The sequence below is a fragment of the Sprattus sprattus genome (assembly GCF_963457725.1).
Source record: "Sprattus sprattus genome assembly, chromosome: 3".
In the NCBI taxonomy this organism is placed as follows: domain Eukaryota; kingdom Metazoa; phylum Chordata; class Actinopteri; order Clupeiformes; family Clupeidae; genus Sprattus; species Sprattus sprattus.
In genome coordinates, this window is record NC_137922.1 from 7435510 (window position 1) to 7559238 (window position 123729).

At 41.7% G+C, this 123729-nt stretch overlaps 3 protein-coding genes across 3 annotated transcripts in view; all 3 read right to left on the bottom strand.

The window, feature by feature from the left end:
- Positions 1-33622, bottom strand: part of negr1 (neuronal growth regulator 1) — a gene marked incomplete at both ends in the record, with an annotated part of 115571 nt that extends 81949 nt beyond the window's left edge. The window contains 2 exons of the mRNA XM_080836063.1: positions 6463-6701; positions 33453-33622. Coding sequence (XP_080692189.1) covers positions 6463-6701; positions 33453-33622 — 409 coding nt within the window. The remainder of the gene's footprint in view (positions 1-6462; positions 6702-33452) is intronic.
- A 33580-nt stretch (positions 33623-67202) lies between these two features.
- On the bottom strand, positions 67203-90003 carry vtg3 (vitellogenin 3, phosvitinless; the record flags this gene model as incomplete). The annotated part of the gene is made up of 27 exons (XM_080835050.1): positions 67203-67292; positions 67415-67553; positions 69679-69824; positions 70839-71051; positions 71442-71519; positions 71667-71776; positions 71913-72081; positions 72389-72515; positions 72612-72797; positions 73830-73917; positions 75976-76165; positions 76506-76625; positions 76925-77023; positions 77381-77505; positions 77676-77773; positions 82599-82816; positions 83088-83306; positions 84183-84308; positions 84608-84773; positions 85049-85206; positions 85920-86070; positions 86297-86445; positions 86701-86862; positions 87093-87344; positions 88387-88538; positions 89777-89797; positions 89964-90003. The coding sequence occupies 27 exons, from the start codon at positions 90001-90003 to the stop codon at positions 67203-67205; spliced, it is 3792 nt and encodes a 1263-aa protein (XP_080691176.1).
- A 547-nt stretch (positions 90004-90550) lies between these two features.
- Positions 90551-121534, bottom strand: adgrl4 (adhesion G protein-coupled receptor L4; the record flags this gene model as incomplete). Its single annotated transcript, XM_080835759.1, has 16 exons — positions 90551-91482; positions 94665-94833; positions 104281-104372; positions 107527-107593; positions 108535-108755; positions 109232-109435; positions 111540-111719; positions 112046-112245; positions 113554-113667; positions 114776-114959; positions 115213-115386; positions 115963-116033; positions 116148-116297; positions 119656-119808; positions 121111-121245; positions 121489-121534. The coding sequence occupies 16 exons, from the start codon at positions 121532-121534 to the stop codon at positions 91420-91422; spliced, it is 2223 nt and encodes a 740-aa protein (XP_080691885.1). The 3' UTR covers positions 90551-91419.
- Between the last annotated feature and the right edge of the window lie 2195 nt (positions 121535-123729).

The window sequence follows — 123729 nt, forward strand, 5'->3', positions numbered from 1 at the left end:
TTTAGATTGGTTTACTTTCACTGAGGCATTCTACACTTGCTTTGGTTTCTAAAGTGGATGTGGTTGCACAGGACCTATTGACTGCTGCTCCCTGTGAGGGGAGACTCCATGCCAGAACATCAGCATGAGTGTTTGTTGCATTGCCTTACACCAGCATGGCTGATGCCCCCAATACGTAGTGCCCTGATGAATGAATGCAATATTTATTATTAAAATGATTTAATATTTCATTTTTCTCGGTTACATAAGTGTATCGGGCAGGTTCATGCATTGTGAATGATTCATTCACACATGCACATTGTTCTACACATGAATTATGGCTGACCTGCCCGCATAAAGACCAGCCAACCATAGACCATAAGCCTTCAGGTAATAAGAAATGACTCTATGGCCTGATCTGCACTAGAGAAAATGCCTAAGCATTATCACACAATACTGCTAAAGGCAAATCAGGCCTAACACTAGTGGAAATGTTTTCATACGGTATTATACTGCATGATTACCAATCACCTGCCATAGTCTCTATGATCTCTGGTTGAATACAGGCCTCCAGTGATGCCATTTCTTCAGTGACAAAACAGACAGACTTACTTAGACACAGTTCTACCAACTGACAGAATCTGAAACACCTGCCACCGTCTCAGCATGTTCTGACGGAGGCACACAGTGTTAAAAAAATGAACTGCCTTATAAGCAGGCTAGCACCTCGTAGTCACATGACTTTCCAGAGGAACTTGTCAGACGGAGGAATTGCTGTCATTTACGTAGATGACGCAGAGAGCTTTTATTTGATTGTTTCTATTTCTGTGTAATCATAACTGGATATCACACCAATTATGTTAAATGTTTATGACTTAACATTCAGTGCAGCTCACTGAACACATCAAGGCTACTTAAACATCTGATTGTCTACATTATTTGAATCGTTTACGGTAAATATAAGGAGGGCAACGACCACCAAGAGTTTGATGGAGCCATCCACTGGTTACGTGATTACTGCAGCCTGAGATATCTCAATGACAAGATTGTAAAAGTCAGCTACAAAGCATTGCAACACAAAAAGGTACCTAGACCTACCAAGTGTGTCATGAAAATATACAATCCAAATAATTGTCCTGAATTGAATACACAGACACTTTTAAGTGCATCTATTATAAAGAAACAGTTTCTCAAGACAGGAAGTGTAGTGTTTAGTTAAAGACACAAAATCTGAGAACATATTTGTTTTGTGTTCACCACCGTTTGGGAAATCAAGCCCTAGGGCGTGATTAGTTCTCTCACAATCTCACAAGACTTGGGATGAGAATACAGAGGACAAAGTAGTATTGGGTCTCTAAACCTTTTTCAATATTTATTTTCAAAAATGCCCATTCAAGTGAAACACGAGGACAACCACACTCATAAAAGCTTTACAGGCACTCTATGAAACCCTTTGCTGAAGCTAGGATTAAACTTCTAATTTCCTCCAAATTAGTTTTTATCATTTTTTGGGGGGTTGTCTGAAATATGCAATAATACCCACATTTGAATTGCTTTTCTTGTGACACATCTCATAATAAACTATTGTATCACACAGCTATATGAAGCCTCTCATCGCATGTCTTACTAGCTCTGCCTATCTCACTTGTTCCACGCAAATTGCCAATATTCCGTTAAACTCTGCAATGGAGGGGTTTAAGCATGCACCCACACATCGTCTACTTTATGTCCAAAAACTGGCTGAAAGGTCTTTAGTGGGTTCAGTTCGTTTTATAGCTCACCGAATAGCTCATCTTGTGGTACCATTAGCAAATACTAAAATGATCTGGGCGGATATATATTCCCATATATCATTAGATAAATTATGTTTAAAAAAGAAAAGCATAAAAAGCAGGTCCTTATCTCCCTTCAACAATGCTAACCAAGCCTGGCAATCATACTAAATTGTAGAGTGTGGCTAGGCAAAGACACCCACGGAGCTACTTTTGAAGTAGTCATTTAAATGGTAAAAGCACATTTCTCATTGGCACGTGATGGAACACTGCCAGAGCAACAAGGCATTTAGCACTGCCTCAGTGTGCCCACTTGTCCTGGACGCGTCCATGATTGATCAGCAATCACGACTCATTCACCCCCGTGTCACGCCCTGCCACGGCAGCTGGCTCCAGTTGACTCCTGGTTGAATTCATTCTGAAAAGCACTGGGGCTGTTACAAGCATAGAGGCTGTTACAAGCACTGGGGCTGTTACAAGCATAGAGGCTGTTACAAGCACTGGGGCTGTTACAAGCACTGGGGCTGTTAAAAATACTGGGGCTGTTACAAGCACTGGGGCTGTTACAAGCACTGGGGCTGTTACAAGCACTGGGGCTGTTACAAGCACTGGGGCTGTTACAAGCACTGGGGCTGTTACAAGCACTGGGGCTGGTACAAGCACTGGGGCTGTTACAAGCATAGAGGCTGGTACAAGCACTTGGGCTGGTACAAGCATAGGGGCTGTTAAAAGCATAAAGAGCTAGAACTGAGGTGGAAATACTCATGTCAGCTATCTAGTATCATTTAATGTATCTAGAAACACTATCAAGGAATATACTTAAAAATCGTATTACTGTATTATGTATGTATAGCACAGACAAGGACATTGTCTGATGTTAGCCTACACTCTTCAGAAAATGGTGATGTAGGGAATGGAAGTGTTTTTGGTCATGATATATGGCTTCATAGTATCAGTCTCGGTCGATTTCAACAAAGTTGTTTCAACACTTATTTGATGGCAGGATTCTTGGCCAGATATGATCATATAGCCTAACTGAGTTATCCAACTGATGTATGCTAAGGCACACTCTGTAGGGCTGTGTATTGGCCATAAACTGGCGATACGATACCTATAATGATACAGGGGTTAGTTTAGGAAAACTGTTATAGTATTATGAACACACCACCACAAAGTTTTTTGTGCAACCAGAACAACGCTGATACCTAGCAGTCAGGGTTTAAACACAACACAAAATGAACCACTCTTTCCTTTGAATCTTTGCATACTAACTATTAATTCAAAATAGATACAGTGCTGTTTGAGAATTGACACAGTAAAACAAAACATAATATTGCGCTACTTAAGTGTATCGATATCTTCTTACAGCTCTAATACTCTGTGCTTAAAGTACCTTCTCAAGTGGGAAGAGAGCTGGTCAATAGCAAACTCTGTGGGCAGAGATCAGGACTTCAATGATTTCTTCAGGCGAGAGCTCACAAGGAAACGTGTCTTAATGAGGCTCGGGTACTTAAACCCTGCATCCCTCATCCTGCTCTGGCCCTGTGAGTCTTCCTCTCTATCATAGCGCTCTGGTCCCTGTGAGTCTTCCTCTCTATCATAGCGCTCTGGTCCCTGTGAGTCTTCCTCTCTATCATAGCGCTCTGGTCCCTGTGAGTCTTCCTCTCTATCATAGCGCTCTGGTCCCTGTGAGTCTTCCTCTCTATCATAGCACTCTGGTCCTGTGAGTCTTCCTCTCTATCATAGCGCTCTGGTCCTGTGAGTGAGTCTTCCTCTCTATCATAGCGCTCTGGTCCCTGTGAGTCTTCCTCTCTATCATAGCGCTCTGGTCCCTGTGAGTCTTCCACTCTATCATAGCGCTCTGGTCCCTGTGAGTCTTCCTCTCTATCATAGCGCTCTGGTCCCTGTGAGTGAGTCTTCCTCTCTATCATAGCGCTCTGGTCCTGTGAGTGAGTCTTCCTCTCTATCATAGCGCTCTGGTCCCTGTGAGTCTTCCTCTCTATCATAGCGCTCTGGTCCTGTGAGTCTTCCTCTCTATCATAGCGCTCTGGCCCCTGTGAGTCTTCCTCTCTATCATAGCGCTCTGGTCCCTGTGAGTCTTCCTCTCTATCATAGCGCTCTGGTCCCTGTGAGTGAGTCTTCCTCTCTATCATAGTGCTCTGGTCCCTGTGAGTCTTCCTCTCTATCATAGCGCTCTGGCCCTGTGAGTGAGTCTTCCTCTCTATCATAGCGCTCTGGTCCCTGTGAGTGAGTCTTCCTCTCTATCATAGCGCTCTGGTCCCTGTGAGTCTTCCTCTCTATCATAGCGCTCTGGTCCCTGTGAGTCTTCCTCTCTATCATAGCGCTCTGGTCCCTGTGAGTCTTCCTCTCTATCATAGCGCTCTGGCCCTGTGAGTGAGTCTTCCTCTCTATCATCCTGCTCTGGCCCTGTGAGTCTTCCTCTCTATCATAGCGCTCTGGTCCTGTGAGTCTTCCTCTCTATCATAGCGCTCTGGCCCTGTGAGACTTCCTCTCTATCATAGCACTCTGGTACCTTTTAGGGGTGTAAAAAAGAATCGTTTTGCATCGATGCATCGATGCAACAGCCGACGATACGATGCATCGACACGTCCGCAAGAGTATTGATTTAATTTTTTTTTTTTTTTTTTAACTTTTTGTTGCTAGTGCACTTTGATGAGTATTTTTATTTTATAGTGAATGAAGTAGGCCTACAGGGGTATTTTTTGTTACCATTTGCTGCTACTAGTGCACATTTGCACTCATTGCACTGATTTTGTGGAGCATTGTCATTTTAAATTGAATTAACTACAGGCCTATTTTTTGTTACCGTTTGCTGCTAGTGCACTTTTGCACTGATTTTGTTGAGTATTGTTATTCTATAGTGAATGTGGTATAGGCCTATTTTTGTTACTTAACACTTTGTACTTTGTACAGTACTTTTTGATGCAAGGCCTTTCAGAATCTATAACAGGGGCATTATTATTTTTCAGTGAATGAGGTTGTCATAGGCCTAGGTGGAGTACAACTTTTCTACTTCTGCTATTGGCTGTTGTTTCTCAAATAAAATGCATAACGATATAACAGCTTTCATTGATTTATTTCAAATCTGAAACATTGTCTAGCCTGTAAGGTAAAAAAAGAACAAATTAATCGAATCGAATCGAAATCGAATCGTATCGTGGTGTATTCATGAGTATCAAAAATAATCGAATCGTTGGGTCAGGAAATCGATACTGAATCGAATCGCCATGATGGGTGTGATTTACACCCCTAGTACCTTTGAGTGAGTCTATCTACTATCCCATCTCACAGTTTCAGGCTGAGCTATTTTATCTAACATCTTCTCACGGGCCGCATTTAGCACATTCTCTGCACTGAATAATATGTGCATAGTTAGTCTCATACTGCCATGCTGCCAAGCTGCTGGCTAGATGATACGCACTGATATAACATCCAGCCTCATAAAATGTCAGTTTGGCGTGATTATTTTCATCTGAGTGGGGAGACAACCAAGCAAGCCAGACACACACACACAAGCATTGGGCATGATACAAGATCTTCATCCACAGAGCAGCAAAGGTGGATAAAGTAAATGTTGTTTGTGTGCACATATCAGACTGGCTTTGCAGATCACATTGTCCCTGATGTCTCACTGTCTCTAAAAGATCTAAAAGAAAGAAATCACTTCAGAAATTATTATCCATATGGGTTGCTGAATCCAAACATGTCTACTTGATGAGACTGATGATGCTTAATTGAATTCATGTACTTTATGAGTCTATAGTTATAATGTTGCTTTATAAGTGAAAAGCACAGCGGTTGTTGGACACAGAGCTGTGATATGGCATCATGAGTTTTAGAGAAAGTGTAAATAACATCTCCCAACCTAAAAAGTCATGCCTAAAAAGAGCGCATTTATGACCATTTCATTCCACACTTCTGGTCCTGCTGACTTTGAATGCGGCTCTCGAAATACACTAATCATGGAGGTTTCTATGTAGTAGCCGTAGGTTTAAGTCAATAGGCCAGTAGGAATTTTCAGAGGTGCCTTTTCAAAGGTATCTGGGTCAGTCTTAGTATGTGAGAAATCAAATACCCCCAGACAGAAAAGTCACATTCTTCTCTGAAACTCTGCTGCAAGGCCATCTACCATGCCTACACAAGTGAAACTGCTTCAAAAGCGGTTGATTGGAAAGGAAAGGGAGAATGCTTTTAACCAGAAGACACCATGTGCAGCACTCTACTCAGAACATGATATAATGTATCCAATCAATGTATCTGGCTGTCAACCTGCATTTCACCGCATAGCTGTCCTTGCAATTGTGTGCTCAACTGGAAAAACCCCTGAATTGAATAACTGGTGGGAGGGGAGAAATCATACAGTAGTGGTGTGATATTTACCTAGTATAATACTGTATTCTATCAACAAACAAATGTGATTATTTCATGATTTAATAATATTGACATACTATATATACTATGTAAAATATAACACATAATCAAATCTATCATATTTATAATGTATAATAAAAGCAAACAGATTCCCAGTGCTTTTAGTACAAGACGGATACATGTGGCACAATCTTTCAATAATACTTAGAGGCTATACATTTCCTACAATCGCATTATAGTTCTGTTCCCACCATTTCTCAAGGATCACCTGAAAAGCCTTATAGAAAAACAGAATAATGAGATTGTCGTTCAAGCTTACCTCTTACGGTTAACTGAATGTGCTTAGGCTGTATATTGCGTTTACTCTGGATCGAGCAGGTATACAGGCCATCGTCTGTAACATCCACTTTTTGTATTTGAAGGCTGTATTCGTGTTTGTCCCCGACGCTTGTTACGATGGACACGCGAGGATCCCCTGACCATTTGTCAACCCCTGCGTATATGATACTAGAGCGGTTCAACCATGCTCCTTTCGATTTCCCATCCAATAGGTAGCATCTGCAAAGAAAACAAAATCAACAGATAAGAATTCATGGATTCAGTGACTCTCCAGAGCTTTGAAGGTTTATAACTGGCCATGTAGACGAACACACTGACCGGCTTGAAATACATGATAGCGTCCCGTGTTGTGAAAAATATTGATTGAGGGACAAAACAAACAAATGCACCACTCCAAACTGTTTGCCAGTAGGCTGCCACCAGCACGTAAGGCTTTAATGTAAATGTTTAAAGCACAGTAACGTTCAAGGGTAGCTTGTGTCACTGTGGTTCACCATTCACTCTTTTGCAGCATTTGAAAGCACTTAGTTGATTTCAAGGACCTTTAAAAGGTGCCGTGCAATAATATTGTAGCGTGTAAGGGTGTTGTGTGCTTCTGTGTGTGTTTGTGTGTTGACACAGCTCTCAACATGCCAGGCGAACAATGAACTGTTCAGTAACTCAGCATTCTATCTTGGAGTAATAATATGACTTCAATTTGACACCTATAATATTCCTTCAACTTTGTGTCTGGTGTTAGTGAGAGTAACTGTCGTCATTTCATCCATGTTTCATTGTTGTTTGAAGCCTTAGTTTAGCCCTGTTTCAGGTTAGCGTATCTGTCCACCATCAGTGTAAGTGCTGTGTCAGAGTATAAGACCTGTCTCCTGTTTCCTGGATCTATATGTGTTCTCCTGGGGTCATGCAGTGAATGGGGCTCTGGAGCTGCATTAAAACCTGAGATCTCTGCCTCAGTCTGCATTCTCCTTGGCCAGCTCACTACAGCAGATATAATGTATAATAGTATATAAGCTAGAGTATAAGCCTGCTTTGACTATCATGTCATCACAATAATACATAACCATACAAATAAAAAGTGGCTTATTGTCTGCAACACAAAATATAAAGTTAGAGCTACATCTGACAGCTGTCAAAACGATGAGGTGGAGTGTGACTATTTCCTCCACTCCACTGAGCAGTATCAAATCACAATCCACGTAATCTTGAGGAAGAAACTTAACAGAAGCTCCTGTCAGTAAATGTAGTGCCATGCACTGGTGCTCCTGTTTTGCGTCGTCTTTTTCTGCCTTCTGAAAAGGGCCTATTCCTTCATCAGCATCATACATTAGGCTAAAACAATTCTTTGAACTAAAAATCTAGTTCTGTACTTCGTCAGAATGTTTTAAAACTTGAACACAGTCGTGCTTGATGGGAAGAGGCCCGGCACATTGTTCATGTCATGGTCTGGTTACTCATTCCCAAAAAGAATTGCCCCGGGAATAAAGGAAGCAGAAAGCCTCTTCAAGTGGAAGTCGAAGGACCCCAAGCTAAAGTTCATTTGCTATGTCAGCCACAAGGACATTGTCTGACACACCGCTCATTGTCTGATAGTTTATTGTTCACATTGTTTCACGACTGTCATTTGAACAACAAACCCAAACCATACTGCTACGGAGGGCGGCAATCTGGCCCCCGTGCTGAAGCCGGGAGACTAATGAGCTAAAAACATCCACAAGACGAACCGTGGCCAGAGTCTCACCCCTCAGTGTCTGTGCGTAGAAAACAGCCCTAACTCGAAAGAAACCGCACAGAATGAGGCCATTACAGAGACAGCAGAGTTTACAGTGCTTCACCAATCTCCAGGAAAAGAAATATGACACCCATGACTTCTGTGTTGTATCTTAATAAAATGAGGAGCCACTAGGGCCACCGGTTATTCAACAAACTTTCAGTGAGTCAACTAACATGGCTGTTATCTCTGTAACAGTCCACTGGATATAGCTGCATTAGCCTTTTTTAGGGCTCTGAGACAACTGCATGCTGTGCTTTAGTTAACTAATGAAGGAAGACATGTAAAATCGTTTTTGGGGGGCTAAGAGTGTCAGTTAGCTGAGCTCTGTTCTGGCCCAGTGCTGGTCCAGTTCTGGTTCAGACCTGTGCCCCATCACGGCCAGTTCCAGACTCAACTGTCATTTCGTTGAAGATCTCCAAGTAAATTACATCTCATCTGTATTCATTTGCCCCCCAGTGCCATTCATCAGAGACTCGGCATCAGAGGAACGTTTACACCCACGGTGGGCTCTTCATGAAGGCCCTGTCTTCAGAGGAACACAGGCGCCAAGATTCCCTTTGGTAGCTCAGGCAGAGCAGTTAATTATCACACTGACCCTAGATCACACCTTCTGCTGTTGCATTTACATATGAAACACCATTTAATATTATTTATTCTGATTTTAGAGAGATTTTCTCTTAAGCGCCAGCTCATTACTGGCTCATATTCTCTGCCAGTCTACAGTACAGAACTGTATAGTAGTCTTTTATTTTCAGTTATGCAACAAAGAAAACACTATGGGCAATTTTCATCAATTTCAGTGATCGGCCTTTTATCACCTAACTGGCACACTATGGAAGCTGCGATGTGAAGTAGAGTTTAATCCTTTCATCCAGACTCATTCAAACATTTCACAGCGAACTGTAATTATTGCTGGGGCATAGGTTGACCCAGATTCACATCTTCTTTTGAAACCTCATCTTTCCAGTTGACTGGTTCAAACACAAAACCTCAGTTGGTCTCCCTGCTTCATCATATGGAACCGAAATCCATGAGGACGTACAATCTGCTAACGATCTTGCATACGCTTAGTTGCCCACGGATGCACATTTAAGAAACCTCTCCCCAGAGGATGATACTTAAATAATGACTGCACCAAACGATTCTTGCCTGTGTGTGATGTGTACATTGAAAGTGTTAGTTCACCCAAAAACTACTCACAGCAAATTATCTACTCAACCTCATGTCAGTAGTAATATTAACCTGTCTGTTAAAAAGCCAAAAATGAGCTAGCCAGCAGAATGTCAATAAAGCTAGGAGGAGTTGCTGGGTGTTCTTCCCAGTTCTGTTCACTTACATCCTGCTTGCTAATCCACGTTGTCTAACTCAGACAAGCAGACCTACTACTTGCATGCGATTGGACGTATGATGACAGTATTTTCATTGCTCCCTGAACCATCCCTTTAAGCAGACTTAAAGGAGAGTCTTTTTCTATCCCCATCTGAGACCCAAAAGTTCCAAGAACAGACGTTGCCAAAGCCTTTTGTTCTCCGTCAATATGTCACCAGGCCACGTTCAGTACTCCAGTAAGCCCAGAGGTTTAACTGGCATGTGGTATCTGTCCAAATCCCTCCCAGCATCACCTATTGACTGGCCCTGGATCATGGATTATACATGATCATACCTGTAGAGCTGTCAAGCCGTGCGGTAATAACCTGCATCAAATACACTCACCGCGGCCCAACGCATGAACGAAGGCAAAAGGTCATGGGGCACCAAACAACCGCAAGACAAGACTTCTAAAAGGCAGCACACTTAAAAATGTTGGTTTTATGTTGAACCGTGAGTTTTTTTTCTTGTTGTTAATCACATGGATTACAGAAATGTCTATAAAAAAAAAAATATTTATCCATATGACTACAACCTAAAATCCTGTGACCTTTGGAATTAAAGTCGAAAGAGCTCTTCATCTGGACTTCTCATCTCATGATACTGTGCTTCTCATCACTGGATACATCATCATGAGTGCATCACCAGATCGCCTTCAACTCCACTCCAGTGTAATGGCACACCCAAGCCTGAGGCCACGAGGGGAATAAGAGCGTGATGTCTTCCATGTGAAATCTGGACTACCAACCCAGGCTCTTAATCCCAGCAGTAATCCTGGTGATTGCAGCCTGAGGGACCTTGCTGCTGTATTCGAAACTGCCACCCATAATCCAGTGTCAAACCTGCAGATACTGTTGCACTAGATAATAATGCTATTGCTCTTTGGACGAATATTATGAAGCAAACACACAAAAAAAATCTACGAAACAAAAAGAAAATCTATGTTCAATGGTCTCGCAGTTGGAGGAGGACCTATCTCTAGGTGTTTGGAACGGTGAAATAGTAAGATATACCATATACTATATAATTTACAGATACTATATCAATTTACAATTACAATAATGGTTTAGTATTATTTAGTCATACTGGAATCTGGCTTCAGCAAGCAGAGAGCTGAATGAAAAAGAAGTTAACTGAAAAATTAGACCAAAGTAGTAGTGATGTATGACTTTATTTCATCTTCAGTTTCCCACATATATGAGGTGTGTTCTTCAGCCATGTTCTCAGCTGGCTCTAAGCTGCCGCAGAAGTTTGTGACTATATATTAATTTACATTTTTCCATATCTGAGGTTTATTTTTCAGCAGATGAGCACTGGGATGACCTCTCCCTGTGTGTGTTCACTGAGTCACACTAATGTGTGTAGTATGTGTAATGTGAGAACCACAAGAGCAGGCCGTCTCTGGGTGCCGACCCAGAACAAGAACAAGAACATAAACAACATAAACATAAACAACTCTGAAACCATTCTGATTCATCAAAATAGCAGACAGGTAATTATATGATTATTTCTATTCTTTAAATCTATCTATGTAGTTTTTTTTTGGTTTTATTGACTGTGTCTTGCAAGTAATAACCCTTCCCAGAATGGATGAAAATAAATGCTTTTGGAGAACATGTGATAGAAATGGCAGCTTGCACATGGAGGGAAATGTTTTCTGTGTTTACAAGGTCTTTGAGTGAAGTGTTGTTGTGAAGGTAATGCCTGCTTAATTTCCTATGAGGTCACCAGAGCTGTTATTTACAGCCATATTAAATCCTGACATGTTAATCGGAGGAACTCTCTAGGAGGAGGCTCTGGCAGTGTGCACTGAAAATAAACCGGTGATCCTTCACAAATGTTACTTTCAAAGTCAGTTGGATAGAAAGTGTGATGCCCCCCAGAGAATAGAGAGCATATCTACAGACATGTTATCGCTGGACATGTTGTTTCTCCTCTTTCCACTCCAGTTATCTGCAGACCATCCCGAATCTGATGGTCCAGCGCCTACCTTGACTCTTGGTCTCTCGAAAAACCTTACACAACTACCCTCAGTAAACGATAAACAGATTTTCCCTTGAATATAGTCTCTCTTTCTCTCTCTCTCTCTCGCTCTCTCTCTCTCTCTCTTTATATTTATACAGTGGGGAAAATAAGTATTTGAACCCCTGCCGATTTCGCAAGTTTGGCCACTTGCAAAGAAATGTGTGATCTAAAATTGTAATGGTAGGTGTATTTTAACAGTGAGAAACAGCATATCAACAAAACTTCCATGTGGTATCTGTCCAAATCCCTCCCAGCATCACCTATTGACTGGCCCTGGATCATGGATTATACATGATCATACCTGTAGAGCTGTCAAGCCGTGCGGTAATAACCTGCATCAAATACACTCACCGCGGCCCAACGCATGAACGAAGGCAAAAGGTCATGGGAGAGAAGCAGGATAAACATCAACATCAACAAAAAATACAGAAAACTGCATTTTATAACATTTATGACTTTATTTGCATTTGATGCAGAAAATGCAAACGGCAGTGTATATATATATATATATATATATTGCTCGGCTTAGGATGTATAGGCCTTCCTCGCTGATAGTTTCCGAAAAGGTTTGAAAGCTTTGCCATTTACTCAGAAATTGATCCCTGAAGTCTTTCAAAATGCATAAAAGACAAGAGCTCATACATTTTAAAGAGGACCTATTATGCTCACTTCAATGTACATCATTTTACTTTTGGGGCCAACTGAAATAGATTCAGTCAAATCCTCTGTTAGAGCTACTGGGACTTTAAGCCACGCCTCAAGGTGAGTGTACTCTGATTGGTCAGCTAAGCAAGCCATAGGGATCGTGTTACAAAATTGTATCATCTTGTAATGATCTTGTAATGATGAGAACACTGATGTGTTTTTTACTGTTCCCACACTGTACTCCTCTAGGAGCATAGTCTGGGTGTTGTCTTTTCTCTCCTCCCCTCCTCAATGTTATGCTGTAATTCTTCCCTATCTTTAGCCAGTTTCACTCTGGCAGGGGGACTGCCAATGGAAACTAGCCTTTTGGCTACAATTGGGTACATTTACATTTGAATGTTTATTAATGTACACTGTCCCTCTTCATCAAATAAACAAATCAATCAATCAATCAATCAATGAAGGAGAAGGCCTGGAATTCCAACTAGGCGTTTTAAGCATACCGTTTCATACAGAAAAAACTAAAACACACTAAAGGAAAGGGAAAAAAACTGATATAAATTTAAACCTAAATCAAAACACAACACACAAATAGATAAATTATATGTGATTTTACATCCCCAAAGGAAACCATTTTAAAACACCAGACTACACTTGACATATGTATGAAGCCATTCTGCATCCACGGCCTTGTTACAATTGTAAACCTTGAACATACTGCTGCATGACTTGACCAGCAACTGTGAAGGCCTGGAATTCCTTTTTGTCGAACATACAGTAATATCCTGGACATGAGACAATGACTAAAGACTTTATTGCCCCCTGCCGTAACCAGCGTCTTTGAAACGCAAAAGTGAAATGCGCCTGTCCTCCCCATGCTTCAAGATCAATAAAAAACCTTGAATCACAAAAAAGATTTATACAATGGCTCAGCTTACTGACCAGTATATGTTCCTCACAGAAAAGAGAAACTGCTCGGACTTTCATTTCTGTTTTGTGTGACTCACACATAGGCTTGGTATAAACAGAACAAGCCCCACGAGACTTTAGTCAAAAAAACACCAAAAAAGGATGAAGCAATGCATGTATCAAGCACTTTCTCTTAGTTTAAACACTGTTCGAATGATGTTGCACACAGAACTATAAAGAAACTGTTGCATAACATTCAGGCCAAACACTGATGAGGGTCTATTATAAGGAACAGAGACACAAGAAGAGGACACAGACACAGAACCAAATAATATAGGAAAAGTATGGTCTGTGCTAGTCTTGTGAGCAGCCTTCTGGTTTGTATGTTGATAACGCTATGGACAACCATCCCAGTATACAGCACACTGTTAACTACTACTGTGTACCTCTATGTACTTTGCACTTAATCTCTGTATGAAGGGTAATCACAGCTACGAGCCCTTATGTGGTGAACAATTATCACACTGTTTGCAAGATAACTAATTATTTTCTAGGGGGCCGTAGAAAATTAACTATTTGTTCTTGTGAAACTCTACTCTCAAACTACTTACTTAGGTAAAGGTCAGGTATTTAGCAAATGCTTTTAATGCCTTTGACCACCATGCAGCGAAAAGGGGATCAAATCCCGGTCAACCACTTACCAGGTAATATTAATACCAACTCTGAAAAATAATGTTTCACATCTGCAGCCTGTCCTGAAAACTTGAAAAATCGACAGGTTCATCCTTGTTCATTTAGCATTCATGAAGAGAACACTGCCTGTGAAGTTCGTCGGAGCACCCAGCTCCTTCAGGGTCTTTCATCAGACACTGGGTCTTGGAGGGTCTGGATGGATGTACCTACAACTCTGTTACAGCAATACCGCAGACATATCAGGAAAAAAAGGGAAAAAGAGACACTCCAACGTGTCACACCATTTAATGTTTGTGTTGGCACCAAATGACTGCACCTGTGCACATGAGCCTCTCCAATTTCACGTCAACCTCCAGCGAAATGACACAGTTTAGCGTGGGAAATTATGTTTGCGAGAGCCCAAAACAAAAAAGGATTTTTTTTTTTTTCGTGCTTAACTCAACACTTTGCAGGCATGCATCCTAGCATGTAGGCTCTTAGTTGCATTTTTTCATTCAAAACATAAAGGCGGGGTCAGCAATACTGTCAGATTCTGTTTTGAAACTCAGCAAACTCTCATTTCAGTATTCCCACCAAAGGTCTCTTACTGAACCATCACGTGACCAAGCTGGCTACGCTATGACCGATGAGAAATAAGAGACACGTTCTTATACTGACCGGATAGAGCGTAATAGTTGCACATCATTACTGAAATAGGTGCCGTTAAGAAAGGTAAACCCCAAAAGATTAATTAAGAAGAACCTGAATAATTACAAAAAAATTAAAATAAATGTAATGTAAAACCATACAGATGGAAGACATATGGAGTGGAAAAAAAACTAAACAATTAATGCTTATTAAATGCAATTCACAGTGCCCCCCAAAATGAAAGCGCTAGCTGTACAAATCTCAGATTAAGACTTTTGCAACTTTCTTTCATTCAAATAAAACTAAAATCTCTGAACAGATGCCACTAGTTACAGTGTAAATGTTCCCCTTCTGTTCCCCACCTTTAAAGCTAAGATGGAGAGGGGGAAAAGCTTTCCCTGTGCAAATATTGAGATGAACACATCTATAGGGCTCTCTGGAGCTTTGTGTGATGTGCCCTAATTCCTCTCACGGCCTCCTTAAGGGACACGTCATAATAAACCCTCAACCCCCTTCCAAGCAAAGAAAGATCTAGGTTACTAGGTGCACCAAGCTCTCTACGTTCACCCTCATATTCCAGTATGCTTTAAGTTCATATGAATAAGAAAATTAATTATGTAGCGTGATTAAACAGGTTTGACTACACAACATAAAAAAAACAAGACTGTTAACTTTGAAACGTATTCAAACCCACAGTCACAAACAGTGTGTGGCAGGACTTTCACTGGTTTTGTTATCAAGATAACAAACAATCAAAAGGGATTTGGACCATCTTTTAACTAACTTTATAAACAACATAGAATTGATGGACAGAATGATGACTGTCAAAAGCAGGAAAAACTCAAATCCAAAATGTGATCAAAAGACCTGACAGACTCAGTAAACATTCGACTGTTTAAAATGCATCCTTCTTGTTGGCAGGGACAAAAACTCCTTAGTTAAGCTCATCGCGAGACCATTTGGCAGGGATTATGCACGGCTTAGTGTCTGCCCCACAAAACAGGTCTTTGATTCATAACTGTTATTTAAGTAAGTAATTCCTGGGAGAGAGGTAAATCTCCATTTGGAAATTGTCCCCTTGTTGTGATAGACAGTGCAAGAAAATTCTGATAGTAATACAACGGAGAGGGCTAAAACAGTTTTTGGTCTGATGTTAACTACATGCCTATATTTGATTCCTCATCTATGTACCAAACTGTTCCAGAAGATCAGACAGAGCAGATTCCCTCTTGATATAATGAAGCCAAATACAATCTCGATCAGAACACGCAGGAGGGGTAATTTTCTACTAAACTGTAGTAAAATATCTGCTGTGATAAGTTTGGCTCGTAGGCAGAAGAAGAATCAAACGGAACAGGACAAGTGCCAAACATTTCTGAGAAACAACAAAAAAAATGAAAAGAACACTTCAACATCTTCCCCAGAATGTAAATGTTCTCTTCACCATCTTTATCTCCGAATAAGTTTAAAGTAGCCTAATTATAAGTGCAACTGGAGAGCCCGCTCTGGCTGGGGAGAGGGAGAGAAACTGGCCGTGTCCCCACCACAAATCAAATGGCACCCAGATCAGCTCAGCCGCTGTTGCCATGGTAACCTACCCAGTGGGGATTTTGCTCGGCGCGAGATAGCTAGAGGAGCCATTACAGCCAGGAAAAGCCCCTCTATGCAGGGAGACAATGACACTTTTGTTCCTTACATGGTATTGACATTGTGACGACTCAAGCATACCTCCCCCCCCCCCCCCTTTCCCTTCCCCCGAAACAAAACAGTCCAGAAGATTCTTTATGAATAGTTGATAACCATGAGCATCAAACAAAAACTTGTGACGTGTGTATATACATTTATTCTGTTTTATTTCATTTCTGCCTGTTCCCCATATTCCTTTTCCTCTTTCTTGTTTCAGTGCCCCCCCCCCCCCCTTCATTTGTCTTAGTTAAGATAAGTTAATGAATCAGAAAATCACAACTACAAAATGTCATTAAGAAAAGGTCATTGCGTATCTCCGGACTGATGTCACACTGCACAGTTTAACATTATCACCTAGAAATCCTCTGTTCTGTGAACACACACACATCACTGCTGTGGGTGGGGTGCAGTTCTAATGTGGCTCTGTCAATATTCCTCTTCCGATGTGCAAGTCTCATTAAAACCAATGATAATACATTAACATCCATTACTGCTCATTTTCCCCCATCTTTCCCTGAACCGCATAAAGGCTTGCGTATAAAGACTAACAGGGCACAGCGTTACACACTGAGGAACATCGAGGCCAGGAGCCTTAGCATGGGTTTTTGTTTTATTTCAGTAATTAATGTTGCTTTAATCAGTGAATAAAAAAACACAGCTGTCATTCCACAAGCTGCAAGAAACCAGAGTCTTGGAAAAACATTCAAGCTCTAGTTCACCACATCACATCGTCACTTACTTGACCCTGAGGCAACAACTTACAAGTTTATCAAGCATTTTATTTTTCATATTCAACACTTTACAGCCTTTTATGACGGTACATCAGTGATCTATCAGTTGGTGGGCTATCTCAAACAACAGCATTCAAACTTGTGAATGGCCTGAGCTGTTCTCATCATTGAGCCATTGATGGAGCAAGATAAAGTTTAGCAGTGCATGAAGATGAACTGTGTATCCTTCACAGGAAATCAAGCTAAATGATCACTGCCAGTGGACCTTGAAGAGAGCACTCAGTGCAGTTGTCAAGAAATGCCAGCTAGCTGTTGATGTTGACAATTATCACTCCTTCAGGTGCAAATTCAGACCAAGAAACTAAACGACACTTAAAGCTACCAAGAGCAGTTTATAATCTCAGGTCGCGCCAAGGAGTACAATGTCTACAAACACTACAATACTTGCACAGAACCAGAACTAAACCTATTTATCCAATCAGTTATCTCTTACAAATGCTACTTTTTGAAAACACGCAATCTATTTGCCTAACTGGTCTATATAGCAACGTTGTTGACATTGAATCGACCCACAATTGTACGTGGATATGGTAAAAATGTTAGTAGAGGATGATCAACATTAAAACATCTCTTTCAAGACCGGACTAGGCCTATTACATGGTAGCATGTAGCATGTAGCAGAAGCAGCAGACAGAATGGCACTAGCATCAGTCTTGAACAGGGCTGGTCCAGAGTGGTCCAGACCAACCTTACGAAAGTATTCCTAGAGGAGATAAACGTTAGCTAAGAACGTTTTCAGGAAACACCTTGAAATATTAAGGTACGGCTTAAGGTCAACTATGGGGAACTCTGGGAGACTCACCCCAGTTTCATCATGTTAGGGCTACACACTGCATAATTTAAGAACATGAACGTACTATCCTCCTCCTTTATGAAGCTACAGGCGTCGTCGTCATCTCTTACAGCACAGAGGATGAACTGACAGCATAGTCACTACCCTGGCGTCATGCCAGCGTCTCCTGTCACCCTCTTGGGTTAGATCCTAATCAGTCCGTTCCAGTGACTGATCAGATTTTAAACACACAGAGGATGCATCACTATCTCAGTGTTCCCTGTTGTCACCCCAGGCTTCCCTTGGCGCGGCCACAGTTAGCCGTAAACCAGAGTTAGCCGTAAACCAGAGTTAGCCATAAACTCAGCCATGAGACTCCACCAGAGCAGTTCAATGCCATACGGCCAAAGAGACCGCTTAGCCTGAGGGTGATATGATTAAGAATTCTGCAGCGATCAATACTTACGGTGGGCTACAGAGGCCACACTGGACCAGGTCTAAATTTTAAGAATACATAAATAAAATGACTCACACGGAAAAGACATCCAAGGCCAAGGCTTGAATCAATATGTGCCTGAATGCAATAAATGCTCATTTTAAAAGTATATGAATTGTGGCATAAAATGAGCATACTGCTTTCAAAGTTACATGAAAAAAGAAAACCCTTCAGTCCGCTTTCATTTTTTTCTTAACTACATTCAGTTAAGCCATTCTCCTTTTTTAATACTCTCCCCTGTTTTATTTTCCCTTTAAATCCTCGCTGACCTTCAATCCTAAAATCCTGAGGATGTTATACCTGAATGCTTCCCCTCCTACCAATTTCCTTTTTCTCGTGCAACCATTTCCTGTCAATGTAATCTCTACTGCTGGAGTGTCTGTCCCTGGACCCAAAGACAGTATAAGCTAATTAGACCTAGAACTGATCATGTCCCCTCACACAAGACAAAAGAAAATGGAGATTGACTGCATACCATTGGCAGCAATGAAGCTCATACAAGGACACTTTCATGTCCACATTTTCAGACTACTTTAAAGTCAGATAGGCATGACGATTAACCAAAACATCCCTTACAATTACACCACTTAGCCTAGCTGTGAGCTTTGTTGTCATCCATTTTGTAGATTGATAGGGCAGTCAGGGATGACCTTTAGAGAAAAATAAGATGCCCTGTCGTGTCATCCTCTTTTCACCTTGACATTGACTATGTCCAAGTCATACTAATGCACTGGCTGCATATGGGTGTCTACATAACAGTGTTTCTGTAAGCCGGTAATTACCGGGTTTTGCCTGGCAAAATAAATCAAAATATCCCATAATAATGCTGATACAAAACATAAAATGTTTCCTTAAACAGGAAATTCGTTTTTTAACCAAAACAACTAAATCAATAATGGAACTATATCTTATTGCATGTTGATTAATGTGAGATACAAAATCCTTCCGAAAATGGATGTTAACCAATCACGTTTAATTCTCAGTGCTCAGAAGCTTCAGTCTTAGCCCCGCCTTCCAAAGCCTTTACCACTTTAGGAGTAGTGGCAATGAATAGAACATTTTGATTGTCAGAGATATCATGGTGATATTAGATCAGGTATTCAGCACACACTTTTATCCAAAGACACATACAGACAACATAGAGCGATCAGGAACCAAACCCAGGTCACCCGGTTGTTAAGCCGCGACGCTATCCTCTGCATCACCACGTCTAGCCAATCAAATTTTTCTATTTCTATGAGGAGGGCATTGTCATTGCCAAAGCCTTCTCTGGATTGGTTTGATAAAATGTGATGGTAAATGTCAGCAACCTTATGAAGGGTAAGTAGACTTCTTCGCATCACAGGAGCAGTTCTGTTCGCCCAAGGATTTGCAGGACACATCTTGTCTCGTAGATAATAATCTTGTGTAGGCCTAGCAGAAGGCTAGCCTATAACTTGCAGAGTAGGTGACCAAAAACATGCCTAATCCTAGCCGAAACCCTGATGCATATGTGTAAACGGTTGGACATGAAACAAAGTATTAATAATCTAGCAAGCCAGCACATGGTACAGAGTTCCAGCAAACACCCTATTTTGAGAATAAGGGAGTCGAGACGAACGGAAGAAATAGCATCTCCATCTCGACACAGCGCCTCGTGACCTGGGACCAAATTGTATTGCTTATTTTGTAGCTTGAGAGCCAACGCAGGAATCTCATAATTCCCTTGTCCTTGATTCATCATTTGCTCTTCCCATGCTCTCCATGTTCTCGACCCAGCTCAGAGACGGAGGGGAGAGAAAGCCAAGGATATTTCCCCAGGCACTATTATCTCGTTCAACTATAAAAATGGCCATTCGATTAGAGGATAAGCCATATCTCAATTACAAAGCTTTCTGCATGGTTTGAAAACGACAGACAACTAATGGACTGTATACTGCAGCTTTTAAATGGAGAAACACACAGAAACAGCAGATTTCCCACCACGCTCCAGGAGGGAAGTATTTCAACGTGCAAATGAAAACACCCAACAGGGATGAGCTTAAAGAATATACACACAATAAATGAAGAAAAGGAGACGGATCACTCCCTCTTAGGATACACTTGAAATTAAAAATAAAGCGAGAACATCACTTTGTTCCACATTTGACAGAACATAGTAAAACTGCCAGTGTGTGTGTGTCAAGGAGGCAGGGTGAAGAGCCAGTGTGTGTGTGTGTGTGTGTGTGTGTGTGTGTGTGTGTGTGTGTGTGTGTGTGTGTGTGTGTGTGTGTGTGTGGTGAGTGTGGTGTGGTGTGTGTGGTGAGTGTGTGTGTGTGTGTGCGCGTGTGCGTGTGTGTGTGTGTGTGTGTGTTTGTGTGTGTGTGTGTGTGTTTGTGTGTGTGTGTGTGTGTTTGTGTGTGTGTGTGTGTGTTTGGATGTAAATTCACACCCTCCCTTGCACACTATCAGTGCCTCCTCCTTGTGAGGAAGTGGTTAACACTTCACTTGACAGTGTGTTGTGAAAGCGTCCTGTTTCTATTCCGGGATATTCCCCACAAGAGTCCAGAGGTCTATCCTCAATCCTGCCTCGCCTCTGGGTACTGATCTGGATTAGCAACGCTACCAGCTGTGCTTTGTAGTGTCGTGTTGTCATGATAGGGATCTGGAAGGCCTTATTGCCATAGCTATGCCTGTTTTCAGCACCCACTTTTCGGATGATGATGTAAAGTGACTGTTCGGACTCTCTTAGATCAGAGATATGCAGCTAAAATTGAACACTTAGACAGTTAAGAAGGATGTTAAGAGAATCAATAGCCACATGGTGTTTGCAATGGATAGCCTGCTGAATTTAGCTTCCACTGCACTGTAGTGGGGGTTTGGTTTGGTCATGAGGAAGGACAAACTCCCATTACTGTGAGTTCCCCTTGTACTAACCTGAGGAGTGGCTAAAAGATCAAGGTGACTCTCAAGGAGATACTGTACCAGCAGAGGCAACCAGATCTGTGCATGATACACCTGATGTGCTCAAACATCTGTGCATGATACATCTGTGCATGATACATCTGTGCATGATACATCTGTGCATCATAGATCTGTGTTCATACATCTGTGTTCATACATCTGTGCATTAACATTTGTGCATGATACATCTGTGCATCATAGATCTGTGCTCATACATCTGTGCATGATACATCTGTGCATTATAGATCTGTGCTCATACATCTGTGCATTAAGATTTGTGCATGATACATCTGTGCATGATACATCTGTGCATCATAGATCTGTGCATGATACATCTGTGCATGATACATCTGTGCATGATACATCTGTGCATCATAGATCTGTGTTCATACATCTGTGCATTAACATTTGTGCATGATACATCTGTGCATCATAGATCTGTGCTCATACATCTGTGCATGATACATCTGTGCATCATAGATCTGTGCATGATACATCTGTGCATGATACATCTGTGCATCATAGATCTGTGCATGATACATCTGTGCATGATACATCTGTGCATGATACATCTGTGCATGATACATCTGTGCATCATAGATCTGTGTTCATACATCTGTGCATTAACATTTGTGCATGATACATCTGTGCATCATAGATCTGTGCTCATACATTTGTGCATGATACATCTGTGCATCATAGATCTGTGCATGATACATCTGTGCATGATACATCTGTGCATCATAGATCTGTGCATGATACATCTGTGCATGATACATCTGTGCATCATAGATCTGTGTTCATACATCTGTGCATTAACATTTGTGCATGATACATCTGTGCATCATAGATCTGTGCTCATACATCTGTGCATGATACATCTGTGCATCATAGATCTGTGCATGATACATCTGTGCATGATACATCTGTGCATGATACATCTGTGTATCATAGATCTGTGCTCATAGATCTGTGCATGATACATCTGTGCATGATACATCTGTGCATGATACATCTGTGCATGATTCATCTGTGCATCATACATCTGTGCATCATACATCTGTGAATGATTCATCTGTGCATGATACATCTTGGCACAGCTTTGACCATCAGAGGGTTATCCTTGCAAAACTCTTCCTCACTGTGCACAATAATGTGTGTTAAAGAAATCAGTGCAGAATAATGTTGAGTTTAGAGTTGTTGTTGAGCAGAGCTCAGATATGAAACTCTCACTTTCTATCACAACCCTAGATAATATCAGAACTTCTATCTGTCATCTTACCCATGGACAGTTCTACTGGTAACCATAGCAATAAAAACAAACAGATCAACACAGCTATTTCAGCCTATGCCTTGAGTATGATTACTAGATGGTCTGGCCTTTTCTGCTTCCTCGAGCTAAGGATCAGCATTAAGGCAGCTGAAAGGGTTGTTCATTTCAAATAAATGCCATGCTGTAACTGAAGATATTTCAGAAAAAATGACTTGAGCTTTCTCTCTTTGCAGATTCAAGCTGCACTTATATCAGTTGAGCCTTTAATGGCATCCCTAAAATTCAGCTAATCACAGTGATGATCACTTATCATACAATCATGCTGTTAATTGCAAAGCTATGTAAGATATGCCAGATATTAAAAAGTAAAATGTGGGTAATAGCACCTCTATGCTCCGAGGAACGCAGTAAGTCCTCAAGTCATTGAACTATTAAAAATAGGCAAAAGTTCCTAGATATTCATCTCCGCTCTCAACCTAGCTCTCAAAGCCCAATGCCTCATGACGTCTTTAAAGAAGGTTCTAGAATAATCCTTCTCTAGTCTAAACCTGGCTCACAGACCGTTCACAAATGCTTCACAAAAACGTCTTTAGAGCTTGTGTTCACCTCTTGGCCATGCAAAAGAAATACTGAAGAGCTGTCTCAACTTAAACGTCTTTAGAGCTTGTGTTCACCTCTTGGCCATGCAAAAGAAATACTGAAGAGCTGTATCAACTTAAACGTCTTTAGAGCTTGTATTCACCTCTTGGCCATGCAAAAGAAATACTGAAGAGCTGTCTCAACTTAAATCCCTGTTCGAAAAAGGATGCAAATGGGATACCCTCAGATTTGTTAAGACCGGCAGCTCATAAATTAACCACCACTATCGTAGATATTATGCACATATATTTAGAGCCCATTTAAAATTAAAATCACAATTAAAAATACTCTCACTACTTCCTTCTTCAGCCCACCTCTGACGCAAGATATTTCTGTTACTTTACATTCACAGGGGATAGGAAAGGCTTTATGTTCTGATATTGATCTGAGTCGACTCTATTGTTTCCACTTTATAATGATCACCAGTGCAGTCCTACCAGTTATTCACGCCTACAAACCCAAAACATTTACCACAAGGCCTAATCCACGGTTATTATGCAGATCACATGAGGTGGTTCTTGGCTTCTTGACAGGACCACAATTAAAACCACAGTCAAAACTATTAAGCAACAACAGCCTCTCACATCTCTCACATCTTCCCTTAGAGGAAATGCAAGTACTCACCTTGTGTGCTACAACTGCTGTGTTATGTCGGCTTGTTTTGTTTTAATTTACAAATAAATTGAACGAAGGCTGTTAACTGCACTCCTGGCATGTGTTCTTTGTGTAGAACCTAGAATATGCTAATCATCATTTAACCATTTGCAGTTCTTGTTTTCGGTTTACATTGTGGAGATGGTAGGCAAATGTCGTTTTGTAGTTTCTTGACAGAAGATTTCTCCTTTGAAATATGGTTTTGCCACTCAAGTTCTTTGTGGTCTGTGAAAATCTGATGGTAATGACTAGGCCAGCCAAGACCCAGTCAAAAAAACACAAAAAAGCTGCAAAATACTGTGCTATCTAAAAGGAAGAACAAACAAAAAGGAAAAATAAAAAAACGACTCTGCTATTTGTATTGGATTAAAAGAAGTTGAAGTGGAGGCTTAGTAAAATCTCCTCAAATCAGCAACATTATCGTGTCTTTATTTTCAAAATAAATGATTTACCAGCAATATGATGCACTTAACACCCAAAATGTGACCATCCAATCGACCCAGTCCGCCCTTTATACTGGTGTGTGCTCTGCCTGGTTAGCTTTGTGTGTTATGTTCTGTCATGCATGGCACGCTGCTCTTGTTTTGAGTCAAGAATACAGCCACGGTGAGGTCAAAGCGTGGTGCCTCATATGGCCACTGAGTGTAGTACCAACCATCCAGAGCAGAGCCAGCTCACACCAGACCCACTGAACTGAGTGTAGAACCATCCAGGTCGGAGCCAGCTCACACCAGACCCACTGAACTGAGTGTAGAACCATCCAGAACGGAGCCAGCTCACACCAGACACACTGAACTGAGTGTTGAACCATCCAGAGCAGAGCCAGCTCACACCAGACACACTGAACTGAGTGTAGAACCATCCAGGTCGGAGCCAGCTCACACCAGACCCACTGAACTGAGTGTAGAACCATCCAGGTCGGAGCCAGCTCACACCAGACACACTGAACTGAGTGTTGAACCATCCAGGTCGGAGCCAGCTCACACCAGACCCACTGAACTGAGTGTAGAACCATCCAGAGCAGAGCCAGCTCACACCAGACACACTGAAGCTAAAATTAGGCCAATGAGTACCACCATGAAAACATTTTTAATACAGAGCACTACTGCACTAGCCTGGTGACACCAGCCTACGTATTTCCGCCTGAATTGATTTCAAGCTCATACTCAGTCTGGCCCAACCCCATTGACAATCGTCTCCAGAACTCAAAATTTTGCAGGACCAATCAGCGAACAGTTCAGAGCTGTGACGCAAAACTCGCCTTGGAGGAAAAGACACGAAAAGCTATCGGAAAAGTTGTCTCAACTCTCGAGAACATCAGAAAATTAAAAGGAGAACAAGAGTATTTTCTTGTAAGTTTTATGATTGGAAAGGACGTCGTAGCTCTTCTCCCAACTGGCTTTGGGAAGAGTTTAATCTACCGAATGCTTACTAAACGTTGCTGATTGGTTAAGGGAACTCCAATGATTTTAAACCTCAAGATAAGCACCCGCCGATCTCGGAAACCAAAATGCATTGGGTTGGCCCAGACTGAAAGACGGAATGAAATGGAGTCACAGGCTGGTAATGGCCAGGCTACTACTGCACTGCATTTTTGTGTTTTAACTTCATTGTGTGCGTGTGTGTGTGTGCGTGTGCATGTGTGTGTGTATGTGAGTGTGTGTGTATGTGTGTGTGTGTGTGTGTGTGTGTGTGTGTGTGTGTGTGTGTGTGTGTGTGTGTGTGTGTGTGTGTGTTTGTGTGTGTGTGTGTGTGCGTGCGTGCGTGCCTGCGTGCGTGCCTGTGTGCGTGCCTGCGTGCGTGCGTGCGTGCGTGCGTGCGTGCGTGCGTGCGTGCATGTTCGGTGTGTGTGTGTCCGGTGTGTGTGTGTCTATGTCTGTGTATGGTGGTGGTGGGATGGGTGTCTGAGGACCACAATGTAATGAGATAGTGAACACCAAATAAACCGATAGACAGATCTGCTGGGTTAGAATTTGCAAAATGCCAACCAACTGGGCACTTAACTGGGCAATGTAAAACCTCTCACGACTTCTTAAGATTAAAAAACAAACAAATAGATACATTAAAAGCAGTTGATGGCAATACCTTAACTGTGTGAAGGTAATTACAGGAGAACAAACATGACAAAAAAAAAATACAGCTTGCTGAAGGTACAATAAGGCAAAACAGCAAAAATTGTGTTGATCCCTTTAATCCTATTCCACTCTCTGCAGCACCAATTAGACCTTATTAATGTCAACAGACCGGCTCAAGGGGGAAAGAAGACACAACAAACCCTTTGTTTCAAACAAATGACTGCATGTTGAGGTAAGCCAGATGACAACTATGACAAGAAGGAATCATTTTCTCTCCCATTGCGTCCCAAGTGTCCAATGGTTTGAGAATGTGAATCTCCCTCCAGGCTATGCCCTTCTAAATGATGCTGCTGCTACTGTGAGGTGCTGGAGCCATATACAATAGCAAACTAGGAGAAAATGTGTGCTATGGCTCTACGCAATGACTCAATCGATCCCCAAGGTAGTAAAATGTAAAGTAGCATCTATAAGTACCCTGCAGAACATGCTATTCACACATTAACATAAACTACTTGGTGTCTTGCCTTTAAAGGAAGGAAATGTACAGCTCATGAGACTGCAACATTCCGTTCAACTCAATAGGTTCATGGTCATTCAACCACGTTGGCCTACCATAAAAAGAGAAATATGAAACTGTGAGGACATTTCTAATGTGTTGGGGATAACATTCTACGAAAGAGGCTCAGGAAATGGAGAAATGTGCACGCCTGACATAGCCTGGAAAGATGAAAGTGATAGGGAGCATTTAGACTGATGGAGGCCATCAGTAGGTTGCCACTCACAAAATTAACTTTGCAACAATTAGCTTACATGTGGCGATTTCGGTAACACTTTACTTAAACCCAATATCCATACAGCATTATCAACATATTATTAGATGTGTATAAAGCATTCAAAACGCATTATAACGCCTGACAAAAGTCTAAAACTATAGACTCATAACGTATAGTAAAAGCCCTACCCAGCTATTATTCTTAAAGATGGTATAGTGAATATCCAGTCAGTTTAATCAGTGCCACTATCAAGCGGTAGAAGAAGCTTCATGATGAAATCTAATACATCAAGCTGTAAGGCCTTATACTGTAACATCATAACGCTTTGTGCAGTCTTCCCAATGTTTAAATAGTTATATAGACTTATATCAATCAGAATGAAGCATTATGAATCCTTTATAACCCTTTGTGAATGTGCTTATAATGCTTTATGGCTACTGGGCTTAGGTAAAGGGTTCAGTCTTTTTTTAAAGTTAGATAACATTAGCTTCGTCCATATCTTTGCTACCTTAGTCAAGGCCATTTATTTGCCTTTCGTTGATTTTAGAGACATAGATTTAATTTTTATTTGTGTTGTTTCACTTTAATAATTGCATTGTAAAACTTCATCTGAATAGCATATCATTAGTTTGGAAGTGAATTCCAATAAACTTGAAACTAGATGTATGAAATTTAATTAATTTTCACTAAAACTTAAAATTCCATTTTCTGTATACTTCCACATTCAGTTCTTATAACTCAAGTTCAGTTGTTGCAATTCAATTTCAGTATACAGAGACACTTACATCTGGTCATTGAGGAAGAGCAATCGACAACAGACCATTGGTTGTATAAATATAGCCATCTTCCCTATTACTAACTTAGCGTCAATGACACTTCGAGAAGTAAGAAGTTGTGTTGTGTACCTCTCTGTATAAAAAGCAAACAAAAACTGACCCATTTAAACTTTTTAATAAGGGTTTAATTCAACCAAATGGCTTGCTAGATAGCTATCTATCTACATTTGGGACTCTTGATAGTTGTACTGTGGCTGTACTGTGGCCTACACAGTACTGGCAAAGTCCTTCTTAAAACGCCTCTGGTACTTGTGTACTTTCGTGTAGCCAATTGAATACACCTGAGGCTAGTTGTCAAACTTGCTTTCAGAAATAGCAATAACTACAGAACACAGTCAGCATATCCATACATGAAATTCATGTATGTTGTTATGGTCTTACACAGGGACGTGCACAGGAATTTTGAAGGGCAGTTGCTCTGCCCTGGAAAAAAGGGGCAACACATTATTTTTTGTCACCGCCGCTGCCACGCCCACGCCCCCGTCCCGTCCCGATTATTTTAAACTCTCACTAACTGTTGCAGCCACGCCCCCGTCCCCTGATGACAAATATATATATATTTCCTTCGGAGGGGCAACTTCAGTTGAGGAGGGCAAACGGGCAGTTGCCCGAGCAACCTTAGCCCATTCCAGTGCACGTCCCTGGTCTTACACCAGGTCCAAATAGTGAAATACACATAAATGTGAGGTTGATGCTGTGCATTTTTTCACATCAATGGTGCATAGCAAAATCGATCCAATTCTGCTCTCTTCTGCCTGCACTCTTTGAATGCTTCCTCTTGTCTTCTGTGCTCTCATCAGGTGCATTGGAGACCTCAGTCAGAAGACTGACGGTCACGCAGCAGCTTCGCCCCGTGAGTGGGCCTTCAACAAAGTTTAGTCACTTAGGTCTTCTCCTTGAACATGTTCATGTGAACACAGCTATGATTCACCATGGTGGCACGCAAGACAAGGTTAGTGAAAGCGAGTGAGTACTTTCAATTTCCTGCTCTTCTATACACACACACACACACACACACACACACACGCATGCACACGCACACACACACACACGCACACACACACACACACGCACACGCACACGCACACGCACACGCACACGCACACGCACACGCACACGCACACACACACACACACACACGCACTCCCACATACAAAATCTAGTAGAGTACCTGGAAGTATTGAGCACTGGCACATAATCAAGAAATTATGTAAAAAAGGTAATATATCATTGTTGGGTTTTCCAATGTTATTTGATTAGTGTTTGTAATTACAACCACGTTATTACATAATGAATTTGTACCTCGACCAAGACACACAGAACAAGCCAAGCCATCTCCCTCTCATGAACGCACCCACTATAAATGGAACAAAGTGTTGACAAAAACTTGAATGAATTCACCTGGTTTCACACACACAAACTGCTGCTAAAACACATGTCCACGAGTTTGCTGTAGTAAAACATCTAAACTATAAGTGATGACGACATCATTGCTCCAGATTCTCTCCACCCGAATGTCTTCCCCTGGGGCCATCCCAAAGTCCTACCATACAAGGACAGTGACGGTGAGCTGACCCTGCAAAATGTTTTTGTGGTTTTTTTTATGCTGGGGTTTCCCCCCAGTGAACTTCATGTGGGAGGTCTCTGTGGGGGCATCGATGTTGGGACACTTCACCACCACGAGCCTAAGGGGAGGATCTCTGGGGTCTACAGCCCGCTCACCTGGACCTGCTACCAGATGGGTGCACAGCAACCCCCCAGGGGAAGGCATTGGCATGGGCCAATGTGTGTATACTGCAAGAGCACTTCTTCCACAAGCTCTTTCCTCCACCTCATTGCACTTCCACATTCCACACAAGCTGAATCTTTATTGTATATGAACCTTTCCTCTCTGATTAATTTGGATTAATATAATCTGCTTTCGATCAGTAATGTTTACCTGAGTGCGTGGCTTGAGCAAAGCTTGTGGCAACAATGCAACAATGTGGTTGCTTAATTCTACATCAGTAAAAGCCCCAGAACTTGTGCAACCACAAACAGAACTTGTGGAATAAGAACAAGAGCTGTCGTATTACAGAGGATCCTTTGATAACAAGAAGATGAGGAATAAGACTGGGGTATTTTGCTCTTTAATGTACTGTTTAGTGAGTTTAGTCCAATCAGGAAAGCTGTTTCTCATTAATACTGAGAGGTACACAACAAATCATTGAGCATCTCGAGGGGACTGTGTGAAATGACATGAATCATGTAGTATTGCATTGGTATTTGGCACCAAACAAATGGTACCAGGCGTTCATTTATCGAATATTGGTGAACCGTAAGGACAACGTAACTAGTAACTAGTCATGTCCTAAAAATAAAGCATCTCCTTCCACAGACTGATGCAAACAATACTTTATTCTGATTTACTGATTCACTGTGATCTTCAGTACCGTAACACCTCAGGTTTTTGTGGCTCCTCATATTTTTATAAAAATATTTTCCAAACAAATGGTACCAGGCGAAAATTATAGTCATGTCCTAAAAATATGGTACCAGGCGTTCGTTTATCGAATATTTTTCTTTAAGTGACCTATGACACCGTGCTCATACTACGACACTATCATCTACCATGCTGGACACAACTACACCAAAAAGAATGTGCATGTAACAAACATGAATAAATATTTATGATGATATGTGAAACGACAATGAGCAGATGGATGACAACACTGCATAGCTTTATTAAAGCACCTTTACATGCTGTAAGGTGGCTTGGTCTAGCCAGCTCTCTATAGCTCAAATTACAGTCATAGTGAAAGATAAACTGTTGATCGAACAGTTATCCACAAACCAATTTGGAATGTTTTGTTGTACATAATCATCACCATGTTAGCAAACTGTGACTGGTGGAATTCTGGCAGAGTCAGCAAAGTTCTGATCAGAGTACATCAGAGTATTAGTTGTTCCCCAAAGGTAGCCATTATAGATGTGAAAAAGCTTCACTTGGTTGCTCTTCCTTAATGACCAGATGTGTTTCTCAGTAAACTGAATAGCAAGAACTGAACTTGAATTGTGAGAACTGAATGCTGAAGTATGTGGAAAGTAGAATTATCAGTGAGGATCAAAATACAGTTTCAGAGCAAATATATCTAATTTCCTAATATTGCATTCATTTTGAGGCTATTTGGAATTCAGTTCCAAGCTGATGAATTTAAATTTCAAATTAAAAAAATATATTATTCAAATTCAGTTTCTAGTGATGGCGGTTCCATGGGAATATTATATTATAACATAATATTAAGTCAAGGCTATATGCTGTGGGCTCGCCATTCTCTAAAGGTTATTTTTATCCAACCAAATTGCAGGGATCAACACATCAACATAGGCAACACCTGTTTAAGACTAGTCGGCCACTAGGGGCTTCATGCCAAAATGAGATTTTGCTTTCTAATATAAACTGACTTATACAAAGGTTCCACACCCATGTATCATTACAGCATGCTAACCACCATTACACTGCATAGTCTGCCCATGAGATGCTAGACACATACTACCTTGCAACTTAATGATTAATATTCACCATTAGGGCGCTAAACCTGGGATTGTTAAAGACCTGTGAAGGGATGATGTAACTAATGAGACTCAGCAGGTAAAAACAGGTGTGTGTAAGCCGTGTGTGTCTGGTCATCATGCTCATTTTCATGGCATCGCGGCCAGCAGGAGTTAATTTGCACTGAATAAAGTCAAGACAACCCAACCAATGCGTACAAAAAGAACAAACTGATATTCTATCATTGTCATGATGCTGAATGGAGTAGATAAGTCGACCACTCGGGCTAAAATGGAGACTTCCAGCTCTGTGTCTACAAATGGCATCTCCAGCCCATATCCAGAAAAGAAACTCACGGTATACTGTACATCAAAGGACCTTGCCTTGAGTTCATTTCATACATCACATGCACATCTACATTACATATCCCTCTAATGTGAAGGAGCTCTCCCTTTTTAGAAGCTTGGCTCAACACTCAAAATATAAAAATAGAAGAAAAAAAACGAAAAGAATATTCTGTAAAGACACCACCCCAACCCTGACTATGATCAATGGCTATTGTATGACTCATCTTGCTGGAAAGCTGACTGAAACCCTGAAATATTGAGTCGGTTCTTAATGTTAAGCTATTTATACGATTCTTCTTTATAATTCAGGCAGGCTAATATAAGGGATATGCCTCTCTTCAATACAAGTACATAAGATAAATAAAATAACTAATAAAATATTGTTGTTTTAATGAATGAATCTATGTATATCTATATATCGTGTCCAGAACCCCTAAACTGCTTGAAAGTATCTTGTAGCCGGACAATATACACCTTTTTTAACGTTTAGATAGGAAGAGCTTGGGCACTTCTCCCTCCCTCCCTTAAGCTGCCTTTCTTATTCCTAGACTCGGACTGGTTAGACGATAGAAGTTGTCATTTAAAAATAACCTTACCAAATCATTTGAAAAGCTTATTCATTGCACTTCCCACTCTGCTCTGTTTGCCTATGAGGATGTTTCCAGTTACTGGGTTTTCTAAATAGGCTACCCAGAGACCCGTCTTCAATATTGTCTGTTGCCAGTCCGCCGGCTACAGATTCAAGAGTGAAGACATGGAAAAAATCTGAATACCCCTTCCCTGCACTGGAAGAATTACATGGTTATCACGTCCATAACGTTCAGTGACAACACACTCAGCGCCAGCAATGACATCAAATCTGACTTCTTGCACTGAGAAATGTTATCTAGTGCTACACCCCAAAAGACAGTACTTTCTGTGAGGGCTACATGCATGTATTGGGCTATGAAGTCTAAACTGAAAATTGCATTCAAATAGAGCCAATGGAAGATATAAATAATAATTTCTAAAATAAACTTACTTAAATCACCTTTTATGTTGTGTTTGTGCTTTTCATTCTTCTGAAATAGTTATTCACTTTTTTCCCCCGAGAGCTTTTGACTTTTCCGCATTTAGTATCATAACCTTATGCGTGTGATGTGTCGTTAAATGCTGTATTGGTGAACATCCATGATGCTTTTACTAGGCAAACACGTAACTCCACACAAAATAAGCATGTGTCTTTGAAGTGTATGGTTGTTATCGCTGGTTTTATTATGTTTCCTGGATCTAATTGTCCTGTCAGGGTAGAAATGAGCTTTCTCACACCTCTTCTCCGTGCTGAAACAGATTTGGCCATAGAGAGAGACACAAAAATGAGCTCCAACAAACTGACAGTAAAAGACTCTGACAGTGAAATAGAGGAAGAGATTTCAGAAACAGAGGATCATTTCAGAGCCAGAGTACAAAGTAACTGAATATCCAGATGTTGGATTTTCTAATACTAATACGTTGAGTATATATTTACACAGTGCGGGTCAATATAACCCATAGCATAGTGGACGTTATTGTTTTTAGCATAATAGGTGGGCTAAGGGGCTATTTATAGGCTATGTGTTCTTCTTGCAGTTCATATTCTAACCAATTGCAAAGAAAACTCTTTAACTTCCCGAGCAAAGACTAATATTACATCGCTTGATTGAAATATACTTTACCAACTACCACAATAATAGATATTCTTGGTGGTTGTTACTCTACCTCGATGCCAGCATCAATGAAATCGGTATGATAACGTTACTCCTCGTCACTTGGGTCTTTTAACAATATCATAACTCGGTTCAGTTACTTACGCTATGGATAACTAACACGAAATCGAGCAGGGCTACTACAGCATTGAAACCACTTGGACTAGCTTACTTCGAAAACTCCTAGTTAAAACTAAGAGCAAACACAGACATACAGTCAAACTGTAACACAAGTTGTTAGATTGCACTGCTCGTCGTGACCCACTTAAACCCAGAGAAAGCAAGTGTGCGGTTAATGGTTCTTTTTGTTTTTCATGTGTTCTACTCCAACTACTTTCTACGACATACTCGTGAAGCATATGTGGAGCAAGTAGCAAGGAATGGGGCATGGTTTTCAGTTGATCATTCCTACCTCAAGATTGCTGTGTCTCCTTGTTTGAAGACAGTATTTGTAATTGATGAATACTCCACAGTTTGTCCAGCAGGCAAACAGGAGGGAAGAACGCAACAAAGGCTAAGAATGATAGCGGTGAGCCACTGGCCGGAGACACACGCATCCTGCACCGCGTTCATTATGTCCATCACAGCTCGGTAAAATATTGTCCTCGTTGTGCGCTTGAAAATATGTGAACTGCAACGTTAATTCCGACTCCTCTCTTCCTTAAAACCACAAGAAATTATGCGTTGTGTAGTTTCCCAGGTTTGTTTTCTCAGAGCGGTACTACGCGCTGAAGTGTACTCTCCAGTGGCTTGCACACCATCTAGTGAGGAAATGTAAAACGGGAGCCGACCTAGCAGCAGACAACCCCCAGGCTCTGATCCTGTTGCCATGCGGCCGTTTCCCTGGCAACCTGTTCCCTGTAGCTCGTGATGGAGCAGTTAAAGCAGGGTGCCTTGATACAGCAAAACAGTCCAGCAATTAAAGGTATCGATTGAACCGCTCGAACAGTGTGGAAACTGATAAATGTTAACGATATCAGAAAGAAGGTGAGAGTAAAGAAAAGAGGGGTTGCGTTCTGCTTGTGTTGGCCTATGAGACATGTATAGTAGCTTATCAAGCTTAGGCTATAGTATAACAACAAATTATTTATTGCTTATGTGTTTGGAAAAGTCTGAGGTATTTAAATGTCAGAGAATTTCTAGTCTGTCCAGTCTAATTTTTATTAAAGTATATTTATTTTGTTCTTTTTTTTCTTCACTTTTCTTGAAATATGCTGAAATATGCTTATTGTGGACATAGGTCCCTAAAGGCCTCTCCCAGCCAGGTTCACAGATCATCCTTAGTGGCATTGTAGAAATATTCTTGAGAAAGTTTCAGGGCATTTACCACGCAGAAGCTAAGATAAGTCAAGGATTGGTCATCTAGAATAAAAAAGAAGAAATCACGTGCTAGGCTGTGGAGGGGTGGGGAAATTGTTGAAACAGAAAGTTTTCCATATGACTGTGTGTTCTACATCATGGCTTTCAACTGATCAAAATACATGCAATGCATCTGTATTTCAAATTTCCATGCAATTCGTTTAGAGCATGGAAAATATAAATGACGAACAATGAGGGGAGACCCGTGGATGCAGAATACAGATAAATCCTGTCGTTTAACCATTCTTTCATAGTGACATAATCACAGCAGATTATAAGCATTTTATATTTCCATACTTGAGGTGATGATAAAAGAATACAAAATGTGACATAATAGGCATCTCTAGACAAAATTATTGAATGCATCATGGGCGATTCAGTGTTATTATTATTGTATACAATACTCTAATGTAATGTTGTTATGCAAGCTTGTACCTGAAAGTGGGGTTCCTGTTACAGCCATTTGCTATCGCTTACTGCCAAGGCATGCATATGTAGCCTCCTGTAGAATGGTCCAATTTAATCCAAAACGCTCTCAGTACAACTGCTTTGTCCTGGAAACAAGCCCCTTGGTACCTCTGGAGTGCTTATTGTGCAGGTTCAGGGCTGCGGGTGCCAATGCCACCCCACGCTGATGTTTTCAGCTTGTCCCTCCATTAAAACGAGAGATTTCTGGATTTGTGTTGAAAATAGATCTGTTTGTACATGGGCCCTGTTACTGTTTAGGCTGATTGAGGCAGTGAAACTCTTTCCAGGGACAGCCGGCTCCTGACGGGGAATGAGCTGAAAAAGGCATCGGGGGGGAAAAAACGAAACAAAACAAAACAAAACAAAAAAATAAAATCATTATAAAAGAAATAAAAGCGGCACCTCTCTAAGAAATTTGGAAGACGTAAAATAAAGCAACCCTTCTAAAGTGCTGGGATGTCAATATTAGACTTTGATGACAAAAACCACAAAGTTTCTCTACGCTTGTCTCAAGAGAACTCTATGTATTAACTATTTAGTATATTGTTGAAGAAAGGTTCATCTTGTAGACAAAGGATCCTTAGCTGAACCTTGGGAAAGAAAGTTGCACAGTGTTGTTACCTGCAAAGCCAGGGAATAGAAAAGCGTATTGTATTTATTAAAAATCCATTTTTCCTTCTGTCATGTCTATCTGGCGCTCACATCCTGTGAAACTGAAGCATGATTTACATTGCACTTTGTTTCTATCATTTTAGCCTTGATTGGCCATTTGCTTACATTTTAACTGCGATTTGCTTTGGATAAAAACTTCCAAATGATTAAATGTAAATGTAACTTGCATTTCAGACCCCCCCAACATGTCACTACATTGTATGGACTGTTTACCCAATTCTTGTTGACATCCTCAGAATGGCTCACACCCATAGGTTATGCTTTTTCACAACAAGCTGATTTAGAAGTGAAGGAGATCCTCTGTAATTATCCAGTCAAATGCAAAGGACAAAATGCTTGAATCAAATTATGTCCACAGCATTTCACATGTTCATAACAAGCACTACCAGTACTAAGATATTAGATGTGTTATGTCAATGTGATGTGACAGAGGGCTACATCACAGTGATCTATTTCACAACACTGACTTTATTTGCAGAGTATTCATCAGGCACCAGGCTCTTTGGTACATGTTTGCGAGCTGGAAATAAAGTTGGCTTGGCGTGGAGAACACCTTTGGCCCGGAAAGCAACCAACCAAAGGGAACATCCATTAGTGGCCATGTTTGTCAGCAGCTATGCGCCTGAGAGACTGGCAAAACAGAGCTTGCACATATGCTTATATGTGTTAAAGATTAAGCACACTGAATCAGGATGATTAATATAGCATATAACTAGGAAAATACACAATATAAACATAAACAATACAAAGCTTGTATGTCCTGGAAAACGCCACAGTCCTACCACTCAGGGTGGTATAAATCAGGGTTTCCGTTCGCTGGTAATTACCAGTTGTTGCCTGATCAACATTGATTAAAAAACATCAAGGAATTAAAATGCTTCAGTTCAAAATGTCTGGTACTAATGCCCATACAAAAATATAATACATACGTATCCTTAAACAGAACATTTGTGTTGTAACTAAAGTAAATAAATCCAAATATATCCTATTTTTTCATATATTTCTACAAGGAAGGCGTAATCTATCAGTGGCTCTCTGGCTTTGTTTGATAGCCTATGATGTGATGGTAAAAATAGCTTGTAGCTTGTTTGTTCTCTCCTCTCTTATACGTTGCTTTGGACAAAAGCATCTGCTAAATGACTAGATGTAAATGTAAATGTAAATGTAAAAGCAACCAACCTTACCAAGAAGGGTAAGTAATCTTATTGATTTCACTGGGGCAGTTCTGTTCATCCAAACCACATTTTGCAGATGTTGACAGATCATTTATAGGATGTATCCAGTGCTGTACTGCCATTGCTATAACTCAGACTATAACTGGCAGCATAGGTCATGCAAGGTCAAAGGTTGTGCACTGTCATAGGTCATTGGTCATAAATATGACATCACAATGACCAAGAGTTACAGTAAACAATGCATCTCTGGAGTCATTCCTGTCGTAGAATGCTTGAAAAGTGTGCATTTAAAAGTTAAATCATAATTTCTTTCTTCAGTTTAACGTCTACGGTTGCTAAGCAGGACAGTATGACCGTTTTTGATTGCATTGAGTTAGAATAAAGTGGTCTCAAGTACGATCATGCTGCGAAATTGAAGTTGCAGCCTACACTATGGCTGACAGAGAGGATGTTGACTGTCATTCAGGCTAATCTATTATTATTATGTCAAATGTATCTGCCCAGCCTACATCCAAATGCCCATCCAAGGGTGACAAACTGATTTGAGGATGTTGTTATTCTTTTGCCAACATACAGTAGGTGTACATAATACAGGGTCCATAACATTGTTGTGTTTGTAACATAAATGTTTATTGAAATATGCTACGGTAAGTGTCAAATTTGTCTGGTAAAATAAAGTTTTCTCCTTGTGGAAACCCTGGTCTAGATGTTTACCCACTGCACTGCTATCTGGAACAGTGTGATTTAATCCATTATGGGTAAAAGGCCTGGTGTAACAGGAAAATGAGGGAGTTTCGGATCAATAAAGTGATTCACCAACAAGATAGTGCTGCTTTTGGAAGCTCATTTTGAGAGGTTATTTTATATCCTACAATGGAAAAAAGTGGCAGATACTGTTTCAATTTAATTATTTTCTATTTTAATTGTTATGCGTTTCTGTTATAGCATACAAATAGGGTACTTTTCAATATGAAAAAGACCATCAATAACCCAGTGTGTTCCTTCTCATTTAGCCACCCATGTACACTTATTTACACACGTCATGTGGATCATTATACTAAAACCTAAATGGTGTGATAGTGTAAAAAGAGTGATGTTTGTTTTAAATTCCAGAATTCCTCTCTAGAATTTAGAATTCTAGAAATTCTAGAATTTACATGGACTGTCCTTTAAAGCGGACACTTGGATTTATTTTTACATCATCAAATGGAACTTTCAGTTAGCAGCATTCTGATCAAATATTCGTGATTGTAGACTACTCATCAAAGGGGTAAAGAGCAACGATTGTTTGTCACATAACGGACAGCTGAAGGACATGCAGGCACGTCGTCCTATTTTAGTCAACCAAACAGCCTGTGTGACATCACGGCAGTTGATGCCAAGGTGAGATTTTGGCTAGGTACACAAAACCCAGGGTGCATGAAGAGCCTTAGCAATCATATGGTTAGCCACAGTATTCCACACGCGTTTCCACCCTCTGCCATGGTTTTTATTGGGTTGTAAATCGGCTTTAGGTCGAAACTGAACACATGCTGAGTGTGGGCAGTCGGGAAACCCTCTACAACCTTGACAGAAAAATCAAACATCTTTGATTTTCTCACTGGGGTAAGGGTGACGCTTTGCTATCTGGTAAAATGTAAAAAAAAGCAGTGTGTTGTCAAAAACTAAATGAGGTTTGCCTGTAGTCCTGTACATTTTATTATTTTTAGTATGTTTAAAGCGATAGTTAGACATACAGGGTCTGTAGATAGCAATACAATGCCTGGAAACAGGAAATTGTTGGATATAGAGAATGCATACCGCCTTTGGAACGTATTGTTCTTTCATCATGCTTTTAAAGTTTCATCGTTGTTATAAGTCTGAAGTAAGTATGTCTTCTGACATTAAAAATCTTACTGAACTTCTAAACCTGACTGAATGTAGTTCATAAATTGTTGAGTAGGGCTCACCAGCCATATACTGTAATTCGGCAAAGTATGATGAAACAGAATTTCATATAGTATGAAAAACCTCTGTATTTGTACAAATGTTCTCTCAGCAAAAATACGTACACAGTTATTTTGTGTCTGGAAGAACATAAGAACAATCCAGTATGGCCACCCGCTTTAAAAACATCTCCCCGAGGTTAAGCTGCCGGGAGGTAATAGACAGCAGTGATAAAAAAAAAAAAAGACGTGGCTGATAGTAAATGATGGGAAAGAATGGGTGGGCTCTCAAACAGTGGCCCTGAATGTGGCACTAAATGTGGTACTGAATGTGGCACTAAATGTGGTACTGAATGTGGCACTGAATGGGGGGCTGTATAAAAGTGTACGCCTAGAAACATTCCAACCATCAAAACAAATCCTTCTTAGTCGTGTACAAGGGCACTTTTTGAAAGCTGTTTTTATTTAAAAACAAATCAAAAGAGGTGATTCATGCTAGTTGTTTCTGGTGGGAAATCAAAACCACTTGTCTCACAACGTCTTTACGGGTAGGTACTGGGAAATCAAGTAAAGAGTGATTTGATAGACTCTTAAGCAGTTATTAAACAGTTTTATTTACTTTGTGCACTTCCTGCGTGTTTGTCTTGTTCATGTTACGTAATGTGTTCAGTTAAAAATGCTTTTACAGTAAGTATGTCTCTTACTGGCGAATGGAAGTGTTCCAGCTACCAGCATTTAAAAGGGGATCTGTGACCACTCTTTCACCATGGGGCATAATACCCAACGGCACCCTGCTGAGTGAAACTGTCGATCTCGAAGGGACAACAAAAAAAGGAAAAAAGTTGTTTCTTTCACTTCCTGACAACACATGCTGGTTGAAAACGTCGAAAAAATGGGCCAGCAAACATTTGGGGACCTTCCACTTCCTGAGATTAAGGAATATCAAACTACTAGAAATGGTCTGCAAACTGGGAACTGGAAACGTTAAACCCAAGAAAGTACTCTGCCATATCGTCTCATGACATGCTGTAGTATCCCCCTCCTCCACTAAACCGCCTCATTCCCCTCCAGAGCGTATTCTTCAGATATGCTGAAAGAGCAGCAGAAGTCTGGGGTGTGCGCACAGCAACGGAACCTCGTCTCACGTTGTGTGGAGTTGTGCACTGTTGAGGCACCTGCCCTGTGATTATGAGCACAAACATGCCGAACACTGAGCCTGACGTCTCGACTTCACGCTGAAAAATGTGGGAATTTAAGTGGAAGTGGGCTATGAAAAATCGGATGTGTGTAGAGTGAGTGCATTAACCAGATGAGCTTAAAATAGCACGGCAAATTGTACACATCCACACAGCTGTCAAGAAGATAGACCCTGAGACTGCTCTAGTTTGGAAGAGGCTTCAGGAAAACAGCTGAGGCCAAAATATAAATGCACTTCTCTGGCCTGTGTTTTTCTCTCGTTCTTTTTTTCTCCTCAAATCCGACAGGCATCTGTATTGTATCATCAACTACAAACAGAGCAAGACTGCCACAAAGGCTGAAATGCCCACACAGTAACATCTTTGTTGTTGCTGAATAGATTTACAATCCTGCTGTACTGATATTTCTAATTAGTGAAATTAGAACAGTCTGTGATAGCTGGCAGCGGAACCAGTTCTACCCACACACTTATATCTCTTTTGTTGCTGAATAGATTTACAATCCTGCTGTACTGATATTTGGGACTATACTGACATTAGAACAGTCTGTGATAGCTGGCAGCGGAACCAGTTCTACCCACACAGTAACATCTTTTTTTGTTGCTGAATAGATTTACAATCCTGCTGTACTGATATTTGGGACTATACTGAAATTAGAACAGTCTGTGATAGCTGGCAGCGGAACCAGTTCTACCCACACAGTAACATCTTTTTTGTTGCTGAATAGATTTACAATCCTGCTGTACTGATATTTGGGACTATACTGACATTAGAACAGTCTGTGATAGCTGGCAGCGGAACCAGTTTTTGCTGTTTGGTTTCCAGGGAGGGTAGTGTCCAGTCTAACATGACTAAACATGCAGAGTGGGAGCTGTGACTCACACATGCAGCTGCACAGAAAAAAAATAAAATCAACAACCATGATAACAATCGATAGGGGACTGGGAGCTGGGGGGTGGTACCGTGTGTTCTACAACCCTCGTATAAGTCCACTCAGAATTCACGTACCAGTAGCAGACTTTGGGGGGAAAGCAATGAACAGTATGAAGACAATATGTGACCTATTTATTAATGGCTACAGTAGTATGGGAAGTATGGGAGTATGGGAACTGGGCTTGGTTGTTGTCCGGATGCCAGTGTAAGGCCTCGGTGATGCCAGCGTAAGGCCTCGGTGATGCCAACGTAAGTCCTCAGTGATGCCAGGGTAAGGCCTCGGTGATGCCAGGGTAAGACCTCGGTGATGCCAACGTAAGTCCTCAGTGATGCCAGCGCAAGACCTCGGTGATGCCAGGGTAAGGCCTCAGTGATGTGTGTGCTGTGGAGGCAAAGTTTTGGAAAATCGTACAACGTTTCAGCTTCTCAACATTTTTTGCAAAAAAGGATAAAAGCTCAGTTGACTCAAGCGGGGGAGAAAATGGATGATTACGGCTGACAAAGGGCTGTAATCAGTGGCCTTTGGCATCAGACATTCATGCAATCATGAACTTGGGCTTACTGTGTGAATACTGTGTTTTGGTTTCCACATATATTCTTCTACAAACTTCAAGCAGTTTGACTGAATCAGATCTGCTGAACTGCCAATCATGAATGAACATGTCTGATGATGCAGGCCACCATTACCAAATTACTCACGAAAACGATACAAGCATTAAAAAATCCCTATAAATAGAACAGCACCTTGCCTGCTTTGAGTTTCACCCACTTTGACATGACCATTTTATTTACAGAGGGAAGATTGATTCTGTTTTCTTTAAATACATGATTTCTATCTACAATTAATCTTAACATCCCTCCGTGACCTTTAAGGCATCCCAAACAGTGATCAATAGGGTCATTAGAGATAACCTTCTCTTAAACACTGGCTGTTGATTCTAAAAGGAGGAAAGGCGAGAACTAGAGAAGGGAATTGGGTTAAGAGCTTCAGAAAAAGCTCTTGAAACCTCTGTTTTCATCACAGAAGTTATTATGAAATGTTACTTTCCCTAGATCCAAGTACACATTGTGAATAAACGTGTCGAAAATAAAATGCAATTGTAGAATTGTATATTGTGTATTTATATATATATATATATATATATATATATATATATATACAGTGGTGGCCAAAATTATTAGAACACTAGACATTTTTAAGAGTTTTCAGTTGTTTTTGTTGAATTGGCCTTTAAAATACCTTAAAAACTAATTAAATATCTACAAAGTCATCATTATGCTCTATAAACCATAGAATAGAGCCATCCTTTTGAGATTTAGGTCATTTTGCCGTACAAAAACAAGCTAGGCCTATTTCACTGTCAATGTCACACAATCATGTTCCTGCACAGAAGAAGCCAAATTACTTCTGTAATCATTGTCAGGTGTTATTGTGGTTACATTGATGGTGATGCAAGAGTCTTAGGACACACCTCGGCGATTCTTTTGAATGTACAAGGCCTATCCTGCTCATTAAGTGATTGGTAACATCAGGGTTTTGTCACTGAGGCCACACCACCAAATGGTATAGATCCAAAGCCTCTAGAAGCAGTCTTGAACCACATGTTGCTCTTTGAACATGGCTAAGGTGAAGAAGGAGCTAACGAGTGAGCAACGGGTTTGAATAAAGGCTTTTTTTGATGCTGGCTGGAGTTACTGCCCCATAGCCAAGGACTTGAGATGCAGTCCAAGCACTGTAAAGTACACTTTAGACCACCATGGCACCAGAACCGAAAGGGGAGAGGTTTCAAAAAGAAACTTTCAGACACACAAGTGAAGCATCTCAAAATTCTCAGTCTTCAGGACAGAAGAAAGACTTCACAAGAACTGTGTGACGAGATCAACATCACAATGACTAATGGTGCATTAGTGTCTTCAACAACTGTCCGTCGGAAACTGGGAGAAGAAGGACTTTTTGGCAGAATAGCAGCAAAGAAACATTACTGAAAGAGAACAATTGAGTGTAACGCCTGAAATTTGCAAAATAACACAAGAAATGGACAAAGAAAGATTGGTTTAAGTGTTGTGTACTGATGAGTCCAGGTTTGAATAGTTTGGCAACAAGCAAAGCGTGTATGTTCTACAAAGTGAGGGGGAGAGATATAAAAATTAGTATCTCTTGCCAACAGTTAAACAAGGAGCGGGTAGCATTATACTGTGGGGTGCAATTTAAGTACATTATTTGAACTATTGCCGAAACTACCGGCGACAAGGAATCTGCTAAAACATTGAAAATGATGGACCGGCCCTCTCAAAGTCCAGACTTCAAGCCTTTCTGTTTTCTCTCAAAACTAAAATAGACGCCTGTAGTCTGAGCCTGAATATTGACCTGTTGCCTTTTCTGTGCCTTATGTGAAATAATTACATTTCGCGAGACGGATGCAATTACCTGGTATGTGGGTAAAATAGCAGAATTGCTTTTTAATTGCCAGAAAACCTTTCATATATTGCATATCAATGGGTTTGAAAAGCAAAGTGTGCTGGAGAGATTAAGACGGCAGGGTGTCTAACCTGCCTCCGCAATAATATCATTAAACCGCTGTGGTGTTGCACGAAAAAGAAAGGGACTGCTGTAGACTCCTGCCGTATGGACACTGAAGAGAAAGCCAAAGTTATTTCTGTAAGAAGAATGTTTTAAAATAACGGTGCAAGCCATGGTAGACAGAGCTAAATGGATTTACCCTTTGTGAAATATACAATTGAACCTACATTCATGCATTCATCTGCCATTCGTTGTAAAATAATGACACAGGCAGCCCACCATGCAATTAAAATGGCCTCTTTCATGCTGTAGAAATGAATTGGCAAACACGAAAACTTAAGAAGTGCAAACTTTGCTGTGTTTTGGATGCTTCCTTATTCATCGTCATGATATGTGAGTAGTAGTTAGGTGAGGTGACGTGACATGATGTGTTATGTGCTTCTGGTGTTTCTGTGAACGCTCCCTCCAGAAGAGAGGCTGGGGAGGAGGGAAGTGGAAGATGAGGCATCGAGGCACAGCTGGTGTCATGGTTGCTCTTCGATACGTGCATGTAGGTTGAAATCTTTAATCAGACATGGAAACCTCTATCACAGAGAGGGGTGATTACACGTGTGTCCAGCATTAACAGGGGAAGGCACCGCATTACCTCTGCAAAGGCACAGCATTACTAGTGAGTTAGGCTCTGCTCAAGGTTTCTCCTTAGTCCCTTTTAAACAAAAAACCTGATATATCACCGTTAAGAAGTTGCTTGTTATGATGACTTTGCTTGTTTAGAAACTTTTACAACCAAAGTCGGCATAATGCTGCCCCAGTGTTTTGTTAGACAGCATGTCAGCATTCCTGTAGCAGAGGTGTGCTGTGTAGAATAACATTTAGCTTGCCCTATAATGGCACATTCGAGACCACGAAGGAACTCTGATATTTCCAACTCCAAATCCACTTGAAACACCACTTGAAGTCAAAACACCCCCTGCTTCAGTGATGTGCATCATTTAATCAATTTGACAGCGATATCAATATGGTGATGGACCCAACAGAGCCTAACAGAGACCTTGACTACATCAAAGGTTAAAAACCTTTTATAAATGCATGAGAAAATGCATGAAGAGGCAGTGTGTCAGAAAGAACAAGAAAAAATGTAATTAATCATAATTATTGATACCTAGCAGATAGAAGGAAGGCCACTGATGAGTGCCCATCTCATCGTGGTCTTTACAGTTCGCTCAAACCTATCAAAGTCAGAGCTGGAAAATGTCATGTTGGACGTTCTGAATTCCAAGTTGTCCCGAATGTGTTATATCATATGCATCGGAACTAAACTAGCCTACCGTTGGTAGGTTCTTGCGAGCCATGCACATTTATAGCAACGTTCAGACTCAAGCAAAGATGGTGTGCATCATGTACGACGTGTTAATGTTTATCATGTCAAATGTTTGTGTCCGGAAAACATAGCAGTCTAGACGTCAGGCGCCGATTCAGCTCTGTAACCACCTTTAGTGCTGTTTCAGAGGTGGGACAATAATGAACCCCCCCCCACAGCAATTACACACTATATAACAGCCTTCAAAACTTCAATGAAAGACGCCATTGTGATTCTACTGGGTTGTCGTCAAGTCCTGGTCAAGATCTAGTAGGATCAAAATGTCTTTAAAGGATGTCTTTAGAGGGGAAAATTGCAAAGTTCACACCTATATTTTAATGCAGTGCTTTAGAACACCAAAAACACTGAATGTTTTGTCCTGTTTCCCTCAAATAATGCTAAATTGAACAGAGCAGGTCAAATATCCTCCATGGGTAATAGTGATCAAGTTCAACCCATCGCTATTTTTGAGGATTACAGAACTATGATTCCATGATGAAGAACCACCCACCCTCTATTTCAAACAACATCCATGAAATGTATTTAAGAATGACAATAATTTTCCCTTCAGAGATCAATGAAGTATATACTCGCTTATCCCTTCCCATCCTTTCCTGTCCTACCTCCTCTTCCAAGCCCATGTCTCTCCACCCTCTCCCATCTCCTCCCTCCCCTCTCCTCTCTCTCTCCTCTCCTCTCCTCTCCTCTCCTCTCCTCTCCTCTCCCCTCTCTCCCATCTCCTCCCCTCTCTCTCCCATCTCCCAACCCAGAGACCCAGGTCCCTTTAATTATGCCCACACCACAGCTTTATCACTCACTTGGAGGCCTCCTGCACAGCAGAGGTTACACGTCTGCCTGCCCTCTCCTATCCTCCTGATAACTCCACCAAAGGCGGGTGACTTTGCAGTAGCTCAAGTTCAGCGAGACTTCACAGTTTCCTCGCCTTAGCTGCTCTGCTTGATGTGCATACCAGTGTGATCTCAAGTGGTATATGACAAATCACGCTAGGTTTGTATGAGCACGTTTCTTTTCTGGATTCCCGGTTCCTGGTGCCACTTTCAATGCTCACACTGAGGTGAAGAGTGGTGGAAGCACAGCGTGGGTAACGTCATGTGGCTTTCGAAGCGGTGGGGATGAGAGCACTGTGGCTTAAGGGCTGTCAACCGTGTCCGCTCAGACGAATCCACCTCAGGGCACGGGCTTGTTTGCTCTCCATAGCGTCAGTGGAGAAGGCTAACAACATGGCCCTGCACAAGGTGCTCAGTGTCTGTCTGTATTTGGGGCGGCCATCACCGTCATTTAACCTACCTAGTAACATATCTCTTGAAGCAGTCTCGCCATGTTTTAGGTCTGTATTCATGACGGTTCTTAAGGCTTTAATAATACAATCCTATGTTTAACACTTTTTATTGGTGTTTTTTGGGTAATCAATACAATTATACAATTACACATCACAAATCTAATTATTATACCCCTACCCACAATAAGACCCACCCACGCACCCCCAGCCAGCCTACCCCATGAATAATACAATCCTAATAGTTCATGTTAGCCTTTGGCTGTCTGGCTGGATGCTATTAAAGGCGGAGTTTGTTTAATTCAATACTTTTTGGGGCAAATTCAGCAAGTTGCTCCCCACGGTACTCAGTGTGTGTGCACTCATATAACCTTGTGTGCTTGTACACAGTCCCGGCTTTGTAAACAGGAAACAAACATAGGGGCCCAGACTGAGCCATAAACAGCTCCAGCCAATCAACACATTGCTTCAGGAGTGTGGAAGGGAGGGGTCTTATTTGATTGGACGTTAAGCTCCGTTTTCTGGCTTCTACCTTTAATTACATTTATAGATTGTTACAATACAAGATGGTGAGGCTTATGCATGAAGTAACATGATATAGCAGGTTGACCAAGTCATGACATTATATATACTGTCTTGTCATGAACACATAAATACGTACTGTAACAAACAGATTAATTATATGCTTTTCTGTGCAATTATAAAGGCTAATGTGAAATATAATATGGCGTTATGAACATATAATTAGTACCATACGGTACATTTACAATTTATTCTGGTTACCTGCATTAGTGTCACTGTAAGCTTTAGATAGGACATTTTAGACAATAACTATTTATTCGAATGGCTTCAAGACAAGTTGATAAAATGTTCTGTTAAGTTTAACATATCTCTGCAATAGTATTATAAAGCTTTTAATGAGAGAGGTGAATTTGATTTTAATGGTGAATGGCTTAAATGACTAGAAACAAGGGTAGTTTGGGTTTATTCTACATTTGAATTATTTTTTTTGTGCTGTAAAATCTCCATCATGCAGTGTTTTTAGCTATTAACTGTTTAGAAGTCTCACAGTAACTGGTGGTGGAGAGACACTGCATTAGTCTACCCAGTATTATAAATAAATATAAACATAAGGGAATACTCTCTTGAGGCACACAGTGTATGGATCTCACTGCTGTAAGGACAATGACACCAATTACATATAAATCTGATCATGTCAAGCATCTACACAAAAAATATATACAAATTTGAGAATTAATGCATGTCATTACGCTGATTATGTGTGTTCTGTTTTTCACAGTGTTGAGAGTGTTGGGGAGAGAGAAAGAGAGAGAGAGAGTGAGAGAGAGAGAGAGAGAGAGAGAGAGAGAGAGAGAGAGAGAGAGAGAGAAAGAAAGAGAACAGGAACAAGCATGATTCACCCTGGATTCACTCAGCCAGGCTCTGAAGGAGACAGACACAATGTAGCAAATGGTTCCCTTTCCTTATGAAATAACGTTGGCGAACAATAGAGGCCTTTCAGTCTGCCTATTCAAGCATGTGAATACTCATATTTCTACCCTGTCCCTTTGCCACGTGAAAGAACATAATCAGAACTTTTCATTGCAGCTGGTATCAAGCAAGGGATGTATTGTGCAAGGTAATGAAATGTAGGAATGGGACTCACAATGAACAGTCTGGTTAGAAAAGAGAAGCTATTTGGGAACACAAATAGCAGAGAGTATGCGGCTCCAAAAACAAAACTATAGCCAATCTTTTCTGTTAAACATGTAAGTACTCTGTGACTGAAGGGCTAGATACAGTGACTACAACCGTTTTAACAACATCCTGTTTATAAATAAACATGGAAAGACATGCCTCTACATTGGCAAATTTCAGAAGAATACAAAGATGTGACAATACAATGCAAGTTTAATCGTACGACATTTCATATCTTTGGCCTCCCAATGTGAATTAATTATTATTGTTATTGCTTTTGTTGTTGCTTTTATTTATATGATTGTTATTATTAGTAGTAGTAGTGGTAGTAGTAGTAGTTGTAGTAGTAGTAATAGTAGTAGAAGTATTGTATATACACATACAGTATGTATAGTGGCAGTAGTAGTGGTAGTAGTAGTAGTAGTAGTAGTTGTAGTAGTAGTAATAGTAGTAGAAGTATTGCATATACACATACAGTATGTATAGTGGCAGTAGTAGTAGAAGTGGTGGTAGTAGTAGTAGTAGTTTTAGTAGTAGTATTGTATATACACATACAGTATGTATAGTGGCAGTAGTAGTTGTGGTGGTAGTAGTAGTAGTATGATGAAATGTTGGTTTTAGTGTGGCCTTAGCCATGGGTGTACTGGCCAGTAGTAGTTTTAGCAGTATATACATGTATATAGAATATATTTAGCAGTATATTATATATACTGTACACATACAGTATATCCTGTGGTAGTAGTTGTAGTGGTAGTAGTATTAAATATACACATGCAGTATATCCTGTGGTAGTAGTTGTAGTGGTAGTAGTATTAAATATACACATGCAGTATATCCTGTGGTAGTAGTTGTAGTGGTAGTAGTATTAAATATACACATGCAGTATATCCTGTGGTAGTAGTTGTAGTGGTAGTAGTATTAAATATACACATGCAGTATATCCTGTGGTAGTATGATGAAATGTTGGTTTTAGTAGTAGTTGTAGTGGTGGTAGTAATAGTAGCAGTAGAGGTAGTAGTAGAAGTAGTGGTAGTGGTAGTAGTACCGTGTATACATATGCAGTATATCCAGTCCAGTGGTAGTAGTAGTAGTTGTAGTAGTATGATGAAGTGTTGGGTTTAGTGTGGCCTTAGCCATGGGATAGTAGTTGTAGTAGTAGTAGTATTGTATACATATGCAGTTTATCTAGTAATGCCTGCCACTGTGAGTAGCTGAGCAGAATGCGTGTAGTTTGGTTGTGAAGGGACCTAGAGGAGCCCGGGTCAGTAGCCAAAAGATGCCACCCGGCAGGATTGCATTTCAAAGTGCTGCCAGGCACAGAGAGGTTGTTGACACGTCTAATCAAGCTGTGGCAGGCCTGACAAGTGCAAAAGGCTGTAAAAAGGCTGACAAGTAAGATGTGGGGGTACAAAGAAGGAAGTGATAATATTGCGGCGGGGTTGAAGAGGGCTCCAGAGAGAGCAGGGAGTGCCCTTGCTACAACAGAGGGAACTTTTGACACGTTTACCCTCGGCTCGCTCCACTGCTCCTCTGCTCCTCAGCGGCATGTCACGGTGCAGACACTCTAAAAACACCAGGGCACTCAGAATTAAGACATAAAGGGGATTTGGAAGAAGTTTTGCCGTATGAGTTCTGAGTAGCATTAATTATGTTTAAATTGAGCCACTGAGAGCATTGTCCTGGATCCAATCGCCCAACAGAAAGGGAATACAATACAAAATAAAAGACAAAACGAATAGAAAGTTTACTGCTTTTATGTTAGAAAATGACATCCATTTTAAAGCTGCTTTTTTTGCAGGAAGACGGAAACAATGTTTGTAATAACTCGAACAGTCATTATTAATTCCTTGTAATTAAAAAATGATACACAAACATAGCTGAAAACAGAAATTGAGAAGCCGTTCACCACTCTCCACTTGTGTCATGCTCCGTAACACAGCTAAAGATTTGATTGAATTTCAGTGGAGCGCTCTAGTAGGGGTCAATGACCTGTGTTCCGGGAACAAACAGTCTGTCTGAAGTTTCATGTGAATTCACTGCGTCACTGTCATTGCAATAAGGCCAGTGTCCCTCCATGGAGCCAAACAGTTTGTCACCATACTCAGGCAGCTGCTGTTATAGAAACTGTATATAAACTTTCTATGGTCGATTAACTTCCTTGAAAGTTTTTTGCCCCCTCCTCCTTTTCCTGCTATCTTTTAAGAAAGAGTACACACTCAGAATACAGCCATCAGTACACCTGATCAGGGTCACATAAAAGCTGGGTCCAGTCACCTGCCTGATGATCAGGGTTGACCTGGAGTGGATGAAACCCTTAAAGTTTGTATTATGATAAAGAAAAAATGAAAAAACCCGCTTGTTGCTTTGTTTAGTCTTTTGGTCTTTTTTATGTAAATTAAATTATGACATTTCAAAATGACTTAAAATGAAAGCATGTTGTGACATTAAGGTATGCTGTTAACAATAAAGGGAATTTGGCCTGATGAGATTTTTTGAAATAAGGTCTTTGCCTGTAACATGCCATCATTGAAAAATGCTATCAACATTAGGACAGAAATATAGCCTCAAGTGATACTTTTTAATACACACCACGATGAATCATGCTTGACATTTGCTGTTCAGGATTCTATTTTCTCTTGCAATTACAGTTTAATCTAACTTCTGTACATCTTTATTAAAACAATAGATCAAATCAAACAGTCCTGCCGTGTCTCCTCCTGAGAGTAGTGTGGTGAATTCAACCGTGCATAATCCCAGATCCCTTCTCCTCATAACATGAGAACACCCCACTCATAGCGTGAGAGGTCCAGTCGTTGAGGCCTAAGGCCACATTGTGACACACATTTACCAGTTTGTACTGAGGGCCCAGGCCAGGCCACTAGTGATTGAGAAATTCCAGACCAAAGCGTCCTGATGGGAAAGATGAGCCGTGATACGGCCGCTTCTTTCCACACGGATCAGACCTGTGGTAGAGAAGAGCAGCCTGTGCCACTCACTGCCTAGGCCCTGACCCTCTGGTGTGATTAGAGCCTTTTTAAGATGTCACTGAAATCAAAGCTGTGACACACAGGGCCTCGTCTCCTCGCCGACATGAGAGAAAGAAGATGGCCGCTCCACGGGGCTTGATAGCAGATGGAGGGAACAGCGAGAGCTTAGGTGGACCCTGAGGCCTGCAGGCGGCCACATGGGCCGTGGATGGAAAGGGACCATGGTAATTAATCCATCCTCTGTGGTTCTCTCTCTCTCCCCCTCTCTGTCTTTTTCTCTCCCCATTCTTTCTGCCCATATCTCTTTCTCTCCTCTCTCTCTTTCTCTCTCTCTATCTATCTCTTTTCTCTCTCTCCCTCTATCTCTTTCTCTCTTCTCTCTCTCCCTCTCTGTCTTTTTCTCTCCCCATTCTCTCTGCCTCTATCTCTTTCTCTCCTCTCTCTCTCTATCTCTCTCTTTCTCCCTTCTCTCTCTCTCCCTCTATCTTTCTCTCTCTTCTCTCTCTCCCTCTGTCTTTTTCTCTCCCCCTTCTCTCTGCCTCTATCTCTTTCTCTCTTCTCTTTTCTCTCTCTCTCTCTCTCTCTGGACCAAAGCCTCTTTACAGGGAAAGAGAACCCTGGACAAATGAGAGCTGAGGGCACCTTGCTTTTCAAGAAATCCAAACATGGCTTTGTATTCACAGGAGAAATCAGACTCCTGAGATTGGTTCATCAGAATTTTGAATGTTTGCCAGTTAGCCACTTTTATGCAAAGACAATTTCAAACAAATTAATCTAATTCTAAATTGAAATTCTCCCTTGCTTGTCAAGTAATTATACATGTGAGCGGACATCTGAATTCATGTCTCTCACTATTTGTGCGTCTCTTTTATTTTAACATTATTCTTGGCTATTGTTTGTTTTTGTAGAAGCACAGAAAGACACTCATAATCCTGCTAACATCGATATCTGTATCTTGGCAAGGCTGATAAAACCAAAATGTCATTTGGTAAATTGTAGATTATTGGACAGTGTTCCCTTTCAACAGATTATCTTAATAGACCCATAGAACAGACAGATAAGTATACCTTCTACAAGAAAAGTGTATGTTTACAATGTGAGCAATTTTGTTCCAGGCATGAATTTCTATTTGCCAGCACATTGACAAGTGTCTGTAGATCCTGTGATTTGTAACCAGGTCTTGTGAACGAAACAGGTAGACACGCTTACACTTCTGTCACCAAACAAACAATGAAAAAAAAACAGCACTGGCAGACATCAAAGCAATCGGGTGGAAAATCTTCTCCAAGTACTCTGCAACCAGCTGCTCTGTTGTTGCCTCTTTGTTAGGCTGACAGAGGTTCGGCATTGTGAAGCCTTTTGAAAGATTCACTCACTGTCAAGTGACTGACATTTGTGGTCGTGGCGCAAACAGTTTGCCATTTGCACCAAATGACATGCTCTGCCGCTCAGCTTGTTTGATGTCCCCTTCGCCCTTGAACATCCCCTATAACCCTGATTCACCTGAAAATGTTTGCATAGATTTTTTTTTTCAGAGGTGCTTGCCAGCTGTTTGTTTGAAGCAAATAACAATTAGGCTATGCAGAGGTTAGGCTTGGCCTAGAGAACAGGCAGCAGCCTGGAACTTTTAATGCTGGGCTTTGGGGTCATCTTTGGGGACCACATTTATAGATGCACAGGTGTCGCAATGTTATCAGCGCATTAAGCCATATCTTGATCTGATAGCATGCGTAGTTTAAGTAATAGATGTGGGGCAACACTGAAACATGTTCTATGTCAGCCTTCTAACTAATACCAACTCTAGTATTTAACAGTTTGTTTGGTATCTTCAAGCTGCTCAGTGTGGATAGAATTTTAAGTGTTGGAGATTTTAACATCCATGTTTGTTGCCCTGACGCACGACATGCCAGAGACTTCCTCAACACAATGAGTGTGCTCTCTTGAAAGTTACAAATGATCTGCTGCTCACTGCTGACTCAAATGGCAGTTCAATTTCAGTCCTCTAAGATGTAACTGCTGCCTTCAATACATGACACCACGGGGTAAGGAGAAAAGCATGTTTGAGTGGTTTGCTTCTTATTTATTTGATAGGAGCTGTGTGGTCAGTACTGACGGTGTCTTCTCGAATGTGGCCCCCCTCTTGTGTGGAGTTACCCAGGGTTTGATATTAGGTCCCCTTTTGTTTCCCCTCTAATTATTGCCCCATGGACAGATATTCAGGAAACATGGGATTTCTTATCATTGCTATGCCGATGATAACCAGATCTATTTTCCTATTAAGTCTGGACATAACAGTTTACAACCTCTTTATAACTAACATAATTAAGTTATGGATAGGTAATAGCTTCCTGAAGTGTAATGAAACCAAGATAGAAGATATTGTCTTCGGTCCCCCTAGCTGCCAGTGCAGACATTAGCACTGTGTTCTGTCCACTCTCACCATATCAAAAGCCTGTTGTAAAGAACCTGGGAGTGTTTTTTGAATCAGAATTAAAATTTGAGAGACAAATATATTCTGTGGTCATTGTGAGAAGGTCACTCTTTTATATCTCCAATACTGGACTATGCTAAGGCATTAGCATCAGCCACTCCAAGTTGCATCAGAATGAGTTTGATCACATCACACCTGTTTTTTTTTAAGATATCGTTTTTTTTTTATTTTGTGAAGAGTCTAGCGGCAATCTTTATTTCATGTGTATTGACTCCTTATCCTCTTCAAGACCAGCTAGTTAACACTGGTTTTATCTTCCTTTCATTTTTATATTGGAGGATAACAGTGCTTTTACAGTTGTTGGTCCTAAATTAGGGAATAGTCTTTTCACTTATTTTAGTCATACATCAATTGTTTGTTTTTATAATTTTTTTCTTGTATTCCTTTTTAATTGTTTTAGTTGGTTTATTTATCTATTCAATCATTTGAATCTGCTATCCTCGACAGTAAAGCACTTTGGTGCAACTCCTGTGTTTTTTTTTAAATGTGCTACACAAATAACATGCATAGAACTTGACTTGACTTGACTTGACTTGACTGTAACAGTCTTTAAACCTGACTCCCCCCTCAGCTTTAAAAGTGTTGTGTCTGATTCATCTACACCAGCTGTGATATACTGCTTCTGACATCACAGCTGGTAGGATTTAAGGCTCAGCTGCCGTTAGTCTTGCCTTTTAAATGGTGCTTCTGTAACAGTGGCCAATGGACACGCTTTTAAACCGTGCTTCTGTAACAGTGGCCAATGGACACGCTTTTAAACCGTGCTTCAGTTACAGTGGCCAATGGGCACGCTTTTAAACCGTGCTTCAGTAACAGTGGCCAATGGGCACGCTTTTAAACCGTGCTTCTGTAACAGTGGCCAATGGGCACGCTTTTAAACCGTGCTTCTGTAACAGTGGCCAATGGACACGCTTTTAAACCGCGCTTCAGTTACAGTGGCCAATGGCCCCGCTTTTAAACCGTGCTTCAGTTACAGTGGCCAATGGCCCTGCTTTTAAACCGTGCTTCTGTAACAGTGGCCAATGGACACGCTTTTAAACCGTGCGTCAGTTACAGTGGCCAATGGGCACGCTTTTAAACCATGATTCAGTAACAGTGGCCAATGGGCACGCTTTTAAACCGTGCTTCTGTAACAGTGGCCAATGGGCACGCTTTTAAACCGTGCTTCTGTAACAGTGGCCAATGGGCACGCTTTTAAACCGTGCTTCTGTAACAGTGGCCAATGGGCACGCTTTTAAACTGTGCTTCTGTAACAGTGGCCAATGGGCACGCTTTTAAACCGTGCTTCTGTAACAGTGGCCAATGGGCACGCTTTTAAACTGTGCTTCTTTAACAGTGGCCAATGGGCACGCTTTTAAACTGTGCTTCTGTAACAGTGGCCAATAGGCACGCTGCTCCGCAGTCCCTGTGAATACTAATTGCAAAGGGACTTCAAGCCCGGAGGAACCTGGATCTTTATTAGACGAAATTCCTATTTGAGAAGGAGAACATACAACAAAGTCAGCTCATGAGCATAATTCATTAACATTTTAAGTGTCTTGATCATGTTTCTAAAGTTGTGTTGAGATATCACTGTTATGTGTATGCATGTGTGTGTGTGTGTGTGTGTGTGTGTGTGTGTGTGTGTGTGTGTGTGTGTGTGTGTGTGTGTGTGTTTGTGTGTGTGTGTGTGTGTGTGTGTGTGTGTGTGTGTGTGTGTGTGTGTGTGTGTGTGTCTGTGTGTGTCTGTGTCTGTGTCTGTGTGTGTGTGTGTGTGTGTGTGTTGCTCAAAGGAATTCTTCTTGCTGCTCATTAAAATGGCATGAGGGGCTCTTTGGGTGTCTTTGTGTGAACCCCAGTTCACTAAAACACTCTTCATTCAAGTAATAGTACTTAAAATTGGAACTTGCACACATATATGTAAAGTGCTAAAGCAGCTATTATTTTTCTTAACCTGTGATTTGCATTCGTACACTTGTTACAAGTCATTGATTTGTTAGCATTTGTCAAGATGAAGTGACATGAAGTAGCCAGGCAGGCATGCTAGACTGTAGTAAATCTCATGATTAACCAAACTTTATGAAATCTGAAGTCCTATAATGTGTTGCTAAATTGAACTAGTTAGGATTACCTCATTTGCCTCCACTGATTTCAGAAAAGCCATGACAGAATTGGAGTGCATGAGTAAGGCTAATAACATTGTGATCCACAGTGGGAACATGGTGTGGAGTCGGCACAGATTACAGATCATCCCTCTAACAAAAACTGTCTTAAATAAAATGATGAAATCATAAATCTACTTAATGTGATTAATTGACTAACGGGACATAAGAAAAGGAATAGATTGTAATGTGTTCACCATTAAGAAACAGTAAAGGACAATCTAGAAGCAGATTCTCTTTCCTGGAAGTACTACGTTGGCTGGCTGCCATGCTTCACAAGGGAGCTTACTTTAGCTTATACGCTTGTGAAACCAGAACATTCATGCCGGTCCAGATACGGATGCACTGGGTTAAGCATTGGGGGGAGTGCTGGCTCGACTAATTAATATTTACATTAGTTAATTCGACCATTCCTCTCTGATGTATAATATTGGCAGACATTACATTGTGCTTGGCACTCGGACAAATGCTGACAGTATGATATTTTGCACAAGTCTTTGGAGAATATAAAAACAGGTGCATGGCATTTTTCGCTCAGCCCAAAAAAATGACATTCCACCTGAAAATAATACATTCTCTATACATTTTTTATAAACTAACATGTCTAATAACGAATTACATGGTAAGTACATACCAAAAAATACCAACATACAAACAATCATTCTTCTTACAACAGTATAAATGATCTCTTCTCTTCTCTTCTTCTGTCTAAAAACACCTGATACAGGATAGCTTCAGACATTCAACAGTGAGTTGCTTCTCTGGGATACCATAAAACAATATCAAGGAGTCCATAGTTTCTTGGGACTGTACTGCAAACTCAGTTTGATCTCCACTGTAGGTAGACACGGTTGGTTCCTCCTGGGCAACAACCTCATGTTCTGCTAGTACCTGCAACTACAGCGGGATGTGGTTCAAACAGAGGATGCTGGGCAGATGAAGGGAGAGCCAGGGAGAAAAGAGACTGAGGAATGGAGACTGAATGTAATGCAGTGACGGGTCAGGTGTGGTGAGGGTGAAGTTTGACTCGATAGAAAGGGGGGGGGGGGGGGGGGGGGGGGGCAGAGTGTGTATGGATGAGCCGGGGGGGGTGAGGGTGAAGTTTGACTCGATAGAATGGGGGGGGGGGGGCGGGGGGGGGGGGGGGGGGGCAGAGTGTGTATGGATGAGGTGGGGGGGTGGGGTGGGGTGGTGATGGTGAAGTTTGACTTGATAGGAAGGGGGGGGCAGAGTGTGTATGGATGAGGCGGGGGGGGGAGGGTGAAGTTTGACTCGATAGAAAGGGGGGGTGGGGGGGCAGAGTGTGTATGGATGAGGCAGGATTTAATGGGAATGGGTGGGGGGGGGGGGGGGGGGGGGGGGCGGTCAGAGTGATAGTAACAACCATTTTTAGAGTAACAAACATTGTATACAACAAGTTAAACAAACATGGCTGCCAGGTTGCTGATCTCATCGAGATTTGTATTGAAAACAGATCTACTGACATAAATGCTACTCATCAGCTTACAGCATGTGCTTTCCTAAACAGCAATTTCATTTCTGGTGTGCATATAGGCCTAGGTCTAGGTCTATTTTTATGATCGAGAAACTGAAGGAAAGAACTGAACTCCCGCAGAATAGGCTTAGCGACACCCCTGTTGCTAACGGTGACACTGTCACTGGTAAGAACAGAATTGCAGTGAGTGCAGAATCGCATGGTCTTCACTATCAAGGGGAAGTTGAACTGTTGACAATGAGTTTGAAAGTGACGTGTCGGACATTGACGTGACCATTGATTATACAAATACAGGTTTGAATCAGACAGTGCGATTGAATCGGACACTGATAATAACAGTGCCATGGTTATCTATACCAAGAAGAGGTTTGAAGTGCGCAGTGACATGGTTGTGGGTTGGAAGGAGAAGACAGATGGTGGCTGGGCTCAGAGTAATGGCAACGGGACAACATTGCAAACACTGGAAGAAGGGAGTCTGGGTTGAGAGAGACTAACGCGGGCTCTAGAGACAAGACAGGATGTGCCCTTTAGGTGATGGAGGAGAGGAGAGGCAGCAGATCACAGAGAGAACTGATGGAGGAGAGGAGAGGCAGCAGATCACAGAGAGACCTGATGGAGGAGAGGAGAGGCAGCAGATCACAGAGAGAGCTGATGGAGGAGAGGAGAGGCAGCGGATCACAGAGAGAGCTGATGGAGGAGAGGAGAGGAGAGGAGAGGCAGCAGATCACAGAGAGAGCTGATGGAGGAGAGGAGAGGAGAGGCAGCGGATCACAGAGAGAGCTGATGGAGGAGAGGAGAGGCAGCAGATCACAGAGAGACCTGATGGAGGAGAGGAGAGGAGAGGCAGCAGATCACAGAGAGAGCTGATGGAGGAGAGGAGAGGCAGCAGATCACAGAGAGACCTGATGGAGGAGAGGAGAGGCAACATTACAGAAAGAGCTGATGGAGGAGAGGAGAGGCAGCGGATCACAGAGAGACCTGATGGAGGAGAGGAGAGGAGAGGAGAGGCAGCGGATCACAGAGAAACCTGATGGAGGAGAGGAGAGGCAGCAGATCACAGAGAAACCTGATGGAGGAGAGGAGAGGCAGCAGATCACAGAGAGAACTGATGGAGGAGAGGAGAGGAGAGGCAGCGGATCACAGAGAGACCTGATGGAGGAGAGGAGAGGCAGCAGATCACAGAGAGACCTGATGGAGGAGAGGAGAGGCAGCAGATCACAGAGAGAGCTGATGGAGGAGAGGAGAGGCAGCAGATCACAGAGAGAGCTGATGGAGGAGAGGAGAGGAGAGGCAGCGGATCACAGAGCTGATGGAGGAGAGGAGAGGCAGCAGATCACAGAGAGAACTGATGGAGGAGAGGAGAGGAGAGGCAGCGGATCACAGAGAGACCTGATGGAGGAGAGGAGAGGAGAGGCAGCAGATCACAGAGAGAGCTGATGGAGGATAGGAGAGGAGAGGCAGCGGATCACAGAGAGAGCTGATGGAGGAGAGGAGAGGCAGCAGATCACAGAGAGAGCTGATGGAGGAGAGGAGAGGAGAGGCAGCAGATCACAGAGAGAGCTGATGGAGGAGAGGAGAGGAGAGGCAGCAGATCACAGAGAGAGCTGATGGAGGAGAGGAGAGGAGAGGCAGATCACAGAGAGAGCTGATGGAGGAGAGGAGAGGAGAGGCAGATCACAGAGAGAGCTGATGGAGGAGAGGAGAGGAGAGGCAGATCACAGAGAGAGCTGATGGAGGACAGGAGAGGCAGCGGATCACAGATATCTCGTTTCCACCGCCGGAGCCGGTTCCAGCACCAAAATTAAACGTCATGGAATGTTATGACATGCTCTTATGGTTACAGTTGTGAGTTATTCACGAGTGGTCTTCTTCCAGCGAGAAGGCAAATTCATTTTGATAAAAACTTTAATTATGTTTAACTTTTTAATACCATGTAGTACCATACGACCTAAAGTTAAAGTTCTGTTTACTTGGCCACTGGTTTCTATATTTTCTCACGTAGATCAGACGAGTGGCAATGCAGTTCATGACCGGAGTTGACTAGCTCCTACACTGATATACTAACCAGTTGCCATAACAACCTTAGCAGTACCTTACAGCAGCTAGTGCTAGTTAGCCAGCTACTACACGAACTTGCTTAGTCAAGAGCAATTTTTTAAATTCGTTTTCAAGTGGCACGTCTTCTACAGGACACACACAATACAAAACCAGCACTACATCACGGTCTCAGTTAATGATGCAATTACGGGTTTTCTACGAGTAGGAAATGCAGCTCATGATGGGAGTTAGTTGATTAGCATAACAACTGTAGTAGTACCCCACGACAGCTAGCAGCGAGTGCTAGTTAGCAAGCTGCTACAAGAACTTGCTTAGTCAACTACTAAAGTGTAATATCACACAAAAACAACAGACCAGATTGAAAGACTTAATGTATACAAGACAGACAAACCAACACATTTTGATGGATGAAAGCTTTCTTTATTAGTTTTAATGTGTTTGTTATTAGGTCTGTTGTCCTTTTGAACCCTGCTATCTCAGACTCTCCTCCTATTACCTCATATATTTTAGCTCTCCTTCCTGACTTTTCAATTTTGTCTTGCATTTCTGTTGATGGATAAATTGCTATCGAGGTATTTATTTAATCCATGGTCCACTACTGGATCGATTTTCCATGTATGTTTTCATCGTTTTCACTCATCATCTTGGTTGATGGCTAAAAAAAATGGCGGCGGAAATTTCTGTTTCTGGTGGGTTAACTCCGCCCACCTCTGTTACGTAGTTGGTGCCCGATCTGGCCCCAGCTCCTCCAGGGAGCCGGGCCGGTGCCCGATTTTCAGCTCTGGCTCCAGCCTGGCCCCGGTGGAAACACAAGAACTGGTGCCAGATTGGGCACCGGCCCGGCTCCGGCACCGGGCCGGCCCCGGTGGAAACGAGGTAAGAGAGAGCTGATGGAGGAGAGGAGAGGCAGCAGATCACAGAGAGAGTTGATGGAGGAGAGGAGAGGCAGCGGATCACAGAGAGAGCTGATGGAGGAGAGGCAGCGGATCACAGAGAGAGTTGATGGAGGAGAGGCAGCGGATCACAGAGAGAGCTGATGGAGGAGAGGCAGCGGATCACAGAGAGAGCTGATGGAGGAGAGGAGAGGAGAGGCAGCAGATCACAGAGAGAGCTGATGAAGGAGAGGAGAGGAGAGGCAGCAGCATAGATCACAGAGAGAGAGCTGATGGAGGAGAGGAGAGGCAGCAGCATAGATCACAGAGAGAGCTGATGGAGGAGAGGAGAGGCAGCAGCATAGATCACAGAGAGAGAGCTGATGGAGGAGAGGAGAGGCAGCAGCATAGATCACAGAGAGAGAGCTGATGGAGGAGAGGAGAGGCAGCAGCATAGATCACAGAGAGAGCTGATGGAGGAGAGGAGAGGCAGCAGCATAGATCACAGAGAGAGCTGATGGAGGAGAGGAGAGGCAGCAGCATAGATCACAGAGAGAGAGCTGATGGAGGAGAGGAGAGGCAGCAGCATAGATCACAGAGAGAGCTGATGGAGGAGAGGAGAGGCAGCAGATCACAGAGAGAGCTGATGGAGGAGAGGAGAGGCAGCAGATCACAGAGAGAGCTGATGAAGGAGAGGAGAGGCAGCAGATCACAGAGAGAGCTGATGGAGGAGAGGAGAGGCAGCAGATCACAGAGAGAGCTGATGGAGGAGAGGATAGGAGAGGCAGCAGATCACAGAGAGCTGATTGAGGAGAGGAGAGGCAGATCACAGAGAGAGCTGATGGAGGAGAGGGGAGGAGAGGCAGCAGATCACAGAGAGAGCTGATGGAGGAGAGGAGAGGAGAGGCAGCAGATCACAGAGAGCTGATGGAGGAGAGGAGAGGAGAGGCAGATCACAGAGAGAGCTGATGGAGGAGAGGAGAGGAGAGGAGAGGCAGCAGCACAGATCACAGAGAGAACTGATGGAGGAACTGGCATGGCTGGTGGCACACGCTTGTGCCATACAGTATATCTACAGACAAAGGAACTGTCCCTTTTTCAGTCGATTCAGACTGATTTATCAGACCACTGATACACATGAGAAATGAAAATGAAATGTGTACTGCTCACATACTTCACATTCACAAAAGTACACCTTTTTCAAGCCTCTCTCTATCTCTCTGTCAAACACTCACAGACTCACAGACACACACACACACACACACACACACACACACACACACACACACACACACACGGATATGTGTCAGACAGTGACGTGATCGTTGATGTAAAATACAATTTGAATCTGGCAGTGTCATTGAATTGGAAAGACACACACACACACACACACACACTAGAGTATCTATTTGTTTTTGTTGAAGTGATGAGTGATCCTGCCTGGTCTCTGTGTCAATGTATGGCCCTATGAATGGGAGCTTGTGTGGATGCATGCTGTGTATTTATATGACATCAATAGAGACCCCGTTATTGTTCACAACCTTGATGAACTGTGAGGTATCCATGGCAACTGTGCTTCATAGGTTGGCTTGGCCGCCTCACGGAGGCTATGAAGCGGCTCCCGGATAGCAGCTGACTCTGATGCAGGTCCGGGCCCGACCCGGCACCTCTGCTCCAGATCAGGGTCCACAATCCCTTCCACAGTCAGCTTCCAGTGGTACTGAGAGGAGGGGATCACTGTGATTCCCACCCCATCTCTGAGAGCTATATTCTACTGACAGCTCTATTCTTTGTTGTCCATGAACTTGAACTCATTTCAAACGGGCAACATGGCACCAAAAGGTATATGAGGACAAGGAATCTCACCCATTTCAACCCCAATTTGAACTCTTTTATATTATTATATATATTAATAGCAACAAAATAAAGAATACAGAATAGATATACACACAAAGCCTCAGATCAGAGTCGTATTGCATAATCATATTGGAGGTGTGATACTGGCATAAAGCTGGTATGCTTTGATAATCCCCTGATATGATTTCGATTGCTTACTTTCATGGGACAAATTCATTGTGTTTTATATCTGAAAGAGATACTGTAAAGCTTAGAAATACACCTATCTCAGCAACAGGCAAACAGAGACATCTGCTATGTGTGTCAGATTGAGTCATGTAAGAGTATCATTTGCTATTTAATTCCTGCATTTGGGTATTATTGGTTAAATCAATAGGTACAGTGCATGGTTATTGTATCGTACTGAAAACCATCTGTTGGATAACTTTGGGTCATCTGAGGCAACTCTGGGAGAGATCATGTCAGCACTGATGTATCAGTGGAGGTTAAATAATGAAAATGGATTAAAATAGATTTCTGCTGCCTGTGAGCAAAGTTCAGTGAAGAATGTGAACTGTCCTGTAGCGAGACAGATTATTGCCCCCTGCTGGAGAATGGAGGCGTTTTTTCCCCTCCCTAATCCATCACCAATTTCAGATTTAGGTCACTCTCTCTCGCCCTTCCTCTCTGTCTGTCCGTCTCTGTCTTTCTCCCTCTCTCTCACTGTCTGTCTCTCTCACACACACACACCCTAAGACATCCACACACTCCTTCACACACACACACACACCGCACACACACACACACTCACACGCACACAAAGGCACAGACAATACGATAAATAACATTAATTATGACACTTAGTTAACTCTCTTATTACATTTCAAATGTGTTCATGCAGTGTGTCAGGTTAAATGTTTCCCTGTTATTTTGTTTAATGGCCTTTTATTGTTTAACATATTCGTACACAAATTCTGAAGTAAAGGCGGTCTGGGGAGTTCTGCTGATAATTTAGAATGTACTTATACTGCCACCTAATGTCTGCACACCAGACACCCAGTGTGTGAAGGACAGCACTAGAAACCAGTAAGCTGTGAGTTTGATTTTCCAGATGTTTTTGATTTTCCAGCTTTAAAAGAATTTTCTTTTCTTAACATTTTTGTTTGTGTTTTAATTAAGCCCACTCACTTGTCAGTAACTGTTAGTGATGTGCAGACGTTTCTGTGGGCGTTCTGACAGACATGCTACAAAGCAGACAAAAGCAGACGAAAGCAGACCTTCCCTTCCTATTTATAACATCAGTTTCCACACAACTGGTGATGCAGGCGAACGGCTCAATCCCACACAGCGGAAGTGAGAAAAACATCGGCGGTAACCCAGATAAAGCCTCTGAGAGCTGGGAACAAAACACATCTGTTCATTACCTCAGACCGCTGGAGCTGGAGTGCTACCGCTCTCAGATGTCTCTGGATGACGTGGCTAATGCATTCTTGAATATTTAGTTTAGAAGTTAAGTTTATATGTAAGTTTGGAACTGCAGAGGTTTGCTAGGGGATGACTTCAAATTACATTCTGCCTTTAATCACTTTTCAAATACTCTTTCTCTGATATAAAAAAAAATGCATTCAATATGCCAGGTTCTTCATTTATCTTTTACCTACAGTTAAGATCAGCGCTCAAGGCATACGCTGTCCCACCCTCCCTGTTCGGAAACTTTTTACATTACAGACTAAAACCAAAGGTACCGTATGGTCTCCAAACTCTATCAGTTTTTGGTGATACCTGGCCGCTTTTCACTTTCTGTGGAACGGGTCTGGGAAAGAGAATGCCCAGAATTAGACAAAGAATTTGATTGGCATGATGTGTGGTCTGACATCTCTCAAGTGTCACGCAATCCAGATCACCAGCACATTCATTACAACTTTATACATAGGACGTTCCTCACCCCTGTCAGATTGCACCACATGAAATTTGTCAATGACCCCCTGTGTACCTTATGTTCACTGAAGGTGTAGGGCACATATCTTCATATGATATGGGACTGCCCTCCTGCCAGGTTATTTTTGAACAAAGTTGCATCCAAATTATCTACCTTGACTGATGTTACGGTGCATGTTACTGTGAAAATGTTGATTTTTCATGACTTATTTACCTTAAAACTGTCTAAAACCCAAAAGTGTGTAAGTTTTGCTGGACTGACTGTCGACAAGAAAATGATTGCAACATGTTGGAAAACGCCTCACTCTATGTCAATCAAATCCTGGTTCCTTTCCTTTTTGGACGTTATATACCTGGAGCTGTCAACAGCTCGAATGAATGGTGCTTCAGAGAAAACTTTAGCTGCATGGCACAGTATTGCTGTTTCTTTGAAAGAAATGGTGTATACCTAAGCCACTAGCTAAAGTCACTTCCATTTGTCTATGTCCCTATGTCTGTATGTCATGTATGTCTGTCCTGTGTCTTTTTTTTGTCTCCTTGTCTTTCTGGCCACTTATATGGACTTCTTATTTACATTTTATACGTATGTTTTGCTTTGTTGCTCTCCCTGTATAAAGTCATAAAAATATTTGATCACAAAAAAAAAACACTTTTCAAATGCTGTCAGGATGATTTTCCTCTTCTTTCACAAATGGCTAGGTACGTTTTTGACCGAAAGGAAGAATACTGATTTAGATTATGTTTTAAGACTCATCCCAGGAAATGACTGCATTTTAGTACTTCAAGTTTTCAATGTTTGAGCTATTTCTTGGTAAAAGTATAAATTGGGGTCTACCTGGGGCCGTATTCACAAAGAATCTTAGGGCTAAAAGTAGCTCATAAGTGGCGAATTTAGGAGAAACTCCTAAAAATAATGGGCGTGTCAGTCTTAAATTTAGGACTCCTATTTTTTTTTACTAAGAGCAATTCACAAAATATTTTATCCCTAAAAGTAGCACCTAAGTCTAGGACAGCTTAAAACTCCTCATGAGGACTCCTAAGTCACTAAGACCTATTCACAAAAAGTCTTAAAATGGCTGAAGCCAGACGTAACGTGTTGGAGACAATGAACGACTCTGAATTGTTGAGAAGATATTGTTTAAACCGTGAAGGCATCAACATTTTACTAGAATTAGTGCGGGATGCAATCACGTCTCCAACTATCCGAAACAACCCAATCAGTACGGATCTTAAATGTTTGATAACATTAAGATTTTTGGCTACGGCGAAAATGCAACTTTGCAACGCAGACGACTTCAGAATATCGCAATCATCAGTAAGCCTATTCATTCATCAAACAATCACCGCACTCTGTAGACCACACATTGTACAACAGTTTATTCGGTTCCCTATGGACAATCGCCTACTTCAAAGGATCAAGGTCAATTTCATGGCGTTTGCAGGAATGCCCGGTGTCGTGGGTGCCATCGATGGAACACACATTAAAATAATTGCTCCATCCAGAGATGAGGACGTCTTTGTAAACCGCAAAAAGGTACATTGAAATAATACACAGATAGTGTTTGATCCAAATTTCACAATCATGGATATTGTTGCGAAGTGGCCTGGATCTACTCACGATTCGCGCATTTTAATGGAGAGCGCGGTCTGCGCCAGCTTTTTGAGCGGCACCATGTACCTGCTAGATGCCACTTGTTGGGTGACAGTGGCAACCATGCAAGACATGGCTTTTGACACCCTTCCTCAATCCACAACCGGGAGCACAGTTGAACTACAACATGCAAGTATACGCATGAGGCCTATTTTGGTGACACAATACCTGTAGCCGCGACGGCTCTTTTAAAGTCCACTCCGCAATCTCCATCCTACATTGTGACTGGAGCGCATACCACCGCTTCTCGCAGTCATCGACACAGCGACACACGGCAGGGAATGAAGCATTTATGTTAACACATATGTCCTCCCATGGCTCACGCTTCTTTTTTGTGGTCACCCCACAGCCAAATGTAGCTTTTATAACTCCCTTCCTCTCCAGCACACTCTGGGCCAACATGGACAGTTGGTCCTGGGACCAGTTCGACTTTCTCTTACGTCTCGCCCTCGTTTCGTCCATTATGACAGGAGGACTTAAAGAGCCGTATGGACTGATATTTGAAGTGTTTAAGGGCTGGAAATATGCCGATTACCTAATAGTTTGCAGGGAGCTTTAATTATTACTTCCTTGATTTCATGCAATTTCCGTGTTTTTTTCGGCAATTTCTCTTTCTCTAACGTGCAAAGCGTCATTCACGTTGGATGCACAAACTTGTCATCATGCGTGTGCATTCTGCTAAGTGCACTATCCATAACTATTTAATATGGCTTCATTTGAAGCCTAGGTTATTCTCTTATTTTCTGTTGATTTAGTGGGATCGTTAGGGGGATGTTAGGACTGAGTTTTGAATGAGAGCGCCTGTCAGCAACCAATCACCGTACGCACCGCTTCTAAACTCGTGCATGAGAATGGACGTCATCCATAGCAACGGAGTTTTTATCTTAAGCTTAGGAGTTGGTATTATCCTTAGTATGAGTAGGTCTCAGAGCCGTTGTGAATCACTTTTAAGAAATTACTCCTACGTAAAAGGTTTTAGCGCGAGTTAGGAGCACTCCTAGTGGTAAGATAAAAGGCTTTGTGAATACGGCCCCTTGACCAGAAAGGAACAATAATCCCATGTAAAGAAATCAGAAATACAAATCCTTAAGAGTCTTCGGGATAATATGGATTATTCTGGTTCTTGTGTCCATATTGCACGAACATGAATGCATGAGACAGCAGCAGGTGTTGCTGAAGGTGTCTGAAGCTGACGGGGATTCCTGCTAGGACTCTAGCAGATGCCTGCAGAGGCCCAGAAGACTCTAATTACTGACTGGGTGTCCTGGCTGGCACATCTAGACACTGGTGCCCTGTCAACCCAAAAAGAAGCAGCCACAGGATAACTGCAAAGAAGCATTGCGTGGGTGGGGCAGGAACACCTGTGTGGCAGGTGCTGTTGGTTACTCTATAGCTGATAAACATGTCCATGTTCATGACCATGTTGTTCAAGTCCGTTTAGGGGCTGGTTTGGCAATACATCCCAGCAAGCTGTTTGGTTGTTTCAAGCTGGAAATGCATGCCCCATAGATGCTTCTTTCGGAGGAGTATCCAAAAACCAACACAATTGTTTGAATGAACATTTTTTATTTGATTTATTTCATGAACTTGCTTGAGGTAAGACCTGAATGAATACATTTGTTTTTAAACTGGGATAGGGAATGTATGTGATTACATAATGTTGTTCCATCACTATTTCTGTTTTTAAGTGTGCGACACCAAATGTGTACACATGACAGGCCACAACAATCTCAACCAAGTGTGTTGTAAGCTATTTTGATAATCTTTAAGGGGTATCTCTGTACTTTAGCTCTATGAAAATTATTACTTTAGGGCCTTAACGTTTTTTTACTTTCTACTATTCCGAGGCAAAGGCAAATCACTCATTAGATCATCCATGAATTCAGAACTCATCCACAGTCCTATTATGCTCTCCTCTAATTAGAATCAGTTCTGGTTTTTGCTGGCTTGGTTTCAATTTCTGTAGAATTCAAAGAGAATGAATGAATGAATGAATGAATGAATGAATGAATGAATGAATGACAGATATAAAAACCAGCCAACCAATTTCTAAAACTGGCTGAAAAGGCTTCACACTCACTTTAGACATTTAATTGCGCCCGGTCTCTGTCACGTTCCTGCTCCTCTGGATATCCAAGATTTGAATCGGAAGAGCGATTGCTTGCCGATAGACTGTCAGCTGGAAAGAGAACGGCGTGTTAACAAATATGTTAAAAAATATGAAAAAAAAAAAAATATGTTAAAAAAATGTGCCCAATATGTGTCATGTTTTATATAACATCCTTATGAACTGGTGGCTACCTGAGGTGTCTTAACTTCAATGTCAAAACTTTCTGGTGATTCTCTCACCACCGAGGCAGAAACCTCGTGGGCAGGGTTGGCGTCGTGACTCTGGCCGAACCCGAGCAGGAAAGACATGCCAGGGAGGTACTCCTCAATGCTGCATGAAGAACACAAAGGCAAACAGAGGCATGGGACCGCCAGTAATTAAAATATGATTTTTTTATAAAGAATCGGCAGAAAAATCAGAGACTACACCTTTGATTAGCCTTCTTCAATAACTCTCCAATTATGTTCTCAGTGCCCTGCTAACGGTGTTAAAGCAAGTTAAAGCAAGCCCTCGCTGGCCGTGGGTAACATTCCCAGGGACCTCATATAAAGACCAAACGCACACCTGCCCTTTCATGTGTCGCTTTGCTTGAAAGCAAATACAGAAGCTTGTGCAGGGGCTTGACTTGTTTAGCTTTAGCCTCCGTAGAGCACGCTATTACCGCTGATTACCCCTCTGACTAACATTCACACTGGTCACTAAAGGGATGCTTACAGTTAAAAAGTTGGCTGTTAAAAAAAAATAAAGCAAATTGCCATGGGGTCTCCTGACAATTCCATTAATATCATGAATTTGAGTGTGTGTGTGCAGGGATGGCACAGGAGTGTGCTAAGGTTGCCTGGGCAGCTGCCCGTTTGCCCTCTTCGACTGAAGTTGCCCCTCTGAAGGAAATAAGTTGCCCCTCCGAAGGAAATATATATATATATTTGCGATCAGATGACGGGGGCGTGGCAGCCGCGGTGAGTGACAGTTTAGAATGATATTGTGAAAGTTTGCGATTACATGACGGGGGCAGGGGCGCTGACTGGCGGGGAAAGGTGGTACTGATTCTAACGGCCCAGCCCAACGCAGCACGGCCCACGGCCCGCGGATGGCAATTAATAATATAATATTAATATTCTTGCCTTTTTTTTTTTAAATGTCTCATTACAAAGTAATGGTAATTGGAAATTAACGTATTAAACTCACAACTGTCGATTTCCATAACGTTTTCGTTAGTTATTTAACATATTGTCATTTGCCCTTCCCCCTGAGCGCTTGCGAAATGGTTCGGCCGCAACGCGCGATGCGTTGAATCGAACAGCATCCGAAATGCGAGATGCTGGCACTGGTAGGCAGCAGGTGTACAGAGCGGCTGGGCTGGCTGAGGTCAGGTCTTAACCTAGGGTGACCAGACGTCCCGGTTTTACCGGGACCCTCCCGATTTTTAGTTGCGTGTCCCGCGTCCCGGCAAAAACCTGTCGGGATGCTAATATGTCCTGGTATACACCAACCACTATGAAATCGTCCCGGTTGTCAGCGATTACATAGCCGATGTGGTCTTATTATAGCCTGATCATTATCTAAACCCATGTAGAAATACTAATAAAGTGTCCAGCGTATGATTTGAACAATGTGTGCGTGTGTCAGTCAATCAAAGTGGTCTGCATCTGCATAACCTGTGCAACCAGCGTTACAATGTATTTGTTTCTGCCTAACGTCTCTTCAAGACAGCCAGGATTATAGCCATGGAGTTTAGCTCAAAGTAAACGGTGCAAGGAGTGAAATTGTAAGTACAGGTAGTTACAGAATGTGGCTGTATCTGTTATCTGTAGTTGTTAACGATTGTTACCTGCTCAAATGTAGGTTTACTTGAGGTTAATGAAAGGGAATATTGTAATGTAGTGGGCTATGTTAACACTAAGCTAGCAAGCTAGCTAGCTATTTTGTTAGTGTGAACGAGCAAATTCGAAATACAAGAAATAACTACCGACATCTCTCTATTCTTTGCATTAATCTCTAGTATTTCGAAACAATGATATCAGTCCCTATAGAATGTTGGTTTTTATAATCAGTTATTAATGCTAGTGAATCTTAATTTGACATAATTAAAGTGAATGCATTGGGTGCCTTCCATTTCAGCCCATTATACAATATATTTATCATTGATAATGAAGATTTATTTCAAATGGGCACCCCAAAAAATTGCCGCGCGCTGCGCGCGCAAACAGGCCTCTCCCCTAGAATCTTTCATAGGGCCCAAAATTCCTGGCAGCGCCCCTGGACGGGGGCAAGGCAGCCGTGGTTAGTGAGAGTTTCAAATTATATTGTGAAAATTTGCGATTACATGACGGGGCCGTGGCAGCAGCGGTGAAAAACATATTGTGTTGCCCCTTTTTTCCAGGGCAGAGCAACTGCCCTTCAGAATTCCTGTGCACGTCCCTGTGTGTGTGTGTGTGTGTGTGTGTGTGTGTACCTTTTGCCAACATTGGTCATATATGCTGGTAAATTGGTCCATTTGGCTTTGGCTGAAACAGCTAGCTTTGTCCCGGCCTGGTATGTCTTGGCAGCCAGGACAGCCACGTCATATGACTGGCATTCAGCTCCCCATCTTAGATGAATCTAAAACAGAGACCTCAACAGTGACAATCTCAACTTTAAACAGCTCCCCATCTTAGATGAATCTAAAACAGAGACCTCAACAGTGACAATCTCAACTTTAAACAGCTCCCCATCTTAAATGAATCTAAAACAGAGACCTCAACAGTGACAATCTCAACTTTAAACAGCTGCAGGCATCTGAAAAACATACTGTAAACTACCAAACTACTTAAAACTACAGCCTTTAAAGGCACCCAGTGCAACTTTATGTAAACATTCAATGAAAAATAAACATTCAATTTCTAGTCTTTTTTACACGTAGTAAGTTTCAATAACTCCATATCATTACATATCGACATTCAAGGAGCAAAGATGAGACGTTGTTGTGTGGTGAGAACTGATAGAAAATCGTAAACAACAACAATCGCCGGTGGGGAGAAGCCATTTTTCCATTGACTGGAAGCCTGCTTTATTTATTGTAGGTTACAAAAAATAAAGAAAATGGCGGCGATTGTTGTTGTTATCGATTTTCTATCAGTTCTCACCACACAACGACGTGTCATCTTTGCTGCTTGAATGTCGGTATGTAATGGTATGGAGTTATTGAAACTTACTACGTGTAAAAAAGACTAGAAATTGAATGTTTATTTTTAAGCCTCGAAAGTTGTACTGGGTGCCTTTAAACATTTGGTAAAAATACATGGTCATTTGACTTCACAATTCGTCTCTTACAGAGAGTTTTAAGATGAATTAATGAGATAAGTATCTTTCAAAAAATATTATTTCTTCAGCTGAATCATCTTCATTAACTTATTGGGGTGCAAGGTCTGCCTTGTGCTTTTTCATGTTTGCACAGACACTGTGTGAGAGAGTATAAGAAGAGATATACATATGCATCTTACATGTTAAAAGTTAGAGATGGGTAAACTGATTCAAGTTTGTAGCAATAAAATACTCCAGTCCATATACGTACAGTATATGCAATCTATGCAGTCTATGCATTACGCATTCATGGTCTTTGAAATGCTCTGTCACCTTGGCAGACTCCTCAGCCTTGTCCACATGGGCATCTCCGCACACTTTCCAGTTGGTCTCCTCACCCACTTGGGAGATGATGAGTTCGACGTCGTCTTTCTGGGGTGTGGGAAGGTAGTACATGGCTGCAGCATATCCGTCGGGCTTTGCCCCCTTACACAGGGCCAGGGCATTCATGATGACCACGGGGTCTGGGGTACTGTCCAGTGACTCCTGAGGGTGAGTTTAAAAAAAAAAAACGTTTTTATTTGGATGGTCCCCCGACGTCTATCTACAGATGCTCAGATCATAAACAAACTATTTGTTAATGATAATTTATGGTTAAGGCTAAGTGTTAAGGGTTGGGTTTGGCTAAGGTGGTATACAGTGTACAATTAGATATAACTTGCATTTCAGCAAACCATCTGTAAAATCTCTACAGGCAAACTATACAAATAAACGTTTACCAATTAATATAGCGTATTAATTAGTTAATGAAGCATGTGTGATGTGAGTACATGTGCAAATCCAAGATAAAGAATACTTTCAAATCACGCTATGATATTCATTGGACATGCTTGTCTTTCTCTCGAGACATGAGGGAGCACCCGGCAGGCTACGGACCTGAGACTCAGAGGATTGCTCATTCAGTCCACGCTCAGCGGTTCTGTTGGAGAACAAGTCCAAGAGTCGACTCGAATTCTATTGGGAGACATAGACATGAACGCATGCTTAGAGAACGCACATCTTAAGTCTGTGTGCAGGTTCATTGAAGCTGGGGTTAGTCTCACAATTGAATTACTTGATATAAGCAAAATGTTACTGATCATTGATATGCACTCACTGTACCTTTAACCCTCTGTGAATCATTTCCATCGTCTCATGAAGGCTTGGGGTGTTGTCCTTTGGTCCAGCATTGATTTTAATTTGGATCTTGTCAACTGGTTTCTTTGTCATTGCTGTTCAACAAAAAAAGCTAATTATTTGCACTGAATCCATAAGAAGAAGGTGCTGTTAAACCCCAGGATTCCTCAGGAAGGTAAAAACCTAGATGAACGAGCATGACTGAATGAATATTATAGAACTCTATAGTACCTGGCTCAAGCTGGATGGCAAGATGGCTGTATCCCAAGAAATAGTAAAGGGGATACTCAACGGCATAGTGTGTTCTTTTGAGCTCGGCTTCAACACAGGCTGCAATCCCGAAGGGCTTGGCCTCTAAACAAACCTTTGACTGTGGGTTGTACACATCGGGCTCTTCAGTCTAAGGGACACAGGAGAGTATGTTAATGTGGTAAAAATCAGGCACTCTTGATGGACACCAAAACCAGAATTCATTGTGTGCGCGCCTTATGAATATGGACTTTTGAGAGTGGAAAGTCATTTTAGAGATAAATGATCACCCAGAGGATGATTAACATATTAATGGGAGATAAAAATATTCAAATGGTTTTAGGACGGTGAAGCCAGGGAGTCCCGATAGGTAATTAAATGTCTGAGCAGAGCTTTAACCAGCCACTAATTCATGCCATCGAGCAATCAATAAGGGGAATGTATACACTTAATTATACCAGCTCATCAGTGGATGTCTTGGGGAACTGAGGTGGCAGATAAGTCACGGCCGAGTTTGGCATCATTGGTGTCATCTTAGACAAAGATGGCTCCTCGATGTTTCTTGACACTGCATATACGTTGAAGCTGGTTAAAGAGAAAAGCATGTATTTACTAGCTCTATTTACTCAGATCTTCATACTCAAATAAATAAATACATTACAGCACCAAAAGACCACTTACTTGACTGCAAATAGCTCTGTAACCTTTTTGACGGGATTGAATTCCATCTCAAATTTCCTCTGTTTGACATTCGTTTTCAGTGTGAATTTCCATGGCATGTTAATGGGGGTCTTGCTCTTCAGTTCTGTACCACACTGGAAAAGCTCTGTATTTATGCCATGGAAAACAAAATGGTCTTTTGTCACCCTGAAAAGGCAAACAAAGAAAGTTATTCATATAGCATGTAGTTTAAAAAGACACAAGATGGTTGACAATAAGAAATAAATGCTTATCCATAATAAATTAAGATAAACTTTTATAATCCATACTAAGTACAACTATAACACTTAACAGATAACTTGTTTAGTTAAGTCATGGCTTTCCATACAGAATTTCTGATGAAGCAGATGTCTTACTTTTTTATGGGAATTGTAAGGGAATACTTTGTAGATTTGTGTTGATGATCAGCCATAATTAGGGAATATTATGTAGATTATCAAGGATAATTAGGGAGTTGGCACCCATCCACCAACAGATTAAGGATCAATGAAGAGAGTCTGTTTTGAAATTTGGAGATGCATTATACACTTTAGGGGTGTTGCCAGGGAAAATTAAGAAGAACATCAGAATATTTGTTGGGATTTTGGAGACTTTGTGTTTGTAAATGTATTTATTTTGTTTTTGGTGGCCAAAGTATAAGGCTTTCCTGTCTCGTTGTAAAGTTTTGTTTTGTATACAATCAACAAGAAGTACTTCAACAATTTCCAGTCCAACAAAATCACTGGGTCCACTCTAGCATTCCCAGGTGTAGGTACTTCTACCCCTGCTTTGAGGCCTGATGGATGTTTGTGTTATTTGGCTATGAAACTGTATGATTTGAAGTGTACCCAGGCAGATGGACGTTTGTGTTGTTTGGCTATGAAACTGTATGATTTGAACTGTACCCAGGCCTGATGGACGTGTGTGTTATTTGGCTATGAAACTGTATGATTTGAACTGTACCCAGGCCTGATGGACGTGTGTGTTATTTGGCTATGAAACTGTATGATTGGAACTGTACCCAGGCCTGATGGATGTTTGTGTTATTTGGCTATAAAACTGTATGTTTTCAACTGTACCCAGGCCTGATGGACGTACAGTATGTGTTATTTGGCTATGAAACTGTATGATTTCAATTGTACCCAGGCCTGATGGACGTATGTGTTATTTGGCTATGAAACTGTATGATTCGAACTGTACCCAGCAAATCCATCCGTTTCAAGAGTGATGTCTGAGGACAGAAGCTCTCCGAGATGCTCTTTCAGTGGAGGGCTAATAACTGCCTTTGCTGTAAAACAAAATATTCAAACAGAGTAAAGTAGCCACTCAATGTCATCTTGATGAAACTGACCGTTACATCTTTGTAGAATAATGACGCTGTGCTAATACTCCTAGCTACCGGCTACTTCCTTTTCGTGAAAGTATACAGTTTGTTATAATAATAATAATAATACATTTTATTTATAGGGCGCCTTTCAAGAAACCCAAGGTCGCCTTACAACAGTGAATAAAACATTGAATAATACATAATACAGCAACAACTTCAGTTGGCAGGACCTTTACAGGTTATAGGCTTGCCTAAACAGGTGTGTTTTGATGTGAGTTTTAAAAAGAGCGATTGAGTTAGGGTAAATGTTCCTGATGTCAGGGGGGAGGGAGTTCCAGAGGTGAGGGGCAGAGTGGCTGAAGGCTCTGGATCCCATGGTGGACAAATGGGCTTGGGGGACAGTCAGGGTGATGGAGGAGGCAGACCTGAGAGACCGGGTAGGGACATTGATGTGGAGGAGGTCAGAGAGGTATGGAGGGGCGAGGTTATGGATTGCCTTAAATGTGTAGAGGAGGATTTTGTAGTTAATGCGGTGTTTAATGGGAAGCCAGTGGAGTTGATGTAGAACGGGGGTGATGTGACTGATGGATGGCGTCCTAGTGACGATACGGGCAGCAGCATTTTGTACAAGTTGAAGTTTATGGAGGAGTTTGTGTGGGAGACCAAAGAGAAGGGAATTGCAGTAGTCCAGACGGGAAGTGACAAGGGAGTGAACCAGGATTGCAGCCGTGTTGGGAGTGAGTGAGGGGCGGAGGCGGTTGATAATGCGGATGTGAAAGTAGGCAGATCGGATGGTGTTGTTAATATGGGTATGGAATGATAGGGTGCTGTCGAGGACGACACCCAGGCTTTTAACCTGAGGAGAGGGGGTTACCGAGGAGTTATCTATGGTGAGGGTGAAACTGGGGTGTTTGGAGAGGGTGTGTTTGGAGCCAATGAGGACTGCCTCAGTTTTTTCACTGTTAAGCTTTAGGAAATTGGAAGAAAACCAGGATTTGATTTCCTGTAAACAGGCACAGAGGGAGGAGGGTGGGAAGGTGGAAGTGGGTTTGGTGAAAACGTAGAGCTGGGTGTCATCCGCATAACAGTGGAAATGAATATTGTATTTACGGAAAATCAGTCCAAGTGGGAGGAGGTATATGATGAATAGGATAGGGCCAAGGACAGAGCCCTGGGGAACACCAGTGGAGAGGGGGGATGGGTGGGATGAGAATGATTTTAACTGGATGAACTGAGTACGTCCAGAGAGATATGAGCGGAACCAGTCTAGGGGTGTGTGAGTTATGCCAATGGAGGCTAGTCTGTCAAGGAGGGTGGACTGGGATATGGTGTCAAAAGCCGCGCTCAGGTCGAGGAGGATGAGGATGGATAATAGTCCTGGGTCAGCTGCCATCAGGAGGTCATTTAGTGATTTTGATGAGGGCCGTTTCTGTGCTGTGGCGGGGGCGAAAACCGGATTGGAATTGTTCATAGAGGTTATTGTTGGAGAGATGGGCATGGACCTGTGATGCCACTACCTTTTCCAGGATTTTTGAGAGAAATGGCAGTTTGGAGATGGGACGAAGGTTATTGAAGTTGTTGGGGTCTGAACCAGGTTTTTTTCAGCGTCGGTGTCACTGCAGCAGATTTAAGAGAAGATGGGACTGAACCAGAGGTCATGGAAGGATGGATAATGGCAGTTATCAGGGGCAGTAGAGAGGGGAGGGAGGCTATAACCAGGGAGGATGGCAGGGGGTCGAGTTGGCAGGTGGATGATTTGGATTTCCGGATGGCATCTGATAACTCGGCGGCAGAGGGGAGTTGGAAGCATGAAAGTGGTACAGAGATGGGGGAGTGGAGAACTAGAGGGGGTGACAACTAGACATGTGAGGGGTTAGTTGCTGGTGGATGGTGGCTATTTTTATGTGACATTAGTTATTATCGGCAGACTCTACCTGACCTCATGCTGGTTTTAGATAAAAAAACTTCTGCAAAACAAAGGGTACATTTAAATCGTTAACGCGCCAGATGCTTGCTCACCATTTACTGTCAGGGCGGTCACGGAGGGATAGTACTTGCTAATTTCAACAGGGAGTCCCAGGGTTGTAGTTTGAATGAGGCGAGTTTCTAACACCAGGAACGGCTTAGTCCAGTGCCATGATATCCCCTTCTGGAGGTCCTGGATGATCTGCCAGACTGGACTCTCCTTCCCTGCTGTGGGACTCAGGCCCTGTGTGGAAACAGAGGAGATGATCAGATATAGTCAGATATATATTATACGTATATGTTTAAAAGCAGACTTGAAACTAATTTCTTCAAGATAGCTTATGGACTGACTGACTGACTTTTATTTTTCTTATTTTTATTTATTTCTATGTGATGATTGTAATTCTAACAACCTGTTTGTGAAGTGACCTTGGGTGTAATGAATGGCGATTTAAATAAAATGTATTATTATTATTATTATATTGTTCCATGAAATAGGTTTTAATGAATATTAATCTTTCTGAAGTGGTTAAGGAATGACATGAAATAATACGTTCACCCAGAGAAGCTGAATGAAGACTTACCTTAATGATCTGCTGAATAGTGTCTTTCTTTAAATCAGCAAAGAACCATTCCTGTCCAAAGGCCCTTGCATAGGCAGTCAGCAACGGCTTATCTTTCGGAAGAGCCTTTGTATCTGACAACTGAACACAACGCAATAAAAATAAGTTTAATTAGTTGAATTTACAGTACCAGTCAAAGATTTTCTTTACTTTTATTATTTTTTACACAAGTATATCATTCCACAAGTATATCATTCCAAATGTGTTCTGTCCTAGTTTAAATGCCTTCAGTATTAATCTACAATGTAGAAATTAATACAAGTAAAGAAAACACTTTTCAAAAAAAATTAAAGGTGTGTCCAAACTTTTGACTGGTACTGTACTGTAAATTAAAATATATTTTGCGTTTGCACAGCTCTGAAATTGTCAGAAGGACTCACAACTTTCATGATGGCAGCATAGTCAGTGACTTCGATGTTGTTGAATGCTGACCTGGTGTCGGAGATCAACTCCTTGAGTTTTTCTGCACGCACACCGAGCTGGCCCGATCAACGAGAGAAAAACTGAAGATGTTCACTTTGAACAGGACTTGTATAGCATCCAATTAACACTTGAACTTTGATTAATCATTTAAACAGGCTTTTACATTACACTCAACAAACCATAGTGTGTTGTTAAGCAACATATAACACAAGCTTTTTTAGCAGAGTCTAATTGTCAGTTACTCGTTAACTGGCAGTCAACATTGACCCTAACCATCACCTGAATTTAACCCTGCACCCAAATGTATGCCTGAGTGAATTACATATGGCAGATAGTAGGAATAGATGATTTTCACACTGTTCTCAATATTTGAAGGGATTCTTAGCATCATACCACTAACTCATTGAGCTTACCTCTAAAAGCTGGAGAATTCTTCCAATGAAGTGGAATTTGCCTTTGGCCATGATGGCTGTAGGTATGATGTCTTTGGGGTTTTTGATCATGTAGGCCTCTGTGCTCGTGCCCATCAACAGGTCCTCTAAACAGTGGAAGATGACACACTCAATCATGACGTTCAATGGCCCTTAAGCCCCTCCATAATGTTAAACAATAGGATGGTGTTTTATATTGATATTAAACAATAGGATGTTGTTTTTATAATGATATTAAACAATAGCATGGTGGTTTTTATAGTCATATTAAACATACCACTAAACCAGTCCAAATGCAGGAACTTGCTGTTGAGAAAACTGAAGCGTCCAAGTTTTGGGCCAAGGATTTTAACAGCAATATTACAGGCTGTTGACCTTCATAAAAAAATAAGACATCAGCATTAAGTCAAATATGTTCAATCTATGAAGATAGTTTTTTCCATATATAATACAGTGCCCTCCACAAATATTGGCACCCCTAGTGAATATGAGCTAAACAGGCCATACAAAAATATGTCTTTGCTGTTAATCCTCTTCGTTTTTCACTCAAAATATTCACAAAAATCTTACCTTTTCATTGAAGTAAAATTATTGAAAGAAAAAACTGTTGACATTAAATAAATATTTTCCCCCAAAACATGTGAGCCACAATTATTGGCACCCCTAGAAAAATCTTTAATTAACATCTAGATGAAGTATATTTCCAGTCATAGTTTACATTTTTAAGTTCACCTGTTTGATAAGGAACTCTTATGAGGTCAACCATGACTTCCAGTTCCCCTGGCGTACAAATATGAGGTGACACAGGCCAAATTCCATTAGTCATTCATCACTATGGGAAAGACCCAAATAACACAGTGACGATGTGCAACGAAAAGTTGTTGAGCTGCACAAATCAAGATATGGACAGAAGAAAATCTCTAAACAGTTGAAAATACCCATTTCCACTATCATGGAAATAATTAAGAAGTTTAAAGCGACAGGAGATGTTAAGAATCAGCCTGGAAGAGGACTTGTCTGTACATTGACCCCACGCACCGTGAGGGGGATGGTTCTACTGGCAAAATAATCTCCAAGGATCACAGCTGGAGAATTGTAGAGGTTAGTTGAGTCTTGGGGTCAGAAAGTCTCCAAAACTACCATCAGACGCCACCTACATCACCACAAGTTGTTTTGGAGGGTTGCCAGAAAAAAGCCTTTGCTGTCAATCAACAACAAACTAAAGCGCCTACAGTTTGCCAAATCTAAGTCAGACTTTCAATGGGACCGAGTTATATGGTCAGATGAGACCAAAATAAAGCTTTTTGGCAACAAACAGTAAAGGTGGGTTTGGCGTAGACAGAAAGATAGCCATATAGAAAAGCACCCCATACCCAATGTGAAGTATGGTGGCGGATCTTTGATGTTGTAGGGCTGGCCCTGGCCCTGGACATCTCGTTAGGATACATGGTATCATGGACTCCATGAAATACCAGGAGATATTAAATGAAAACCCCACAGCCCCCTCCAGTAAGCCTTAAAATGGGCCGTGGTTGGACCTTCCAGCAGAACAATGATCCTAGGCACACCTCAAAATCAACACAAAAATGGTTCTCCGACCACAGAATAAAGGTTTTGCCATGGCCATCGCAGTCCCCTGAACTAAACCCCATAAAAAAATCTGTGGGATGAGTAGCCAAGTCTACAAACGTTGACCTCAGATTCTGAAGGATCTGAAGAGATACTGCATGTAGTAATGGTCTCAGATCCCGTGCCATGTGTTCACTAACCTCATCACGCATTATAGGAGAAGACTCAGAGCTTTTATCTTGGCAAATGGAGGCTGCACAAAAAATTACATTAAGGGGTGCCAATAATTGGGGCCACATGTTTTTGGGGAAAATATCTATCTATAAATCCAGGAATCTCTGTGTGTCAGTCTGTCAGTCTAGGGCGTATCTCCCTGACGGTAGTTACGTTAGTTATGAGATTTCGCATGTAGCTTACGCATGTCATGAACCTGTGCATCCTTGATTTTGAAGATTTTTGAATTCATAGTTTTCGAGATATTTGTATTTTACCGTTTCCTGTAGGGACTAATGGGTTATCGTTTCCCGTAGCACCGAAATGACGTCACAAATGACGTCACAAACAGTATTAGCGGTATTAAAACTATCCTGCCTTCACTCAAAGTTTAGAATAGCGTTGGATACGTTATGAGGTCCGCATTCAAATTCTTCTTGGTGAACAGATGCAGACTTTTGCTCAGGTAATCTTAAGACAGTGATTGATTTTATCTATTCGTTTATATAAGCTTCTTTATATTAAGTTTCAAAGTAATGTCTAGAGTTGTACAGTCATCTAACAGACAGGGAATAGTAATCCATCAAAATATTCATATTGTTTATTAGTATAGCGTATTTTTACAGTACATTTCTGCACTTATTTGACTTACAACTTGGCAAACTCATTTCATAAGCATGGTTGAAATGTAACTGTGATTACAGCACTTATTCATGGCATATGCAAAACGCATGAATTTTAGCGACGTGAATTATGTCATAGTCATAGAACAGTCGTCGTCATAGATGTTACCTCAGCTGATGCGTATGGGCCTGGCATTTAACCAACTCTCATTACCATGTTAAGTAGTATATTGTAGTTTGATGTATTTGTATAAGAGTTAGCTTTCTATTCAACGTTGCCGGTTAGCCTAGACCAGTGACCATGTGTTCATGGCATGCATCTATTGACGCAATGAGAGAGGTTTTCCGATGTATTAGTGTCCCGATGTATCTGTTATAATTAGTGTGCACTTTGTTTTCTCATTATTGCAATACTATAAACCTCAGTCTGCATTTACCCTGGCTGGGAGAGGCTGTCATTCCGAAGATACTGTGTGTGATCGCCTTTGCTCTGTGTTCATTAAACCTGTCAGAGTGTATGAATAAACGGCTGGGTGCCAATCAAATCACAACGCAAGAGTGGAGTACTACAACGCTACAAATCTATCTATAAATCCAGGAATCTCTGTGTGTCTGTCTGTCTAGGGCGTATCTCCCTGACGGTAGTTCCGTTAGTTATGAGATTCCGCATGTAGCTTACGCATGTCATGAACCTGTGCATCCTTGATTTTGAAGATTTTTGAATTTATAGTTCGCGAGATATTTGTATTTTACCGTTTCCCGTAGGAAACAATGGGTTATCGTTTCCCGTCCCGTCGGCACTATGGGTAGTGACGTCACAATCAAACAATATACGCGTAGTAACTATCCTGCCTTCACTCAAAGTTCAGAATACCGTTGGATACGAGGTCCGCATTCAAATTCTTCTTGGTGAACAGATACAGACTTTTGCTCAGGTAATCTTAAGACAGTGATTGATTTGATCTATTTGTTTATTTTTAAGCTTCTTTATATTAAGTTTCAAAGTAATGTAGCTTACGCATGTCATGAACCTGTGCATCCTTGATTTTGAAGATTTTTGAATTCATAGTTTGCGAGATATTTGTATTTTACCGTTTGCCGTAGCCTACGGTGCAAACCCATGTCACCGTTGTAGCGATGTAGTCTACTCCACTCTTGCGTTGTGATTTTGATTGGCACCAAGCCTTTTATTCATACACTCTGACAGGTTTAATGAACACAGAGCAAAGGCGATCACACACAGTATCTTCCGAATGACAGCCTCTCCCAGCCAGGGTAAATGCAGACTGAGGTTTATAATATCTATCTATAAATCCAGGAATCTCTGTGTGTCTGTGTGTCTGTCAGTCTAGGGCGTATCTCACTGACGGTAGTTACGTTAGTTATGAGATTTCGCATGTAGCGTACGCATGTCATGAACCTGTGCATCCTTGATTTTGAAGATTTTTGAAATTACAGTTTTCGAGATATTTGTATTTTACCGTTTCCCGTAGGAAACAATGGGTTATCGTTTCCCCTCCCGTCGGCACTATGGGTAGTGACGTCACAATCAAACGCGTAGCGTTATTAAACTATCCTGCCTTCACTCAACGTTCAGAATAGCGTTGGATATGATACAGATATGATACAGGAGGATATGGATATGATACAGGAGGTTCGCATTCAAATTCTTCTTGGTGAACAGATACAGACTTTTGCTCAGGTAATCTTAAAACAGTGATTGATTTTATCTATTAGTTTATTTTTAAGCTTCTTTATATTAAGTTTCAAAGTAATGTCTGTTGTACAGTCATCTAACAGACAGGGAATAGTAATCCATCAAAAATATTCATATTGTTTATTAGTATACCGTTTGCCGTGCATTGAAATGCATTGGGTTTAGCGACGCGATTTCTAAACCCAATGCATTTCAACGGGAGCCAATACATTGTGACATAGACCAGCGATTTTGGCGTAAAATGTCCTATAGTGTGTAGGCTATTCATGAGGAACACACACTTCGATGAACACACACTTCGACGTCTGGAGTAGGCCTGCTCATCTACAGTACAGTAGGCTACATACATTCAATAAAATTAACCTACATTTGAGTCCAACTGCATGACCATTCTTACCCTACACTTACCCTTACAATAAAGAAGTGATCCTATTTCATGACACTGTATGACATTTAGTTTATAGTTTAGACAGCAACGTTGACATCTATATTCAACTGCATCCACTACATAATCTCAAACTTTATTTGTTGGTATATCTCCAAAAAGGCTAACATTAAAACATTTCTTAATGAAAAAGAAACATGCATCACAATAACACTTCAGTGTAACCTGTAGCCTACCTATGTGGAGTGCAAATATGTCTTGCTATTACACTACCCAACAGCTACACCTACGTCTGCTAACACTACAGAATGCGTAATTCCTACGGGCACTGCACTAGTTTATTTAATGTCAATGTTTTTTTTTTCTTTTAATAATTTTACTTCAATGAAAAGGTAAGATTTTTGTGTATATTACAAGTGAAAGACTGAGAGGTTAAACAGCAAAGACATATTTTTTTTATAGCCTGTTTAGCTCATATTCACTAGGGGTGCCAATATTTGTGGAGGGCACTGTATATATTACAGTAATGGATAATAGATAAGATAAGATAAAATAAACTTGTATTAATCCCGTGAGGGAAATTCAACTGTCAAAGCAGCAAGGTAGTAGGAATAGGAGTCAAGTATATATAAACATAAAAAAATGAATTAATATTTTTTTTTTAAATAAATTAAATAATAGATATTGGCTCACAGTTGCTGGTTTTCTGGCGTGAGGGATCTTGAAAGGCTCTTGATTAGAGAGAAGGCAAAGCTGGCCACCTGGGAGTCTTTCTCCCACAGCAGGAAGGCGGTAACCGTGGACACCAGGGCGAGCGGGGGCTTGGTCTCAAACAGGATGATGGTGGCCTGGATGCGCACCTCAGCAGGGAGGGTCTTGGTCAGGAAAAGACTTAGGGCAATATCCTGAACCTGAAACATCCCAAACCAAGACACAAATATGTCAGAGAGATGAGGAAATAACCATGAAAAGATTATAACTCTGATATTCTGAAGCACCTTTTATTCCATACATTCATATAAGTTATACATACGAGCAAGGTTATTGTTAAATTATAGACTTATATGAAACAATGCAGTCAGTGTAGATTAGATTTAGATTACATAAACTTTAGTTAAAATCACTATATCTGCAATGTAGTGATTATTGTACTGCTCTTCTGCTAAATAAATACTGACTCACAGTGTGGGGATCCTTGACAGTGAGGTGGCGGAGGGACTGGACAGCAGAGCTCACAACCCTGGTTGGCAGATCCACCGCCTTAGGGGAGATCCCTGGCAGGAACTTGATGATGGTTTTGATGCTGGAGAGATGACCTGCGTTTCCAAGGGCCTCCAAAGCCTCCACCATCTCCTCCTCACTGTTCCTCAGGAGGGCATCATTGGCCATGTCCAGCAGCGGCTGTTCCAGGAACATGTCCGAGGAGAGGGTCGGAGGATGTTTGGAGACCATGGGGAAAGAGAGAGGGAAAGAGAGGGGGAGAGAGGGAAAGAGAGAGGGGCAAAGAGAGAGGGAGAGAGAGGGAGAAAGAGAGAGGAGAAAGAGAGAGGGAAAGAGAGGGGGAGAGAGGGGGAAAGAGAGAGAAAAGAGAGGGGGAAAGAGAGATTTCAAAATGGTAAATCGTCTGCATCCGTATAGTGCTTTTCTACACTCAAAACACTTTACAGATTACTGCCTCAGGCATCCTTCCATTCACACACCGATAGTGGGGGCTTCTATTTAAGGTGGCAACCTGCACATCAGGAGGGGTTGGGGGTTTGTGTCTTGCTGAAGGACACTTCGACACTTAAGTGAGGAGGATTCACGATCGAACTAGCAACCCTCTGATTGCTCAACAACTCTTCTACCTCCTAAATGCCATAAACACTATAAGCAGGATTCGTTCCCGCTTTTACATTAGGTGTCTTTAAGACTGAAAACACTGAAGCAATAATGCACACAACCATATATTTAAGAGATTACTAAATCTGCGACTTTGGGTATCTGAAAAAGCGCAATATAAAATAAAGATATTATTATTATTATTATTACTAAATAACACCTCAGTACAAAAAAATGCAAAAGTACCCTTATTTCATCTTACTGACCATGACTACATCCATGAAGGCATCTTATTACAACTACGCTCACATAGTATTTAAGGACACTTGTATAATGAGTTATTATAATACGATATTATCCCATAATAAATATATAATAAATCATTAAAATAAGATATTCAATTGTAGTACGTAAGAACAAAGTTGATTGAATTGGGCCATTCTTCCGTCACTGTACCTGAACTGCCGTGGCTGGACAGGGCTGCATGTAGGCACAGAGTTTGTAGACCAGAGAACCGTAGGACAGGACCACCGTGTGCCACAGCATGTGGTTAGACTTACTGAAAGGAATCTTAAGGAACTCCTACAAAGAGAGAGAGAGAGGGAGTGAGAGAGAGAGAGAGAGAGAGAGAGAGAGAGAGGGAGGGAGAGAGAGAGAGAGAGAGGGAGGGAGAGAAAGATGATGCATTCATTCACAGTTGAAGAGGTTCAGAAATGCAAAAATGTAAAACTAATATTTTTCATGTGATTTTGATCTTTACAGGGTTAAGCGATTTCAGTTAGTCAGTTCTATGATTTCACCTTTGAGATCTAAATTAATTCATGGGTAACAGTTAAGTGATTTCTCGGAAAGAATAAAAACTCCTTGTTCTCTGATCTCACCTTTGACATCTCCACTAATTCAGGGGTGACAGTTAGGTGATTAAGTGCCATCAGTAGTGTCTGACCGGCTTCGTTTGCTGACACGTCTCCTGCCTTGAATCTGTTCAGGAGGAACTTTACAATCCTCTCATCTGCGACTTCAACACTAAGGTCCAGAAACCATCTCCTGAGGGTCAAAAATAACACGGGTGAGACAGTGGGAAGATAATACTCAGTTCCATTTTATGTATATTCATCTACATATCTTCATTTTCAATGAACATTCTCTCAAAGTACTTTGCAATGCAAGTCTCAGAACAAGGACACAGGACAAAAGAAACCTCTCTTCTGACAGGAGGAGACAATGGACAAAACACAGCTCAGGAGATAATAGTGACGCTCTAAAAGATATAATATCAATAACCTCCACGGCAGCCTCAATGGTGTAAGTTAGCATCCTACCTGTGTTCATCGTTCCCTGATAGCTGTTTCCACAGCGTTTCAAGGTCCTCGAGAGTAATCACCCTGAGAAGCTGATACACGTCCACGATGTCTTCGCTGGTGGAGCTGTCCACCTGGTAGATGTTGGCCTGAGCCAGGCGCTTAATCATCTCTGCAATCTATCAGAGAGACATGGAAGCATTTACCAGGAGGACAGAGTTTGTAAAACCTAACCTAAACTAATTCCTTATTAGTTTGCAATGTACACACGCATATTACACCTAAATCTATTTGTTATCTAGTCTGAAACCCAGATTCGTACGAACCATTCTTCAGAATCAGGGGAGAAAGGGTCCAGATGTAACAAGAGGACAGTTGCAGGCCTAGTTCTCAGCTCATGTTTACCATAATATGATGAAACTCACAGACAACACGTGTGATGGCATCAGCATTCTACATTCAAAATGTAACTTGTGCCTCAGGCTATGTCAAATATTACAGACAGAAATCATTTTGTGGGGTGCATTTGTAGGTTTTAAGTTTTGCACATGATGTTGCAGAATTGATGTGTTTTGACAGGAACACAAGTAACAAGTGGTTGTGAACAGTGATTTCCAATCTAGATGCTAGTATAATTATTAGCTGCGTGCAATGTGTTATATTCCAATTATCTTTCAGTAAAATATTTCCCGACATGGGGGCAGTTGTAACAAATAACGAAATAACGAATTTAGAGAACAGTTAATGCACATGTGCTTGGATTAGTGAAGAGAGACGAGAGGTGTATGTTGTATAAATATTAAAATGAAAGCAGTCACTTCCGTCGATTTGTTCTTTGCAATAATGCAAAATACAACGCAAAAAAAACAACTGTATCCGGTGTGTCCCCTACCTTGGGCAGTGGGTTCTCTAGTTTCTTCAGGACGATGGGTATCTGTTTGAGCTCAGGTCCAAACTTGTACACCAGATTGCCTCTGCTCTGTGTGGGGGGCAGCGAGGGGTTCCCAGCAGCGTCAGTCACTTTAAGAAGCTCAATGGACTTCCTGGGAAAAGAATGCATACGTATGTATAACACAGAGAATATGCCCTGAAAATATAGGTATGCAAATATAAAGTGACCATATCTATTTGTAGGCTATCCTATCATATAGAAATATCTGAAACCTGCCAACCAGTTTGGAAAAAAGCAATGGTCTGTCATAATGGTATACAAAGAATATGTCCATAGACATAATGTGTTATTTAAATAAAAATAGACTAAGGTCTCACGTCGCAAGCAGTTTGGAATTTCCTCCCTTGATGGTGAATGGAGAGAAATGGTGGTATTCCTGGGCACGGGCCTTGGTGACCAGTCCTCCATCAGCAGTGGCTTTCACGGTGTAGACGTATTCAACACTCGCTACAATCCTGTCCCCTCTCTAGAGTGTAAGCACAGATATGGCCATTAAATACATAGGCTCCACATTAAATTTGGCAGTATGTGACTGTTGACGTGTAATTAACTAAGAACTGCAATGTGCCTCCTATATTGGTACATGTAATAAAAGTGTGTACTTGTTGTTTGGGTTTCAATAAGGTTTAGACGTAGGTTTGCTAATGTGTTATATTGTGTACTTATTAGATGGGAACAATGTGTGTATTAGACACTATTATGCACAAAGTCGCTGACTGACCCCTTTGCTAATTTCATTTTCGATCGCCAGTGCCATTCCTGTGGAGACCTCTGCTTTCTGCCGGCAGCCACCGATATCAACTACTTGGGTCACAGCCAGCTCAGAAGTGTGTTCATCTTCCTCAACGACATAGTTGCTCTTGCATTGTCCGTGAATACCTTGCTGACCAGAGACACAAGGAAGCGTTTGCTACTCTTTCCGATATTTCATGTATGTCAAAATAAGATCATAACATTTGATATGTCACAACTTGAATGCTATATTGTTATTGCGGATTTGAACGTCACATTCTAATTCAAAATTAAAATCGAAGTTTATCCCAAAACATGGTGATTTACAATTTTCACAAAATTAACGTCATAGTATGTGTTAAAATTGAAGTTGCACAACACCTCTTCTAGCTCATAGACTTTTTGGGTTGTCTTCACTGTGACTTGGAGGAATCCTAGGATTCCCCTCACGATGTTGACGATGGTATCAGAGACCCCCGTGGCTGCCTGGATGTCAACAATGCGGCCTTTGACGTATTGAAAGGTGAGAGGTGTTTTGAGCTCGGTCGCAATCCTCTGGGTCAGTTTTGGGGAGGCATAGAACGCATTCTTTCCAGGAATGCCGTTGAATTCCTCAAATACTAAATTGGACACCTTAGAAGGGGATGGAAAGATTCATCCAATCTCATATAAGAAATGATAGCACATGTAACCAGAATCAAATGTAGACATATAAAAATGTATTTAAAAAAAAAAGATTCTGTAAAACATTTAGATATGGACTGGTTCTAAAATAATATTTTCATTTCTCATTTTATAACATGAAATCTGCAGACATTTAACTTAAAGATGAAAGAAAAGTGCTGGTTGTAGAATCTACAGGTTGTACATAGAAATGCATCTAGGCATTGTCAAGTAATTAGATTGACTTTCACACTATTTTCCCATAAATAAGTTCACAGTCTAAATAAAGTTACTGGTATACAGTGTACCTTTGCTAAAGAAGCAGTGGTAAAAGCAACACATTGATTTTTACAGGCCACGGTGTCTCATAAGTAATGGTAGTATATCTGTGCTAAAATAGTGTTTGTCAGACAGGCATACAGTCAACGTGACCCTGTGTCATCAGGCTCCTGTCTGTCTTGGCTAAACAGTGCTGTGAATGTGAAACACACACATTGGCTGGCACAGTGCTTAATGGACCAATGCAAAGGTGCTGGTCTCTCCAAGGACAGATTAGTTCCCAGCACATCAAAGGTCATGTCTCTGGCGTGAGTGTCTATCCAGAGAAAGGTCACTCCATACATGTGGTATCTAGCTCCTCTTGCATGACATCCTAGCTGACAAACATTTGTGCATTTCAAACACTGGTACAGCTTTAGAAATGAACGTTTTTAAATGCTTCCTTGTGCAATGACCTTAGGTATTAGATGGGGGAGTGATTCATTTTAATCATGAAATGATGGTCATAGCAAAGTAAACCACTTGGGGAAAACAGCCCAGGTTAATGTGTGCTGGCAGCTGCCACCCAACAGCTGGCAGGACTGGGTAGGCGAGTTCTGCATGACATGAAGCAGAAACAGCCCCTAGATTATTATTCGAGACCATAACCCTTACATCAGGGCTTTTACATACCTGTAACTAAAATGCGACATCCAGCAACAATATTACACCTGTGTACTTGTTTTGCCATTACCTGCAGGAGGAAGATTTGTGCTGATATTCCGGTTATTTTGGCGTTGCATTTCAGTCTTACACCAGATTCTGCCAGGTCTGGCATGCCACGTCCGATGTTCACCGCCCCCTCATACCGGAACTCGTAGATTTTCTTAGGGTTCAAGGAGGGCTCTGAAATACAAACTCTCATGATTGATTGGATTCGTGATAGGGATTGTATTAATTTCAGGGGAAAAAAATTGTTTTGTGCTCTTAGGGTTGAGGAATTTATTTGTGCCCTCTCTAGCAAGCCTAATCATGTCTTAAGGTAGATATAACTCTAAAAATGTATCAAATCTACACAATGAACTCCCAGACTTGCAAATCCTGGCCAGAGGGCCAAATGGCATCTTACCAGGCGACTACTCTCTAATCTTCTAACACCAAAAGTCCTCCGTTGCATGTTTTCACAGAGACCTCAATGCATTGAGTGCCATAAGACATATTAGCATAGCCTGGTTTAACTAATTACCCTAACCTGCATTCCTAACACCTGATTGTATGTATGCTGTATCTCTCTCTGTCTCTTCATTTCCCCTCTCTCTCTCTCCCCATCCCATCTCTTTATCTTACTCACTTATTCTGGTTGGGTTTAATTTCTCTACATTTGATGCATTCATGGTTTATCAGATTTATTTGGTCATTCAGCTGTATTTGGTTTAATTGGCATCCAACCTGTTTATTCAGTTGTTAATATTTACAGTTGTACTTATCCATTTGTTCAACACTTTACATGCAGTTTGATTGATACTTGTAACATTTAAGCTTAGCATATAATTTATTGTAGTGATAAACTGTTAAATCACGAACCATCCATTTAACTCCTCATGTGCCATGCCATTACTTTGCCTCTATCTGATATACTGCTTGGTAATATTGGAGGTCATTTCATGATTTTGTCAGATTAATCATATTTTCCACAATACTGACCACTCAAATTCCTTTTTGTCCCATAAGGTTCAAACATGCTAAAGCCTTCTAGCCTGGTGTTTTTCCATCGTTTTGGTAACAGTTTCGGCTGTCTTGAAATGTCATAAATTCTACCAAGCACTTTCAGAAGTGCCTTACACTGGTCCTGAAAAATCCTGAAAATGTACTTTAATTCCTCTTAATTTCTCATGAAACCATATAAAAGCACTGAAGGAGTATTCATGGTATACAGTCTTTATCATGACAGCTTCTTGGCACCAAACACTAAGAGAGCGTTTATGACAAGTACATCAAATGTGATTTAACACTTTTACATCAGATGGAACTGTCAAGATATGACATCTACAGTGACATATTCAAGACACTTTTATGTCATTCTCATGACAGCGGTCTGAAGCGTTGTCTTTCTGATAGTGTTGGGACATTTACTGTTTACTCACCGTAGCTTAAAGCCTGGCATGCTGAATGGAGAAACAACAGTTGTTCTAGTTAGATTCAACGGTAACATAATTCACAACATTTATATATATATATATATATATATATATATATACGTATATATGTGTCATTTACTAAAAATGCTCAGTTTGGATCTCATATCTTCTTTTCTGTGTGTGTTTAACTTACCTGCCAGGCCGAGGAGGACACAGAGGACGGAGCCCTGCATGGTGGACTCCAGCAGAATGATTCTGACCCTGACCGCTTCTTTTTATATGGGCTCATACCTCAGATGGCCTGTCAATATTTTTTTTATTTCTAGTACCCTTGGGTACAGAATGGAACAGGTTGACCCTGCTCACAGTCACATGACACAGTCAACTGTGTACTCAGTGATTCTTGAGACCTGGGACAAAACATGTCCGTGACATAAATCACAGTTTTTTTATCTTAAAATGTACGTAATATATTTTAAAAGCCTCACCAAACTCAAACTGTCATATTTCTTGGAATGGAACCCTTCTTTGCTGACAATATCAACAAAAATTAAATTTAACTCCACAAATTTCCCAAACATGCAATGCATTGATATGTTTCCTGATTGGCTTACATGGTTCATGTATATTATGTGGCAATACAGAGCCACAGCAGAGCAAACAGTCAATGAGTGGATTGACACACAGGCAAAGGTGTAGCAAGGTTTAGAATGACCTGTGGACATGTCATTGGGACCTGGCAGGGGGAGATTATTCTGGAAAAGTACACAGAACCCAGAGTGAACAGACAGATGACCTTTATTCTCCAAATTTTCTTGTATGTAAATACATGACAATAAAGGCTTTTCTATTTCTATTTTCTATCTATTATGACGGTTCTACACAAAATATTTATTCTTTGCCACATAAGAAGATATAAGCATTCTTTTATGTAAAAATGTTTCCATAGCATGTCCTGCATTTATATAGCTGCAATTAAAACTTTGCTGTGCTGTAATGTTGACCAGCTTAACTGCTTGTTGCTTAACTGCTTAACATTTTGAATTGGTAAATAATGATGGAACAACATTTAGGAGTATCTTAAAATAACTTTAACATTATGTAGGTAAATGGAAGAAGTGCATTGGTAGCATACTAGTACTCTCATGAAAAATGTTAATAAACTATAAATACATCTCAAAATAAACAACAACAATACCGAGAGATACAGTTTTCAAAAATCGTATTATTAAACATAGTTTTAGCTTTAAGCTATTTATCAGGCAGCCATATCGTAACATTACATGTAAATATAACCACACAGAAACACATAAACACACACACACAGACCTTCTGATTTGTTAATGATCATCTCAGGCACAGTAGACAAGCAAAACACACAGGGAAGACACATCATCTTTGTTGTATCACAGAGTGTCTTTTTTACAGTTGGTTTCCTGCTGTTTTCTTCTTCAATATATTCAATTAAATAATCACACACACACACACACACACACACACACACACACACACACACACACACACACACACACACACTCACAAACACACACACACACACACACATACAGACGCACACACACACATCAACATATACAAGGAATCATCAGTCCGCTGGAAGAAATCACTGACTCCTCTTACTGGTCCTCTACTCATCTGAGGCATTCGAAACAGCACGGGATATTCTTGAACAGCCTGTAGTACTCCTCTTGAATCTAGGGGAAGGCATGGAGAGGGTGAGGGTGAGGGTGAGGGTGAGGGTGAGGGTGAGGGTGAGGGTGAGGGTGAGCGTGAGGGTGAGGGTGAATGCCTTTAAGAGTGTATGTCTAAAACAGGCTTGCTGTGCAAACAGCAACAAGATCGATCCTAAAGAAAATATAGGCGTACGGTGTAGCCGTGGGATACACTCAATAAAGCACTAACACACACAAGAGTAACAAAACCACAGCAGATGGGGACAGTCACCACTACAGAGAGATGGCACCATGATAGAGTGTGTCAGTGGAGTGTCTGTGTGTGTGTAGTGTGTGTGTCACTATGACATAGTGTGTGTGTGTAGTGTGTGTGTGTAGTGTGTGTGTCACTATGACATAGTGTCAGTGAAGTGTGTGTGTGTGTAGTGTGTGCGTCACTATGATAGAGAGTCAGTGGAGGTTGTGCAAATTAAAAATTTGATTAACAGTACAAGAATAATAATTACTGTAAACAATATAAAATACAAATGGGAGCTAAGCATATGAAAACATAGCCAGTAACCGACAGTCCTGCTGGCTAATGACAGAATGCATGTGGGCATGAGTAGCAAAGGGAGAGGCACCAGCACCTACGAGGAGCTGATGTCAATCTCACCCTTCCATCGCTACGAGGAGCTGATCTCACCCTGCCATCCCTACGAGGAGCTGATGTCAATCTCACCCTGCCATCGCTACGAGGAGCTGATCTCACCCTGCCATCGCTACGAGGAGCTGATGCCAATCTCACCCTGCCATCGCTACGAGGAGCTGATGCCAATCTCACCCTGCCATCGCTACGAGGAGCTGATGTCAATCTCACCCTGCCATCACTACGAGGAGCTGATGTCAATCTCACCCTGTCGTCGCTACGAGGAGCTGATCTCACCCTGCCATCGATACGAGGAGCTGATGCCAATCTCACCCTGCCATCGCTACGAGGAGCTGATGTCAATCTCACCCTGCCATCGCTACGAGGAGCTGATGTCAATCTCACCCTGCCATCGCTACGAGGAGCTGATGCCAATCTCACCCTGCCATCGCTACGAGGAGCTGATGCCAATCTCACCCTGCCATCGCTACGAGGAGCTGATGCCAATCTCACCCTGCCATCACTACGAGGAGCAGATGTCAATCTCACCCTGCCATCGCTACGAGGAGCTGATCTCACCCTGCCATCGCTACGAGGAGCTGATGCCAATCTCACAATGCCATCGCTACGAGGAGCTGATGCCAATCTCACCCTGCCATCGCTACGAGGAGCTGATGTGAATCTCACCCTGTCATAGCTACGGGGAGCTGATGTCTATCTCACAATGCCATCGCTACGAGGAGCTGATGCCAATCTCACCCTGCCATCGCTACGAGGAGCTGATGTGAATCTCACCCTGTCATAGCTACGGGGAGCTGATGTCTATCTCACAATGCCATCGCTACGAGGAGCTGATGCCAATCTAACCCTGCCATCGCTACGAGGAGCTGATGTGAATCTCACCCTGTCATAGCTACGGGGAGCTGATGTCTATCTCACAATGCCATCGCTACGAGGAGCTGATGCCAATCTCACCCTGCCATCGCTACGAGGAGCTGATCTCACCCTTCCAATGCTACGAGGAGCTGATGCCAATCTCACCCTGCCATCACTACGAGGAGCTGATGCCAATCTCACCCTGCCATCGCTACGAGGAGCTGATGTGAATCTCACCCTGCCATCACTACGAGGAGCTGATGCCAATCTCACCCTGCCATCGCTACGAGGAGCTGATCTCACCCTTCCATCGCTACGAGGAGCTGATGCCAATCTCACCCTGCCATCACTACGAGGAGCTGATGCCAATCTCACCCTTCCATCGCTACGAGGAGCTGATCTCACCCTTCCAATGCTACGAGGAGCTGATGTCAATCTCACCCTGCCATCACTACGAGGAGCTGATGCCAATCTCACCCTGCCATCACTACGAGGAGCTGATGTCAATCTCACCCTGCCATCGCTACGAGGAGCTGATCTCACCCTGCCATCGCTACGAGGAGCTGATGCCAATCTCACAATGCCATCACTACGAGGAGCTGAAAAGCCATATGACCTGGGGGACAAAAGACTTCCTCAATCTGTCTATTTAGCAGGACTGAGATAGCAGTCTGCCAGTGAACATACTCCTCAACAACAGCACAGTATGAAAAGGTAGCTGACTAGCTAGCGGGTGTGTAATGGTGATATATTTGGTCACATTGTGGTGTCAAAGCTGTTCTTCGGTTTTCACAGGTGTTTCCACATGGAATACATGACTACATAGTGAAGAGTGTGGGTAGATAGCAGGAGTGACAGGGATGTTTTTATCTCTTCTTCACAAAATCACACCTTCAATATGTCTTTAAAATGGTGAAAAAACACAAGGTTAATTCAATTCTCAGATAGAACTGAAACACCTCTCTCAGGCACAAATGATGACCGTGACTATTGGTGTGAATTTGGTCAAACAGTTTTAAGTTTCTTGATTCTGTTCATTGCTTCTATTGTCACTCTTTTTTACAGTAGTTATAAATCCTTGATCCAAACTACCAAAGGGTGGTGAACTGACTGTGTGGAATTATCTACAGGTCTCTACATTCTGACACCCCAGAGTCAAAAGTCTCTTCTGACAGATGGCATAGGTCTGGCCGTATAGCCGTGCATGCTACTTCAGCCACCTCGTCATTTAGACTCAACCTTCAAACCCCTTAAGGAAGCCATACTCAAATATGAATGTGTTTCTATAAATGAGCCAGTAGTCTAACAGTGCTTGTCTTGCAGCACAATTTAACAGTTCATAACATTGCATGCCAATGAAGCAGAGAGACTATCACAAACTATCACCATGCCCACATTTACGGCTGAGGTGCCCTTGAGCAAGGCACCTAACCCTGATCACTGCTCCCCGGGCGCCGCTGAAGGCAGCTCACTGCTCCGGGTAGGTGTGCTTCACTGTGTGTATCACTGTGTGTATCACTACCCTGAATGGGTAAAATGCAGAGATCGAATTCAGAGTGTGTGTGTGGGTCACTATCTCTGCCATTAACATAGTCACTAGTCACTAGGGCTCCATTAACACAAAGACAGACAGTACATTTATAGAAATGAAACCTCATAGTGGTTCAATTTGGCTGAAGAAACAGGCTGAAGGTCTTACCTTTCTGGATAATACACAGAGGAAGATGAAAATAAACATCCCTTGGAATGCGTTGGCAAATGTGAAAAGGTAAGCGGTCAGGGTGGTTTCGTTGAGGATGTGCAGAACTCCGAACGTCCATGTGGCCCCGAGGACAAACAGGAGTGCGAGGGCCCCTCTTGCACACGACCTGAAACATGACCAGAGAATGTTTTAGTAGAAGGGCCCCCAGGTCTTGACCAGATGACCACGCACGCAAAACATAGCTAACGGGCTAACAGCAACCATTTTGATGTGTTTAGTTTTGTCACTCTGTCATTCCACAGAATCATAAGTGTACACCATTTTGATGTGTTTAGTTTTGTCACTTTGTCATTCCACAGAATCATATGTGTATACCATTTTGCTGTGATTTAGTTTGGTCACTCTGTAATTCCACAGTATCATATGTGTATACCATTTTGCTGTGATTTAGTTTTGTCACTCTGTAATTCCACAGTATCATATGTGTATACCATTTTGCTGTGATTTAGTTTGGTCACTCTGTAATTCCACAGTATCATATGTGTATACCATTTTGCAAAAAAAGACACACTGGGGTGGAGGTGATGGTTCTAATGACGTATGTTAATTTAGTAAATTGTTGACATGAACTTCTTTAGCTCCTAAGGAGAAGAGGGAAGATGAAAGGGCGACAGTGGTACAGGAGGTAGAGAAGTCGTTTAGTAGTCGGAACATTGCTAGTGGATTCCCTGTCGAAGCGTCCTTGAACAAGACACTGAACCCCTAATTGCTCCTGATGTGCAGTGTGCCATCAGTGTAAATGTGTATACATCCTTGTAAGTCGCTCTGGATAAAAGCGTCGGCTAAATGACTAAATGTAAATGAAAGGATAAGCTAGGGCTGCATTCTACAAGGATCCATAAGTTGGTCAAATCAAAGAAACAAGAAAAACGGGACAATTGACAGTTGAAAGGATGAACCTGGAGGTGTATCTCCAACAGGTACAAACTGACAGGCAGAGGCATGTGGTACTTGTGTTACAGGCAGACAAGCCTTCAGCTGGAGAGATTCTCCAACGGATGTAGCTCACCCAAGTGGAGAGAGATTCAAGAGGCTGTGCACTGTGCATTGGGCTGCATTGTCTCCTGGCCCTAACAGGGTGCCTTATCTTGTCTATAAAAGGGTATCTATGGAAGCTTATGGTGATTGAATGGAAAAAAGGCTAAGACTTAGCAGTCTTTTTAATGTGGAAGAGATCTGTAGTGTGGTAGCAAGGGGGTTGGTCTCCTATTTGAAGGCAAACAGTATAATAGATATTTCTGTGCAGAAAGTGGGAATCCTAGGATTTCCTGGATGTTTGGAAGGTAGTAGTATGATTTGGCATCAAATTCAGGCAGCCCGGCCAGAAGGCTGAGCCCTCCATGTGGGGTTTCTGAGCCTTCCTAAAGCCTATAAATTGGTGCCACGCAGTCTGTTGTGGAGGGCAGTCAGTTACTTTCAGGTCCCTGAGAAGATTTCAGTGTTAGTCAAAACATATTTTTAGGATATTCAGTAACTGGCAGCTTTTAGAGACTGGTTTATATAGCTGTCAGCTGTCAGCCAAGTTACAAACAGTATGAAATGGGCAAGGATGATTTTTTTTTTTTTTAGAAGAAGAATCAATCATTAAGGCAAAACTGGTGGAAGAGAGTTTTATATTGATGGTGAGATGATTCCTTCTATTCTAGAGAAATCAGTGAAGAGCTTAGGCAGGTGTTACAAATCGATTTTATTGTTAATGCAATCAATACCATTGATCACACCTTCTTGCCTGGTAAAGTGAAATTGTGGTGCTTGTAGTGTGGGCTTTTGGCACATGTAAGGTGGGCTCTGACGCTGCTATTTCAGAGATGAGGAGAATCATGAATAATCAGACATAGTCAAGTTTAAAAGTCATTGGCCTTTTTGTTACAGAATAAACAAGCTGAGTTTGAACAAAGTTTGAGTCTTAATGACAGGGACAGTAGAATTTATTTTGTGTGAGACGGGCAGGAGGGTGGACATCGGGCACACAGTCCTGGCAAATGGGGAAAAGCACAGGATTGGCTGACTGGCTGATGTCGGAAGGCAACTTCAAGTTCCACCGTCTATTGTTGTGACTGCTATGAGACCAGACATGGTGTTGTATTCTGAGTGTATGCGCATTGTTTACTTTATTGAGTTAACAATTTCCTTTGAAGATGCCTGCCTGATTTAAGATGCATTTAAAAGGATGAAATATGCAGAACTGGCAAAAGAAATGAGGGAAAGAGTTTGGCCAGCACACACTTAACCAGTGAAGAGAGGTGTTAGAGGCTTTGTAGCTAGATCAACCATATTCTGTTGTAGTTTGGTTTTTGAGGATGGTCCCTCAAAGGAGCTTTACAGGGGTTGTCTGAGGCAGCTGAAAAAAATATAAGTGAATGAACCTAAAGACCCGGACAATGGCACAAGGACTACGAGATCGAATACGGCAAGACAGGAGGGTGAAGCCAAAAGAAGATGCAACATCTGCGGTGGCATATTCAAGAACGAACGTGGCGTCAAGATTCATCAAGGCAAGTCGAAGTGCAAAGAGCAGTTAAAGCAACGCAAAGCACCTGATACTACCCAGAGAGTTATCTCTGAGTTTATTAGCAGCGCTTGTCAGTCGGTGGAGGACCGGGGCCAGGAGGCAAACCACAGAGCTCTGGACCTCTCCGCTCAACCTGCCCAGAGCACAGGAAGAAGAGGGGATGAATCCGAAAGCCTAGAGGACTTCGTGAGGAAGCCACGGTTGAATCTACCACCAGCAGTGGACCGCAGATGGGCACGATTGGACGAAGACCTGAGCACCATCCTGGACAACACTCTGAAAGGAGATGCAACCAGGAAGATAAAGACCATGGTGCAAGTGGTGTACCAGGCATGCCAAGATGCTTTTGGTGTCAGGGAAGGGAAAACCATCAAGCTACCATCAGGTCCCAGCAGGAGACAGCGTCGGATCACACAATTGCGGGAAGAACTAAGGTCACTTAAGAAGAGATGGTGGAAAGCAGGCGAAGAGGAGAAAGCAGCCTTGAACGAGTTAAGCTCAGAGGTTCGAAAAAACCTGATCAACCTTCGCAGAGCAGAGACTATCGGGAGAAAGCAGAAGGAGAAAAGCAGACAGAGGAAAGCCTTCTTTAACAACCCCTTCCAGTTCACAACAGGCCTCCTTGGGAAGCCCAAAAGCGGGAGATTGATGTGCTCTAAGGAAGAAGTGGAGGTCAGTGTGGCAGAGGCACATGGCGACCCAATCAGAGACGTACCACTTGGGAACTGCCCTTTCCAGCTACCAACACCTGAGCCACACACCCCATTCTGCATGGCAGACTTCACCCTTGACGATGTGAGGACAGTAGTGGAAAAAGCTAGAGCAGGATCTGCTCCGGGACCATCAGGAACCACTTACAAGATCTACAAAAACTGTCCACAGCTACTTAAGAGGCTGTCGAAGCTTTTACGGACACTCTGGAAGAAGAAGCAGGAACCAAGGAGCTGGACACTCGCTGAGGGCTGCTTTGTGCCTAAAGAGCTGAACTCCGCAGGGCTCGGTCAGTTTCGAGAGATCTCCCTTTTAGATGTAGAGGGGAAAATATTCTGGTCCATCATTGCCAAAAGGCTAACTTCATATCTACTTGCCAACGAGTACGTCGACCCAAGTGTCCAAAAAGGAGGAGTCCCAGGATACTCTGGGTGCCTGGAGCATACATCAGCGATCAGTCAGCTCATCAAGGAAGCGAAGAGTAACAACAACACACTCTCAGTCGTATGGCTAGATCTCGCTAAAGCCTACCCAAGTGTACCTCACCAGCTGATCCGACATGCATTGGAGCACTACCAAGTACCAGCAGAGGTAGTTATCCTTGTGATGTCACATGGATTCACTGAGCATGAGGTTCACTGTGGGAAATTTCACCACCAAATGGCAAAGGCTTGAGAAGGGCATCATGGCAGGATGTACAATATCTGTGGTCCTGTTCATCGCTGCCATGAACCTACTTCTGAAGGCAGGAGCAATGCAATGTAGAGGGCCCAAAGCAAGCGACAATACAAGACACCCAGCATGTAGAGCTTTCATGGATGATATTACAGTGATGACTCCATCAATCCAAGGAACGGTGGATCCTTAGCTCACTGGAGAAGATGGCTACTTGGTCACGGATGCAGTTCAAGCCAGGGAAATCCAGAAGCCTGAGTATCCTGAAAGGAAAGCTGACCAAAAACATCTTCAACATTCAAGGCTCTGAGATTCCAACGATCCAGGAACAAGGGATCCGATGCCTTGGAAAGTTTTATGACAGCACCCTGAAGGACAGCGGAAACCTCAGAGACACCAAGGCTCAACTGAACATCTGGCTCAAGGCAATCGACAACAGCCAGCTGCTTGGAAGATTTAAAGTGTGGAACTTTCAGTACGGCATCATTCCCAGACTGCAATGGCCATTCCTGCTGTACGACTTTCCAATGACTCAAGTGGAAGGGATGGAAAGAGTGTGCAGCAAATTCGTGCGGAAATGGCTGGGTGTTCCCCCATCTTTCAGCTCAGTCAATCTGTACAGTAAGACCTCCAAGCTTCGCCTACCAGTTTCATCGGTGGTGGAAGAATTCAAAGCCACCAAGGCCAGAGCAGTCAGCACACTCCTTCTGTCCAAAGACAAGAAAGTTCGGCACGCTAACAACACCATCAAGTGCGGCAGGAAGTGGAAGCCCCAGTAAGCTGTGAAGGAAGCAGAAGTGCACTGGAAACATCAGGAGATTGTTGGGGTAGTCTGTCAAGGGCGACGGGGACTTGGAAATTACACTGCATGAAATGTGGGATTTACGACAGTCTCCGACCCTGTGTATTGCTGTAGAAGCCCACATTGGTGTGAAAGCCCCCCCACCCCTTCCCCTTGGCCAGGCCTAGGTTTTGTTATGTTAATTGAATTGACCTGGATTGAACACAACAACCCCCCCCCCCCCCCCCCCCGCCAGGGGAGGCACCCCGTCACTGCTTCACTGATTTAAAAAACCTGAAAGTCACAGGTTCGATCCCCACTAGTGGCAACCATGGCCCAAGTTGCTTAACGACTGTTAACGACTCTTAATGACTGTTATCAGAGTAAGCCTGACTCTGTATAATTACATGCCAGAAACAAATCTCAAGAACATTAAGGTGAAATAATAATATATAAGTTAGGAACATTACACATAGCCTAAGTTAAAACTTTTAAACACATACCACCATAAACATGTGAGATAATTCGACAAGAGACATTGAAAGACAGCTAACTCACTGCTTTGTCAAATAAGAGAGATCAACTATATATATATCTGGAAACCACTTACAGATTCCGATTAGCTAAATTTGCGTCTGGATGGAAAGGTGTTATCTTTCCCCATCCCACCCATGCTAAACCATTTCTAGCATAATATGCGATCTACCGTGGAAAACAGAAGGCAGGCGATTTTTTTTTAATCAGTTCTCACCACAAAACGACGTCGCATCTTTGCTCCTTGAATGTCCAGTGGTGTAGTCCAGTATATACGCAGGTATACGGAGTATACCCACTTATTTTTCAGTCAGCATTGGGTATACCCACTTCTCAAAACAGGGTGTTTATCCTGTGCTGTATGAATAAATAAAGAGTAGGCTACCCACTTCTCCAGGGACAACTACACCACTATGAATGTCGATATGTAATGGTATGGTGTTATTGAAACTTACTACGTGTAAAAAAGACTAGAAATTGAACGTTTATTATTTCAGGTAGGCGCATACCTACGTGACAATAAATCTGTTTCTGTTTCTGACTCGAGTCTAAAGTTTCTAATGTTGCCTCGGGCGCCTTTACGTGAACATAATTAAAACGTCACATAAGTCCACTAAACAATTCCCGATTCGCACGCTCCAGTAACAGAAGAGAAATACTCCAGAGGAGGGAGGAATGATAAACCAGGTACTTGCTCGCACCGACGAGCTAGAACATTACCAGCAAAGGTGGCTAAGCGGTTAGCAACAGCACCATTAGGTACAAAGTACCACTAACCTGAGGAGCGCAGGTTCAAATCTCGCGAAGCTCGCCTAAAATCTACCTGAAAAGTCACAGGTTAGATATTTACGAGTGGCAAACATGTCCCAAGTTGTGAAATGACTATCTCGATATCAGAGTAAGCCCGACTCTGTATAATCACATGTCAAAAGTGAATCTCAAGAACATTACAGAGAGGAAGCTCCGGAATATGAGTGGAACAGCCTCGAAAGTACATTGCAACCCCCGAACTCTGAAAATGAAAGGCAAAGCAAGAATCGTGAAATCCCCGAAATCAAAACCCTAAAGACAGAACTCTGAAAACGGTGAGCTAATCAAGAAATGTGATAACCCCGGAGCAAAACCCCAAAGACAGAATATTAATTAAATTTTTATCGTGTACATTTTAATTTCGTTTTTATGGGGCAATAGCTGTAAATGGGAGGGGATACGTTTTGTCAGTTGAAAGCTGACCTATAGACAGAATCTCATTCCGTCTCATCACAAGACGTTTTAATTCAATTCCTTCTCGTTTTCAACCAATGGCCGCAGCAGGGTGTGTGTGGCTAGACTGCTGACAGTCAATATGCTAATAACTAAGAGCATTTCGCACCTCTGTCAGCGGGAGGTGAGAATGCTAAACACATCGGCCCCCCTCCCCTCGCAGGTTCCTTCCCGGGAATTTCCGTTCGTATGCGGCAGACGGATATTTCGGGGGAATGTCCGCGATCAGCCAGGAATGGTGATCATTCGCGGCTGTATCACAGCGTTTACGGGCCCGATAATCTTGCTTTTCATGCAGTGATACAACGCCAAGAGATGGAGTAAGGCCAGCACCAAAGGTAGAAGAGAGCTAGTGGTGCAGAGAGTCCGAGAGACTGCGGAAGAAGACCGCCGTGTGAAAGCGGTAGGTCTCGCCTGCCAGGGGCAGTGGATGCAGTGGGACCACGCACTCGAGCGGCCACTGTCCTGGAAGGAGCTCAGGGGCACTGACCAGGGCAAGCTGAGCTTCCTCCTGCGTGCTGTAGCCGACCTCTTACCTACTCCAACCAACTTAAAGATCTGGGGAAAGGAAGAAGATACATCCTGTAAGCAGTGTGGCGCAACCCTTGCCACACTGAATCACATCTTGACTGGGTGTCCCAAATCACTTGGAGAAGGCCGATACAGGTGGAGGCACGACAAGGTTCTCATGGAAATCGCCAACTGGGTGGAACAACAGAGGCTCAAAGCAAACCAACATCAGCTAAAACCTTCCCAGGCTGTCAATTTCCAAAGAGAAGGGAGTACGATTCCCAGGGCTAGAACAACTGCCAAGAACCTACCCTCCATTTTGCATCGAGCTTCAGACTGGGAGATGCAAGTGGATTTGAAGAGAAGACTTGTCTTTCCGGAGGAGGTAGTGGTAACCTCACTGCGACCAGACATGATTCTTCTGTCCAGGAGCACAAAGACCATCATTATAGCCGAACTCACAGTGCCCTGGGAGGTCAGGCTAGCCATCTCTCATCAACTGAAGAAAGCAAAGTATCAAGACCTGATCGACGAGGCTCTCCTTAAAGGATGGCATGCAACCCTATTTCCAATCGAGGTTGGTTGCCGTGGTTTCCCAGCAACATCAGTGCGATATTTCTTACAGAGGGTTGGCTTGGAACCCAAGCAGCTGAAGAAAGCCACTAGGGAGATAGCCATAGCAGCTGAAACCAGCTCAAGATGGGTGTGGCTGACTAGAGATCGCAAATGGAGCCCTTCTGCTGGTGAAGGTTAATCTTCACTGCCCCACTCAGGCGAAGCGTACAGGCTTAGGGGCGAAACGCTGGTGACCCTGAGATACCTGCTGAGGATGCAGAAGGGTTTCCAACAATGCGAATGCTCTGACCACACTGCCATCAAGGATTACGCTGTAACACCGAATCGTAGCTCCTGCAGTTTTCTGCTTGTAGCAAAGCATCTCTGATGTTTACTTCACCTGTATGATATGAAGAAGCTTGATGCTGCAAGAGGTTCTTGAAGTTGGCTTGCTGGCATACTTTGAAATACTGATCTTCTGTGTAGCTGTCGCTGAAATATATGCATATTTTCTTTCTTTATTTAAAATATGTTTGTGTTTGTTTATTTGTTTGTGTGCTTGGGCATACTTAATTGAATTTTGTATTTTGCTGATGTGGAATTGTGGTATAACATGGTAAGAACACCTACTGGTGAATAAGTTAATTGAGTCAAATAGGCTACCATAGTCATGTGATCCACTTAACTAATAACAGGGAAAATGTAAGTTTCGTTCTTTTGTAGCTAAGATGTGCATGGAGAAGGATGTGTATGAATACAAAACGATTTAGTTGACCTTAACTTTCTGGTTGGAAGGCGCACACGGTATGTTTGTATGTTTTATTTGATTAGTAATGTGTTAAAAGATAATTTCAGAGTTAATTATTAATATAATTTACTTGACATATGCTGATGTTAGAATGTGATACATTTTATTTCAGTTTTTCACGGTGGTTTGGAGCATGAAAGAGAGTATGAAAGCAAATAAAAACTCATCAATCATCAGTTGGAGGCGCCTGGTTCATCTTTAACCAGGAGAAAAGTTTAGGGGCAGCTACATTCTGGTTTTGGCATACCTAGGGCCTGTCTCAATGGGGCAAGGGCATAGCTGAAGAGGCCCTAGTTGGAGCCACCTTCATCTATGGGGCATAAATATGACTGAAGATGGCGTATTTAGAGCGAACAGGGTTGTTATGGGGAAGTCTCTCCGTAATGCACAAGGTATATCTTGAGGTGAATGTGTTGTTGTGTCTGGTAATAACAGGTATCCTAACCCATCGTGAGTATAGAGGTGTTCGTGTTGTTGTGTCTGGTAATAACAGGTATCCTAACTTAGTGTGTATCAAGGTGTTTGTACTGTTGTGTCTGGTATTAACAGGTATCCTAACCCATCGTGAGTATAGAGGTGTTCGTGTTGTTGTGTCTGGTAATAACAGGTATCCTAACCCATTGTGTGTATGGAGGTGAATGTGCTGTTGTGTCTGGTATAAACAGGTATCCTAACCCATCGTGAGTATAGAGGGGGGTGGGTCTGGCAGACACTACTGTTGAGCCTTCTGGAGGTGTAGTGGGCCTAATGAAGGCTGGTGCCCACTTGGCAACTCCATTGAAATGCTCTTGAAGACATCTTTGGTGATGGTGTTGTTTTTGACTATTGTTGAGTATCGGTATGATGGTTGTATTGCACCCTGTTTTGTTAAAATGCTTATGCTAGGTTGTTAGGTATGCATGAGTTCTTGAATGTGACAGTGAAAGGTTTGGCTGCTGTGGGAAGTACCCAACCAAAAGCACAAGGAATTTAAATCCTTTCCTGTGTATAACTAAAAACTAAATGACATACTAGAATGGAAAAATACGACAGGCTGATTTAAAGGTTCCAATCCTGCATGATGTTAAGCCACAGGTGGCAATTCTGCCAAATGTCCTTCAGAGAAGAGATTTCATTTTCTGTTCGTAAACATTTATTAAATTGAGGATATATCAATTCTGAACTCGTTTTCGAACAATGAAATGTACTGTTGGCAAACTCTTACCGTATATTTTCAAAATGGCTTATTTCTGGTTTCTTCACTGCAGTGTGCCGATATACTTTAAAGATGATAACAGCAAAGGCCAACAAGTTAACCTAGACATAGTGAACAAATTATAATTAGCATTTTTTTAAATAAAAAGTAAAATGATCAGATATGAGAATTAACTAGAAAATGCATTTCCTGAAGGAAATACCAGTGCATGAAATGCAAAAGTTAGGAAAGGAAGAAGAAAAAGAAGAGTGAAAGAAGGAAAGAAGAAAGGAAAGAAGAGTGGAAGAAGGAAAGAAGAAAGGAAAGAAGAGTGAAGAAAGGAGAGAAGAGAGGATGAAGGAAAGAAGAGTGAAAGAAGGAAAGAAGAAAAGAAAGAAGAGTGAAGAAAGGAAATAAGAAAAGAAAGAAGAGTGAAGAAAGGAAAAAAGAGTGAAAGAAGGAAATAATAGTTGAATAAGGAAAGAAGAAAGGAAAGAAGAGTGAAAGAAGGAAAGAAGAAAGGAGAGTGAAGAAAGGAAAGAAAAGTGAAAGAAGGAAAGAAGAGTGGAAGAAGGAAAGAAGAAAGGAAAGAAGAGTGGAAGAAGGAAAGAAGAGTGAACAAGAGTGAAAGAGAAAAAGAGAGTGAAAATATTGAAAAAAGGAGATAAAAATGGAGTGAAGAAGAGAGATTGAGTGTGAGAGAAAGTAGACTGAGAGGGATAGAGAGAAAGATGGAGAAAAAAAAAAGTACGTTCCTAGTTACAGTTAAATTGAGAGGGACAGAGAAGAGGTTCCTTGGATTTGGCGCAGGTGTCAGTGAAGCACAGGTGCAAGCCAGTTCAAAGACCCTATTATGATGTCATAATGGCCCAATGTAAGTCAATGGGAAAATTTAGATTCGTTTTTATTTAATATCTTAGAAAGTATAAAGTTTAGAAAAGTGAAAAATACATAGCATAAGTGTCCTTTACAAGACCTACGCGACAAAGTTTGAATGAAGTTTCTATTATATTATTACTAATTAATTGCAGAAAAAGGTGAGAAGAATAATAAGAAGAAGAAGAAGAAGAAGAAACCTAGGAATAACAATACAGGGCATTTCATGCACTGTAACTAGAATGCGTTTCGTGAACGAACTGCGAGAGTGTGCTTGCTCTGTTGCGGCCATGACAGAGAGAACAAATGCCTTGGAATTAGTCTCTTCCCCTCCTAGTCTCCTAGAAGAGTGAAGAAAGTAAAGAAGTGTGGAAGAAGGAAAGAAGAAAAGAAAGAAGAGTGGAAGAAAGAAAGAAGAGTGGCTCTGGATAAAGACAGTAAAGAGAGAGTGAAGAGGGAAAATATTGAAAGAAGGATACAAAAAAGTGAAGCAGAGAGATGGCGTGTGAGAGAAAGTAGAGTGAGAGGGATAGAGAGAAAGAAGGAGAGAGAAAAAAAGTAGAGTATTTGCAGGGCTCTACGCTAAGGTTTTTCCCAAGGAGCACATGTGCTCCTAAATGAAAAAAATTAGGAGCACACAAAGAAATTTAGGAGCACAGCAGGTTTTTTTTACGCGGAAGCAAAGCATGTCATACTCATTTGCGACTTATAGTTACAAACAATGTATTTTCCAACGTTGAACCCCATTCATGTTCAGTTATTCCAAAGCAATTTAGCTGGTAAATTGATCAAATTACTGCATTTGTTCATACAACGCTTTGGTTGACCTCTTATTAATTGTTATTAGTAGTATCTTACATAGCCAGCTTTAGGCTACTTAAAGTTTATTGTAAGATATAGCTTGTTAGACTTAATGCAGTTAGAGTTAGACCGTAGGTCTAGTATCTAACGTAAGCAACACTTTTACTGTATAGCTAGAGCACGTGTATCACATTGGTTTATAGTCTGTCAAATTAGTTCTAGTTATTGGTGTTCGTTGGCATAAAAAGTTAGTCTTCTCTTATAAGCCTAGTTAGTACATCTGATTAGAGCTAGCAACCATGAAAAACCTCTTCTGAAACTAAGAAGGATAAATATGACTAAATGTGACTAAAACTAATATGCATTTGTCTTAAGACTGAATCTAAAATAGCTGCCAAAATGAATACATCTCAGTGTTCATTTTGGCAGCTATTTTAGATTCAGTCTTTTAGATTCAGCAGCTATTTTAGATTCAGTGCATATTAGTTTTAGTCACATTTAGTCATAGTTATCCTTCTTAGTTTCAGTCTAGTTTTCGAAAACTGAGCACACTACAACAGCTACGCTGTGTCCAGGTACATCCTCAAACGTTTTTCAGTTAACCTAATGATTCAAGGTCTCTCATGAATCATTACTCCCAGGACACATGTTAATGTTAACTCACGCTATCGGTCATGCTTAATCCTCTCCAACCACATTAGCAACAAAATAAACTGGTGAGCTAACAAGTTAACCATTCTTTCAGTATAAGCTACTTTTGCATAGCCCCGTACAGCTAGGATAGCTCACGTTAACGTAGTAGGAATACAAGCCTTAGCTCACTACATCCACACAACTAAATTCATGAATTACTTCACAGGTTTACTTCACAACTTGAATTAAGGAAAATGATCCCCCGTTACGGCTAGCTGAAACTGCCAGTGGATACTCCCGTTACGTAGTGTTAGTTAGCCTTTAGCCCCGTACTCAGATATTACAGCTGCTTAACACAGCTAGGATAGATCTGCTTAACACAGCTAGGATAGCTAACGTTACCGTAGTGGGAATACAAGTTTTTCAAGTTCGCACGTACCTATTTATGCGAGTGAAATACTCGCACTGTAGAGCCCTACTATGGAAGGTGTCTATTAATATTCCTAGTTATACAGTTGAATGGAGCGGGACAGATAAGCGGTTCCTTGGAACCTTGGCACAGGTGTCAGTGAGTGAAGCACAGGTGCAAGCCACTTCAATGAGCCTATTATGATGTCATAATGCCCCACAGTTCTGCCATGCAAGTCTATGGGGAATAAAGGGGATGAAAAAAGAGGAATAAAAAAGGAGTGGCAAGGAGTACCGCCACGAAAAGACATAGCAGGTTGCACAGGATCGGGCCGGACGTTTCGGTGTTTGAACGGCGTCTCTACCTCGAACGGGCGAGGCCTGATTCGATGCAAGAAAAACGGGCGGAATAAAGCACACTAATAAAGTCAAGTGCTGGTATGATGAAGAGGTTCAAAACAGCTGAGTTAAACTTTTAAGTATACTATGTAACTTTAACTGAAGGTGAAAGTCCAATAGTATTAGATGCTTTGGTGTACATCTAAGAATGTGTCTTACCAGTATAATCAAACATGCAGGACCAATAAAACTCCAGATAAAGTTATTTTCAGTGCTCAGCCAACACCTAAAAACAAGAAGAAATGATTCACCAAGCTGAACACTTGTTTCTAAATGTGTTACTCAAACACACTCATTGTCATAGGGCCTATACCGTTGTACTTACACTGTGTTACTTAAACACACTCCTTGTCATAGGGCCTTTATGGTTGTACTTACACTGTGTAACTCAAACACACTCATTGTCATAGGGCCTATACCGTTGTACTTACACTGTGTTACTCAGACACACTCATTGTCAGAGGGCCTATACTGTTGAACTTACTCTGTGTTACTCAAACACGCTCATTGTCATAGGCCTATACCGTTGTACTTACACTGTGTTACTCAAACACACGCATTGTCATAGGGCTATACCGTATACCGTTTGTGCAAAATAAAAACTGACTACAGTCAGCCTTGTTTGTTTTGTACTTACACTGTGTTACTCAAACACACGCATTGTCATAGGGACTCTATACCGTTGTACTTACACTGTGTTACTCAAACACACTCATTGTCATAGGCCTATACCGTTGTACTTACACTGTGTTACTCAAACACACTCATTGTCATAGGGCTATACCGTTGTACTTACACTGTGTTACTCAAACACACGCATTGTCATAGGGCCTATACCATTGTACTTACACTGTGTTACTCAGACACACTCATTGTCATAGGGCCTATACCGTTGTACTTACACTGTGTTACTCAAACACACTCATTGTCATAGGGCCTATACAGTTGTACTTACACTGTGTTACTCAAACACACTCATTGTCAGAGGGCCTATACTGTTGAACTTACTCTGTGTTACTCAAACACACTCATTGTCATAGGGCTATACCGTTGTACTTACACTGTGTTACTCAAACACACTCATTGTCATAGGGCCTATACATTTGTACTTACACTGTGTTACTCAAACACACTCATTGTCATAGGGGCCTATACCGTTGTACTTACACTGTGTTAGTGCCATAGTATTTGGAGCCCAGCGTGGCAGAGATGGTGACTACTATAGCGGGGCTGCCATATCCAAACATGTAGAAGTTGCGATGCAGGAAGCCCTTGTTGTAGATGACGCCGACGACCAGCAGGTACAGATGAATCCCCTCAATGCACATCCATGCAAACGCAGCCAGAAAGAAGTAGTGCAGCAGCCCCGCGATCACAGAGCAGAACAGCTACAGGGGGAACCAACGATGCAATATTGATCAGGATTGGAAAAAATGCAGCTTTCCAACGTTCACATTTAAAAGTAATTTCTACACATGAATAGATTTAGTAGGGGATGGTCTGTGATTTGATGTAAATAACTAATTGGTTATGATGCAAATAACATCAATAATTCATAAGGCTGAATTATATATTAAAGCCTTCTGTAACTCAGAGGTTATAGTAAGGTTATAGTAGCTCAGAGGATAAAAAGCATCATTAAGTGACGAATTATATTATTTATGAAGTATCTAAATCTGATGACACATGCGATAAACACACATCAAAAGGAAAGGGAAGTACAGGGGAAGTTTAGATTGCCTTAAAACTCTCATGTATCCAAATAAAACCAAGTGGAAAAATACAAACGCAAAATCTTGACACCAAATGTAAGAATACATTTGGAAAAATGTGTGAACACATTTGAGGACACAAGCCTGCTCACTTTGTGGGCGTGCATGTTGATGCCGACTAAGAAGATGAACTCGGACATGAAGAGGCTGCAGCACAGGTTCTTGTGTATGGTGGTCCTGGTGCTCTGGATCTCGCTGAAGAACCAGAAGGTGAAGATGCACATGGACAGGCAGATGATGGAGATCACCATGCCCAGCTGCGTGATCCTCGTCAGGATGTTGTAGTGAGCCACAAGCTGAGGGGGGAAACCGTTCATTTGTGTGATTCACTCTGCATATGCATTTGTGATGAGAGGTCCCTCTTGATATTGAGTGTTTTTTTATGTACAAATATCATAACACATACTACAATTATTATGCCCATTTAGGCGTAAATAACATTTTACTGACCTTGGTAACCACAATTCTTGCAATGACATTTATCGACATAAAAGCTATATCCTGCTTATTCATTCCTTGTTTACATCATAGCACTTAAGGACAGCTAAACTTGGTGCCTGGTAAAGCAATGAAACCTATATTGAGAGGCTCGTGATAATCATTGTGACTACTAGCATGCATACTTTAACTCTAACTCTATGGGTAGATGCATGAGTACTTTAACTTGAACTCTATGGGTAGGAGCATGCTAACTTTAACTCTATGGGTGGGAGCATGCATACTTTAACTTTAACTCTATGGGTGGGAGCATGCATACTTTAACTCTATGGGTGGGAGCATGCATACTTTAACTTTAACTCTATGGGTGGGAGCATGCATACTTTAACTCTATGGGTGGGAGCATGCATACTTTAACTCTATGGGTGGGAGCATGCATACTTTAACTTTAACTCTATGGGTGGGAGCATGCATACTTTAACTCTATGGGTGGGAGCATGAGTACTTTAACTCTATGGGTGGGAGCATGCATACTTTAACTTTAACTCTATTGGTGGGAGCATGCATACTTTAACTCTATGGGTGGGAGCAGGCATACTTTAACTTTAACTCTATGGGTGGAAGTATGCATACTTTAACTCTATGGGTGGGAGCATGAGTACTTTAACTCTATGGGTGGGAGCATGAGTACTTTAACTCTATGGGTGGAAGTATGCATACTTTAACTCTATGGGTGGGAGCATGAGTATTTAACTCTATGGGTGGGAGCATGAGTACTCTAACTCTATGGGTGGGAGCATGCATACTTTAACTCTATGGGTGGGAGCATGCATACTTTAACTCTATGGGTGGGAGCATGCATACTTTAACTCTATGGGTGGGAGCATGCATACTTTAACTTTAACTCTATGGGTGGGAGCATGCATACTTTAACTTTAACTCTATGGGTGGAAGTATGCATACTTTAACTCTATGGGTGGGAGTATGCATACTTTAACTCTATGGGTGGGAGCATGAGTACTCTAACTCTATGGGTGGGAGCATGCATACTTTAACTCTATGGGTGGGAGCATGCATACTTTAACTCTATGGGTGGGAGCATGCATACTTTAACTTTAACTCTATGGGTGGGAGCATGCATACTTTAACTCTATGGGTGGGATCATGAGTACTTTAACTCTAACTCTGACTGGAAGCATGCTAACTTTAACTCTATGGGTGGGAGCATGCATACTTTAACTCTATGGGTGGGAGCATGAGTACTTTAACTCTAACTCTGGATGGAAGCATGAGTACTTTAACTCTAACTCTATGGGTGGAAGCATGCTTACTTTAACTCTATGGGTGGGAGCATGCATACTTTAACTCTATGGGTGGGATCATGAGTACTTTAACTCTAACTCTGGCTGGAAGCATGCTAACTTTAACTCTATGGGTGGGAGCATGAGTACTTTAACTCTAACTCTGGCTGGAAGCATGCTAACTTTAACTCTATGGGTGGGAGCATGCATACTTTAACTCTATGGGTGGAAGCATGAGTACTTTAACTCTAACTCTGGATGGAAGCATGAGTACTTTAACTCTAACTCTATGGGTGGAAGCATGCTTACTTTAACTCTATGGGTGGGAGCATGCATACTTTAACTCTATGGGTGGGAGCATGAGTACTTTAACTCTAACTCTGGATGGAAGCATGAGAACTTTAACTCTAACTCTATGGGTGGAAGCATGCTTACTTTAACTCTATGGGTGGGAGCATGCATACTTTAACTCTAACTCTGGATGGAAGCATGAGAACTTTAACTCTAACTCTATGGGTGGAAGCATGCTTACTTTAACTCTATGGGTGGGAGCATGCATACTTTAACTCTATGGGTGGGAGCATGAGTACTTTAACTCTATGGGTGGGAGCATGAGTACTTTAACTCTATGGATGGGAGCATGCATCCACTGCAGACTCACATTTGCCCGTCCTGATGACATGAGGATTGCGAAATGCGTCAGGTGATTGCAGGTGCATGTGGTGTGGGAGCTGTTGACATGAGATCGTTGGCAGCCCTGCAGGGCCCAGCGTCCCTCCATGCTGTCCACTGAATACTCCCAGAATGCACATGAAGTCATGTCTGCCACAGGGTCAATGGGCTACATCACCATTGAGGAAACAGAAAAACAGAAAACTTAGAAACGTAGTGCCACTCAAATGTGATTAACTGATCAGTAATTCCACCCGATAATTATATAATGTTCGAAGCAATTCAGCACAAGGTAGGATATATATATAAATACAAACAAATAAATAAATATAACATATATCTACAGTATATATGTATCACACACATCACACTCTGTATTTACAACTAAAGAATCACTCTTGGGGAATGGCATTTCTTGTTGTTTTCATCTCTTCTAAACTTGATTTCACATACTCACTGCCAATAAATGAAAACCAAAAATAAGAAGGGAGGTACCTCAGAATGTTTCAGAGTAAAGAATACTTCTTGAAGTGGGTACATCTGAGGAGAACCAATTGCAGCTGCTATAACATCGGAATTCACCGTGATTGGACCAGCTGCAGCAAACCTCGAGTAATCAACCAATCCTGGGTCAATTCTGGGCTGTAAGACCGTCCCAATATGTCTGTACTGGAGGAACACTATGGAGACACTTCCTAATGTAGAGAAAACAAACACCATGCATTTATATCATAAACCCTGATCAGTAAAATATCATAATTACTTTCTATGTTGTTCCATTTATGTAGTGGAGTATAATTATAATTCTGCCAAGGAAATACCATTGATAATAGTATAAAATGCCTTTTGCAGAGCTAAAATGATAGAGCGATGTAACATGTTTGATACAGCTATTGTAGGGTTAATACAGAACAAGGATGAAACACAATATAGAGACTGGGTGGACCAGTTTGCAGACTGGTGTTAGTCCAGCTGTCTTATTCTCAATGCAAGGAAAACCAAAGAATTGATTATTGATTTCAGGACGGGGAGTCACATCCACCATAGTATGGTCATAAATGGGAAGGGGATTGATGTTGTGGGGAGTTACAAATACCTGGGAACAATAATAGATGATAAATTAACATGGGGTTGTAATACAGATGCTATGTATAAAAAGGGGCTGCAAAGGCTCTATTTTATGCGGAAGTTAAGGCAATTCAGAGTTGACAGAGACATGATGCGTATTTTTTACCACTCTTTTGTTGAGAGCATTTTATGTTTTTGTTCTGTGGCCTGGTACTTTTCACTGTCAGTAGCAAACAAAAATAAGCTTCACAAGATAATTAACATGGCCAGCAAGATTGCCCGCCAGCCATTAAATAGCTTGGCCATGACTGTTGAAGCAAGGGTGGTAAGAAAGGCACATAGTATTTGTCACACCCTTTACATCAGGCGTATGAGTTGTTGCCTTCAGGCAGGAGGTTCAGGCTGCCTTCATTACAGACAAATAGAGCCTGTTAGTCTTTTATACACACCAGTACATCCCGGTTAAATAAGAATCCAACTGTAATGTAACTACACTCCTCACCACACTTTTCCATTGTATTGTATTTTGAGGGGGTTGTGTATTGTAATATGAGAGGGTATTGTCCTGTCCTCTGTCATGTTGTGTTCTGTCTGTATTTGTCTTTGTGTCTTTTCTGTTTTTGTAACTATCAGATGCACTGTCAATGGCGCAGAACAAGTTTCTGCAAAGACAAATAAATAATCTATCTATCTATCTATAAGACAACAGAATTTTGATTTAGGTAAACCAGTGACATTGGAATGATTTAATCAGAGCATTTTATTATGCCCCGTTGACAGTGTGTAATCATTAGTTTGGATGAAGTCTGTACAATTGGAAACCTTTATATCTATTTTATTACGAGGAAGACTAATTGAAACGCAATGGATTTTATATTGTATTGAATCGAATAATTACATCTGATTTTTAGAATAGACATTTTGCAAATCCTTACCACTGGAGGGCGCTTCTCCATTGTGCGCTGGTGTTAACACAATAGAATTCACTCCCAGGGTAACTGCTACCTTCTTTGTCTTCTGCTGAGCCTCTAGCGTGTAGAGTTTTAATTCTGCAACACAACATATAATGTCAGTCACTATAGACACCGTAACCATGGAGAGAGAGAGTCCTTCCAGGTGGCCACAAACTATTTACTGCAGTGCACACTTGTCAAGTACCCCTTAAAGGGGCGCAGCTGTCACTATAAGTCCAGAAAGGATCTGGCATTCAGGAAGACAAACACCAAAAATACACATTAGAACTCCAGGGTTGCCTGGGTGGCTGAACTGTTATATTAATAATATAATAATGTTATTTAATATTAGTACACTGCCATGGTGTTGAGCAGAAGGTGCCGAGACCATGGACATCATTGGAACACTAGAGGGCAGCAGAGCACTAGGCTTATATCAAAGACTACAGTAGGAAATCTGCCTTCACCTTATCAATTAGCTTCAGAACACAGAACTTAACAGTCTATATATTCCCCACCTCATACCATACCTCTACTCATCTTTCAACATATTTTGCTTATACAATAGGCAAAGTCTGAATAGCCTAGGGTTGTTATGATGTTCATTTTATAAACACTGGTCTGGAATGACAGTCGTGTTCAGAAGGGTGTCATACTTGCCCAGGTTAATATCAACTCAGTCTCAATCTACCAATTAAAGGTTTTAACTTACATTGGCAACCTGCAGCACATTTAATGAACCTGGATTGACTTGTTGGAGGGCCGTGACACTAACCATTGTACCACCAACACCTGGAGTCTAACGCCCCTAATGCACCTAATTACACCTAACACACCTATTGTTGATTGTTTGATTACACCTAACTCACCTATAGTTAGACTTGATTACACCTAACACACCTATAGTTAGACTTGATTACATAGTGCTGTTGCGTTTAGCAGAAGTAATGAACCAGCGTTCATGATTAACTGATTACAATAAATTAAAAATGGAACTGACCGCTGTGTTAAACTGAACAACAACCGACCATCAGCATCCTTAAAAGACATAGCTGAGCTTTAGATAAATATATCACACACACACACACACACACACACACACACACACACACACACACACACACACACACACACACACACACACACACACACACACACACACACACACACACACACACACACACACACAAAGATGATACCTTACCTACGTCGCCTTCATTGACCTCCAGATTGGTGGCATTGAGGCTGTTTGTGGCCAGAGCCAGAGTGCCCTGCTCCACGGAGTGGAAGAGCTTGGTGAGGGTCTGCCCTCGGCGCCGCTCTTCAATCCTGCCCCACGCCTCCAACTCATTACTCTCCACAAGGTTGTTCACCGTCTTCACAAAGTCCTGCAAGGCAATATGGGGGGAAACTTACAACTGCTCTTCATGATTTTTTTTTAAACTTTTGTTTTAGTTTAAGTTAGTGTTCCCAGCCCTTGCAGATGCCTGGATAAAAGTGTCTGTGACCAGACCCTTACCTTTAGAAGCAGTCCTGCAGAAGTTATTAATACCAATATGATGATATATTTGATATACTGCTACAACTTACACATCTTTAGTTCTCGTTTGAATCTGACTGGTTTGACTTAAAGAGAGTTACCGTAATGACTTCCTTCACAGGGACATGCTCATCAGAGTGAGCTCTTCTCTCAAAGCTCAGTGCTGCACTGGAGAGGGCTTCTGTGTAGGCGATTACATCAACTGGGCTTAATTCTCCCGACGTCTGCTTCTTCATCTCCTCCAGCATTTGCTGTGGATCGGTGAGACTGCTAATCTGCAGGAGCAAAGAAGAATCCCAATAATAACATGCACAGAGGGAGGAACTGTTTTAAAATCCGTGCCACATTCAGGAGGACAAAATGTTGGATTATCCTCTGGTTTAAAGCTTTAATGAACACCCATTTCAGTGAGTATAATAAGCTACTGAAGAAACATTTGACTGCAGTTATGTACAACAAGAGCATTTATTCTCAGGTTCTGTAATTAATGTTCAATCTCTTATTGGGTCTTATTCTTGTAACTGGTCATATGGTAAAACCTGGTCATATGGCACTAAACAAAGCTACTTCAAGTGACCTATGCTATGACACATAATATTTTTGTCATCTAAAAAATGTAATGTGTTTTTGCATCTTTAACTGTAGTTTCTACATTGTTGATGTACTGATTTGATCTCCATTGTTTTTGTATCAACTACTGGCTGTAGGTGCTGTTTCTTAACATTAGAGGGCAGCACCTGCACATCAGATTTCCACATCCGTTCGCTGTTTACGTTTTCACTTTTCAATAATATACTCCCAGTTTATATTTGATTTAAATAAAAGTCTATTCTTCTGTCTGTGAAACTCACATTTAGAAGGGTGTTTTTGACTCTGTTTAATAAACACTCTGTGTCCTTGTGGCAGTTGGGGAGAGGGTTCTCTGAAAAATGATAAACTGTGTAAATGGCAGTGATACGGTTCTATATATGCTGAATTAAATATTACATTTGATATTATACATGTTTAATTAATAAGGAAAAAGCAGCTTATGTACTTAAACAAGTTGTCCGTGTGTCTGGTTGAAATAGCTTGGCTCCTGTTGAGGACACGTAATCTCTTTGGCACGAGCAGTGAAAGGATCCATTAGTGTTGTGGCAGTTTGTGAATGGCCCACAAATTTCAGTCTGCTTGCATTCATTGATATCTGCACAACAAACAGACACACTTTGTCAACATTTTCTAGATAAATATTAAACACAAAGTTATTTTTTATGGTTCCACACACAGCACCAACTATTGTCACAGTGACACACCCTTGAAACAAACGGGTCATAATAACTAGCGTGTAGATACTGGTTTAACTATGATTACTTTAGTATAAATGTTCAATCTATTCATATCTTCGATTTGCTTTGTTAATGCGTGATAGGAAAAAGCTCTGTGTTGACCTTGTTGAATGTTTTAGGCACGTGTGTGGACACACACACACACACACACACACACACACACACACACACACACACACACACACACACACCCATTCTACGGTCTAATGTCCAACCCACCATGCACAGATACCATGCTGAGATTATTTCACAGCGAGAGTCCTTGAGTAGTCCATTATCAACACATACTGCAAGACTGCAACAGCCTCCAGTCAGAAGAGGTGTTTGTAAAGGGGAACCATTATTTGGACCTGCTTCATGTTGTCAACACCACAGGTGTGGATTATAGATGAAAAGGATCAGAGGACTATTAGGAATTCATGAACAGACCAAATAGCCCATTGCTTTTACCCATCCTTTATGCAGTACCTTTCAACTGAGAGGGTTGTAGCCCATTACTTTAGGGTTTAAGGATGGGATGCAGTACCCTGAAGCCCCTTATTGGACTTCTGCTCAGGCAGTTTGGTGCTGCAAGAAAACCAGATCACCGCTGGATCCAACCACCAAGATCACAGTTTCTTTCTGCAAAAGTGCTCACTGTGAACCTTGAGCTGGATTTTCCAAAAAAAAAAGCCTTTCTGCAGTGCGACCTCAGATCTAGTCTAGCCCGTTTGAACGTTCCTCATGTTACGATACCCAGCTGCTTCACATGCACCAGTAAAACCCATTTACTTTACTGCCAGACCATCTATGTGACCTCCACCACTCTGATGCTATGACTGTTCCAGGAATCACTGTCCTTCTTTTGGGCCAGCTGTGTCCGTGCACCGATCTCACTGCACGAACCCTGACATCCTGTAGGTGGCGTGGTATCGAGGGGGGATCTCTCGGGCTATGGGGTCTGATGGTAATCACACAGGCCACAGCACACCAATACAATCATATGGCTTCATCGTTAGATCCCAGGCGAGGGCGGAGAAGGCTCCTAGGGTCATTCTTATCAGCGCCGAACATGTTCCTGTACATTATATGCTAAAAGGCTGAGGCAGGTGGAATGTAAATGCAAGGTTGTGGGGCCACAACTGTGTCTTCTAGTCAAACTACGCTACTGACAAAGTACAGAAAGGAAGCCTGGACATTCCCCTGCTGAGCCCACACAAACAGGAGCATTTAGTAATATATGTGTGTGTGTGTGTGTGTGTGTGTGTGTGTGTGTGTGTGTGTGTGTGTGTGCGTGAGTGTGAGTGTGTGTGTGTGTGTGTGTGTGTGTGTGTGTGTGTGCGTGTGTGTGTGTGTGTGTGTGTGTGTGTGTGTGTGTGTGTGTGTGTGTGTGCATTAGACTGAAACTCAACAACCATGTCACAGCTGGGGAGACCAGTGATGAATTCTAATTAGATTATCAAATTTTTTACATAATACAGTAAGTAAATGTTATGGGTGGGGCTGACAAAAGGCATATTTTCCAACCACTAAGGCAACTGAAGCTGTGCAAATTTAATTATGAAAATACATCTCAGAAAAATGTCTCCTATGCTGAAGGCGTAGTGGGATCAGCATTTATTTACACACACACACAATGTGATGCCACAGAAAACATGTGGTGGATAAATACCAGTCCTAGCGTGTTGAAAGAGGGCCCACCAGTGAGCAAAGGGCCCGCAGCACGATGAAGAGTAATAGGAGATCTCCACTTCTTCTCTGGATCTCTGTTATCCTCACAACCTTCCATTGTCTTTACGCTTTCATTGTCGGTTAGGGGCAGCTCTCCACAGACCAGTGTGGAATCTCATCTACTCCTGCGGCGGATCCTCGTCTGGCCTTTCTGATGACCTCAGTTAGCCTCTCTTGCATAAAGTCAAACCCCGTTCACATGTTGAGCTCCATCACGTCAGACCCCTTCAGACCCCATTTGCGTGTGTGTGTGCGTGTGTGTGTGTGTGTGTGTGTGTGTGTGTGTGTGTGTGTGTGTGTGCGTGTGTGTGTGTGTGTGTGTGTGTGTGTGTGTGTGTGTGTGTGTGTGCGTGTGTGTGTGTGTGTGTGTGTGTGTGTGTGTGTGTGTGTGTGTGTGAGCGGCTCGGCAATTTCACTCACACTACTCCAGGTTCCTGTTTCCTGAACGGATCACTACGGCTGTCCCCACGGAGAGCTTTCCCTTCCTGCTCTGGGCATTGCCATCTCCATCTCCGTGGTTCTCCCGGCTGTCTGGAGGCACTCTTGTGGCGGTCTGATGTAAGCACGGCCCATTTCCTGGTCTGTTCCTGGGCCTTCTTTAAGTTTCTCTCTCACAGAGATATCCGATGGCAACATTCCAGCTGCCAGCTGCACAGCTGCGTCTGGTTAAAGCTAGACTCTGCTTCCTTCACTCTCTCCTCTCGGACAGAGACCACAGAGGGAACACTAGATGTTTGAAGATGTGCAAAGACTGTCTTTGGATGGTCCATCATTATATTTTCAAGAAACAACGAGAATTTAGACCACAGCAGGCGCTATAGCGGACCTTGCACTGGACCTGGACCTGCTGCAGAAGCTGTACTCCTCCACCTTTGTTGATCTGACAAATATTGAGTCGTATCTACTCCACATTGAGTCGTATCTACTCCATATTGAGTCGGATCTACTCCATATTGAGTCGTATCTACTCCATATTGAGTCGTTGAGTCGTATCTACTCCATATTGAGTCGTATCTACTCCATATTGAGTCGTTGAGTCGTATCTACTCCATATTGAGTCGTATCCACTCCATATTGAGTCGTATCTACTCCATATTGAGTCGTTCAGTCGTATCTACTCCATATTGAGTTGGATCTACTCCATATTGAGTCGTATCTACTCCATATTGAGCTGGATCTACTCCATATTGATAGCTCTGCGTCCTCAGCGTTTTGGCCAATGGGGCTGATGCGTAAGCTTAAGCGAACTGACATGGCTGGCATGGGTCGTTAGCAGGTCTCTGCTGGTGCTTCAGCAAGTGGCTTGGGCTTGTGTGCACATACCCTTGATTCAGGACAGTTAGATGGCTGAAGTCAATGCATTTGCCAACCAGTTGGCTGCAACTTTTTGCTTGAGGTTAACCATGTTGTAACTTCCACAGACGATGTTGCTCTGTGATATTTATCAGTGTTGCTTTACATAATAAAACAATGTACAATGTTCAGTAAATTGAGTTTCATCATTACCTTTACAGTGGGTTCCATCATTAGGTTGAAACTGAGCCTCCCCGTTTGTAGAGGCGAAACCTGGTTTGCAAGCGCAATTATAACTTCCCAGAGAGTTGGTACATGTGGCATGGCCTCCGCATATGTATAGCACTCTCTCACATTCATTGTCATCTGTGTGAGGAAACAGTGAGTGAAAAATAGGTTTTACAAAATATGTTTTTAAATATAAAAAATATATTTTACAACTTTCCTCAATTTCTATGGAAATTATAAAATACCTCTCGACTACCTTTCACTGGTCACCAGTTTGAATTTTCAAAATTTTAAATGCAATAAAAACAGAGTGTTTATTATTATGTACAAACATACTGAGTTGCTACATTCCTGCCTGATTGTCGTGACATGGCCTACTCTGTGCAAGGTATTCTTAGCTGTCATTCCGGAATATTCTTGAGAAGGAGATGGAATGTCAGGAAATATCTGACATAACAGATTCGGACTGAGGCTGACACGAAGACATGGGAACAGGGATGGAATGACAACACAAAACTCCATTGTTCTCATTGGCCAGCATCACTTTGCTTATACTGCCAACAACTTGATCGAGGTCACTTGACAAGCCTAGCTACGTATTTGGCAAATATGAGGTTCATTTTAAGATGTTACTAAAACTCTTTAAAGGGCAATGTTAAAACTTCACAAAAGTCAGAATGAGAATCAGACTCAAGTTTTAGAATGAACCCCTTTTCATACTGTCCCCAAGACTATCCAGTCTTGTGTCACTGCTTTCCCCAGAGGTCCTAGAACAGAGACACTCTCAAACATTTACCCTGGCTTTCCACCACGTAGTTCAATTAAATTAAATTAAATTAAATTAAATTGTATTTATATAGCGTCAAAACAATAGAATTGTCTCAGGGCGCTTAGTAGTTTTGTGCTTTGTTTTAGAAAACCCACAAAAATAACAGAAGAGCTTTTACAGCAATTTGTCACCATGATATATAACCATAATACATGACTTAGCAAACTAGCTTTAATCAGTAGAAACTGGGATGTTTTAGAAGACGGGTGTGTTGGCTGTTGGCTGGCATTTTCTGAAATTAAGATAAAATGTACCAAATACTTCCTCAACATTTAAAAAAATGATTCAATGAACATATCATACTACTGATATACTTGTATGGTGTACGTAATCAGAAAATATAGCACTACGTGTGGCTGAACACGGATTCATATGTGGGACCTAATATAGTAAACATAATCATTATAATGTGTATAGTTTTCCCTTTGTTTTGTAAATAATTCAATAATCATTATAATGTGTTCAGTTTTCCCTTTATTTTGTAAATAATTAAATAATCATTATAATGTGTTCAGTTTTCCCTTGTTTTGTCATTAATTAAATAATCATTATAATGTGTATAGTTCTCCCTTTGTTTTGTCAGTAGTCAAAAAGGTAAGTTGTTACCTTACCTTGACAGTTATTTATTCCATTCCCGGTATATCCATCTTTGCATTTGCAGGTCTTGTTTTCACACTTTGCAAGATTATGACATTTTGGGCAGGTGTCAGAATATATCCCTTGTGTAAGGACACAGAATATACATGCTGGAGATGAAGAGCAAAAGCGAGGAAAGAAATAGGTCATTGTATCATAGAGCATATATTACATCATTATCACACAAAGATGAGGCGACATTATTGCCATCTACTGAATCCAGAATGTCCTTGGTCGGTTAGGGGTGAACTTTAACGACACTAAGTAACCTCTTTCTTTAGTAAAAAATATTCTAGTTAATTTGTAGGAAACGTCAAAATATATTATTAAACTAAAAAAAAAAAATGGTTTACCTTCCAAGAGCACAAGCTTCATTGAGGAGTTTAGCAAATGCGACATCTTCCAAGTGAAGGCGACTTACAGTAAGTGGGGACTCGAGGATGGTGACGCCTGGCGTTTCCCCACGCTTTTCCTGTTGTTCTAAAGCTGGCCCTTCCTGTCCTGATGCTCTATCAGCCAAAGTACAGAGGCCACAGAGGGACACACCTATGTACTGGAAACAATATCCAGCGGGATGTGGATTCTTGGTTGGGTTTGATGACATTTATACACTGTTTGCAAAGCAATCTACCCAATGAAAACTAATTCAGGTCATGAAAACTGTGTTTGTCTTTCACATACGTAAGCATTTTGAAATGAGTTGCTTCACAAATGGTATGACACTAAAAAACTAACTATAAGTGGTTATTACTGTAAAAGTGAAACTAAAAGGGTCAAACAGGTTTGAAACCAAACCTCTTACATGTACAAACTACTGTAAATGTATACCCCAAAAAGAGCAGGATTATGTACTGGAAAAACACACAGAAGTACAGAAGGACAGGACAATAGTGAAGGACAGGATAAAAGCTGAAAACAGCAAGGAAAAAATAAACAGGGAAGGGATGGAGGGTGGATGGTGGGGTTGGCATATCAAGGTGTGAATGCGACATATGAAGTTATGTTACTTGCACTAAATTCTAAAACCTAGAAACCTCAAAAGTATTCTTTCCTGTGTTGTCCACTCATAGCGAGAATGCTTATGCTGTCCCAATAAACACTGTTGACTCTCAAGGCTCTCTAACAGCAAGAGGATGAATAATAGGACGAAGATGAATGCCCTTAAAATGGGTGGCGGTCCCCTTGACACACACTTCAGATGAATGCCCCTAAAATGGGTGAAGGTCCCCTTGCCACACACTTCACCTTGGTTTCCGTGTCGGCTTTCAGTCAGCGGAAGGAAAGGGCAAACACGAATGGCCTCCCAAGGCTGCCTACACTCAACAACTCAAGCAGTGATTGTCAAATGGCTGGCCTATTAGATTTGAATAATGGGGGACATTACTGCGTCTGCACAACATTATCTTTCTGTAGGCACTGGTAAACTCATCACGGTCTTGAAGACTGATATGTAAGCATCTCATTTTCAATATGTTCTGCCTGATACATATTCAGAACATCCAAGAGATATTTTAAATACATGAAACATGAATCATATAAAATGTACATAATTATCATTCACATACGGGGCTTTTATCCGAGGGTGCAGAAAGACAAGATTTTTGGTTGAGATGTGTGTGTGTGTGTGTGTGTGTGTGTGTGTGTGTGTGTGTGTGTGTGTGTGTGTGTGTGTGTGTGTGTGTGTGTGTGTGTGTGTGTGTGTGTGTGTGTGTGTGTGTGTGTGTGTGTGTGTGTGTGTGTGTGTGTGTGTTGTGTGTGTGTGTGTGTGTGTGTGTGTGTTTGTGTGAGTGTGTGTGTGTGTGTGTGTGTGTGTGTGAGTGTGTGAGCTGAGGCCACCAAACTGGACCTGTGACGGCCATTTCTGATGAGTGACAGGGAAGATGTGGGGATTAAGAGAGATTTTTGAGAATGCTGAGAGTGAGAGTGAGAGCGTTAAATCTCCTCTGGGAATGACAGGACACTCAGGTCTAGTTACTTAATCAGAGAGTATTAAGCAGATTCATGAACTTCATAGACATGTCGATGAAAAGTCACATTGTCAAGACGGATGGAATTTGTGGATAACATAAAACACAATACACAAAACCATCCAATATTTTTAGTTCTTTATTCTTAAGTCAGATCCAGTTTCAACCCTGAAAATGAGTTCACAGGGCATAACCTTTCACAATTACATAATAAGACTGACATCTGTGTTTGAAAACTCAGCTGGAGCAGACGTGTGCATACTAACCCATGACCAGTTACCTCCATCTTCCATGACTTGCGTGGGCATTTAGTGATTGTACACAAAAACAGAAAAAAGAGTACCTGCAGCTATAGCACAATATGCTCAGTGTTGAAAACTGGTGCAAGATGAGGTCACGCAGAGCAGGAAGATAAAACCATGTTTAAATGCCAGCAGACTTGATTCTTGCTGACACAAACTGAATTACTGGACATGTCAGTTAACAACAGGGGCAGGGAGTTAGATGTATTATGTTATGCGTACATAAAACGTTAAGCATAACTATTTGTACTTCAGCAAGTTTGTTGGAAGATAAGCTGCACAAACACATTTTTGGAGTTATTTATGGACTCTGGTTTCAAATGTG